Below are 121896 nucleotides of genomic sequence, written 5' to 3'. Positions count from 1 at the left end.
AAAACATAAAGTCACTGTGTTTTTGGGAAAGAGGGTGTATAACTTTCCCAAGATCAAGGACCTTTGTCCTGCACTTTGTGCAGATGTCGATTCACAGGTGAGTCACAGGCTAGAATGGGGGGATTGATGACAGCACCTCACTGGTCTGTGCTCCAGTGCCAGCTGGGGATACTGGGAAGCACAGACTATAACCTGTGCTGGTCGTGTTTCCACAAAGGTCTAGCGAATTTTCCTCTAGGCTGTGGGTGTTCCACCTCCTGTTCCCCTCGCACTCATACACTCCCAGGAGGATGGAGGCTGAAACGAGTCAGTTCTGGATAAAGAAGGGGCCAGGTGGGTCACCAGGGGAGATCAGAAAGGCCCTGTCTGTGCACGAGTCCCAGACAGGCAGGGAGGGCAGGGAGGTGGAGAAGCCCCCGACCACCTGCAGCTCTCCCAGGCGAAGCTGGCAAGGACATCCATCCCTCCTCCTCTTAACCCCTGGTGATTCTCCCTGCACAGTGCAGCCTCCTTCCCTCCCTCTTCAGACGGGTCCACAGAGCGCGGTGCGGGGAGCCCGTGCCCGCCGGCTGTGGCGGCGAGTTGGCCACGACGGCGCAGGGCTGCCGGCACTGCCGGCTGGCTGAGCGCGGGCGGTGGGCAGCGGCTGAGGGCACGGAGACAGGCAGCGCCCGGAGCCGGCACCTGGCTGGCAGCGCCCGGCCGAGGCTGCTGTGGCCGCAGCCGCTGCTCTGGGCAGGGTTTGCTCCAGTGAATGAATGAGGCAGCTGATGAATATTCAGAATTGGCAAAGCAGATCGCTTTCAGCTAAATTTGATCACAATACGGGATAAATTAAGCCACGGGATGAATGCATTTGAAATGAAGATTAAAAGAACGCGCTGTACAAAGTCAGGAAAGTAGGTTTAGCCAAAATCTGACAATCTGACAATGTACACAAACAGACAAAAATAAAGTTCCTTTCACTGAGCAAATAATGAGGTTGGGATCAGCTTCTCACCCAGTTCCTATGGAAACAACTCTTTTTCTTTTTAATTTAAAAATAAAAGGGTGTGTGTGTGTGTGTGTGCGCAGAGAATGCCTGGGAAATGAACGATGCTCAAAAGACCCATGAATAGAGGAAGGTGCTCAACAGGAGTAATATCTAGTGAGAAAAATCGCGGCAGGGGAGGCCCAGGGTCGACAGGGGAGGCTGCCGAGCCCTCAGCCCCAGGGGAATGCAGGGCTGGTGCAGCATCAGCCCCCAGAGCTGTGGGGTGCTGATGCCTGGTGTGTCTCCAGCTTGCTGTAGGTCCTGGGTCAGGGCACTGGGCTCTTTCGGCAGCTGGGAGAGGGGTGAGGAGCAGGAAGCATTTGGGTTTGCCACAGGAATACAGAACTGGAGAGCTTGCAGGAGGCTGAGGTAAGGCATGGCAGCTCATGCCACATCTGCTCCTGGTTTTGGAAAGATCCAGATTATTGTGGGCCCCTAACACAAAGCCAGGGACAGCACGACTGCCTTGACTTGGAGACAAGTGAAACAAAGGCACTGAGGCTGTGGCCCTGCCCTGGGGAAACTGAGGTAGGGAGCAGGCAGAGCAGCCTGCCCAAAGGCTGCCAGACAGCAGACCCAGCTGAGCCCCCCACCCCAGGCACAGGCAGGGCTCCCACCACCTCTCACTGGTGGCAAGTCAGGCACTGCTGGCACCTCCGAGGGTCCCTGTGGCATCCCTGTCCTGAGGGACCTATTCCCTCTGTCCTCACACCTTGCCGTGTGTGTGCTGGGCAAGCTGGACAGTCGGGCAGCTCTCCGCTCCTGGGAGAGCAGCATCGCTCTGCCGATGGGTTCAGCCCCTCTGCCACGCTGGCAACAGGAGGGGAAAAGGTCTTGCAGGGAGCAGCGTGCCGGGGAGGTGAAGGAACCTGCCCAGCTGCGGTGCGTACCTGGCCTTCCCGGCCACTGGCTGACACAGCCCCAGTTGCTCACTGGGGCTGGACTGGGCACAGCAATGCAGGGCAGAGCCGCTTGTCCCAAACTGCCCAGAGCCCAAATCCAGACACCCTGCAGGGACCACAGCGGTTTGGAAACCTGCCGGACCACCATGCCCTGGCAGGTGGTCTCCTCCTGCAGCCACACACTTTGCAGGAGCAGAAAATTAAAGTGCTATCAGGCTGACACGAACAAGTCTATTAGCAGCCCCTGGCAGGTGAGAGGAAAGCATTAGCATATGGAAAACGGGGGAGGAAAGGCAGTGTGTCTGGGACTGTTATGACTGAGCAGACAGGTGAAACCAGGAAGGTTATAAATAAATCCTCTGCACACACCCCCAGCTGTATTTCTGTAATGTCTCTAACAGCCTCAGACACCCAGTGCTGGTCCCTGGGGCTGGGGAGTGCGGTGGGCTCCCGCATGGGATGGGGTGGGCAGGGAGTGGAGCTCGCCCAGAAGGAGCACTTTCCCAGCGTTCACTGTGCATCAGAGCTGGCATTAGGCTTTTTGGATCCCCTGCGTGAGCTAAAGCAAAAAGCCTTCCCCTTTTCTGTCCAACTCTACTGTGACTTGCAGAACTACAAAACGATCTCAGGGATCCCCACTAGGCTCTGTTATCTCAAGCAATTGCCCTGATTGCTCATCGTGTCCATCACTGCAGCACCCGCAGCAGAGGAGAAAGTGATCTCGGCCACCGAGGGGAACAGGAGTCCCTCTGTCCTCCTCCTGCATCCACCTGAAAGAGTGCTTATGGCAACATCTCTGCCCTATGATACGAAAAAGCCACCAGTGCGTGAGCCACACCAGGAGTGGCCCCGGGGGAGCAGGAGAGGCAGCCAGTGTGGGGCAGACCTGTGCATTCAAGCCGGGATTCTGAGAAAGGGGCTTACAAAAGGGGATGGCCATTTGCATGCCAAGTGGAGTAAGGGCTGTGGGGTGCAAGCCCTCAGAAAGGCATGTGGACAGGCAGGTGCCACCCCAGCATGGGCAGGTAGGAATGCACGGCCTCTCCTGCCAACCTGACCCCCACAGCAAGGGGTCCTACTGCAGAGAGGTGGGGGATCGCAGCCCTCCTCGCCTTCTTGGGGGACCCCTGTTTTCTCTCTTACCCAATGAACCAAATTGCCAGCCTGTGACTCAGTCAGAGCTGCCATGCCCAACACCAGGCTACCCCAGGGGACCTCCACTAGCCTTCCTGAGACAACGCTGCCCATCGCATCAGTGCCAGTGGGAGAGGACCGGGTTTGCTGAAGGGTAGCTGCAGGACGGGCCACACAATGCAGAACCAGGTCTTGGTTGAGCAAACAACAGTTTACAGCAATATCCAGTTTTAGCCCTAGAAGAAACAGAGGTTAGAACTCCCAGGACTGCAGCCAGCTCAGGCCAGCAAGCCTGCCTTGCTCTGCTGCAGGAGCCTGGGTTCAGTCCCTGAGAGAAAGAGACAGCAGCAGGGGCTGCTAGGAGTGCGGAGCTGTATCACGCTCTTTGCACTAGCATCCCATCCAAGCCCATGAGCCTCAACAAATGTCTGTCAGTTTTACTCAAAGCAACAGTGAAAATCACCAACAAATACAAGACCCGTTCCCCTCCTCAGCAACAACAGAAGTGACCAGGTTTCCAGCCACACAGGGACCCACAGCTCTGGGCACACAAGGGGATGCCCTAAGCGCGCCTGGGTCTGTGTGCCCAGCTCAGGTGGCAAGGCTGGCAGCCTGGGCTGGTTAGATGTGAATCCTGCACACAAACACACTGGAAGGCTCCAAGGCGGCCTCTTGCCCTCTACACACCCCCATCCCACACCAAGGCAACACCTACAGAATCACGCTGCTGCCTTCACTGCAAACCACTGCTGCATCGGGAATATTTATTTAGCTGGTTTTTACTTAAAGCTCAGGTTGGGGGGTGGGGGGAAAGGTGCTTTTGCCTTTTGGGGAGCTTTCCATAGGCAAGGAGACAAAAGATCAGAGTGAAGGAAAGGAAGGACCAGCTGCAAGATACCCTCCTCCCCGCTTCCCAGGCGCTTCCCTGCTTCTCCAGGTTCAAGGCTCCTATCTCATCTCAGGCCTTGGCGATCACTCAGTGCTCAGCAGGTCTCACCCCTTGTTTCGTATGCCCCAAAGGAGAGTTTGTCTCTGCACTTGAAATGCCAAATCTCTCTCAGCCCCTGCCTCACAAGAGCGTTTGTTTCACAGTGCAGGATTTTGGCCCAGCCCCCCAAGCCAGGGAGCATCCCAGCGAGGTGGGAGACTTAAAATAGCGTCAGGGCCAGAGACTGGCTATGGGTAGGGGACAGTGCAAGTTCCTAGAGCCCTGAGCTCAGATGGGCTTGGACAGATTGCCACTGAGCTGCCTTGCACAAGTGCAACTGCCCTGCGATGTGGAACGACCTTCCTCTGGCATCCAAAGAGCTGGACTACAGAGAAGCCCAGCTGCCCCGCCACTGCAGAGGGAGTGCAGCCTGGAGGGGGATGCTTTGTATAACCCCTTGCTGTTACAGGGGAGCATGGCCCGGTGTCACCTTGGGAGCAGGAAAAAACAGGTGCACTGTTCCCCCTCCTCACCTGAAATGAGGAGTCATGGATCACCTGCAGTGTTGCAGTGACACACAGGTGCCGAGTTGCCTGCTTTTGCAATTAGTGGCAGTCATTAAAATAAGTGCTACATTAATTAGTGCTGGGTTGCAGCTCAACCTCCAGGTCTGTCACTTGGCAAAACTCACACTTGAGCTGGCTCCTACTTCTGGGAACTTCCCAAAGCCAGTTGGGAACACACAGGCTCGCTCGTCCTTGCTGGGGTCTGCGAGTGCAAAGCAGCCTCTGGAGGGGGACTAAGAGCAGAGCCCCTGCCTCGGGGTACCTGCCACATGGGCCACTTGCCACAGACCACTGGGGGCCAGTTCTCCAGATGCCTCTTTCCACTTCCCCACCCCCCACCCCCCCACCAAGTCCTGGGAGAGAGCCCAGCATGTCACAGCTCTGGCAGCAAACAGGGCAAAAAGCATGGTGCAACTGGTGTGGGGGAACTGACGCCACAGACTTGCCAGGGGGCTCAGGACCAGCACGACCATGGCAAATGTCAAACCAGCGTGCCCTCACACAATTAGGGAGGCCTTGGAGAGCTGGAAGTGGTATCGAGAGGGAGCAGCTGCAGAGCTGCCTTCCTCCAAGCTGTCAGGACCAGGGTGGTCCTGGATGCAGCCTGTGCCAGGTTTCCCTACCTGTGTCCGCCCCGTGCTGGTCTGCTCTCCTCCCAGGCTGTAGGTAAGCCCAGCCAGCTCGCCCATGGCTACACTGGGTTTAGTTCACCATGTCCTTGCTTGTACCGTGGTGGTCCTGTTGTCATACAGCATTGCATCACTTGACTGTCGGCCAGGCTTTCCGGATGTAAAGCCTTCCTACACAAGGAGTACTGAGAACATCCCTGTATTCAGGTATTTTGCACAAGGTTTTGAGGAACGGCAGCTTCTGGCTTTCTTCAAGAAAGAACGTAGGGCTGGCAGTGCCAGTGGAAGCTGTGAAACCAGAAGCAGAGTTTGGACAAATCCTTCACCCTCTCAGCTCTTGACCTCTTACAGGAGCAAGGCTTACAGACCATGGCTGGCCTGTGTGACAAGAACATTCTGCTGCAAGTTTTAGCCTTTCCAGTTTCACTGAACTGACAGTTACTGATGGACTGGTGCAGAGGGACCAGCTTCTCTGATGCTGCCCACAGCACCCAAGCTGCAGCAGGCAGCAGTGGGACCAGGACAGCCAGTCTCCTCTAAACTCTTGACATTCATTCCCTGCTCTCACAGGTACAGGAATAAAAGGGTCATTTTGGGTCAGAGTTTCTAAGATCTTCTGCAACAAGCAGCTACTTCCTATAATCTCTGCCTCAAAATCAAGAAGATGCTTAAAAAATAAGCGGGGTTTTGACAGAGCCGTCGGAGGCTCACTACAGGTCACCTCCCGTCCTGGTGTAGTTTCTGGAATACTTCTTCCCGATCGCCCATCTGACACTGATCTCTTTCTGCATCTTTCTCAAGACGTAGATGTTTAAAAAGCTCTGCCCAGCCTTACTAAAAGCCACATGAAATGTTCATGTTTCCAGTCTGCTGGGACAAGTTTAATGATGTTTAATAAAGGCTGGTGGTGCCTGATCTTCACAGTGGAGTCCTTTTGCAGATTCCCTGGTGAAGGGAGTGTGGAAGAGCTTGTCCCCACTATGTCTTCTTCACTTGACTTGTCAGCAAGAAGAACATGCTGTTGTGAGCCACGTGGCCTTTGTGCTTACACGGCAGCAGAGAAAACATCATGCACTTGTATTTTGTGTAAAGGAGTCAGCATGATCAAAATATACTTTCTAGGTATTAAAACTGAATACCATTTGCCTTCATTCTGAACCAAGGTAGTCTGGGTTCGACAGTTCAGCCAGAAAAATGCTCTTACTCAGAGAAAACATCCTGAGGTAGCTGGTCTGAGCAGATGTGGGTAAGGCCAACGTAACTGGCCAGGACATGACCCAGCACAATCTTGCAACAGCCTCTGTCAGTGCGTGCCTGAAAGACCAAACGATTGAACCGCTCCTACAGATTTGTTCAGCACCCTTGGGACTGCCTGGGTAGAGCTTCCAGCACAGCCATGGCAGGACCCCCGTCTGAGCCTTGCCTGCAGTTCTGTGCCCACCTAGCCCAGCCTGGAGCCAAACGCATCAACAAACCACCTAAGTCTTTAAGAGGGGCTTACACCATTAAGAGAGCCAGCTCACATCAACTCCGTGTCAAGTACTATCCATATGTAAATGCTCCATAAGGGCCCAAAGGTTGTTCCTAGCAGATCCATAGTGCTTCTGGAGACTACCCCAGAACATTAGTCTGAAGGGCTGGACTGCTTTTTTGACTAACGCATGGAAGACTCCCAGTTTGACAGGATCTAAGGAGACAAGCCTTTCTGGCACCACAAGTCTGAGATCTAAGAGCCAAATGGGATCTCAGACCTTGCATGCTCAGGAGACTGGAAGCCACTGGGATAACAAATCTCACCCAGGGCTCTCTTATGACACCAAGCTTGTTATTTTCGAATTCAGATGGATCAAGCCAGATAGCAGGATGTTGAGGAAGGGTCAAGGCAATAATTTCCCTTCCATGGCTGGAATCACAGCCCAAGCTGGGGGACAAACCCAGGACCACTGCATCACTTGTCAGTACCCACCAGGACACAAATGAACAGGAGTCAGCTTTGTGCACTGTCAAGGGAGCAAAGAGACCAGCAGTTAATCACGGGCACACATTCTAGTGGGCTTATCTCCTTAGAGGAAAGGTGGAAGGATGCCTGTCACTCCTCACTATAATATAGTAAGCGAATAAAAGAAATATCCTAATGGAGTTATAAATCCTGAATCCAGAGTTCTTGGCTTTGAAAAACATAAATAGTGAATGCCTCTGGGCCGCAGTACCAAAAGGCATCCTTGAGAAACACACAAGGCAATGAACCAGAGAGACACCTCTTTGTCAAGGGCAGTCATGCCGGGGACTTTTCCATTATCTCCCAGACAGACTCTTCTCAAAGGGCGTCTCTTCCAGTCTCAGCTAGAGACATGCATAGGAGGTCCCTGCTGAAGAATGATCAACCACTGCTTCACTTGGTACCACTCAGAGGCCCCGGCCCACGATGGGGACACACACACTGTGTGTGCAGAGCCGGTGCTTTTGTTACAGCAAACCCGACGTGCGTGTGCAGGAAGGTCGCTGCCCAGAGGTGCGCATTGCCGTCAGCGCATGCAGGCTGCTCCCCCAGCAGCCGCAGGGCTGGAGCGACTTCCCCACCTCCCTGAGCTCTAGGATGTGCAGGGCACCGCACAAGAGTCTGCTGCACTGGCAGGTCTGTCCCTCAGAAATCAGATGGGAAATAATCTCAGCCCAGACAGCAAAACCATTGTCTGCTGTGACACTGTGACACGAGTAGTTCCTGGAGTCCAGGGGGCCAAGCTCGCCCTGGCAGCAGCACCAGCACGCCTCCAGCACAGCACCCACAGGCAGGACTGTGGACCCACATGGCTCTTGTGGTCCTTTGCATCCTCTCCTGGGGCAGGAGCTGGCAGCATCAGTTCGAGCCTGGCACTTCTACTCCAGAGACCTGAAAGGAGCCTTCAGACACTAGTCAAGACCACTGGGAGCCACAGGTCCACCCTGTCCTACATTCAGAGGCCCAGCACCACCTGGTTATTTGGGGTTGACCACCTGCCTCTTCCCTTCGGTAAACTGCATCTTTGCCAAGAGATTGCAATGGAAGGGCTGCAGGTAGGAGGCACCCAGCCAGCACCTCAGCGGAGCAGTGTGCTCAGCGCCCAGGCCAGCGCTGCCCTTGGCCTCCTGTCCCTCCACCTCTGGCTCAGCCCCACCTGCACGCTGTGGCACCCCTGAGAGTAGGATGGTGCCCAGGCCTGGGGCAGCAGCTTGTCCTCTCCTGGGGACACCAGGAACTCCAGCCAGAGAGCTAGATCCTGGCAGCACACAGCAGCACAAAGAAACAGAACAGTCATCAGCAGCTTGGACAGCCCTGGGCACTGCACAGACACAGTGCTGGCTAGGACATCAGGATTATCTTTCTCCATTAACTAAAAGCACAATGGGAGTGCTGGCACCCACCTGGAAACTTCTCATCAAGGGCTGCTGCTGCTCAGCATTTGCTGCTGGGAGGCTCTGCCATAGACCCCTGTTTCCCCTTGAAGTAACAAACCTGTTTATATTCGGTACCTTTATGCCTGGAAGGAGGGCAGAGGACTTTCAGGCTTGGATTACTCCCAAGGAAGTTCATTTGTGCACTTTGCCTTGGCTCGGTCGGGCTGGAGTGGTGACGGTGCGGACCACGGAGGGCTTAGGCGCTCAGACGGCAGTGTCTAGCAGCAACAAAAGGAAGAGAAAGGTGCAATAAAATGGACTCGGGCATCCTGACACGGATGACCCCTTCCAGACAGCACCCTTGGATGCCACTCTAGCACCTTGCAAGAACACTTGAGCATGCCCATCGGATGCTGGCCTGCAAGGCATCAATTCTACAGACACTCGCTGGGCTGCTGGCATGTCAGTTCCCCCACCAGCTCACACCACAGAGGAATAAAGCTGTCAGTAGTGCTGGCAGTGCCAGGAGGAGCAAGCAAGCCCAGTGGTGAGCAAGAAGAATGTTTCCCGCTTCTGTGGGAACAAAATTCCACCTGCAGTGGCTCGTGCTGGGCCAGGAGTCACTGCAAATCCAACCACCCAAGTTCCACTGCTCTGGAGACACCCAGGCAGGACTGGGCATCCCTCCTGCAAGGTGAGCAGCATGACTTTGGCAGGGCATGAAGGGACAGCTGGCACTACAGCTGAAGGAGAGGGTGTAGGAGACGTGCAATGCGAAGCAGCCTGCTACAGAGCAGCAGTGGCACAGGTGGGTGCCAGCTCCAGCCCTTTGGCCACCAGCCCAGTGCTGCCCTGCCTGGGTGCCGAGGTGGCACTAGAGCCAGGACACCAACTGGCACCCTTGCTGCTGCCCAGCCCACCCAGGGGGCACACACGGCATTGCTGGTACTGCATCCCTGTGGGGCAGCTCTCAGCACCTGCAGGCAGTATGTCTGCAAGGCTGTCACCGAGCACCACGGCACAACCGCACGGGGCTGTGATTGCTGCGTGGGGAGGGAAGGGTGACCTTGGCCTATATTTTAAAGGCCGTTTTTCATCTACAAAAAGCAGCCAAATGAGGGCAGCAGCAGGGAGGAGGAGAGATGAGCAATGCAACACAGCCACGAGGCAAAGGCAATGCCTCTGCACTCAGCAGCGCTCTCTCCCCTCCTGGCACAGCAGGTGGCTACAAAGGGGGTGCCCTGCTGACCCCATCTCTGCTCCCCATCCTGTCCTTCCCTGCTCCATGGCAGTGAGGGACATGTGGGGAATGGGAGCTGTGGGGTGCAGGGAGAAGGGCAGCAGGGCTGTGCCCAAAGGGGCAGAGCAGAGGTGCTGGAGCGCAGACCCACGGCTCTGAGACAGGTTCCCTGAGTTGCTTCAGCCAGGGATCCGTGCAGCCCCCCTGGCACCCCAGCACACCCTGCCAGGCTGCCAGCAGCCACAGCCTCCCCAGGTCCTGGGCCAGCCTGTCAGACCTGCGCTGTGTCCCTGACATCTGAACAGTTTCAACCACCACCAGAAATGTGAACCAGGACCCATGCATCCCATAAGCATCCTGCATGTGGCAATCCTTATTTTCTCAACAAACAGTAAGAATTCTCTGCCAGATCACCAGGTTGGACCATCACAGTCCAAACGTGTCCCCCATCCTGCTTCAATACTTCACAAGACAAATGGAGAAACCCAAGTATGTGGTCAGCTTTGCCAGGGAAACACAAACCTGACTGCAACACAGAGACCTCCCCATGCGCTTCCCAAGGGTCCTGTGGGGACATGTCCTGCCCCTGTGAGCAGCAGAAGCCCTGGGGGGGCTGGACTTTGGCCGAGGCTGCCCGGGCCCCAGAGGGGAGGCATCCCGGCTGCGGGTGCAGAGCTGGGGAAGTTGGGCTCCTCTAAGCATCTGGTGGGGCTCAGCCTTGCACTGCAGCTGTGAGATTTCACTCCAGGCTCTGGAAAGCACTCTGAAGACATTCTTAAGCATTTTGCTGCTTCAGAGCTTTAATGATAGTTCATTACTTGGTTGGCAGGAGCTGAGAGCTTCTCTCCTCACCAGTGACGGAGCATTAGCAGAAGGAAGGAAGGCTGCATTATGGGTTGATGCTCTCCATTCAGTCTTCCATTTTCTGGGAGGAAAGATTGCTCGAGTGCAGCCATTAAAGAAGGCAGTTCCTGCACTCCAACCCCCAAACTGGAAGGCTTACTCAGGTTTAAACAAATCAAGAGTTTCTAGAAAAAAAGGTTAAGGTATCTGCAGAGAGGAAAGGACAGGGAAGGTCAGAGCAGTAGTGCCGAGGGGACACGACTGCTTCATGTTCAATCCCGCTGACAGAGGCAAAACACACCTCTGTGCACAAGGACCTGCTGACACCTAACCTCACACACTGTAGAGCCCAGTCCGTGCCTTCCTACCAGCTTACATGCAGGTACGTAAATACACTGGAAGAGGTATCTGAGCATTAGTCTTGGCTGGCCTCCTGCCTTCTTGGTGTGAGGGCAGGCTGGAAAGAAGCTGGTGCATTATCCCTCCCTCAATCCCTCTCTCCCATCCATCTCCATCCACACTGCCAACTGCTCCTAAACTTTGATGGTGCCACAACTTGAGACATTTTCACCCAGGCTGCCCAGGAGCCCGCTAGGAACAAGGGAGCCAGAAGTAGGGGAATGTTTCCAGAACATCGGGATGCTGCTCAACAGGCATAGGCAGGGAGGTCAGCCCACGAGGCTGTGACTATTCAGTGGACCTATCTCCCTGGAGATGCTCTTAGAGTAGTTCTCAGATGCTTTTGCTTCCAGGAGTAACCACAAGTGGAAGCAATTTCCAGAAGGGTATTGTCCCCTTGGCGGCACACGCACTGGCTCTGGGGTCAGACCTGGGCTCCGCTTTCTTGGAACCATTCCCTTTGGAATGGGCTTTCAGCAACCCATGAAAATCTGAATGGAGCTGAACACGGGAACGGAGGTTCATTACAGGAGACATCAACCTACTCTTAGTGCCACAGCACCGACTCAAACACCGTATCATGCCAGCTGAGACAATCTGAACGGTGACTCTAAAGTAACATACAACCGCTACACAGCAACAGGGTGGAAAAAGAGGCATCAGGGTAAGCTGGGCCCAAATTGAAGGGGAAAAAAACCCCAAACTTAAGTCACAGAGCCGCCACTTTGAAAATCTATCCTGTGTCTGGAAGGAAAGGTAGAGCAAGGAGTCCTGAGGCTGCCCTGAGCTCCATGGGTATAGGACAAGCTCCTGCATGGCCCTGGAGAGCACAAGGATCTGTTAAAAGCTGCCTTTTATCGCTTCACCCGGTGCTGAGGGGGGAGCTGGGAACCCAAGTGAGTGCAAGACAGAAGCAGGAAGAAAGCCCCGCTGCTGCCAGTGGAAAAATGAGACCTCTACACAGCTGCAGGAGCAGTTTTGATGCTGACTGTTTTACAAGGGGTTAGGCTAGGTTGATCATTAATATTAATGTCTTGGTGAATTATGCATATTTTGCATTTGCATAAAGATCCCCTAGTCATGCTTCCTGCTTTGTTAGCCAGCCTCCCCCAGAGCACCAGCAGCCTGCTCATAGAATCGGTGGCTGCATGTTGAAATGTTTTAAGTCTATTAAGAAAACAAAGCAAAAATGCAAACAGCCTGGCATGGGGAGCTGACCCCTTCCTGCCAACAGAGAGCAGACTTCAGTCAAGAGCGGCAAAACAACACCGTCACCCTCCTGCACCTGTGACAGCGCAGCCCAAGGGCCACCTTCTGGCCATCCATCCTCTTCCCAGGACGGATAGATCGGTAGCCCTAATCTAGAGGCAACAATCCTATTGCAGCCTAGATCTAGTCTTCCCTATCTCCTTCCCACATCTCCCTCTTCAGTTCTTTTCTCACAAGGTGCTTGGCTCCTTGAATTCTGCTCCTGTCTCTTGTTACTGCTTGTATGAGCCTAAATTGTATTATTATCAAGCCATGCACCTGATTTTCTGGTACGCTGTGTCCTCATCAGGAGGTAGCTCCTTGCAGCTCAGCGCTTCGCTCAGTACAAGCCAGACAAATCGCGTTGCAGTGAGCACGGCAGCACTAACGCTCATCTGTCATGTGCCACGTGCTTTCCAGTTCCCCGCACCGCACCACGCACACGTGCGGGTGGCTGTATGGGCTGGCCACTTCGAGCCTTCACTTTGAAGTCACGAACACAGATACTGCAGTTAGCAGCTCTGGGCAAGCTGCCGAGTGCTGCTCCTCTGCTGCGTCTCCCGCACACCACTGCAAAGCCTTGTCCAGAGCTACCAGGGCCATGCTGCTGAGCTTGCCCAGCACTGGGAGCAGCAAAGGGAACTCCACACCTTCCCCTTCCCACCACTGCTGTGACTGTGCCCCTGAGGGGCACCTGCAAGGGACCAGAACCAGGACAAGCCATACGAAGAACAAACCACTGCTGGGGCACCCCACTGGCCCCCTGACCACGTGGGGCCACCCTGCCTCACGCGGTCAGGATGCCACATGAGGGCCCTGGAGCTCCCTCCTTGCTTGACCTGCAGCAAGGATGGAGGCACAGACAGAAAGGACTTCACAGCTGAGGAGCAGCACAAGGACAAGCACCAGCCTCTCAGGGGCCGTGACAGTGCTGAGCAGGGAGGGACCATGCCAAGAGCCACAGCCTGTCCCCCACCACTCACCTGAATCTCCGAGTCAGCGCCAAACACCACACTTTGAGACAAGCCACAAGTCAGTCTCCAACCTCAGCACCATGTTTCCAGATGTTTCACGCAGGTGTCTGCAGCCAAGGATATCAAGACATGATTAAGAAGCGAAAAATGCAAAGAGGAAAGAGGAGATACTTGTGTGGGACTGAGGCATCTAAAAGAACCTACCTGCTTAGTCCATAGTGGACAAGCCGCCTTTCAGAAATGGCCCTCCTGTTCCACCAGCTCCATGAGTACATCCAGTAGGGAAGGAGAAGAACCCATCCCTGAGGGGTCTCACAGCTCTGTGGAGGCTGTCCTGGGTCCCACTTCTCCCCGTCCCCCTCTAGTTTCTCAGAGAGGGTGTTCAGCAGGGGCCGTTGTACCTGAGACACAGGCACACCCTCACCATCCCCAAACATCATCCCATCACCACCCACAGCTCTGTCACTGCAGAGCGGGTGCACGGACACTGACACCCATCAGGTCCCCTGGGATTACGAGGACGTGCTGGCTGAGGAGGCAGGAGGACTGACAGCACTGAGCAGGGGCAAACACCGGCAGGGCCACGTGGACTGCATCGCCATGTGCAGTCCGAGAGCTCCTGGAGGACCACAGTCACCCAGAGCTGAAATCCTCCAAGCACTGGGGTCCCTTGAAGGCCCCATGGAGGACAGCCATCCCAGCTGCCCAGCCCGCAGCCCAGCACAAGGGTAAGAGGGGAAGGGGGAAAGGCCAGGGGAGCACCCCCAGCAGCGGGCTCTGAGAGCCCTGCCCACCCTGCCTGGGGAGGAAGGGATGAGTCAGTGCATGAGGGCCACTCATGCATGGCGTGGGTGGAGCAGAGCAGCAATTTCTTCCCCAGGAGATTATATTCTTTGCAGAAGTCCTTTTTATTTATTTCTTCTTACAGAGCACAGCAATTAGCTGCTCCTCAACTCCTCCGCACCCGGGGCTGCTACTCGTGGGAAGGGGACGCTTGCCGCTCCTGCTGCCGTGCCAGGCAGGCACAAACACCATGCAGCCAGGGCTGGCAGCTCCTCCCGGCTCTGACGTGACACTGAGGGGTCAGGGCTTGACCACCCAGCCTCACCCCTTGGCCACGAGCTGCTCCCATCTGTGCCCCCAATGCCACCACAGTGCCGAGCACGCATGGGTGCTCTCGCCCTGCCTGTGCATTGTATCTCGGCGCTGTCACCCATCGTACTGGCTGTGGCAGACAGCCGGGCACCAGTGTTGCCCCAACAGCCAGACGAAGCCTTGGCTGGGCTGTACGGTGGCAGAGAAGCTGGAGGAGCCAAGAAGGATGTTTGAAGAAGCCTTGGGTCTCCTCCCAGCTCTGCCACACTCTCACTGGGCAAGCTGGGATCATGCCACCCAGCTTCCCCGGGTGAAACACCAGCACAACTCTGCCAGCTGCAGACAGACAGTACTTTTTAGTGCTTGGGCCACTTCAATGCCCCAGTGAGCATCTTCAGGCCCTGCCTCTGCTGCAAGCAAACAGAAAATCTGACAGACGTTGCCCAGGCAGGATCAGAAGGAAAGCAGAACCACTCCAGGAAAGGTGACCTTAAAGAAAAGCTCCTTCTGTTGTCCTCTACAGTAGGTTCCCTTGTTTGGAAGGACACAGAGAGAAGGATTATTTCCTGAAGCCTTCACAGCACATCAGCTGCATGGGTTACTGACAGGCAGAGCACTGCCTGGGGGGACTTTGCTACCCAGCAAAAGGGTGATTCAACTGAAAGAAGGGCATAGGGAAGCATCGATGCCCCCCCTGTGCTAACAGGAGGTGCTCACCCCATGGAAGACCGCAACCCTCGGATGGATCCAGCACAGCCGTTAGCCTGCAGGACTGATGCTTTTGCATCCATCTCCTCCACAGTATATAGCAGCATTCAGGTAACACCGAGGTGCCCGGTGCTAGCCTTGGGCAGGTCGCTCCTCACACACGTGTTGCTCCAGCCAGGCAGCTCAGGGGCGCACCAAGATGCAGGCACTGCCCGAGCAATCTCCCTGCAGCTCTGCCCCAGCTCTGGGCAGGGCTGCACATGCAGCAGCACAGCTTCCCAACCAGCCTGCACCCTGCTGTCCTTCGGAGGTGATCCTGCTATCCACTCATCTTCCCACTAGCACATTTCCAATGCATGTCAAGCAGGGACTGTCTCAGGCTGGCTGCGCCACTCGCTGTGGCACCTCCCATGGGCACCCATGCTCTTCATCCCTGCCATGATCTTCTCCTGGGCCTGACCCCGCTGAGGACCCCCAGGGAAGCCCCGCTGGTGGGGCCCTGCCAGAGACCTGCCTGCACGGCCATGCGGCCAGGGAGCACTCGCAGCCCTGGGGGCTGAGCTCCTCACCACCTGGGCCCCATTTCCCCAACCCTCCAGCTCTGTCAGATTTTGCTCTCCTTCCTCATCACACCAGACACAACCTGTCTCACTTCCCCCCCATCAGCTATCCATCTTACCTGCAGCACCCCTCACCTTATTCTATTGTCTCCCAAAACTGTGTTCCTAGCATTTTCCTGCCAAATCTAAGGAAGCATTCAAATTTCCACCTCCCAAAACCTGCTATTGACTCATGTCCCGGGGACACAGGTCACCATCCACAAAGGGGAAGGGCTGCAAAGCAAACCACTTCTCTCCTCTCTGTACCTGCAGGAGTTCAGCCAACACAGTGCTCTCATGCAGATCCCACTACATCTTTTCTCAGACCCAGCAAGGCTGCTGGTACCACACAGGGACTCCAAAGACGGGAGGGAGTGGGATACTTCCAGAACCTTCTCATCCCAGCCCGTGGTCCCTCCGGTCTTCAGCCCCACACGCCTCGCCTGACCAGCAGCCTGCTCAGCATCTCCACATCGTCACACCTCCAACGAGCCACGTCTCACCAGATTGCATTGATGCCCTCATCACCAGCAAAACAGCTCAGGCACATTCTCCATTCCTGCCTTTGATTCTGCTGGTTTTCCAGGGCAAAGAGCTCTTCCACTGCATGCTGTGTCACTGTAGGACCAGCCCCACCACCCCAGGCACTTCACTTACCCATCTGATGTCCAGTCAGTTGAGGGCAGGTGCCTCACTCAGCCACACTTCCTTCGGGAAGCAACCAGGTCAGGGAGGCAGGAAAGGCATGCCGAGCTCTACTCCACTGCATTTTCCCATCAATTCACAACAGAATCAGGAGAGACCAGGATAAACAGTAAAGAGGAAAATCAGTGGGGTGGAGAGGAGGAGAAACAGCTTTGAAACCCGGGGCACAGACACAGGACTACTGATGAACAGCAGTTGTCAGGCAGCAGCTGAGCAGGTTCCTGCTCCTGGGCTCTGCCCTCACCTCCACTGACTGCAGAACGAGCATAGATGCTGCTGGCTTAATTTCGCAGTAACAAGCCTCCGACACGGGCACCACAGCCAAGGCTGTGCAGGTCCTGCCCCAGCAGCAGGCTGGATGCCTCTGCTCACATGCCCAACAAACTGATTTCATTGCCTTGCAACAGTGCTTTGATTACCAAGACATCTTCAGGACATCCCAGGCCTCAGTCTTTGCTGACTTACTTGTTCCTTACTCCATGGAGCACTTTACACCTGATTTGCGCTGGCGCACACTCAGCACGTTCAGTGTGGGTTCAGGGGACTGAGGGTTGGCTGCAGACCCTGAGCCCTCTCCCAGGCATGCCTCTCTTCAGCATCTCCTGTCCTGCCCTGCAAGAGCAGAAAGAACACAGGCTTGAGTCCTCCCATCACCCACCAGGTGACAAGAGAGAGAGAGAGAAGGTTTTTAGAGGCACTGGCAGTAACCAGAGGAAGGAGCAGAGCTGTTACTCAAGTGCCCAAACCCACCCAAGTGCTCAGTGACTGGTACTGTGTGCATCCACACACCTATGGCTCTGTGTACACAGGCTGGTCCAGCAGCTCTGAGAGACCTGGCCTGGTGGCACTGGTAAAGCCAACCAGAAGATGCTTTTACTGAGTGGGGACGTGAGAAGAAAAGGGGTGGGGGCGGTAGACAAAACCTGCCATCTCCTTTCAGTACTGAAGCTTGAGAAGACTGGGGGAGTTAAGTCACATTGGAATTGGACGAAGACCCCTGACACAATAAGAGAAGTTGTGTGGTTTTTTGAAGTAGCAATAAATGTTTTGTCACGGAAGAAGCAAAGGGAGAGAGAGAAAAAATGCAAATCAAAGCTAACATTTTCTTTGGGAGCTTAAAAGAATCTTTGCAGGGAATGGTGGATAATAAGGAAGGTGGAACATCATCTTGCTGATGCAGGAGAGCTCTTGACCTGCCTGCTTCTGCTGAGGAATAAAGTGAATGAGAGCCCCAGAAGGCATGTTAGCTCACACTGGTTATTGGTCTAGTTAAGAAAATAAGTCCATTAAATGAACACGTTTGGGCAGTGTGAACTTCCAGCAACAACAAACATGCACAGCCCTCCCCAGTGAACTCCTGCTAATGAAGTAAACCCTGGGTGACCACACACCACAGCTGGGTGATGTGTTTAACAGGTTCCTGCTGGATTGCACATGGAAGGTCTCTCAGAAGTCTGTAAAGCTCACAGCAATGATCAGCAGACTCTCAAGTGATGCTTTTTAAATCCTGAAGTGGCTGTTTGAAAAACAAAACAAAAATACCACCAGACAAGAGGCTGTGCTTAGCACAAATGGAAGAATTGAGCCCAAGGGGCCACCCAGCACTTCTGCCTAAATCGCCTCCTCTCCCCAGTTGCTGCAAGGTCTGCCAGCTCATCCTTGCTCCATCATCTCCTGCCCAGATGCCAGGAATTCACTTCAGCAAGATTCTGAGTCTCGTGGATGCAGTCAGGTGTGCATGGTGCAAACAGGCAGTCCCACGGCAGGAGCTGGGCTGTACCCCACATCCCCACTCGGGACCCACTCACCATCAGTCTCCCTGGAGATAGCCATCCCCATTGGCAAAGCAGCTGACTGTGGCCTGGCACAGGGTCCCCTTGGTGCACACGTGGGTTTGGTCACCTGCCATTTAACCTGTTTGAGCAGCTCACAGCAGTCTGAAGGGCACAAGAACTTACACAGAGAAGGAATAGCAGCATTGCATGAACACTTACTGATGTAGTACATAAAATCCTCCAGCAAACCTTATTGGAACAACAGTTCACCTTCCTGTTACTGGAAACAGTCAACCTCTGCTTGGAGGGGACAACCATCCCTGAAATGCAGGTTATTGCAGAACTACATGGTGCAGACTGCCTTGTTGCTCCATGGAGTAGGCAATACTGGGTGCTGGAGCAGCCTGTCACTTTCCAGACCAATACATGACTGCAGGGTCTCAGCATGTGTGTGAAGCTCCCAGCTTCCCAGATGGGATGTCCAGCACAGACTCAGGATACATCACCAGTGCTCAGTGATGAGGCAGTGCTCCCAGGGATAACTGTCTGCTATAAACGGTCTCTTGGACTGACTGGAGTAAGACTGTCTCCAGCTAGCTGCATTCACCAGGCGTGAACATTCACTGCTGCTGAGTAGTTAAAACATAAGGATGGATCAGGAAAATAAAGTCGTTCACGTAGTACGCATGCAGAAATTACAATATCCGATGCCAAACCTGTGAAGATGGAGCCACCCAGAGGTCCTTCTCCTCCACTGAAAATCCCTTCTCTGCAAAGGAGCAGCTTTCTCAATCCAAACAAATTTTAATGGAGAAGTTTGTTTTAAAACACGTGATGAAGCCTGTGCTCCTGCCAGTAACGCTCTCCTCACGGAACCTTTGCAGAAAAGGTAGGGCAAGTGGCCCCTCCCTCCCAGGCCACAAGGTATTTTGGGGGGAAGCTGTAGAAACTCATCATTAACAGGACTGCACTTGTAACATAAACACACTTCTTACCAGTTCAGTAAAGAACTGTCACAGCAAGGGAAGAGTCCCACCGGTAACTTGCGCCACTGCTAACCTTCCAGCTACAGAATTACTTGGGGTACCCAACACAGGCTCCTGAAAAAGAATTCACAGGGACTTCCATTGTTTAAATAAAGATAGCTTCATTAAAAAGAACCAGGCCGCAGCTCCAACTAAGCATCCCATTTGATCCCAGGCAGGACGGGAGTTACCACCTGCCAGCCAGGCCACTGGCACAGCCCTCTCGATGGCTGCATGAGACGAGAACTTCACCCTCTTGTTTCCTTCTCCCTCTTGCTTCGTGCCTGCTCAAAGCCGAGTGCTGGCAAGGGCTGCTTGGCGCGCAGCCATGCCACCAGGAGCACGAGCACAGCCTTTTTGTTTCAAACCTGCGGAGCCCCTCAGGCTGAGGTGCCAAGTGCCACTGCAGCACGAGCCCCTGAGCAAGGGGCAGACCTGGCACCTCAGAGGTTGGGCTGCAGCTGTGCAACCCCCTTCTGCTGCTGCCCCTGACAGCGGCCCCTTCCTCGGGACAACACGAAGCCCTCTGAGCAAGCGAAGCCAGGCCCACCGAGGCAGGCAGGGCAGCAAGTTCGACCAACACACCCAAAGCAGCAGCTCTGACAGTCTGTGTATATGGATTTTTCCTCCTATTGATTAACCCATTTGGAGTTTATTTGTATTAAGGCTGCCTTGCAGCTCATTTACACTCTCTTAATGAGGCCCCTGCAGAATGGATGCCTCCTGTGCATTAATTACAGGCTCCAGCACAGCCCATGCTTTATAGAGCATCCTCCCACCCATGCTCCAGCTCTACTCTGCTGTTTGTACAGCACTTGCCTCCCGGGGAAGTGCTCCTGCACTGCCAGATCTCACACTGCTCTGCCCGGCAGCCCCAGCAGGACAGGAGGGGCACGTTCTCAGACGGGGAGCAGAAATAGCTCTGAAATATCTGCGCGCATTGGGAAGGAATGACCATTCTCCAGCACAGCCCTTTTATAGTAACAGGGCTGCAGAGTAAGCCACTGTCGTAGCTTCGTTCGACAATGAACAGCGCTACCAGGAGAAGATTATTTCCTTTTTCAGAGTAAGGAATCGAGATGTCCCTTTTCATCTTTTTTCATACCCCAGGAGCTCAGTGCCAGCCATTCCATCTGCAGCAGCTGGCATGGTCTATGTCCAGCTATCAAAGCAGGAGTAAACATTGCTCCAAACAAACGTGGTGTAAGTTTAAGAGACCCTGAAAAATCTCTTGCTCCTGTGAGTTGTTAGAGGCCCAAATGCCAAATGGATATCTATTGTTTGTTTTTTCTGGATTAGAAGAATAACAGTAGAATACTAACATTAGAAAAGCCTAATAAGAATTAAAAAAGACTTTAACTGAAACAAGATGAACACAGAATGACTAGGGTTACCGTAAGAAAACATTGAGCAAATAACCAAAAATTCAACTTATCCTTAAGCAGTAAAAGTGAAACCACCAAGGGAGCTGCTGGTTCACATAATAAACCCTGGGCTCACTTCAGATTTAAAACCACAGCACTAACAAGCTGCAGAGTCACTGACAGCTTTCTACAGCTTCCCTCACCTGCTTCCTTTCACCTTTAGTTTGCATTTAGAGTACCAGAGCTGCGGAACAGGACCACCACCTCTGCATGTCTGGGTAACATCCAACACTGTGTGAACTTGGTGATGTTCAAGGTCTGCAAGCCTTGCTGCCACAGGAGTTAAAGCATTGCTGAGACAGCTGCCACACAAAACCACAATCTGAACTGCAAAACTACACTGCGGATGTTCATCAGTGACATGTTGAAATCATCGGCAGCAATCCACCTGAAAAAAGACAGAAGTGGTCTGTCTGCTTTTTTGGCAGCTGGATGGTGGAAATTGCAAAGGAAGCTGCGTGACCTGACAGAGCAAGATGTGCCATTTCTCTTCCCAATAAAAAAAACCAGGTGTGCTACAATAGTGGGACAGGAAGGTGGCTTCCTACAGCCTCAGGCAACATATCCCACATCTTTGAATTTGCAAGGTCGATGAAACAAGAAGCAATGTGGTGCAGGACAACACAGAGGCCCCGCACAGAGCACGTATCACCCAATCTCAAAACTCTGGTTTGGCTAACCTTACTGAACCTATGGGGAAAGCGGGGGTGGGGGGATAAGAAAAAAAAAAAAAAAGAATAGCAGCTCTCAGGGTTGAATACACTCCCACTGGGCTTCACATTGCAAATGCCGTGTACAGTGCATCTTTGGGGGTATCCACTGGTGAGCTCATGCCACTGCTGATTCACAAGTGATTAGCCTCACCTAGGGCTAAGCAGGGCCCATGCTCCAGCAGAATTTGCAGTGAAAGCACATGTTACAGGAGAGGAATGATGCCAATTTGCCTCACTTGCACAATTCTGGCAGCTGGACAACTCTCCACATAAGCAGGAGGCCAATGTACCTCATGCTTCAGTGCCACTTCACAACGCACCAAAAGCCGCTTGTCCTGACCCTAATTCATTGCTGAATCAGTGTTGCAAACACATCACATATTACACTTCATTAGCTGGCAGTAATGCGTATTTACACACACACAATCTTGCTTTTGCTTTCAGATCATTATATTCATCTTAGCTGCAAGAAGGAGTAGTGTTATCATAGTGATAGCTGGCCTAAGGCTACGTAAGGGCAAGAAAATATTCCTTCTGTTACATGTTACCACTTTCCTTTTATAGCCTCCTTCCTGCTGACTTCAACAGGAACAGCAGCACTCTTTTCCCTCCCAAATTTGTAACTCCACCCTTGCAAGCATCCAACATACATTGATTCTTATGCACCAGCTTCCCTTTTCCCTCAAAGGGTGTAATTGAGTCCTATAATAGTTAAATTCTGAACACCTCACCTTGTATTTAGCTGAAAGTTTGCTGCTTCTGTTTCATACCTAACAAAGGGACTGCATCCCCTAAGGCCTGTTTCTTCCTCATCTATTTTGTGCGTCTAATAATAGATATTACCTCTCCCTATTACAACCTTGCAAAATGAAAAAAAGCACAATGGAAGTACAATTACATTCTTTTTTCTCAGTTGCTATAAATGTCAGTCATTATGGGAACCTGACTACTACATACTTTGGAACTGAATTTTCCATTATTGTTTTTGAGATTTAACAAAGACGCACTCAAATGAACCTACCCATCAAACAACTGGGAGCATTGCCAGGACAGCCTGGAAAGCACTGACACTGCCTGGCCAGCCTGGTCTGCAGCCTCTGCAGACCCAGAGCACTGTTCCTCTCCCTTCCAGACAGGCAGGTCCCCAGGCTCTCTGCTACCTTCGCTGCTTACATCAGTGATCAGTGTTCTGCTCCAAAACAACAAAACCTGTCATCAGGTTGGTGCAAAGAGCCAACAAACCAAAAAGGTATCTTTCATCAAAGTTGGGACCATTCATTACAAATGATTTGTCCAACAGGCAACTGGAAAGACAGCACTGCCTGTGAATACAAAGGGCAAGACAACAAGAGGAGAGCACAAACCACTGTACAAAAGACCTCTAGGGTCTTCAGGACAAGAAAGCATGGTAAGAAAGACTTAAGAACAAAACACTTGCCTAAGGGCCTGTGCTCAATACGGAGTCTGTTTAAACTGGACAAACCAAGCCACTGGAGTAATGGAGCGCAGAGCCCTTGAGGAAAGGGAGGAAACAGCACTGAGCAGCAGACAGGGCTTCTGACAGCCGATTCCCGTGGCAAGTTCCAGATTATCTGGAAACACCACATCACATACCTTCTTCCCAGAACACACTGAGCTTCCTGCCGTGCCATGTACCATTTCACTTGGATGTCACAGATACCACTGTGGTGTTACTTCTGAGGACACTGAACATTCCAATAAGAAAGAGAGGGCAGTGTCACTGTACTGTAAACTTTGGCTAAATAACTAAAAACCACATTCATACAAAAGTTTTCTGTAGACAAGGTTCTCGAGATTTATTTTGAACTATAAAAGACTAAAAACCAGCATTATCTTGTTAGACATGCATACAAATTCCTGAAGGACTCTAACAGCCAAGAAAGTAACAAGCAAGTGGTAGGACTAAGTCCCTGTGCAGCTCTGAACAAGCACTACAAGTTTTCTTAGAGCTTACTCATGGGAAATGGGGAGGAAGAAGAGACTGCCACCAGTGAAAATACTATTTCCAATTATAACAAAACAGAGGATCCAGTTCATGTGGAAGTCTGACCTTTAATCTTACGCTGGCTCTCTTCTTTAAGACCTGGGTGACTGCTGCCCAATAATTCTATTTCTTGTTAGCAAACGGTTAACTTTCTTTTACGTCAGGCTAAACAGAGTGTCAGCAGTAAATACAAAAGGCTTTAACAGAATGGGAGGAATAAGATACCTCAGGATTAGGGGCATGAAATGGGAGGAGTTTTGCTGTGGCTTTGAGTCCTCCTCCACAACAGATTATTGCAATAAATTACAGTGACCAGCAGAAGCATCCAACACAGTTTTGAAACAGCTGTGCTTACACCCCTGTAATGCAGGAGGTCACAGCCTGGGTTTGGGCTGTCAAAAGCTGCAGTGACCAGTCATGTGGGCTTACACTCCTCGCTCAGGAAGCATCAAATCAGAGCAGCAAAGGCTTCAAGTGTAAACCACAGATGCTCTCCAAACAGGGGTCACCTCCAGCCCAGGAGGACAGAAGGGACCAGGGATCTAGAGGTGAGCAGAGTACAGAACGAGGAGATGCTGCAGAAGAGCTAGGGGAAAAAAACCCAGGTGTCCAAAGCAGCCATATGACAAACTCCTCCAATAATTCTGGTCTTCTCACAAAGTTAGGAATCTTCCTGGGTTTTCCACATCTGCTTCTACAGCAGAAAGCAGAGACAACTTCAGAAACAGACTTTAGGAATCTGGCATGGTTGGAAAAGATATGGAGAAAGAGTGACTTTAAAAAGCTGTTTGTTTCCAAGCAAGCATTGTGCTTAGTCCACCTGCACACCCTCAGGAAGTTCTACCACTATGGGAGCACAATCATCAGGCTCGGCCTCAAAGTCCCATTTAAATTTCTTTGTTAGGTGAGCCTTGAATTTTTCAGCCTTCTTCCTTAGGGTCCCATCAACAGCAGCACTGCACGTGAAGGAAAAAAACACCTAAAAGAAAAGAGCAGAGGTCAGTAAAAACTCAGCCATGGCACAAGCTGTGCGTCTCTTTCCTACAGAGGTGTCATCAACCAGGAAACGTTTCAGGTTAGGCCGCTGGTAAGGGATCTACCACCCTGGAAACCCTCCAGCTTTGGGGCTATGTAAACAAAGCCTACACACTTCTCCTCTCACCCCACAGCCAAGACAGACATCCTGCCTTCACTCCACTGAGTCGGCGTTAGAAATATTTGCACTAAGGTAATAACTTTGTTAATATGTACTATGGAATTCCGAAATACGTGAAGTGTAAACAGAGAAAAATGTCTAAGCAGAAGGAAAAAAAAAAAACCCAACAAAAAAAGGACTGTCAGTTTTCATTTGCCACAAAGCCGATTTTACAGCATGTGTCCAAAAGGCCAACAGGTAATTATATCCATCTTTTTCATGGTTGCATGGACCAGGAGATCCCTCAAAGTATTTTGGTAATATGGTAACACCAACACCTTAGGATACAGAGGAAACTTACTAAAATGACCTTGAAGGTAAGAGACAAATGGGAGCTCTCTGGAAAAGATCCAGTTACCCCCAGCACAGCCATTCCCTTGAACACAGGGCACTGAAATCTGGACTAACCTTTAAGGGTGGCTCCCCTCCATCACCTAAACACACAGAGATCCATTAACTTTTCACAAAATGTACAGCTTCTGTTAGCACTTTGGAGTTAAAGCACCTGTATATCAACAAACAAGGCTCAGCCACAGAGTCCATCTCTCATCAGCCTGCTTCTGCTCCTCTTCAGAACTTGTGATCCAGAATTCATTTCCACAGGAAGAAACTTGTATTTCAAAGGCCAAAAAAAATGACTGCACAATGGAAGTGAAGGGAAAGCACTCCAGGGGAAAAAGCAGGCGCTAACTTGGGAGAGACTTACTGACAGCTGGATAAAACACTGACAATGAGAAGCAAAGTTCATTGCTTTATAATCATTTGCCTTTTCCTTGTTCATTCTACCATGAAACTGTCTCTTTATAACAGAATTCTAACACAGCAAGGCTGCTATTAAAAAAAAAGATTATACTTCCCACTTCTCCTCAATGAATTTCACATTAAATTAGTAATTTAATCAATTTTTTTTTCTTTAAGCATTGTTAGGGCTGCATATTCAATGGAGGTTATGCTGTACTCTTCGTGCCTTGGATCAAACTCCAAAAATAAAGTTGCTGCATTCAAAGCTGAGCAAAAGCTAACAGAGATAATACACTCCCCCCACACACACCGTTTTGTACCTGCCCACACCCAGTCAAGACAATGTTAAGTCTGATGGCTGTGTACCTAAACTGACTGGGTAAGGTAAGTCCCAGAGGTTCCCTGGCACTATTTCAGCACATCAGGGAAATCCCACAGGAACAGAGAAAAGAGCTTTTAGCAAGGAGAGGCTCAGTTCAACCGTAAGACAAATTTCTTCTTTGTTACTAGGAATGTGGTGACTCTTGCTAGGGCTTAACAGTTATCGCTGAAGACAGCACAGCCACCTAAAGGCATCGGCTTCTTAAGTCAAAAACACAGACTGATGAATTCCAAGGGCATACAAGACTCAGGTATCCAAAAAGGAAAGATAACCATCAAGGCGGGGTGCTCCCAAAATTCCCATCAGATGGAAAGAAGGGCCATTTGACACATTCATTGTACTGCTGTAAATTGGCACTTGCAAAGTGTTGCTCTGCAAGCGTGCTGCAAATAGAGGTAGGCTCTCCAGTCCTGTAATGACGAAAAAAACCCAGCAACTAAAATGAAGATTTAAAAAAATTGAGACTTTTATGAATCCAAATTCCAGAAAAAAGAAAGTGATTTTGTTAAAATTTGTTAAAAGCAATGCTTCCCATAAAATTTTACCCAGCAAACTAAAAACAAACACCTCCACCCTCCCCAAATCTACAGCAAGAACTTGGGAGTTACAAGCAGAGAAACGTAACCACTCCCTGAGAATGGAGAAGATACTACCAATTTGCATCAAGCACCTGCAACATAACTTAATACTGGTTTTGCTGGGATTAAGTTTCCACTGCTGAGCATCACCAGTGTATCTGGTTTGGGCCTTTTTTTTTTTTTTTTTTTAAACCAAGTTTTGCTTAGTCTGTTTGCTGAAATGTTAGCATGGTTACAATCAGTGGGAGTAACTGGTTTCACTAGTGCTGAACTACAGATTTGCCTATGCCTGTCTCAGTAGGAGCAGTGTTTTCTGCAGTATGGATTAACCATAAATTCCCTCTGCGTAACAACTTGATTATAGGAAGTCTTCAGCTTTGCTTAAGGCTAACAGGAATGGAAAAGCTTCTTAAATACTACCAATGCCCTAAGCTCAATAAGGTTTCGCTGCAACTTCCCTGCACACTAAGCGTACTATTCAAGCTGACCAAAAATCAGCATCATCAGTCTCTTATGCCAAAGTTTTGGGGTTTTTATTTACAGGATGAATGGTGATTGGGAGAAAATAAACAAATATTATCTTGCACTTTCTCAGCCTCTTTTACAGCTGTACAGCTTTATGTAGTCAAAGGCCTCAAAAAATTTTAGAAAAAGTATGCCAGTACAGTTCAGTCACATTAGATGTACTACTCCAGAACTCTAGGACTCATGCCAGTGTAGCAGGCTACTTTCAGCACTACTTGCAAGGAAAACATAACAAAAAAGACATAGTCCTCATTCTCTGTTGCAGCCATCTTCAATAGCCTTTCTTCTTGTTGCCTCACTTTTCTGGCCTCTTTGCATGCAGACTAACTCAATTTTATACTGCATTAGACTCTTCTAGGCATAGCTGGAACAGGTCACACTCTGAGATAACAAGCAAATGGCATTTCTTTGTAACTAACACAGGGAAAAAGTAAAAGAAAAAAACAAGCTTAGATACGTGCTTAGTCTCGCTATCTCCCATGCAGCTCAACAGTAACTTAATTCCTTTTGCAGCTTCTCCTAAAATATTGCTCAAATACGGCCTCTCCTCCCACTCCCATTTTTCAAGAGATAGTTGCAAACATACCTGTAAGGTGCTGGTTAAAAAGTTGTCCTGGGAGACAATATCCACAAAAAAGTCAGCTGGGATTTCATTGAGCTGGTGATACAGCACAGAAATTAGGTTGATGTAAAGGTCTTGATACTTCCCTATGGCATCTTCAGATCGGCACAGGATGTTTAACAGCCTTTTCCAGTGCTCAAATGCATCATATACATTCCCAATCAGGAAACAGATGAAAGCAAACTGCAACTCAGCTGTGCATATTCAGCAAAGGAAAACAAAACAAAACACACATAAGACTGAAAACATATCCAAGGTATGTGTCCTCTCAAAAATGCTGCAAATGACTGCATAGAATTCCAGGTTTGCCTTTTGCACACGCATTCTGCCCTTCCAGTGATTCTGCTAACAGCAAGCAATACTCCGAACACTATTTCCTAATGCTCTGCTCTCCAGCTGGATAAAATGCAAAGGATCATCAGGTAGGTCCACCTGTAACTGTAATTAGTCTGCCTGTAAAATCACTCCCCAAAGATGATAAACAGCCACCTGAGGCCTTCCACCGTCATCCATGTTCTCAAAATGATACCCAAATAAGAAATCAGACATTGCTGTTATTCTGCAAGCATTCAGTCCACCTGTGCCTGGATTTCCAGAGCCACACAGGAGTGCAAATGCTACCGCCCTTGAACGCAAGGGCTGTGGGAACACTGGGAGAGGTGAGCAGTACATTAATAGATGTTTTTATCTTGTTGAATTAAGAGCCAGGGTTCACCTCACTGGACGCTTAGCATCAGGTACTTTGCCAGAATGATGGCATCGTCATTTCCTATGATAATTCATTCCTTGTATATCCTAGAACTGTCTTTGTTAATTTCAATAAAGAATAAATTTTACAACATTAATGCAGGGAAAATGGAAGAAAGGAAAACCAAAGGCAATACAATTTCAAACCTCAGCAGCCTCAAGGCTCTAGCTCAGCTGGGTTCCCAAGTCCTCCCTCCAACCTGCCACAAACACAACCACACTCCAGGACCTCCATAGATTTCATATTTATCCATACCACAAGTTGTCAGAAAAGGCTAGTGGGTAACTCAGACCTGCGACTGGGAGCCACAGCCCTTGGGCTGGCAAAGCCCAAATTCTGCCACAGAGTCACCAGCAGCACATAGCTGAGCTCCAGCCAGGGAAAGGACCAGCTACTGCCGTGGGAGCTGCCTGCTGGGAGGCCCAATACCACCTCACTACCCGAAAGGGAACGAGAATCTGAAAATCGTGATGTTCAGCCCACTCAATGCTCCCAGGGCTTCATAAGTGAGAACTCTGGATGACAGAGCTTAACAGGCTGGTGCCAGATGACAGGCCCCCTCTACACAACCTGCGGCCACTTGTAATTGCTACTTTTGACTGAATTTGAGGCGACCTGGGCTGCAAGAGCAGCACCCTGGAGCGAGAGAGGCAGATGTGACAGGCTGGTGTTCGGTGTCCGGAGCCAAAGGGCCCTGCAGCTGCTAAAACCCCACAGACATCCGAGCGGCAGCCCAGAGAGCTGCCGAGGGCGCAGGGCACACGGAGCAGGGGCGGGTTTCGTCCCGGGGCTCTCCCTTCGCAGAGAAATGACTTCATTCTCCACGGGGGCGGTGCGGGGCGACGGCGGTACTCACCGAGCAGCTCCAGAGCCTGGCCGGCGTACCGCTGGCGGATCACCCTCTCTAGGGCGTAGCTGAGGTCCATGCTGTGCCTGGTTATCTCCTCCGGAGTAGCTCCGTCGGGGTACGTCTGCTTCGGCAGCTCCGTGAACCTGATCTCGGTGCCGGCCCTGGGCTCCATGCGGGGCAGCCGCGCCAGCCCCTCGGCGTAGCTGCGGCACTCGGCGTCAAAGCGGGGCCGGCGCTGCTCCGCCCGCTCGCTGGCGTGCCGCCCCGCCGCCACCGGCAGCACCTCCGAGAAGGCGCAGATCCGCCCGCTCTCCGGTTGCAGCCGCTCCACCGCCGCCTCGCTGATGTAGCTGGTGAGGGAGACCCACTTCCTCAGGGTCTCGTACGGGTAGGGCCCGAGGAACCGGTCCATCTCCTGCAGGTTCTCCGCCAAGGCCTCGGCCTCGCCCGCGGCCGGCGCCGCCAGCCCCACTGCCTCGCTGCAGGTGTCCCAGCGCAGCACCCGCCGCTCCCGCCGCTGCAGGCTGAGGAAGCAGCCGGTACGCGGGCCCGTCTCCCGGCTGCCGCCCGCCCGCCCCGCGCTGCAGTGCAGGAAGTGGATGCCCGGCGGGATCATCTTGACGCCGCGGAACCGGGGCCCCACGGTCCAGGCGCTGTAGTCGATGCCGAACTCGGCTCCCTCGGGCAAGCCCAACACCACGACCGCGGCGCCCTCGAAGAAGAGCTGCCGGGCCAGCTCGGGCTCCAGCCGCGGGCCCGCCATGGGCAGCGCAGGCCGCTCCCACCGGCCCGGAACCGCCGCGCCGCCGCCGCCGAGCCCGCACGGTCCGCTCTGGAAAGCGCCCGGGCGCACGGCCGCTCCGGGCACATTCGTTCCGGGGGCACAGCCCTTCCGGGCCGTTCCGAGCGGTGCCGGGCCCCGCACTGCAGGAGGTCCCGCCCGCGGCCCGCAGTTCCCGCTCAGCCCCGGATCCCGAGGCCCAGCCCCGGCTGTCCTTCCCCTGGGCCCCCCGCGGCCGGCGGCTGCTCCCCTTAGCCTCAGTGTCCCCCCGAGGCGGCCGCGCTGCCCCCGGCACCCCGCTGGCAGCCACTCCCCGAGGCCCTATCCTCCCAGCCGGGGATGAGAGCCCTGCCATGGGACAGGGGGACCAAAAGCCCTGCCATGGGACAAAGGGACCGAGAGCCCCGCAGCAGGACGGACGCATGGAGACCCTCTCAGCAGGAAAGACACAGCAGGCCCTGCAGCAGGACAGATGCTCTCACAGCACCGCGTCCTCCCTTCTGGAACAGCCAGGTTCAGGGACAGCTGCCACCTCCTCTGTGTTTTGAGCATCCTGACAACCACCTCCACTGCCACACACTTGCATATGAGGGTCGCAGCCACCACATGAAGCCACTGCCAGCTCCACCAGCTGCAATACTTAGCCTGGCAGCATCTTCACTTTAGGCAGAGCAGAGTCCAGTATATCCGTGTGCAGAGACCCTGGCTGCAAGATTCCCCCTTCACTTGTCTGTCCCCTTGGTAGGAAAGAGTCCACTGAAGCCCCAAGCTGATTTAGCATCAAACACATTTATTTCACTTTCATTGAATACAAGAACAGTGAGCACACACGCATACACCACCAAGCACTTAAAAGGAGTATGACTGAAGGGGGGAGAGGGAGAACAAAGGAAGAGAAAAGGAAAGTTAGTGAAGGAACAACAGAGGCATTGCAGTTGGTTGGTAAGGTGCTTCTCAAATAAAAATAAATATTATTGTTACTGTTATTATTACTCAGGCAATCGCAGGCCAGGTTTGGAATGAATTTGTGGGATCAGGTAAAAACAGGCACTCGGGTCTCCCACCCCTTTCAACAGAAAGGCCCCTGGAAGAAAACAAGCAGTGATCAGCTGTCTGAAACGGAGGCAAGGTGATGAGCAGGCTGGGGGAGCTGAGCCCACAGGGGCCTCAGTTGTTGCTGAGCAGCAGAAACCCACACCTCCCCAGGCAAACAAGCAGTGAGCTTTTTTCTTTCCTTTTTTTTCTTTTTTTTTTCTTTTTTTTTTCTTTTTTTTTTTTTTTAAGTTTTTTAAACACCACCACCCATCAAACACACTGCGGAAGCCAGGGACTGGATCTGCTCACTCCAAACGGAACTCATTTCAGTCCAAGCGCACATCAAGTCTAACTCTGTAAGGCCACTGATTTTAACAGTAACCATCAAATTTATAACTGTACACAATGTCAAAAGCAAGTATCTAGTTTCATAGTAGCTTCTGGTAGGTTGTAAAGGCATCAAAGCCAGGTGGGCTCCTCCAAGTATGAAACACACAGTGTGCTGATGAACACCAGCACCATGTGCAGACCACAACTCCTCCACCACCACCTCTCTCTGAAAGTGCCACTGCTGATTACAGCTGGTTTGGGTGAATTGAAAAAAGGAAAGAGAGAAAATCAGCCTCTTTGCAACTGCCTTAACTCTTTTTTGGTTGGGGGCCTAGTCTTTAAAAGTAGCTGAAGGCGCTTGGATGTAAGCTGGGGAGATGCTCACGACCTGGCAGCACTGGCGCCAGCCAGCAGCTCTGTCTGCTTCCCGAGCAGCCTGTGCTCATGCCTTTTATGCTTGCAGAAGAAACCTCTCTGCCAGAAGAACAGACTTTACGGAGCCGTACTAGCAAGCAACTGGTGCACCCTGGCTGCCAGGGAGCAGGCTTTCTCCTGGGACATCAAAGGCAGTGAGCGGGGTCTGCCCACAACATCCTCACGGTACAGGCTCTCCTGCTCGCTGTCATCCTCCGAGCCGTTGCAGGACCTGACAAAACACACCTATTTCTGGGCACAGTCTGTGTGAGGGGTGGGAGACTAAAGGCAAAATGGTGCAGAATTGTGGGCCCTTCTGTTTCCACAGGAGCTAGAGATGATTCCAAGAAGGAAACCCATTTATTTCCTTTCCTTTCTGATTTTGGTTCCAGGTCTACCCTAACTGCCTGGTTCACAGTGTACGAGGCCCTGGGCTTGGCCCAAGATCCCCTTCCAAAGGCAGCTGTAGAGGAAGCCTGTGGCTAAATGCTGAGCTGGGATGAGCCGGGGGAAAGCAGCTCCACTGACACCTCCTCAACATGCACCTTCTTATGCAGAGGGCCTGGGCTCTCTGGTCCAGCCTGGCATGCTGGGGATGCTCTGCAGTGATGGAGACAGCACAGTCTCTCCACTGCCCACCCCTAGGCAGGCTGGTGGAAGGACTGCCATCGCTGTCACCAGCCCACAGTGCCTCAGGCAGCCCTTACCATCACAACCCAGGCAGTGGGGCAGGCAGGGCTGAAACAACCCCTCTGCCTTCAACCCTGCTACAAAGCTCAAGTAACTTCATTACTGGGATCCAGAAACAAAGCAAACCCACTCCAACCACCAGCACAGTTCAGTGGGCTGGAAAGGAGCAATGGGTGCAACCTTGCAGCTGCCACCTTGCTCCCAGCTGACTCACATGGCTCTGGCTAGGGGCTGGGGAGATGATTCTGCCTGCAGCTGCCAGAGCTGCAGCCTCAACCTCCTTCCCTGCCCCTCCAAGTCCACCACTGACCCTCCAAATCCAACCACCATACACTGCAGATCAGCTGGTGGGACATCTCCCATCTCTTGCCCTCTCCCCTTTCCCTCGCAAACAGCAGTGGCTGAAACCTTCCCCATTCTCTTCTTGCGGGAGTGAGAGTCCCATGTGTGATCTAAGAGTCTCAAAATACACCAACCATAGTCAATCAAAGAGTTAATAATTTAAAAATGTTGTCAAATTTACCAGTACTGTTGAATTATTTCAGTATTGTTCCCTCCCTCCCCCCTTGTTATATATATATAATAATATACATAACTTAAATGCACATCCATATGAAACCCCTACAGGCTGCTTTTTTATAAATGAGAAACCATATACGTATCATTTGTTTTGTTTGAAATGAAATCCATTCTTAAATAACCTTCAGAGAACAAGAGGCTGGACAAGTGCACAGAGAAGAAGATAAGAAAGGGAAGGGAAGAGTTAACAGAACCCCAAAAGATGCAAAAGAACCAGCATGGAATGAGGAGAAGGGCAAAACGACACTTGTGAATCGGAAAATAACTCTAAGGTAATAAATCCAATGTTTTTCTCTCTTCTTTCAGAGTGGGGAATGGTTTTGCTTCTGCTTGTGGGTTTTTATTTCAGTTTGCTTATTTCTTGCTTTGTTGCAAAGCAGTTTTCCTTTCCATTCAGTGTGCAACAAATGATCTCATGATTGTGTATCCTTTAATATAACATGCAAGATGGTGGCTTATTGTATTATTAACAATATTACTGTTATTATTAGGATTTTTTAAATCTTATTTTATCACCAATCCAGTAAATTCTTCAATTTATCTGCAAAGGGTTGGCTTTGTTTGTTGGTGTTGTTGTTTGCTATTCATTTCCAGCATATAGCAGCAGTGCAAGGATGCATTTTGTTTCCTGTTTTTATATATATATATATATATGTATGTATGTATGTATATATATATATAATATATTTGCTATTCCTTTTTTAAAAATTTTTGTCTCTCGCCATGAACATTGCAGCCAGGATGTCTATGTCTTGCTGACAAATCCAGCATGAAGGCTCCTTCTCCGCTGTTCTACGGGTTTGAATACAGATGCCGACTTCTGTGAACTTGTTGGTCAGGATTCCTGTACAAGGCAGATGGAAATGACCAGTCACGGGGTGCTGATTTCTTTGGCTATAAAAGGGTTCCTCTTCATAGGAGGGCACCGGACAGTAAATCTGCAAACACTTGGGGCCACAGTTTGCACTTAATTATCAGTACCTCTGGTAATTAGCAGGCACTCTTAATTCACTGGGCTGGTGTTGGAGCGTGGGGGAGATAACAGCGAGTCACCACTCCCTTACTGTAAGCCATTCAGTTAAAACTGGGTGGCTCCCTAAGTGATGCAGAAGTGTCTGGGCTTGCTTGTTTGTACTGTTCGATAGGAGGTAAGATTAGGCAGATGCAAGAGCCTCTTCTGACCTTTCAAGGAGCTGGTCGCTTTTCCAGGCTTAAAAGCTGCCAGTCAAAATCTTCATATGATAAAGAAACATGAAATCCCATTTCCAAAGAGGCCTCTCGAAACACACCTGCAGCCTGGCTGGTGACAGAGCTCCTCAAACATTTTTCAGCAGTGAAGCTGCCTTTCAGAAGTTCCCCCTCTCCTTTCCACTATGCTCCTCTGTCCCTCAGCTGCTCTGACACAGAGGTCTGTCAGGCTGTGCCACCACCGAGGAGCTGCAGCAACGCAGCTGATGGGTGACCATCAGAGTCAGAGCAGGGGGCTAAAAGTGGAGTAGGACTCCTCAAGCCAGCTTTGCCTTTAGGAAAAATGTCTGGGGCTGGGACTGCTTTGGGGCATCTGCAGGGAGGTGCAAACCTTGTGTGCTGCTGCCTCCACCTGCATGTGTATAAAAAGACAGCCTGGGGACCTGAATGGGACTAAAGAACACCACCACCACTCTTTTTTTTTTTTTCCCCACAAACGCTTGTCTGATACTTTGGACCGGCTTTGCAGAACCTGTAGCCAAGTTTCTTGGCCCGTCCACAAAACTGGTATGATCTCTTTCCCTCCCCACCCCAGGGGAGCAAGCAGGTCCTTTCTTCTTTACATGCAAATGACTCTGACCCCTCTGCTGAGCAGGACAGCAAGGTGACATCTGCAGAACTGCTTCTGGTGGCATGGCACCGGCTTTCTAAGCACAACCAGGTAGCCATGCCAGGAGCCACCATAGCGCTGGAAGTGCTGGCGGGAGCTGCCACTCTTAGTGCTGAGGAGCAGCAACGCCAACCAGCATGTGCAGCTGGTGGGGGTCCAAGACACTTGCCCAGTTACATCCAGCCCTTACACAGCAGGTATAAATCACACCTGGTGACTTCTCCACCTACCTGAGGCTTCTTGTCCCTTTCCTCTGGAGAAGGTTCTGTTTCTCTGTATACCACAGCTTTGGTTACCAGCATGTCAGGATGCTGTAGTTTTGCCTCTTTGATTGCTAAAGCCAGTGCCTAGAAACCAGAAGGATGAAGGCATTTATCATCACTTCCCTGACATGTAGTGCATTGCTGTCAACCAGTGAGAACCTGCAGACAGAAAGCAGCTGGAGCCATGTGGGATTCCAGGAGGACACGGATGCAGAGGTTCAAAGCTGAACCTACAGTAGCCTGGCAGAAGAGGCTGGAGTCCACCGCTGATCAGGGATTTGTACACCACTGGGATGCCTCATGCACTGCCTTTCTTTTGCTGTTTTTTTTCTGAAGGGATGTGCTATGTCCCAGGTTCCCTACTGAAACCCAAGCAAAGTAACAGCAGCACTTTTCCTTGCAGCAAAACCCTAGAAGAATCTACAATAGTAATCTAATTAGATTTATTATTATGGTCTTAAAAGATCTAAATTTTTTTTGAGCCTTTTAAATATTTTAGCACTTTGACTTTTCTTCTTAAGCAACAAATCTCAAAGGGTTAGGCACAGGAAAATGACCCTATAGTCTTAGAGATTTGTGTCAGTCTGTTACTTCACCAAAAGAGTTTGTCATTTTTTGTTCCTCCATCATGGAGGCAGGTGCAAAACACCATCACTTGGAGTGAGTCAACCTGTAGTGAGACTGTGCTGGAAAGAGAGGAAGAACCTGGGTCACTTTGGAGTATTCCAACAGAGAAAGGGCAACTAGAAATGCGTTTTAAGGAAATAAAAAGCTGATCCCATCACTGGGCTCTGTGCTGAGATGTAACCTTCACCGCTGCTTCACTGCTGCAGTGGGCGCTGATGGGAGCTGGGCAGAGCTGATAGATTGGGGGCCTCAAGGGTCAGTTTTTGGAGAGAAGGAGTAAACAGGTAAAAGCCAGAACTAGAAGCATGCAGTGCTGCAGCCAAGGGCAGCCAGAGCTGGGCAAAGCCAGGGCATCCTGCTCCTACCTGGTCCTGGTCCACATCTTCATCTCCTGTGATAATGATGCGCTTCTCTATTCGGGTCTCGGAAAACCCTCCTTTCACAGTCTGCACAACAAGAAGGAAAAGCACTCACCCACAGCTGTCTGACAGGCCAGCTCCTGGGGAACGTAGCTCAGCCCACAGGAGGAGGGACAATGCCAGCATCACCTTAGGAACTCCCCCCATAATTTAGTGTATCTCCCAACACCCTTGACTTGGTGCACGGTTAGAACCGGCAAGGCACAGCTGCTCGCAGGTGGGGAGGAAAGGAAAAGGGCCAGGTGGCAAGTACTGAGCAGCCCTCCTTCCTGCTCAAGTCCCTCACTGAGCTTCTGCTTTCATTTATGTGCACTTAATTTGGGAATGAAACGGCCATGGGTAAGGTCCTCTGATGCAGTCTCATCTCCTTTGTTTTCTACCATCACTCCCCCTTGCCTGCACCACTCCGGCTCTAATGAACCCGATACAGCCCATGCTAACAAGGTTCCTGTAGGTGACACAAGGCAAGGTGCTCCAGCACCGGTGCTGTGGGTTCTTGGGCCAGGGGGACCTGTCATCTGGCTCTAGGTACATCTGGGAACACTCACCCAGTTGCACGGGCAGGGGCTTGCATGCATGCTGCTGGCAGCCCAAACTGGGGTCCCTTCCACCCCTGCAGTGGGCTTCAAGAGGTCAGCGACACTGCGTGCTGCTCTCCCCTCGCCCCAACGACTCCCTGCCCTCCTGCTCTACCAGTGAGCAGAGGTGGGCACAGTACGTATTCACTGTCCCCGTGGGTGGCACGCAGGTGACGAACAGCCGGTGCCTGGCTGTCCACGCCTGCAGCCCCTGCAGTCAGGCCTGGCTGGATGGGACAGGCAGCGCCGTGGGGCTGAATGGAGCATGGGGTGCTCAGAGCTGGCCATGGGGCGCTGCGCTGGCTTGCCGTCCCCCACAGGACAGCATGCACTTTTTCCATCTGTAAGGAGGAGAGGGGCATTTTCTGCTGTATGAAACACAATATAAATCCACCCATCCTCAAATGCCTTACATCAGGACCCCCCTGGCTGCCCTCTTTGGAGCTGCTCTTACCTTGGTAACGTGGGTAGTGGTAGAAGTGGAGAGGGTTTCCGCAGTGGCACTGAATATGCTGGTGAGCACCTCCTTCCCAGTGGAGCCACTGGTGATCTGCAGGACAGACAGCATCAGCATCAGCGGGGCAGCCACGGGGGAGCCCTCAGTGCCAGCTCCCAAAGAGCTGGGACCTTCCCACCGGGATGTACCCACTTAGCCAAGCACAGGAGGTCAGACAGCGGCAAAGGGGGAAAAAACCCAAAAAGATACTGCACTGTGCTTCCAACTGGATGTAGCTGGGGGGCGGGGGGGCAGAGAGAGGTTTCCACAGAGCTGCAAGAAAGGGCCTCTGCAGCAGGGAGATGATTTCATGGCTGCATTTTGCTCATCCCCATCCATCCTCAGGGCCACCCTAAGTGCAGAGCTCTCAGGCCGCCTCTAGCTCTGTCTGTCCTGCTCTGCGTGGCGAGGGCTGGGAAGGCTACGCTGGTGCCCCAGCCACGCAGCACCAGGTACGTTCTCCCTGCTGCACAAAGTGATGAGCCTGGGGCAGCGCATGGTGTTTGGCCAGGCTTGACTCCATCGAAATGAGGCAGCTGAGTAGGTAAACACTTTACACAGTAAGGCCTGCTGCTGGGCAGGGCTGCTGATCGCCATCACCTCCACTGGGAGTCAGAAGACTGTGTGGCCTTGGGTGTCCTGCCTGGCTAAAGATATCTCAGCCCACTGTGAGACTTCACCAGGGACTGGGCTATTTTTTAGGGATCATCCTCCTCCAGCAGCTGCTCAAGATGTGTATCTGGCACAGGAGAAAGGCCACGGGCAGGGCATCCCCTGCCATCTCACTCTCCAACCTTCTGAGCATCCTTCTGCTCTTCTTAGTACCAACACACCAGCTGAGGGTACCAGCACTGGGAACATGGGAGGGGGCCCTGTGGGACCAACCCCAGGCTGCCCCAGTCCCACAGGGATGCCTTCCTCCCTCCCCACCACTCTGCCTGGTTGGTGGTGCCACATCCCCCACTCACCGGTGAGAGGGAGCGAAGGTCTGTCGTGGGAACAGCCCCCTTCCCAGCCCTGGTGCTGTGATCCTGAAAGAAGAGCAGATGGGCATGTTGGCTCGGACGTAACGCGGGGGCAAACACGGCAGGTCACCCTCCGCAGACATCCACGGTGGGGCAGGGTCCCCCCCCAGCACAGCTGGCCCCAGTTGCCCTCACTGGAGCAGAGGGACTGCAAGGGACAGCGGCTCCCCCACCTCTTGTGGGGCCAGCCCCGCTTACTGAGGTCGCCAGTGCTGTCTCTGCCGTGCCAGTGTGAGCAGTGGCTGTGGTGTCCCTGTTGCCCGGGGTGCCTTCTTCCACCTGCCAGGGCAAAGGAAACCTGGTGAGCCAGGAGGTGCCAGGGAGGGGGTGACACTTGCAGGGATGGTGCGGCTGTTCTGGCTGCCAGAGGAAGCCAGTGAGGGCCACGACGCTGCATGTATGGTGGATGTCACCCTCTGCAGACATCTCCATGTGCCAGTGCTGCCCAGCGGCATGGTGGATGGGGCCAGGGACACACACAGAATCTCTCTGGGTGGCCTTTGGTTTGATGTTTTGGGGACTCCAGCGTGACAAGGGCGAGCAGAGACCCCCGTCTCCCCCACTCAGCCACCTGCCTTCCCAGTGCTACTGCCCAAGGACAGGTTTTGCTGGACTGAGGCATGGCAGAGCCATTGGGGAGCAGGGCCACAGGAGGACAGAGCCACCAGGTCACCTGGGCTGTGTCTGTGGTGCTGACCTGCTGGGGAGCAGAGTCATCTGCTTCGGGCTTCTTCATGCCCAGCCCCAGGCTGACGGTCACAGCATCTGTTTTCGGGGCTGATGACTGCAGAAGAAACACAGCAAGTCAGGCACTGGGGCACGATGCCAACAGCCTCGAGTGCTCCTTGTGCGCCGACCCCCACAAGCAGAGCATCCCTGCCCCACTCTGCAAGTGCCACACATGTATGATGTCATGTCAAGCCCTGCCTGGGCAAAGAGCAGAGGCCAGGCTGCTGCCCTGGGCAGACGGCCACCACGCAAAGTGCCCCGTGTGACTGACATGCCCCACATCAGACCTGATGCTCTGTCCCTGGGGTGAAAACCCAGGGAAATCCCAGGGATTTTTTGGATAGACTTCTTACAGACACCATGGGTTAGGTCAAATTGGTCTTCAAAAGGCAAGTGAGACGCACCAAATCCATTTCACTCATGCCCCACAGCAGGTTTGTGACCTGCACCAGCTGCCGGTGGCTGTGGTTACACCCAGGGCATCAGAACCTCAGGGGAATGGAGACAGGCTTCCAGCGCTCCCCCACTACAGGAAACCAGAGCTGCCGATGGCTCTGGCACAGGGACGTGGGATGTGGGATGCTTAGCCAGTGTTCAGCGCTCCCGAGCCAACGGCCTCCCCTGCCCAGCACAGCCACGGGGCACTGCAGAGCTGATCAACCCTGCCCATGGCCACACTGGGACCCAGGAGCCCACGGCATCAGATACTCCGCACAAGGGTTTCCAGGCTGGCTCAGAAAAAGCTCCCTCTCCTTCTGCAGCTTTTTCCTGGCTCCAGGTCTGGACTTACCCTGGCAGCTCCAGGCAGCACTGGGGACTTACCTGCCAGGGCTGGAGGGCTGCCCCGATGCTGAGTGGGCAGGAGATGGCCCTGGCCTGATGCAGAGGCAAGGCTACGTTTCGGCTGTGCTGGAGCTGGCTCTAGCCTCCTCTCCCTGTAGCGTTCACTCAACTTCCACGCATGCCGCATGCATTTTTCTTAGCCCCGTTATAAGCACTCCTGGCAGAGGAGTGACCCTCCACAAGCTTTGGAGCAGCTCCCAAAGCTACTCTGTAAATCCCTCCCAGCCCTGGCATGACTGGAGATGTTAGTTGGCAGCACATTTCACTACACAAACTGGTCACTGACTTCATGCAAAACACAAGGACAGAGCCGCTGGTTAGTGACATGTGCCCTGCTCAGCTGCTGACATGCTGGAGCCATATGAGGGACGGGGTAGGCAGCCAAACGCAAGGGCTTATGAGAAGACGAGGACTTCTCCTGGTTGGCAGATGCACAAAACACACAGCAGAGCCATGCGACACAGGCGACAGCGTGCATCAGGGGAAAATAGGTACACCAGACATGCTCTTCCAAACCAACATGGGAGTGCACACCAGTGAGGAAATACCAGGCAGCAGGACAAGGAACATGGATGCATGATGGCACTGAGACAGTCCTGGGAGGGATTGCATCCCTGTGTACCTCTAGCTGGGAGACATCTGGGCTGGGCTGGGAGACCTTCTCCCCGCCTTTGACATCCTCTTCCAGCCTGGGAACTACTTTGTCAGTGTGCTGGAAGGAAACCAGGCCTTCGTCTTCTGTTTCACTCTTGTCCTTGTCCAGCTCGGGCAGGCTGCGGGAGATGTCCTCAAAGGCTGTGCCGTGGAAGTCACCGATCACTGTGAAGTCCACCTCTGCTTCCAGGCTGGAGGTTGAACTGACCGTGATGCTGGAGCACTTGCGCTCGATGGCCAGGTGGTTGTCCTTCAGAAAGACCGAGTCCTTCTCCTGGTCCTGCTCCTCATCACCGGTGTCACTCTCGGGAGCCCGGTGCCGAGGTGGCTTAGCTTTCTCCTCGGCGCCCTCCCTCAAGCCCGCTCTCTGAATGAGACACAATGGCGGAGAGAGATGGAGACAGTGAGCACCACACGGCGCCGCAGTGCCGACAGGGGAGAAGGGAGGAGGAGGAGAAAGAAGGCTGCAGCAAACATCACAGAGTAGAATCAAACACAGCTCAAGCATGGAGACTGAAACCTTTCTGACAGCAGCAACTTTGTAGGGGTTGGGTGGGGGAGAAGGGTTATTCAATCTGATTTTGCCAAAAGCCTATTGGTAATTAATCATCTCAAAAAAGGATCAGTCACACAGAAAAGCTTGGCGAGCTTGGAGGCATGTCAGCACACCCGGTGGAAGCGGATGTACGCAAAACAACAGGTCTGTTAAGAGACATTCAGAAACAGCTCAGACACCAGTGGTATCTATGCCAGTAAGGTTGGGCACTCAAAAAAACAAACAAACAAAACAAACCACAAACAAAGGGAAAGAAAGAGCAAAGAGTTTGAAAGAAAAGGGCCCCATCAGCCACGCACGGTGAAGGAGAAGCGAAGGAGTGTGCCAATTCCACTGAGCAGCCATGTGGGCCCTGCAGAGCATCACCCCGGGGGAGGAGGACCATCCCCACGGGGCTGCCCCCAGCCCTGCACCAGGGGCTAAGCCTGCCCCATCAGCACAGCACTCCCCTCCCGCAGCCCCACACAGCCGGCGGTGAGCTAAGGAATGACCTGGTTGAGTGTGTGGTCAGTGTAATTGACAGCATGATCAGAGCCAAGGGGCGACCCCCCTCCATCAGCTCTTCTCCCGATATGGACATACCTCTCAACTCCGCCGTCAGAGGGTACACTTCCCCTCACCATGCTTTGCCATGAAGCCATGGGAAGTCTACACCCATGCTGGACTTTGGGACATCTAGACCCATTGCTGAACTTTGCACCTTGCTCTCAGCAGATCTCCCTTAGGAATGGTTCGAAGCCCAAGTGATGCCAGAGGAAACCCACCACCTGGACTCTGGTCCAAGCGTTCACAGCCAGAGCCATCCACCCCACCGGCCAGGCTGTGCCAGCACCACCCTCCCCTGGCGCTGCTGGGAGGTTGAGAGGTATGAGAAACAGAGTGTCAAACAAACTCCAGAGGAACACGCCTGCATACGTGTTCTCGTGTGTGTGTGTGTGTATGTATAAATACATACATAACAGCTCTGCAACGGGGAGAGGAGCTGGAAGCACACAGCCCTCAGCTGCTTAAGGTGAGCTTTCATACTACAGTAAGAAGCAGTTAGTAAAACAGCACTGAGACCTGGAAGACCACTGGAACAGCAGTCTTTAGATTCTCTTCTTTCAGGCTGGATATTACTGATGGGTCAGATAAATCCTTTTCTTCCCCGTTTGGTTCCTGAGATTTGCTCTGGATTAGAGAAAATGGTTAGTTGTAAGGAAACGAACTCTACAGGAGCTCATCTAGCACTTAGGAGAACGAAGAAAGCTATTTCATCACCAGCCACCAGCTTGCCGAAGACAGGGGAGGGTGGGTGAGGCTGGCGAGCTAAGCAAGAAGGGGTATCAACGTAAGAAATGCAAGGGTGAAGCTGGAAGCGTGGGCACACTGCTGCGAGGTGTGTGTGCGTGTCCGTGACAGAGTCACAGCTCCTTCAGCCACCCCCCATCTCCCTTTCTTGCTCCTGGACATGAAGCTTGGGTGCCCGCTCTTGGGTTCAGCGAGTGGCATTCTCCAGGGAGCCGAAATGTCGGAGGGGGTCACAAAACAAAAGCTGATGAACCAACTGGCCAGCGGGTCTGCATTCAGCAAATAAGCCCGACCACACACACATACAGAAAAGGACAGGGGATGCAAAGCCACTGCTGTCAGTCAATGGATGTGTGAGGAGCCACTGAACATGATAATAAAGAGCCACACAACATGCGCATGAACTTTCCATCCGGACAGTTCATTGGAAGAGTTACCACCGCTTCTGCCAGTGTGAGCTCGCAGCCAGAGTCAGGGGAGGCCAGGTCAGCACTGTCTTCTCCTTCATGCTCCAGGTCAACAGAAACATCTTCCTTCAGAGAGAGGGGCTGGGAGGTGTCTCCTGAACCAGCCCCTTGCTCAAGGGCCAAGGAGACCACACTGGACATGGATGCCGCTGAAGTAACTGGCACTGCCAGCGGGGAGGTGAGGCCCGTGTTCAAAAGCATCTCCTGTGCCAGACCTGTCTTTCCCTTTGCTTTTGCTGACGTCTCAGCTTCAGTCACACACTCTTGTCCCTCCTGGGCTGCCCTTCGCTCCGTTTCGCTTTGCTCAAACATCTTAATCTTAGAGGCCACCGAGGTTTTCCTGTAGGTCTCGCTGCCCTGCAAGCTACCTGTGGCCACAGTGACATCTCCATGCTCCTGGGACACAGCTCCTGTCCTCCCAGCCACACACATCGATGACCCAGACTGTGTTTGATGTGCCCCATTGTTTGCTTGCAGCTCTTCCTTGCCTTCATAGATCAAGTTAGAAAACCAGAATGGCTCGCTTCCTTGACACAATCCTGCTACAGGGGTGTGGGAGTGCGGGACATCAGCAGCTTCTCTGGGAGGAGACTTATCCTGTGGTGGCTGCCCTGGAGCAAGGTCCCTGTCCCTGGTGGTTTCTCTTGTGGTAGAACTCCTGCCCTGCAAATCTTGTCCCACATTAAACTCCAAGTCCCAGGGTGGCTCTTTTGCGTTGGGATCTGCACTGTGGGGCAGCCCTCCAGCCCTGGGACCCTCTTGGGGCAGGTCTCCTTTCATGGCCTCAGTCTGTTGTTCTGCTGGTTCTGCCTGGAGAGGCAGTTCTTCCATGCAAGGACTTTTGTCTTCAACTCTGGTCAGCTTCCCTGATGTGGGCCCCAAGTCCTGGGAGAGCTCTTCTGTCATGCGCTTCTCCTCCCTGAGCAGCTCTTCTGGGGCAGGAACTTTGCTTGGGGCTGCCCTCGCTGCAACAGGGTCCATCTCCCCTGTGGCTGGGTCTCTGACTGTAGCATCTGTGTTTTGGGGTGGTCCTCCTGCAACCTCCTGCAACCTCCTGCAACCTCCTGCAACAGGACTTGCACCTTGCTGTGGTTTCCATGTGGCAAAGCCCACATCTTGGGGTTGTTCTTCAGATTCAGGACCAGTGCCCCTAAGTACTGCCACCTCTGCTGCAGGGCTCATGTCCTTGGGTGCTCCTTTGCTCACTGCAGGGCTTGTCTCCTCGTGTGCCACCTCCGCTGAGGGGTTCACGTCCTTGGGTGTGCCCACAGCTCTTACAGGACCACTGCCCTGGGACAGGTTTCTGCCCTCAGGCTCAGTGCCTGGGGCTGGCTCTGCAGGGACAGGGCTGGATGGCTGGGGAAAGGGCGAAGGGGCAGGAGCGCTGGGCTTATCCCCCTCTGACCCCACGGTGGTGTGAGGGTGGCCCTGACAAGGCACAGCTGACAGAGATGACTTGGTCTCTATCTCTTCCATCTGAAGAACCACTCTGGCACTTTCCTCCTCATTGCTGTCTGCCCCAATCCTTCCTGAGAGCTCCCCCACTGCGGTGCAGATGTCCGGGCTCTGTACTGGGCTGCCTCTGTGCTCCTCAGCCCTGCGGCCATCCCCTGCCAGGTCACACAACTTCAAGCCTCCCACTGAGCTTTGCCGATGTGTCTCCTCTGGTCCCGCCCCTCGGGACCACAGTAGGGCTTCACCTCCCTCGGGTGCTTCGCAGCCTGCCAGCCCAGCAGATGCTTCCTCTCGCTGCAGGGGCAGCCCTTCCTCCTGCCTCATGGTGGGACGTCCCGCCAGGCTGGTCCCATCACAGCCTGTCCCAGGCATCTCCGGTGCTTCAGCAGGTTCTCCAAACACTGCCCTGTGTTGCTGACTGGCTGAGGAAGAGGGAGGGAACCCTTCTGCTTCAGGTGCTACGTGCTCGGATCCCTCCCCAGACATGTTCACAGTGGCTTCTGGTCTCTCCTCCAAGCCAAGCCGTCCACCAGCCCCTGTGAGCAGGTGTGCATTACTGTCCTCCTCTCCCTCTGGATCTCCTAAGTAGATGATCCTCTGGCTCGCAGAAGTCTCTGAGCTGTCGTCGCCAGCCTTCACTTTAATTTTAACAAGCTCTGTGGTTGTGGACGGCACTCTGGCCTCCTGCTTCCTGGAGGCTGCAGAAGCACGCTCCTTGGAGAACACCTCACTCTCTCCCTGAGGAGGCTCTGGCCCCAAAATCTTGGCCCTTTGCCTCTCTTCAGGCTGCTGACGTGACTTGGGCAGACCTGGCTCACTGGTGGTTGCTTCCTCGCCCTGCCCTTGGGGCTCCTCCTCTGCGCTTGCAGCTGGCAGGCACTCTGCCTCCTGGCTGGGCTCCCCCCTGCTTTCCTTCTCATAGATCTCATCCTCCCAGACGGACTCAAAATCCTCTGGACTAGCAATCATTTTTGCTCTTGTCTGGGTATCCAGGGCTGCATCTGCTGGCTCTTCCTGGCCTGCCAGTTCCTTGGCTTTGCCTCCTGCCATCTCCACTCTCAATATGCTCACACTCGTTTTCACCTTTGAGGTACCTGCATGTGCTTCTTCTTTCTTGACTCCCAGAGCTTTCTTTAGAGCTACCGCTTCCAGCCTAGGAGTTTCTCTCTCTATAAATACCCAATGCTCCGAGCCCTGCATTGCAATTGGAGCAAGAAGAGTTAGCATTCAAACATACTATACCTAACTGCTGATGATTGCTGTCATGAGTAACAGAAAGCTGATCTGCATCAGACAGGGCTGACTACATCATTTATTATTATTATTATTATTTTATTCATGCAACAGTTGAGGCAGAGTCTATACAAAGAGCCTGGCAACACGCTGATGGAGAGAAGGGACTGAAAATAAGGGGCTGATGCAGTGACGGAGCCCCTCTGTTCTCTGCAGGGACCATGTTCTGCTCAGGACAGTGGCTGACTCACACACCTGCAATAGCTGCAGCTTTGCTGGAAGTACAGAGGTGGGAGCAATGCTCCCAGCAGACACATTAACAGCCATTGGGGCATCTCTCATGAGGCAGGGGAATGCAGCTGGTTAAACCCACTGGGGCTCCCCATCTGACTCCTGTTTTCAGCTGGCTCTAGCAATCTCCGTGAACAAAGGGTGAGATTTCATCGTAGGCAACAGTCTGTGTTTTGAGTAGTTTCACTCTCAGCTTCATGAACGTGCCCTAAGACTACGTCAAGATTTCCAGGAGCATGAGCAAGTAAAGAAAACATCTTTAGGCATCAGATAGGCCCTTTCCCCTTCCTACCAGATGCTGCATCTCAGGGTCACTCCAAAGTCCATCCTTCCTTTTCAGATCTCCAGGGAAATTTCATCAGAAGCAATTACTTCAGAGAGGTTTCTAGATATGCTGAAACCAAGCGGTTCAGGAAATGCAACGCATGAAAGGTTAGCTGTGAAATGTAAAAGACCAGCACGGGCTTGGCAGCTGAGACAGCTACGGGTACTGCAGCAAGGACCAAGTAAAGGTTGCGGAGCATCCCACAGCAAGGACACGGTGGTATGTGATCCACCACCTGGTGAATCTTTGCTGCTGTGCAGGGGAGGATGCTAGATTCCTGTTACTACAGACACTTTGTACACTCACATATTTGTCCTTCAAGACAGCTAAAGACTTCACAAGTGCCAAGAACAAAGCACTGCTAAAATTTAACCACTTCTGGAACAGAAGGTAGAAAATAACCCACAAGAAGACAGCAGCAGGAAGACACTTGCACCGATGAGGAAGCCCAGCAGCCTCCATAGCCACCCCAGGCAATGCAGGCGTAAAGGGCAATGCTGCGGGCACAGTCCTGCGGAGCTCACCACGGGGCTGGCTGTGCCCGTGGCACGGGCTGCCCAACACCAGCCCGCAGGCAGAGCCAGCAGCACTCCTGCAGGCTGCGCAAGGCTGACCTGCGGCACCAGGATGTGCTCCACCCAAGTGCGGGGGCTGGCTGTCCGCTCCCCACAAACTATGAAAAACAATCCATGAAAACGTGAGCCATGCCCCACGCGGGGAGGTCGGGGTGAATGTTTGGAGCCCTTGCACCCGAAATGGAAACTTAATATTGGGTAAGGGGAAACAGGGGGGTAGAGGGAAGCAGAGCGAGAAGGAAGGGAAAAGAAGATGAGATTAGAGGAGAGAAAGAAGGAAGAATAATTACTAGCGGAAGGGCTTCCACAAGGAGGGGAATCAGAAACTGATGAATGTCCCTGGCAGAAAAATGCCGCTTCCTGCCTTCTTTGCCAGATGCCAAAGAAAGCGGAGCTCCCTGGGCACGCTGCCCCAGGCCCTGCCCTGGTAGCACCCGGGCAAGCGGCAGCCCTCACGCCTGCCCCCCCGCCACGGGCTCTGGCACAAGTGCAGCTGCCCCCCTGAGAATCCCACCTGAGTGCCAGCAGGGCTGTGCCTGGGCAGGCGGCACCGTGGAGGCTGCAGGCACAGCCCGCTGCCGGCCCCTGCCGCAACGCCGAGCCACCCGAGGCAGGGGCACCCGAGGCAGGGGTGCCCGGCACAGGCTCTTCGCACTGCCAGGGCAGCTGCTGGGGCGGCACACGCGCATCGCAAGCCGTACTGCACACAGGGTGGTAGGGGCACCCTCCGCTGATGGAAGACGGATCCTTGCCAGGGACTGTGCCATAGCACCTGCACCCTGCCACAGCCAGGCAGCCCTGTGCACTCGTGGTGGAGGAGCTAGGTCTTCAGCAGACCTGTGCCATGGCAGCTCCCTACAGCATTGCTCACACAAGCCTCTCCGACATCCTTTCACCCTGCGCTCCCATGCATCACCTGCTCTCGTCCACACCTGCCTCCAGTGCAGGTTCTACTTCTCAGACCATGGAAACAGCAACAGAGGCAGTCAGTGACTGCCGGGGGCACCAGGTTGCACCCAGATCTTTCAGAGTTGGGTTTGAACCATGAAAGCAACATTATCACTAATCGGCAGCTGTGCCGGGCCTGCTGGGAAGCCCAGGTTGGTCCCTGGCATTCCCTCAGCACCAGTCTTCCTGTTCAGTACTGATGCTCCGGTGCAATTCAACCAGAACGCTGCTTCCCTGAGGGTACAGAGCTTCTCTTCTGTTCCTGCACTGTGGTCTCATTGCTGAACCTTTTCTGCAGCCAAGGCAAGGATGGACAGGTTGCGAACACATGTACAAACCTCTTCAGTGAGGTCCTCTCAATTCCCTTCTCTGGCTGCAAACCAGAGTCCTTCAGAGACCTTCCCTGGACAAAGATGATGAGTTTCTTCAGGCTCCTTCTCTGAGTTAAGGCTTGAGATATATGTTGTAGATCAAAAAGCCTTGAGACAAGTCTTCTGAAGCCTGGAACAACGTGTTCATCCATGACAGCACCTCTTAACCAGTAAGGAAAATCCAAAAGCTCCAGATTTATTTCCAAGTTTTCTCAAATTTTGTTGGGATGAGCACAGCCCACTCCAAGGGAACAGCCAACTACTCTGTGGTGTGATCTGAGCTCTGCTCCAGAGTGCTCAGTGCCAGGTCCAGCCACAGCTCTGGTTCCACTGCTCACAGCAGCCCTTGTGTCTCCAGAGCCTGAGGACTCTCAGGGATGTTTGGAGCAAATATCTGGATACTTGGGTATGTCCTCCAGGAAAGATAAATTCTGGAGCTTTAGAGGTCAGTAGGCTGGCAGGACAGAGCATGTCCCAAGGCAGGAGCTGAGTCTAAGAAGTGATGATGCTGGGAAGGGTCTGTCCGTAGAGCAACCCTGATTTCCCAAGGGATAATTTACTTTCACACTTCCCCCCCTGACACGTACTGCATCTGCTCTAGGAACAGGAGCATTTGGGAAGTCCATTCTCACCGTGGCTTGCACATCACAAGAGACAGCAAGTTGGTAGAAACAAAGGAAATGACAGCATGGAGCAGACACCGCATTCTGCCCCTGCCAACAAGGTCCATGACCTCAGCAAAGCCCAGGACAGGCAGGAGGCTTCTCCCTTTGGCATCTCTCAGTGTCCCTGCCACCTTTCCTTTCTGCTCAGGCAGACCCAGCTCACCCAAGGGGAAAGCAGGAGCCTCACAACAAGCAGAGGAGAATGAGTGAGCCTGAGACACAGAGATGACACACTGGGTTGCTTTGTCACACAAAGCTGAAGAGACTGCTGGAACCTCCCAGCCCATTCCGGTCCTCCAGCAGAAGCAAGGACTGAGGGATGGATGGAGAGGAGGGTGGAGACGCGGGTAGCTGCGGGTAACAGACAACCCAGTCTCAGTGGATCTAGAGCCCACAGGCACCAAAAAACTTTCTAGCTGAGTATGATGAGAGCTCCAAGAGCTGCAGATGTGCCGTCCTCATGTCATCACCCTCTCGGGGTCACAGATTCCTCATGGTGACCACAGGCTGGTAGAGGACACGTTCTCACATATCAGTTCCTGAGTCTCAGCCACTAATGCCTGGAGAGAAATCATCAGTGAGCAACCTTGGCACCTGCACCCCCGCACAGCCCCAGCACCCCGAGGGTCTCTGGAAGGTGGAGGAGAAGACTCTTTGAATCAAAAGATGTGAGCACACCTCCCTTCTGCGGTTTCTGCCCACCGGCTCCTAAATACTGGCACCTAGAGGGTCCCAGCGTGGACCAGGGGGTGCTGCTGCAGAGCGCAAGCCTCACTGAAGGTGCCGGTGCCCATGCTCAAGCCTGAGGCTGTGCCCGGGCCCTCGCTCGCACCCACACCGCCTGCTCCAGCCAGCCCAGGCTCGGGCTCAGGCTCCAGCTCTGCTGCTGGGGCACAGCCTGCTGACACTGGCAACTCCTGCGCTACGGGAGATGCCAGGGAGCGAGAGTGGGACCAGCTCGCTCCTGCCCCACCTGCCCCCTGCCTGGTGCTGCTCCTGCTCTGCTGCCTTCCCCAGGGCCCTCGGCAGGATGTGCAGCCCAGCACTGCTGGCGGGACCCAACCACACCACAACCAAGTCTCAAAGACCAATTTTCTTCTGCTCAGTGGCATCTTCTCTTGGCTGTCCTGGGAAACAACCACCATCACGCGAGATAAATCCTGCAGGCAAGCAGTGCCAAGAGACCACAATCCTCACCCGTGGGCACTGTGCGAGGACATCAGTCATGCTGCCTAGCAGAGGCTTAAGTCTGACACTTCTGATGCCTCCAGAGATGCCCTGTTTCAGAGTGCCTGGGCCCCAGGAACTGTAACTAGCCAAAATGAAAGGAAAGCACAAGGGATTGCTAAAGACAGCTTGTAGCTGCCTGCCTGCTTGCACCTGGGGCAGGCCCCTGTGGAGTGCCTGTGCCATGGGGTCAGCACTGCCTTGGGACCCCCAGCACTGGCCTCCAGCATGGCCCCCTCACCCAGGGCGCAGCCAGACCCGGGGGTGCGCAGCAGGGCTCCACTGGAAGGTCTCTCCCAGGATCCTGTCTCACAGCCCAGAAGAAACAGTCAGGGGGGCAGATTTCACCGACAGCCCTGTCCTGGCAAGGGATCCTGCCCGTCACTGGAGGGGGGACCCACCCGGGGGGGGCAGCGAACAGCTCAAGCTCTGCTCAGAGGGCAGAAACCCCCTTGGCAGGCTGGAGGGCCCCACGGCGGGGGGTCACACTGTGAGAGCGAGGGGTGGGGAGAGAAGGAAGATGGTGACAACCTCAGGAGAGGAGACAAGGCTTTTCTGCGTGAAAGACTCCATGCTTAGGGAAGCTCCGTGCTCAGATGCAAAACCGTCTAGGGTGTCCTCTTCAATCGTCTGTGCCAGCACGGGAACCCCAGCACCCACGGGGAAAGAGAGAGAGACAGAGACAGAGAGAGAGAGGGAGAGGGAGAGGGGGAGAGAGAGAGAGAAAGCACATGAGAAGGAATGAAAGAAACAAATGGTGGGTAGGTGGGTGGATGGAAGGGTAGATGGATGGATGAGTGGATAGATAGAACAGAGGCCACAGCTATGCCAGCTCTAGATGCTCCATTTACATCTCTGCACTTTATGTATTTGCTTGTAAAAGAGATGTGGGCTGAAGTCCCTATTCCTCTTCCAAGCTTGGTGCTTTGATGAGGGGCTGTGACCTCACTCTGCCCGGGTTACCCTGCAGCCCCTACTCTCTGGTCAGCACTGGGGACTAGCAGGCATGCATGCACATCACGAATCCCCTGCAAAGAGCCCCTGGCCCAGCCGCCCCACAGCGTCCCGCATGCTCCGCACAGCCCAGCCCCACCTCACTTGCTCTGCACGACTGTCCTGGGAGGGAGCCGGGGCAAAGCAGGTCCCATGTGTGGCATCCACCCTGCCTGGAGCCACGGCCACTGGCACGGGCACAGCACTGGCTCCAGAGCCCCCACGGGGGACAGAACATGACAGAAGGGAGAGCAAGCAGGGAGGGTCCCTGACAGAGAGAGGGCATCCAGGCTGGCAGCGGGCCTGTCCTTGCCACGTATTGCCTGTACCGAGCCAACCAAGAGCCCAGCGCCACAGAGCACCCAGCCGCACCACATCTGCGCCCCTCACACAGCACTGGGGGTTCTGCACGTCCTAGCACCCCCAGTTCCAGTTCCCCAGGTGTTTTCCTTTCACACTCACAGGTCCCACCACAAAGCCAACAGGCAAAACACCCGGAGGGGAGGACATGCGTGCAGTCTGCATGAGAGCAGTGGCACCGTTCATGCCTGCACCTGCTCCCACCACCTGGGTCCCAGCTGGTGAGAGCATCGTGGGGCACCTCGCCGCCGGTGCCTGGTCCTGCTCTGCTGAGGACACCCCTCAGGCAAGAGCTGCACTGGGTGCTGCCACGCAGCAGCCCTGACAGTACGAGGGCTGAGGCCAGCCCCATCTTGTGGGCCAACAAAAGCCACAGCCCAACCCTCAGGCACCCCCAAAACACAGCCCTCCAGAGAAGGGTGCAAAGTTCAGCCCCACGCAGTGCCCAGGCACAAGGGCAGATCACCACCAGCAGTGTGATAACGGTTAGCTCATCCAAAACTTCAGAGCCAGCAGCCTGGCCAGAGGCCCCCTCCCTCCACCCTGTGTCCCCACAAGGTCATTTCCACCCTGTTCCCGCAGGGTAGCACTGGAGGCAGAGACTCAGAGCCCAACAGCTGAGGAACACCTCCCCGCAAACAGCGTGTTCCCCTCCATAAGAGAAGCAGCAGAACAAACCTCGCTGGCCTTTTCTGGGGTTCCCTTTGGTGTTTCATCCTCATGCTTGGGTGAGGAAGAGGCTGGTGAGGAAGGCAGCCTCCTGTCCCGGTCCCTGTGAACTAGCTTGCTGTTGGGCTCCTTCAGGGTCCGTTTCAGCTCATTGATGCTGGCCTGATGCTTCAGCAAAACATCTTCTGGCTTGTCTAAAAACTTGGGGAAGGAAAGAAGAAGATAACTGTGATAAAGCACCAGCCAAGGCAGAAGAGATAAGCAGGGGCACTGGGATGGTTTGCTTCACACCAGGCTTGAATTCAGGGTCTCGAGAGCCAAACGAGCAGCGTGGCAGAGCACCCTGGTCTGCAGCTCCCACTAAGACCGTTGCAAGGAGCAGCAAAAAGGCAGCACGAGGGCGAATACGTGTGGCCAGCTGCCCCCTGCGAAGGGCACAGCGCGCCCCTCGGCATCGCTGGCACGGCCTGCTGAGGACAAGCTGAGCCAGCTGGAAGAAGAGCGGGCTCTCCATTGGGACCAGCAAGGGATTGGGCCCCACTGGCAATACCAGTGGCCGCCTCTGCTGCTCTCTTGTGCCAGGCACGAAGGGAGCCCGTGCCTCTGCCCCAGCAAGGCAGGAAACCGGCATTCCCAATGGAGCTCCTTCAAAGTGGGCTTCTGCCAAAGGGCAGGAGGTCAAGGGCTGGTCAGAGATGTCCAGCACAGATCCAGGCCTGGATCACCATGGACCAGCCTGGGCCCAATGGCAGCCTGCGGTGGGCTGGGGTCTCACCTGATGCAGAGAGGACGGCTCAGTGCACTCAAGTGCAAGGTGGGGTTTAGGCATTAGAGCATCATTTTGCGACCGTACAGGCACCGGGTGGCTCCCCTCGTCCTGCCGCAGAGGTGGGCAAACTGGCTCAGAGCAAGAACCAGCAAGAGCAAGAACCCAGGCTTCTGCTTCAAACTCAAACCTCTTTTGAGGTTCAAAAGGCGTCACCTAAAATACCTCCCTGGTTTTCCTCCTCTGCAACAGCCCAGAGACCCAAGGAAGTCCCATGAAAAACTCTTAACAAATTTTCCAGATCCTGAAGGTTCAGCGCAACTCGTGAAAAAGCTGCCCCCAGGGACCCGCATGCCTGAGCTGTGAAGTGCTTTGTGTTTGCCCACCTCTGGGCTCGGGGTACACCGGGGGAGCAGCACATGCACATGCAGCGGGGTAAGCAATGAGGCGGGCAGGGGAGGGACCAGGACTGGTGCCCACCGCCCCAGCGGGGTCTGCCCTGCGGTGCCAAGCAGGATGGTGAGGGCTGTGTGGTACCAGCGTGGCAAACCCCACCGCTTCGCTGCGTTCGCCCCCCTCGACACTTCCAGCAAGGGTCTGCTTCCCACTGCCAGCTGAGGGAAAATCCCGGGGGAGCAGCTTTGGATTTTTGGCTGGGATGAACCGCTCCTGATGGGGACCACCACGCACACGGGAGTTTGTGCAGGGGAGGGCACAGCCTCCCTTTTCCCTGTGACAGCCCGCTTGCTGGCCGGGCAGAGGCAGGCAGCTGCCCTGGGCACAGGGGGTGGGTGCCAGTGCCTGCTGCGGCCGGCACCGAAGGCAGCTCAGAGACCCATTTGCCCCCGGCGCAGCGGGACAGCAGCTGCGGTGCTGCGGGGAGCTCCAGCCTGTCTCTCTGTGGGGGCACCGCGCTGCAGGAGTGGGGGCTGTGGGAGCAGGGCCACCAGGCAGGGCAGGGGATGAAGGCAGCTGAGGTCAGGCAAAAGCGGAGCGCAGGTCAGGGCGCCAGCGGGAGTGATGGGACTAGCCTCCATGGGAGAGCTGGGGCTGCGGGGCTGGACGGAGAAGAGACACGAGGCAAGGACATGGCGGAGTCAGTAACATGAGCAGAAGCCAGGTCTTCGCAACAGGCCAGGGACTCAGCACGGGGGCCTGGCCCTTGCGCCTTGGGAGGGCTCCTGCTCACACAGACAATTAGATGATTAGGACTACCTTACTTAGTGGGATAGAAGATGCCATGTGTGCGCTGGGGCAGGTCCCCAGCTATCTGCTCATCGGGCTTCTCTAGCATCCAACCCCCCGCCCCAGTGCATCTTGTATTCCAGTAAATAGGGTGACACAGAGTGTTGCTTTGGAAAGGATGGACAATATGATGCACCGATGAGGACTAAGATACTCCAGAGACAGAATACCTCCTGCTTGTGCCTGGGGGTTGTTTCGTGCTCCGGCTGGCAGCAAAGAGAGGGTTAAAAGTAACCAGCAGGGTCAGTCGAGGGAACTTGTCACAAATATCACAGTTAAGTTGATGGGCTTGTAGGGTGCAGAAGGACCAGACCCCCCCTCCCCTTGCATTGTGGGGCTGAAATGGGCTGGAGTGTCCCTGGGCCAGCCTGGGGGCCAGGACAGGGAGTGGGTGGGCTGTGCCCAGGCAGTGGTGGGTACTGGTGTGCCTGGTCTGTCCTCATCCCCATCCCTGTCCCAGAGCAGGGCTGCTCTTGGGTCCAGCCCTGTCTGGGGACAAGCTTTGAGACCACCTGGAGGGTGCTGGGGAATCAGAGTCAAGCCAAGCCCCTGCGACAGCCCCATTTCCACCGGTGAGGCCATGAGCTGTGTCCTAGGGGTCCCACCAGCCTGAGGCACTGTTGGCAGAGAAGGGGCTGCGGGGAACCATGCCCTGGGGCGATCCTACCTGCAGCCCAGCCCTGCTGCCTGTGCCAGGTCCCCTGTCTGCCCTCTCCAGATGTGATCCAGCCTACCCCTCCACGGCCACCCTCCTCTCTCCGCCTTGTCTGTACCTTCAGCTCCTTGATTTTCGTTGGGGTGGTCACCTCCTCGTCCTCCATCTCAGACCTTCTCCTGCTGCCAAACTCACCGTCCTCGTCCTGCTTCTCACCCTCCGCCCTGGCGTCGTGGTTCTCGCTGACAGAGGCTGGGCGCGAGAACTCTGCCCGTGGGGGAGAGCCTGGGTCACCACAGCCCTGCCACCCCCAACCTCCCCCATCCCCTGCCCCCCGCCCTGCCTGCTCAGACCCGGGGACCGAGGAGCCCTGCACGCCCTGCAGCAGGGATGGCTCATCCCAGGGGTCCCCAGGGATGGGGAGCCAGGCGCAGCCCCTTCCCCAAGCTGCCTGACCCCAGCCCTGCCACGGCCCCCGGCTCATGTGCAGCCTGAGCCATCACTTGGGGTGGGGACAGACCCTCTGCCACAGGGATGTGGTTGGGGACAGCCTCCAGAAGGAAGCCTGATGGTTGCTGTGACCCTGCCAAATGAGCCAAACAGCTCGCAGAGATGAGCTGAACAGCATCCCCCTCGCTCCCGCCAGCGGACCAATCTCCCTCCCCCTCCCCAATTTGGGGCATACCTCCGTCAAGGCTGCGAGACATGGTGTACCGTTTGCTGGAGGAGCGCTCGAAGAAGGGAGCCGGGCGGTCAATGAGGGCGCTGGCCTGCCGTGTCTGCGCCTGCGTCCGCCCGCTGTAGCGGAACTTGGAGCCCATCACCAGGAAGCCCTTGGGGGGTGGCTCCGGGGACACCAGCCTAGGGGTGAGAGAGGCGCAGTGCCGTCAGCGAGCCCCAGCCATGCCCCCCCAGAGCTGCCCCCAACATGTACCCACTGTGGCAGGGGCAGAGCCTGTCTGCCTCCAAGAAGGGAAGTCTGGCAAAGGTCTCCTCACCTGAAGAAGGTGTGATGCTCTATGCAGACCTTCCAGAGACGCTTGGCGGAGCGGTGGTTGGGCAGCTTGAAGCCAATGGTGCTCTCAAACTGTTCGTACTTGGGGAAGACAGAGGCACACCATTACAGGCAGATCCTGCTCTAGAGGACATGATGGGATGGGACCTTGCAGAGGCACTCAGGTTGCCTTGGCAGAAGCCATGACCATACAAAAAAACAGTTGTCTTCAAAGCAGTGCTGGAAAGGTCCATGCCCAGCCCCACTAGGTGGTGGGATCACGCCCCCACACTTTTGGCCTAAGCACTTTCCTCAACTGTAGATGGCTTTTCAGTGCAAGATAAATTCCCTCAAGAAACAAAAACCTTTTACAGCTCGGTTTGGTGAGAGGGCATCTCTGTTTCAGATTTACTGTCCTTTCCCTCCTGCCTGCTGGAAAATGTGGGTGGAAATGCATTCTCCTAACCGTGCACTTTGAGTGAAAATAAAATTGGAAAGCAAACGAAACAGCCTCCTGATGGTTTTCTGTGAAGCACGGAAGACACCAAAAATGGCCCTCAACCCCCCTTCCTGGGTGACTTCCCCATGCCAGCCGAATCATGGCATCTGGCTGGTGGGGAAAGGAGCCTAGGGTGCCCTCAGCCTGATGAAGTCACTTTGCCCATGAGAATGAACAGGAAAGCACCTTTGGAAAGCCTCCATATGCCACAGGAGATGTGCTCTCATGGTCAGCATGGTCATTAACTTGGGACCCCGGAGCAGAGGCTGGAGCCAGGCGAGGACCTCCCCACCAGGCAGCCCCAGTTCAGCAGAGCAGGCAGCCTGCCGTGCCCTGGGGCTGCACTGGTGCATGGCACCCACCTCACCCGGGCGGATCTTGATGTAGAAGTTGCTCCTCTTGTAGGAAATTTTGAGGATCTTGGGCCAGGCAAAGCGGTTGATCCTCAGCCGGTCCCTGTAGATGAGGAGGCCATTGGCGCAGACACCCAGCATGATGTCAATACCCTCTGAGTCCTGGAGGAGGCAAGAGGGACAGGAGGGGACTGCTCAGCTGCCCAGTAACAACCAGTCCAGCCAGCAGTGCCACGCTCCTTCCTGCTCTGTGCTCTGCCACAGGGGACCTGCTGACAGTGAGGTCACGGAATCACAGACTGGATGAGGTTGGATCTCTGGAGGTCCTCTGGTCCAGCGCAGGGCCACCCCGAGCCAGCTGCCCAGGACCATGTCCTTGTTGCACCTTCACTGTGGAAGGCAGGGGCTGGGTGGGGAGGGGTGTGCAGTCAGGGCTGGGTGGTGGCACTGGCCATTCTTCTGGCAGCCCCATGGCCCCGTACCTTGGCATGGTGCAGGTCCACCCCGTACATGGAGAGCTTCTTGGCATTCTCCAGAAAGTGGATCTCCGCTTCCCCGGGGGTCATTCCCCTGCAGGAAGACAGAGAGGGAGACACATGGCTGGGCGCCCCACCACGCATGGACCAGCTGTCTAGTGCCTTCCTCCTTCCTGGCCACCAGCCTGTCCTCTTCTGGGGCTCACCGGTAGGTCTTGTGCAACTCCATGATGCGCTCCTCCAGCTCCCGCGTCTGGTTGGGGGCAAAGCGCAGCTCGCTGACATAGTTACCCACATGCTCCTCAGCATCATAGTCACCCAGCTCAGCCTGCACAGCATAGGAGCCCAGCAGGGCATGTGTGACGAAGGAGCAGGGCAGGCGCCCTGTGATGATGTCCGCACGGAGCTGCAGGCACAGGTAGTATCTGCAGGAGGGGGCAAAGGGTGAGAGCAGGGCACAGGCACATGCCCTCCGGAGCAGGCTGGGGCTCCCTGGGAAGCGGCGATACACACCCCACCTTGTAATGCTCCCTGTGGGGACTGCCACCTCCCACAGCCACCTTCCCAGCCCGCTCTGCATGATTTCGGCAGGGCAGCAAGCTCCCAGACATCCCCCAGCCACCCACATCCTGCCTGAGCTCTGTCCCTCCACACGCTCCCAGATGGTCCCCTGGGAGCTGCCGCCAGCTGTGCCCATGCAGGGATGGTTCTCACCTTGTGATGTCCTCCGTGAGCTGGGCAGGGTCTGGAGGGTAAAACTTCACGGTGAAGGCGAAGTTCCAGGGCCCGCCTAGGGAGGGGAGAGAGCAGTAAGGGCAGCATCCATGCTGGCTGCACACAGGTGTGCAGGAGCATCCCGACATCCACTAAGGGTCCCAACTACTCCCCCCAGGCCTGGCACAGGGCAGGGACAAGGGGGCTCCAGAACAGCCCTCAAGACACCAGCACAACTTGGTTAATCCTCCCCAAACAGCTAGGGAGAGAAAAGCATCACAACTTCAGGAGCCATCAGCTCAGTGGGACTACCAGTGTCACAGCAAAAGCCTCATATGCCCCAGAAGGTGAGACCTTGGGCAACAGCCCTTCTGCCACCGCAGCAAGGCAACATCATGGGCAAAGGAACCCCAGGACCTGTCCCAGCAAGCCCCCCACTCTTCTCCCCCATTCCCATCCTCCCTGTGCAGGGCAGGTGGGGATGGCACCCAGAAAGAGACCAGGTCTCAGCCAGCTCTCCAGTGGCATAGACGGGGTCCTTTGCTCCCCAACACCTGTCACAGCTAAGAGAGGTGGGTAACAGGCAGCCAAACGAGCAACAGCATCTGGGTCCTCAGGGCAGCTGCCAAAGGTCCCCTCCAGGGCAGGTGGGGAGGGTCCTGCCAGAGGACAGTCACAACTGAGCCACCCAGGGGCCCCGGGACACCCCAGGGCTGGGGAGGATGGACCCTTCCCAGGCACTTACTGCGGATCTGCTTCTTGATCTCCTTGGAGGGGTCCAGCCAGTTCTGCAATGAGGGGACAGCAGGTCAGGGGGGCCCCCCCCACCATGGCGGCAGCAGCGGCCACAGAGGGACCCCCCATGCTCACCTTCTGGCTGTCTGAGTCACAGAAGGTGAGTCCAAAGTAGTCCTTCTCCAGGAGGTTGAGGTGCTCGCACACCATATCAAAGAGGACCTGCCCTCGGGCATGCTTCTGTTGGAGACACGGAGAGGCTGATGGTGAGCTGACTCCCTTGTGCTCCTGCAGACCCAGCAGGCACAGGCAGCACCCACTGGGTGCAGGCAGGCAGAACTGGGGAGGGTCAGGGCAGCTCTAGCTCTGCAGGTGACCACTGACACATGCTGGGCTGCCTTTAAAAGCAGCCCTCTCACCCGGCAGCACCATTCTGGGGACACCCAGGTGGTCCTGGGGCTGCGGGGATGGGACACGGTCAAGCTGAGCCAGTGCAGTGCAGACAGCAGGTCCCATGGACCAGGGAGACCCAGTGCCCACCCAGCACATCCCTCATCACACCAGGAGACAGTGATGCTGAACCAGCAAGGAGTCCAGCCAGCCCAGGTGCCTCTGCTTCAGAGCAGGAAGCTGGGACAAATATGCCCCAGAGTTTGTGGCAGCCGGTGCTGCCTGTGGGACAAGCTCCTTCCCAACACCCTCCTCGTGGTGGCAGCTGGGTCCCAAAGCATGGTGTGACAAAAAAGAGCCACGAAGAGCCCATGCCATGGGCAGGGATGGAGGGCACCCTGCCCATTATCTGGTCCTTTGAGTACCCTTGCATTTCCCTTCATTACTGGTGGCAGTGAGGCTCAGACTGGCTCATGCAGATGGAAGAACAACCCCTCCCACGTGTGTTTCTCCCCTGTTTACAGCCTCCCAGCCCAGCAGCTCCCATCTCCCCTCTCCAAGGCATCCATTTACCACAGCACCCTCATCATGCGCCCCAGGGACGGCAGCCCAGGGCACCAAGTGGCACAGCCCCCGCAGCTCACTGCCCCCAGCTGCAACCAGGGGCTCCTGCTGACAGGCTCTGACACACCTCGCCGTGCGGTCCCTGGCCTGCTGGCTTTATGGGGAAGGACAGCAAGGGTTGGGAATACGAACACAGAGAGGATGGACACAAACCTGCCTAGGACAGCCGTAAGGTTCCATGTGTGTCAGCCTCTTTCCGCCAACACATGCACACACATGTCTGTCCAGATTTTTTCCTTATTTTGCAATTTCAACTTAAACAGCTATTTATGTGGATCCTTTCCCCTAGGAGAGAGGTGCTACAAAGCTGTCCTTGGAAGAGCCCTGACATCGGGGACTCGCTGGGCTGGGCAGGGTCCCTGGGCTGAGACATGTCCCCCTCCTTGGTGCCCATGCAGCCCCCTGAAGCTGGGACTCACCTCCACCTCACATTCATACTCGGAGGCATCGAGCAGAGTCACTCTGCAGAGGGCACTCTTCACTTTCTTGGTGGTTTTCTGGGGTGACTTCTGGGTCTTGCTGGGGGTTGTTTTGTCAGAGAGCCCATCAGTCTCACTGTAGTCCTTCTCCTCCATCTCTGTTCCCTGGAGAAGGGAGACGCGCAGGGTTACTGGCACCACTGCCAGGATGGACAGGCAGACAGATAGGGAAAGCCCTCCAAGAGCAGGCAGAAGAGGGCAGCTGATGGGGGCTGACGACCCCCTGCCCTGGCCAGCAGCCGCAGCAGTGCCATTTCCAGCACAGTCAGTGCTTGAGGCTGCCATGCTGCTCCTTCTGCCCGTCCTGCCTGCAGGGACCTGTGCAGGAAGCTGGGAGGCAGCCGGCAGAGCCCACCCTCATCCCCTCCGGGATGTTCCCCCAGGGCTGACAGCACAGGGGAGGTGCCCACCTCACTGGGCTCCCTGCAGCCCCCACGCTGCAGCAAGGACATGGCGATGGGCAGTAGAGAGTGGTGGCACGTTCCCTTCCTCCGCTGCGCCCTCCTCTCTGCCACATTTCACAGCACCCAGCTGTCACCCACTCACCGGCTCCATGTTTCGGGCATCGGACTGTGCCCCGGGCTTCTCATTGCCCTCGGCGGGGCTGGCTGCGGCGGTGGGGCCCTGCGCGGCTGCCTCCAGCTGCTGCTGCGGAGCCTCCTCCTGCACGTTCTTCACCTCCAAACCGGGGCCCGTCTCCGTGGTCATGGCCGCTGGTCACCTTGCTCTGCCCCCGCCAACCACAAGGAGAGACAGGAGGTGTCACCCAGGCATGCAGGGATGGAGGATGCTGGCAAGGCAGCCCGGGATGCCCTGGCCACAGGGGCAGGGGACCTGCCCAGCCCTGCCCTGCTGCCAGGCGCCCGCTCCCCCTCCGTGCCCAGAGCTGGCTTTGCAAACGGCCGGTGGCAGCAGCACAGGACATCAGGATTTCGTACTTAGTTGAGCCAGAGAAGAAGAGCCAGTGGTGTGGGGAAGGACACCAGTGGCAGGGACCCCCCATCATCACGCCCCAACTCTGCACTCACAGCAGGGAGTGGGGCTGGCCATAACCCCCTGCTCCCCCCAGCCCTGGGGTCTTCGGTACCTTCACTAGTATTTTTCACGAATGGGAGGGCTGATCCTGGGAGGAAAAAACGGGCTGTGAGTCAAGGTAAAGGCTGCACTGAGACAGGAAATTGCAGACACGAACGACTCCACATATTGCATCCGGGATGGCTGGGGTTTTTTCCCCTCTGGACTTCCCAGCAGCAGCAGCACACTGGGTTCCCACGGCTGGCGTGGCCGGACCCTGTGTGGTGGTGGGACAAAACCTGCCTCTGGCTCCAGCTGCTTGTCCCATGCAAGATGCAAAAATAAACTTGGGGCCAGGCACAGGGGAGGTGAAGGCACTTTCCGTGCTGGGGTGCTCAGAAACATGTTTCCTGCAACCTTTAAGTTTTTGAAACTTTTATGCAAATACAGCGTGGGGCTGGTGACGGCTCCTGGGATGGTCCATGTGCATGCAGGTCATCAAGCGCCCTTTGTGACCATCACCCATCTGCCACTCGGGCTGCTCAGGCCCCACCAGCTCCCCAGACCATGTCCAGCTGTGCAGGACCAGCTGGGATCACCGCCATCAGCGTGCCTGAGGGCTGTGACTGGATGAGCTGGCTCAACCAGCAACATCTGTCCAAGGTCACATCACCCACCTTGCCCACACAGCAGCCACAGGAGCAGCCCTGAGTAGTGCCTGCAACACCAGAAAAACTGCACTTTTTTGGAGTGTGGAAGCCCATATGGGATATTTCTGGTCCCTGTTTCTGGAATGACAGCCCACATGGCACAGGCAGGGAGCCAGCTCCTCCCTGAGCTGCCAAACCCCAGGCTTTGCCCCAGGCCCAGCAGCATTAATACAGGGATGAGGTCTCAGAACAGCTCCAGGTCACAAACTCTGCCACCCTGGGGCTCGAGGAGTTACTTGGTGACATGACATCCCACCACCATCACCTCCTGTAAGTCCCAACTACCTAAATGCTGTTCTAGCAAGTATGGGAGAGCAAGACTCCAGCCAAGACCATGACCTAAGTCAGGCAGGGAAAGGCAACTTTTGCTGCCACCCACAAACTTACTGACTACAAAGAGAACATCTCACACTGTAGCTCTTGTCCCACTTCTGCCTTTCAGGTGCCCTCAGCCCAATGGGGAGATGTGAAACCTTACCCAGAATAACTGCTAAAACGGGCTCCCAGGGCGGAAAGGGACAGACAGGAGGCAAGGGGGTGGCACTGGTCAGCCTGCACTCCCACAGCCGGGCTCAGCCTGCCCCAGAGCTGCTGCGGCCGTGCTGGCTGTGCTGGCCATGCAGCCGCCGCGGAGGGACTTGGCTCACACGAGAAGAGCCAGGACTTCACCCCCTGCCCCAGGGCCGTGCTCTCCTGGCCAGAACAGGCAGGACAACCTGCCACCAGCCCCTGAGAAACATCAGCTCAGCTTCTCCTAACAGACACCAGTGCCTGGCCAAGAGCATGAGAAGATTTCAAAGGTCACCAGCAGTTTATTTTTTCGGCAGAGGAAACGGGGCTGCTGTTTTTCCACTGCAAATTCAAGCAGTTGCCAGCTCCCAGCTCCAGTCCCTGCGTGGATCATTCTCAACCGCTTCCATTTGGTTCTCAGCGTGTGAATTTTTTAATCGATGTGAAACCTCTGAAATGACAACCATCACTTTGGGCCAAAACTGCTGCATTTTTTACTTGAGGTTTCTAAGCATTCTTCCAAACTATTTTTTCCCTGCACCAGCAAACACTGATCCCTGAGGAAATTATGGGGGCTGTTTAAGGGTAGCAAGCTGGGAATTCATCCTGCCCTTCCCAGACAGCCCTAGTTTTGCATATTAAGCTCCAGCTCAAACCTTCTGACAGTGGGCAAGGAGTCCAATGCAGGGACCCTAAACATCCAGCTGAAGCTGATGGCAGCATGATGCAGAGGTGGCAGAGCCCTGGCAAAGGGGCCTGGCAAGCCCCCAGGGACCATCTCCCTGCTCCCATTGTGGCCTGGCTTCTCTGCCACCCTGCTTTGGGATCCTGGCCACTGCCCCTTTTCCCTGGACCCAGCACAACTTGGCCCCGCCGCACACCAGGGATTGACTTTCCTGTAGCACTCAAGAGCTTCAAAAGCAGAAGATGCTTATGTGGGAGCATCTCTGCCTTAAGCAGGAACCACCCCGATTTAAAGGCAGAAAGCACGCTTTCAGACAGCATGAAGCTGGTCACGCGGCACTTTCTGGATGCAAAATGCAGCTTCTGCTGCCCCACCTCACAGGACAGCCCCTACAGAGACCCCGAGGTGGGGGGCCATGGGTTGAAAAAGGACATGGGTGCCAGCATGCTGCCAAAGGGACAGTTTAACTGACATATTTCCCATCACAAATCTTTAGCAGAGGTTGAGACCACAGCTGCAGCAAACTTGACCAAGACCAGTGGAAATGCTGTCCCAAATAATCTGATTTGTTTCTGTTATTAACCACAGCAGGGGCAGGACTCAATCCTGCAGGGCAGGCAGCCTACCCGGGCCACCCCAGCCCTTCCCCAGCACCTGGCCTTGCTCACACACGTTCCCTGCGAGCTCCTGCGCCGAGGCCGGCAGCTGCCCGGGCAGTGGTGGCAGAGGTGCCCGAGGTGCCCGGAGCCTTCCCCAGCAGGGCGCTGGCCAGGGGGGCTCCTCTGCACCTGCAGCCCCTGGTGCCCAGAGCGAAGCACAAGCCTGGTTTATAGCAAGGGGTGGCTCGCTTCTGCTGCAGCCAGACCCAAACCGGGCTGGGGGCACCTCCTCAGGGCAAACACCAGGAGAAACGGCTGGAGCCAGCCGGAGCTCCGGGCTACCAAAACAGGCGCGTGGGAACGGTGACTGCAAAAAAAGCCTTAGCAGGATCACAAGTAGACCTGCTTGTCATGCCAACAATCTCCACCCATCATCTCCCTGCCTGCTCCTCCCTCCCTTGGTGTTTTCCTCTTCTCCCCTTTCAAGTTGGAGTGTGGATTCACGGCTTTCCCAGACGCTCTGCCCCCGCACTTCCCCAGCATATCCTGGCTCCAGCCTCCACAGCGCTCCCCCCAGAGCCTTTCCCTTCCCTGCCACCTGCAAACAGGGTTTCGCCCAAGCTTGCTTTCCCCTTCCCCCTGCCCATTCACTCCCTATTGCTGGGCTGTTTTCAAGGCTGAGCATCCCCCCTTCTCGCCTGGGCTCTGCTTTCCCCCGTTGCTCCCTGCGCTTCTGAAGCATCACGGACACGGGCAGGCACGTCTCTGTCCACAGCCCCATGCTGAGTGCCCAAACAGGTCTCCACAAGCTCCAGCGCAACTGGGGTGCACAGAGCTGGGTAGCAACGAAGCACCCTCCTCCCTTGCCACTGCGTTTGGCAGCTGCTGAGGGTCCGAGGGTGGCTGATCCTGGCAGCAAAGCCCACCACCACACTGCAGGACAGGCAGCTGCCGTGGAGAGAGCCAGAGATGGGGAGCAAGCGGGGCACAGGCAGGTGACAGTGGCTGCGTGACACTGGGCAGGGGGTCCAGGTACTTGCCAGCCCCCAAGAACAATGGAGGAGCTCACCAGGGCCGCAGCACCCAGCACCCCTGCCATGGAGCAGAGGCTGAGCTGGCAAGGGATGGGCAGGATGAGTGCACAGGCACCACAAGCAGTGCCTTCCAGCCATCCTTGAAACACAGAGGAGTCCCAGCAGGGAGTCCTGGGTATCCTCCAGGGACACATACAAAGTGAACAGGGAGAGCGGTCCCCAAAGCCCCAGCAACATGCGGCAACCCTAAGCCCCACTGCCACCCAGTCCTCACCCCCTGGCACTGGGGGACATGCAAATCCCCAAACCGCTCCGCAGTGCAGCAGGCAGCCCGGAGAGCAACCCTGCGCTGTTCTGCAGCAAGGCCAAAAAACCATATGAGCTGCCCTGTTTATGGTGAGGGGGGTGGGGGGAGGGAGGCATCAAAAACACAGGGTGTCCCCAGCTCCTGGAGACTGCACACTGCTCCTCACATTGCACTGGCAGGGGCAGAGATATGCACTGCCTCGAACCGTTCCCCAGCTGGAAAAGTGCCCTGTTCCCCTCACCCGAGCTCCAGAACCCACATCCCACCCAGGATGGTGCTCCCCATGCTGGGCACCCGCTGCTGGCTAAAGTCCAGAGCATTCCATGGGCAGTCAGCCGCACCGCAGAGCATCCCGCGTAACTGCCTTTCCTGTGGCGGTGCCAGCCCTACCTTGGTGCCAGCTTCCCATGCCTCCAGCGCAGCTCACTGCTGCCAGGCTGCTGCCGCGTCCGAGGCAGCGCTTTCTGCAGAGCTGTCTCTTCCCCAGCCCCAACACCCCCGCACAGTGATTGATGTGTACCGCAGCCGCAGCCGAGCTGGGAACTGGGCTGCCTTCCCATCCCACTGCTGGGCTCCCCCCTCGCCAGGAGCTCTGTGCCCGCACCGCAGCCCCTTGGCATGGTGGGAGGGTCCCACGTGGATGCTGGTGCCAGTCCCATCCGCCCCCCTGGCTTGCAAACACCTGACTCATCCCAGGCCAGGCACCAGAGAGCTGGCACAGGCTGTAGTCCTGCCAGGATCCTTCCCCATGCACACACCGGCAGGGAAGGAGAGCTTAGCTCCTGCACTGGCTGCTTGGCAGGGAGCTGGACCCGCTACATGTCTTCATCCCAAGTTAATCCGGCACTTCCCTGCATCACCCTCCCCCCCCCATCCCTTACATGGGTCCTGGGGCAGCAAACACTGCACTGCCTCCAAAACACGTACCCAAGCACCCCACTTGCACGAGTCAGCTTGGAGATGTACCAGCAGCGAGAGCTGAACAGAAGCTCTTTCATCCCGCCCGTACACACTGAAGTGCAGAGCGTGACACCCGGCACATCCCTGCCTGCAGGGCACGTGGCTCCTTGCCCCGCCCCCAGGAGGGACATCACCACAGAGCAAGCACTGGGGCCTGGAACCACTCCATAGAGGTGCCTCGCACCCCTGCAACGCAACAGCACGAAGCGCCGCCAAGTGCAGTGCTGACACCGCTGCAGCAGAGGCCGGATCCTGCCTTCAGTGGGCGAGGGAAGCCCCAGTGCACAGGCAGGGGGACAGGCAGAGCAGCCACCATGGCACATCCCCGAGCACCCACAACTGCAAAACCTCCATGTCCAGAGCCACTGCATGAACAAGGAGGAGGAGACAGAGCAGGGGGAAGAGCCAGCCCAGAGCCGAGAGAGGAGGCGAAAAACAGACAGGAAAAGGAGGGGGAAAGGGAGAGAGAGCGGCAGACAAAGACCAGAGACCCAAGCCATGCCTCAGGTTGGACCTGACACGTGATGGGAAAAAAACTCATTTATCATGTTGTGCACAGCCCCCAGCTCAGCCAGACCCCCCGGCCCTGGGGAGCGCTGCCCGGCAGGAGGGAGGCACAGCATGCCTGACAGCCTTTCCAACACTCCACTTGAACCACTCGTCCCTGCCACGTCTGCCCAGCTTGGTACTCACACAAGCAAAAAGGAGTTCAGCACCTACCTTGGAGGTTCACACAGGCCGAAGCAAGTGCTGGAGGGGCTGTTATTAGAGTATTTGTGGGTTTTAACCCAATCCTCTGCTTACAGGATGCCTGTTTCATGTCTTTTGAATGCCTAAAGGCACCTGTGTCTCTCCCCATCTGACCCTCTCCCAACCACGAGGAACTTATGTCCAGGAGAAGGGAACAACAGCATCCCTGTGGCTGTACAGCCACAAACCACATCCCCACCAGTGATGAGACTGAAGCAGGATCAGGGCCCTAAGAAACCCCAGAGCATCACCAAATAACACTGAATAACAAGAGCACGGGCAGCACGGCCCCCTGTCCATCTCTGGGATCAACATCCCACTAAGAAGCTGGGCTGGGGGCACTGACCCACTGGACGAGGCCAGCTCTGCTGGGCAGCGCCTGCAGCCAGGGCAGGAACAACCCTGGAGCAGCCCATCTGCTGGTGAAGACCTGCAGCTCCAACGAGGAGCAGGAGGGCAGAGGAGGAGGAACCCTCCCCTGTGCAGGGAGATATCCGCCCCCCCCGCTGCTGCCCAGAGGGATGTACACCTTCTGCGGGTGCCCAGGCACAGGAGAAAGAGCTTTTTAGCTTTTTCCAAGGCAAGGATAGTTCTGAGCCCTTGGAGATGTTCAAGCCTTGCAGGCAATTATCAAAGATAAGAGACAAACGTTTTAAAGGCCAGAAGGGACGGAAGAGGGATAACAGAGGGTGGGGAGAAGAAAAAGCAAGTCTGCTCAGAGGCGCGGCAGGGTGGGGAGCAGCACACAGGCTTCCTTCATCAGCTCTGACCTTCCACACAGAGGACACCATGGGACAGTGGGACACAGCAGGGACTCAGGTCACATGGGCAGATCTGGGGCTACTGCAGAGAAAAAAAAAATGGTGCCAAGGAGAAGGTACTTGGTCCTGCCCCAGGACTGCAACTGCACTGTGTGGTGCACCCCAACCCAAGCCAGACCCCCGCTAGTGCTGCCCACAGCGGGGTCCTGCCACCTCCCACCACCCCCGAGGGCAGGACACGCTGCACCATGCCCCTGGTCCTGCGGGGCTGTGCAGTGCCCTGCTTGCCAGGCAAGCCTCCAGGGGCTCGCTCCCGCCTGTCCTCACATTTTCCAGTTTACCTGGGAAAGTGCTCCAGCATCCAGGGTCCCCAGAGATGCCCCTAGGCACACCCGGACCTGATGCAAAGCTTGCCAGGAGATGTGCTGGCCGGATCTGGGGCTCTGGCAGGCAGACATTGGGGGGAGCACCCCACTTCACTGGACTGGGGCTTGGCTGCGCAGGGTAAGCCTCAAGGGCAAGGAGGAAAGAGGCCCCCAGCCCTCCCCACCTGCCACAGAGACGACAGGGAGGGGACAGGCCACGCCATGCCACCAAGCCTGGTGGAGCAGAAGCATAGCTGCCCCAGCCCCTGGCACTGCCCCACACCCACCTTCACAAGTCCCACATGCTCCCGGCCCCGCTCTCCTCTCCCATCGGCTCCCCCACCAGGTCACATCCTCCAGGCACTGGGATGCCACCTCCCCCCAGCACTGCTCTGGCTTCATGGCAGCATGACATGAGAAGTGCCTGCACACCAGCCAGCCAGTTCTTGGGAACAGATTCCCTCCTGCTTAATATCCTTTTTCCATCCCCTGTCTGTCTTTCAGCAGCAATTAGCTCTGCCCAGGCTGCTTTCCCTGCCTGTTTTATATTCAGAACATATACATAACATATATATAATATACATTAATGCAGTGTTATCACCACACAGTCAAATGCACCATGCACAATCACTTCAGAAGGTCTGAGTCCCAGAGCCACCATGACACTGGTTGCCAGCTGTGCCCACAGCGACCAGCACTGCAGTGTCCGCCCTACATCCGAGTCCTAAAATATATGTGCGGCATAGCTGGATTCCAGCTGCTGTGGGGAAAACGGTAACTTGGAAATTTCCATGCTCTGAAGCATTTCAGATACGTGAAAGGACCAACAAGGTGTCAAAGGAGCTTGAAGGAGTCACAGGGCTGAGCAGGAGCCAGAAATAGCAACCAGGAGCCTGGGTTCGGCTGCGCTGGGAAGGTCCATGGCGTGGGCAGCCAGACACGCCCCCCCCATCAGAAAACAACCTTCAAATAGGTGCCTCAGTGGAGATGGATGGCAAGAGGTTCACAGCCTTGCACAACCTTCCTTTCCCAGCTCTGACTCTGCTTTGCTAAGAAAATACTTCACTAGTCTCACTTCAATACATATTTGCAAGCAACAGCATTTGCGTCCCCGCAGAGCTGGGGAGAATCCGTCCTTTGGCATTGGAGCGCTCAGACACTACAGACACCCAAACCAGGGACAAATGGAAAAATCCTCAATGACTTGCAAAATACAACCAAAAAAACCACTGACATCAGGCTCCAGCTTGCTGCAGGGCACCTGGTCTGCAAAAATCCTTCAGAAGGAAATGAGAGGCTGGAAAGCACCGGCCTGGACACGTGCGCACTGAGGATGCAGTACTTCAGCCTCCAACCCAGCTGTGAGCTACAGCATCCAGGATGGGGCCGAGCCTCCTGCGAGGATTACACCCATGGGCAGTTCTGACAATTTACATCTCAGGCTGCGGGTATCCGAGCCCAGAAAGGACCTGGAAAGATACCCAAATATTTTTGAAGCATAACAACAGTACTTGTCCATTATCCTTGAGTTGGTTCAGAATAGCCCAACGGACTTAGAGTTATGCCAGATGTCCCTTTTCCTGGTGGGAGGCACGTGACCCCAACTTTTAACCTGAATTACAGAAACACCTGCTCAGCAAGGAGCCCCGCAGTGCGGTTTGCAGGGACCAGAGATGCATCCCCATGCAGGCACAGGGAGGAGAGAGGTCATCTCATCCTCCCCACTAGCTCGCAGGAGGGCAGGAGCTGCCTGTGACCAAAGCAGCACGCCAGGAGGTCCAGCCAACAGGGGACTGTGCTCTCAGGTTAGGACAATGATGGCTGGATGCAGCCACCAGCTTGCCAAGGTGCCAGGGCACCAATCTCTGTGCCCCAGCTGCTGCCAGGGAGGGGACTGAACGGTGGAGCTCCCTTTGCAGGCAGAGCACAATCTCTCTCCATCTCGGTGCTGGTGTACCTCGCAGCCAGGCTTGGGAAACGCTGATAAGATGAGAGAAAACATCTTCTCTCCCTACTCTTGCACTGCTCTCCTTCCAGACAATTAATTTTAGCCCTGCACCAGCCCGTGGCTGTCTTGCAGTGCTGCTGTGAATCATCGGCAGCGAAACGCTGACTCACAGAGGTGACGCTCTGGATGCAACTGACGTGGGAGCCCTGGTCCCCGCAGCCCCCCACGAGCCCGCTCCTGGCAGCCCTCTTCCAGGTCCCCACACCGCCTCCACAAGCCCCAGGGGGCCGCACCAGCCCTCCACCCCAGCAGGAGATGATGCTTCAAGAGGTCATTTAATCCCACCTGGCTCAAGGCAGGGAGCAGCTCTATCCACATCGGCCCCACAAGCCTTTCATAGTCTCCTGTGGTGGAAACTCCTGCACTACGGCCTGGGCCAGGGCTTTACCCTCATCACATCAGAAAGGTATTCTCCAGCATCTCATCAAACCTCCCTCCCTGTAGTTTTGGGCTGTGGTTGTCCTTGTCCCGAGGAGCCAGGGCAGAGCTCCTTCTGCCTTTCCACTACATCAAGCTCTGCAGCTCCCCACTGTCCCCAGGCTACAGCAACCCCTCCATGGGAGCAGCCCCACAGAGAGCCACTGGCAGCAGCTCAGCCCTGCATGGAGGAGAAGGCAACGCCGGTGGTAGCTCGCTCAGCCCAGGGACAGCAACAACCTGTAGCCACCATTCAACCAGCAGGACCTGCGTCCACCCCGTTCTCAGGTCCATCAGATTCCAGCCTTGGCCCTTCCCAGAGGCCATCTGGAGACCCTCAGAGAGCAACAGGTCTACAGTGCCACTGAGCCAAGGCAGAGATCGCTGCCCAGGGAGGTCCCTGCAGGACCAGCCCCAGGAGCTCCTCTCTGTTCAACCCCGGAAGAGCAGAAAACAGCTGGCAGAGGCACGGGCAGCTGGGCACCGAGTGCTGCTGGGTCCAAACCAAAAGGACTTGAGTCCTGCTGTTGCCACCAGGGTCTTGGATGTGCCACGAAGGTCTAGTCCACATGCAGCTGGATGGACTTGGGGTTCACTTCTCATCTCTGGCTGGCTCCTGCAGATCCTTGTTAGCTGGGAGAGCAAGGCTTTGTGATCACAGCACTGAGGCTTGCCGTCTGGTGCGTAACCACAGCTTTCTAACCCCCTCATGCCCGCACAGTTGTCTTAAGCCCTCCCTCTACATTCCCTCCTCATGTCCCAATATTTTCTCTCTGTTCAGATCAGTCACACAGATGGATGTTTTAGCATCCAAGTCTTTTTCCAGACAATCACAATCTTCTGATGTTTTCCATCAATAGTAAAGCAGTTCCCCCCTTGCCTCACACCAAAGGCATCCTCCAGTTCCCAATGACTTGGCTCCTCCACCCAGCAAGCACTTAGACGTGCACACAACAGGCAGGACTAAAGCACGAGAGCACAGGCACTGCTCCCCACAGGCACCCTGTGCAGCAGGGCTCTATTACTGCAGAAGCAGCTGGGCACTGGGGTGCTGGGAGACACTTCTACTGCTCACCCATCCACCTCAACCAGTTCTCCCTGCAACCATGAGGTGCTTGCAGACATCACCCCTCCATCCATCCATGAGCCTTGCATCACATGTGCAATCATGGCATTGCATACAGGCATGGTCTCACAGCCACGCTGCCCGTAACTCACCCCTTTGCCATCACACCCCCTCCAGGCCTGCTCCCTCCCACCCGCGTGCCAAGAGCATTTGGAAAGGAAACATCAGACCAACACAGCACGACGTTCTCCTGCCCAGCAGGATGGTGTGAGCTCAAGTAGGTCATTCTAGGAACACGAAGGATAGTGTGAGCATTCCCTCTTCGCCCCAGCCTGTGAGCAGACCTCACACTGGCCCAGCCGAGCTCTTCTGCACTGTCCTGCTCACTGGACCAAGGCTGGCCCACCACACAACCACACAGCACCAGGACCCAGCCCTGCCACAGCTCCTGCCTTCAGGCAGGGAAGACCAATGAGGTTTGAACCAGCTGGCTGCAGAGATCACCACCAACTGACCACAACAGACTGCTCCCAGCAGCTCCCGCCGCTCCAGCAGAGGTGACTGGTCCAGCCCAGAGCCTGCTCGGTGATGGAGGGCAGAAGATCTCACTGAGGCTGGCTGGACCTGTCCCTTCCTGAAGACAGGACCAAGCCTGTCTTCTCAGCAGGCTTTAAATCAATGCAGGGCTTTGATGGCTACTGCAGGCACCTTTGTCAGGAGAGGTGGTTGCCTTCCAGCCCCAGGCAAGCCTGGCAAGCTTGGGCTGTTGAGCTGGTGTGCCCTGCAACCACTGACCTGATCTGCAGTTCCAGAGGGATGCTGAGCTGGGGAAAAGGAGTCAAACCCAGGGCTGAAGCAGCTGCTGAGCACCATGATGAGACACGGATGGTGGCTCTTCATCGACAGGGTACACGACAGCCAGGCTGGAGCTGCCAAGCAATGAACTGGGTCAAGCATGGAAAAATATGAGAGTAAACAACACCTGTGGCAACACACTCATGTGAGGGCAGTGATGCTGTATAGCACCTCCACAGGCCTTGGGATCCACCAGGGGGGGAGGAGCTCATGGCATGGGGCTCTCACCTCTCCGAATGGGGCTGGCAAAGCTGCTCTCCTGCAGCAAGCTCAGACTTAATTGACACGTGTTGAATCTGTGTTTGAGCAATTATAGATTTATATTATGTCAGCAGTTGTCAAGGCCTGGACATCTGCTCACTCATCATGCAGGAGCCAGGCAGCGTGGTGACATCTGACCCCAGAGCAGGATGCTGGGCTTTTGCTAATACAGCTGACAGGCAGAAAAGTGCCTCCCCCACCACAAATCACACTGTCCTCCACTGGCATGGCCCCGGGGAGGTGGGCAGTAACCTGCTTTAGGGTTAAAGCAGGAGCCTGAGCTTACTTCACCAAACTACACGCTGGGGGCTGGGCTCAGCTCCCCTGCAGCTCCAAAGGCATTGTGCTATGGGTCAAAAATGAATCATGAGAAAGCTGGGGGGGGGGGGAGTTAAAAAGCCACCGAGTTCACAGGGAGAAGGCAGGGCTGTCCCCCAAGTCAGCCAAGTTAGGCACCGATGGCAACTCACTGCCTCCCCAGCTCCGCTGCCAGTGTCGAGAGCAGCCAGGGCAGAGTCCATTCCAAGAGACCAAACCTTCCCCCCAGCACGCTACCTCTGTGCTTTGGCCCCAACCATTTTGACACCAGGAAAAACCAGGGAAGAGGAGCATGACCTCTGCTGCATCCCTGGCAGGGGCACAGGACAGGCCTGAAGCACCACCTCCTCCAAGCCTGCCAGGATGCAAAGGCAGCATGTCCTCTCCCTGCTGCCCTGCTCCTGCCACACACGGCACCACGTGGTTGTTTTCCAAGACCTGGGCAATTTCAGGCCATTTTAAACAAGGTTTCACTCCTACCCTTTTGAGTGACACCTCCCAGCTGAATAAATAAGTTCAGGAATAAATTGCTGTGACCCCTTGCAGCAGACAGCTCAGCTCAGAAAGCCAAGAAACACCTTCCACACAACTTCATTAACACGCAAATGAAGCTTTCTCAACCGGTGGGTCAGGAGAGCAGTGATTCAGCCCTTGCAAAAATAACCCTGTACTTCTCCAGATGAAAGTGCAGCCCAGACACCACCCATCACCGAGATGAAAGAGCTGGCACAGACCACAACCCCCAGCCACCCCTAGTCCCCATCCCTGCTCCCAGAGTCCCCTGTGAGCACGTGGGATGGGACCAGCACCACCAGCCATGGCATGCCGTGTGCCATCGCTGAGCCCAGCTGGACACCACAGCATCATCTTCTTGGCAGACCACAACCCACCCACTTAGCAACACTGGGGACTTCTTTGCTTTCCGTGGCACCTAAGGGTCCCTCCGGTCTCACCTGTTTTCCCCTCCAAAAGCCAAGTCCAGTCGATGCCCTCAGCCACGCCAGGGCCCTGCCTGCCCCTGCCCAGTCCAGGGCAGCCCCTCAGCCTTCGGAGGTGCCAAAGGGCTGATGCTATTCCAGAGCCCTCCAATTTCAGCCTGACTCCCTCACACTTCAGCTCCCTCCCCCTGATGACAGCTACTCGGAGCACAAGCAGAAATGCCTGTGTGCCACCAACCAGCTGAAAACGAGCCCCTGCTCCCAGGCAGAGCCACTGCTGCTGCTCCCCAGGAGCCATCCCTGCCGGCCACCCACCCCAAGGCATCCGCGAAGCAGCTCAGCAGGCAGGTGCAGGCAGGCAGGCAGCACTGCCTCCTCAGGAAGGGAGCCTGGCAGCAAGGCTGCACCCTGCCAGCACCGCCGCTGGCTCTCAGGGACAGGAGCATGTCTCGGCAGGGAACAGCTTGCCAGTCCCCTCCCTGACCGCGACGGCCACATGGCCATGCAGCACCTTCATGCTGGTACAGCCACACCAGCCCACAGGCTTACAGGGACCCCAAAGCACAGGCTCCCAGCGGCAGGGTGGCAGCTCAGCCACTCCGGAGCAAAGGGCGCATCGAGGACAGACCCTCACACCAGGATCCAGCAGCAAACCAGGCAGACCCTGTGCCAGAAACCACACAGCCACCAGAACCCTGCCCCGCACCACCCTCCACTGGCTGCCCGCACCCTGCCCGCTGCTCCAGGCAAAGCCAAAGGCTGCTCGGCTTGTCCCTCTCGCACTGCAGGCAGCTCTGTAAAGCCAGGAATGTGCCTCTTCCAGGCAAACACATACCTTTTAAAAGGCATGCTTGCACTGTCAGCAGAGCTCAGAGCACACTAGCAGTGGGGAGACAGATTTATGACATGATGGTGCACCCAGGGCATTCAGCTCTTCCGGCAAAGTTCCAGCAAGAAGCACTGGCTGCGGGCAGGAATATTACTGGAGAGGGCAGGGAGAAAGCAGGTGGGTTAACATGCAGCACACATCCTCCAATGCACACGGTGGACCAGCACTGTGGGTGCGCTGAAGGGTTTAAGCCACCACCCAAAGCAACCTCCCCATCCTCCAGCCCCTGAGCAGTCATTGGCACAGCTCCATCCCACGCTGCAGGATGTCATTTGACCCAAAGACTTTCCAACACCAGGCTTCAGGAAGGTCATAAAGAAAAGGGACCCAGGCAGAGTTACAGTCGCCTCAAGGAACACCCCTGAGTAGGGACACCTGAACAGTACAGCCACCGACATGTCCCCTAAGCCTTTCTGTACCACCCAGCCTTGCCGTACCGCCCTGACTGCCCCTGTCTCCCTGCAGCCACCACCTAAGGAGGACCGAAGGCACCCAGGCTCCACTGGGACAACTGTCTCAGAGGCAAAACATACTCCCCCAGCATTTCGCAGCCAGCCCACCCTGCATCCACAGTCCCCAGCCCAGCCAAGGAGCTGCATGTGAGCCAGGGGGTGCAGGAGTCCTGGGCTCCCCACTTTTTGCCTTGCTTCAGTGCCAAATGGCAGAACCAGGCAGGGAAGCAGCACTGAGGTAGAAGCCCCAAACAAGAGGGTCAACAGAGTTTCAAGACAACCTCCTTCCCCAGGGTGCTGGTGTCAGTCATCTTGGGCAGAGGAACCCCAAACCAGGGTTCAGCAATTCCCAGAGACGCGCTGGGGTGCCCCAGGACAGGGTGGTGCAGGCAGGGCTGCGCTGCCTGGGGATGGAGGGGCAATGCCAGAGCAGACAGGCAGCAACACAGGCAGAGGTGCTGGGGATGGTACACAGAAAGCTCCACCTCTGCCAGTTGCTTAGCGACCAGCATCCCTCAGGAGCTACCTCACCTGCGTGTCCCTGGCAGCGCCAGCTCTGCTGGAATGGCTCTGGCAGCAGTGGTGAGACCAGAAACCTCCACCTGGTACCCACCAGCGTCCCCCCTTCCAGCTGAAGCACAAGGGTCTGGCCATGCCAGGCACATGCACTGCAGCAGTCTGTCTGTGCACCCCACCAGCCCCCCCATCTCAGCCCGAAGCCCTGCCTCAGAGCCACGGCCTACAGGAAAGGGAGCAGCACTTTTACATGAGACAGACCCACCTCAAGTCCAGCTGCTGCCTCTGGAAGCTGACAAATCCTAGATAGGGAAAGGAAAAGGATAAATGGAAACCATTTCGTGCCGTCTGAGGCCATCTCAAGCAGTTAGCCTGGCTGACCAGGAACGAGCATCTCCCACAGCACCACACAACCTGCCTTCCCAGGGACACCGGTGTGCCTGAGCCCACCCCGCCCCTGGCCCAGCATCAGCCCTCACAGCTTGGCTCTCCCCTAGCTAGTCCCCAAGCTGCAAAGGGTAAGTCACAAGCCTCAGCGTCACTGTTGCTTCCCAACCGATGAGGCAAATGTACTTGGGAAAAATCCCTCCAAACACCTCAAAACTCCTTTGCAGGGAAGAAAAAGCTTCAGGTTCACAGGAAGAAAAGCAGCAGATCAGTAAGTGAAACAGGCAGGAGCTGGAGCTCACAGAAGAAAATTGTTCTTGCAGCACCTTTTTGAACACTGCCTGCAGTTTATGCTGCTGTTCATCTCACTTCTGAGTGAAGACAGATTAGCTGGCTGGAAAGAGGAGGAAATTGCTATCCTAACCATGGAAAATCAAAACCGGAAAATAGACTTTCTGGGGCTTCCTTAAACTATCCCTGGCACTGGTGCTCTAGCAGAGGTCCAACCTCAAGAGCAAACCAAGCTTCTCCTTTGACTCGGCACCTGAAAAGCTGATTAATCATCAGCGCTGCAAGAAATTGACGTGACAACAAGCACACTGCCCCAAAGTCTCGTTAAAAAAGCTGGGGGGCTTCCACGAGCTTTCAACCCTGCAGTAACAGCCTCCTTGCAGCTGGGTAATGGTTGCCAGCCTGCAGCAGCCAAAGGCCTCGGGCATTAAAGTTGCCCAAAATACTGGCAGTTGGGTCTCCACAGGTTGCTCTCCCAAAGGCCCCCACCCTCCCTTGCACCCCCACCCAGGGCCATGCCAGGGGGCAGGGGAGATGCTACTGGCTGACGTGGCCCAGCATCCCATGCCCAGCTTGCTCACCAGCATCATCAAAACCAAAGGTGTTTCAGTGAACAGAGTAGCTTAGCTGGGTTGCTCTTTGGGGTTTTAAGATATGGCAAGGCGATGCAACAAAATGACTACTATAGGTTTTCTTGAAACAAATTAAAAAAAACATTCTTCTTCAAAGGAAGGTTTAATAAGGCACAGAGGACTGGTCAAAGGCATCAGCAAGGCCAGGGTAGCAACCAGGAGCCGCAGGAGGCTGGTCGGCTGAGCTCCACACCGTGTTCCCCCCATGCTCCCCCGTGCACGACGGCAGCTGGCTGCTACCGGAGACCCAGCCACTGACACCTCTCCAAGCGCTGCCTTGATCTGCTCCCCAGAATACAAACAACGCCACCACTTGGGATTTATTCCATTTGATTTGTATTATTTTCAAATACGAAGTTTAAAATTCCCTTCTCCCTCCCCCCCACTCAACTGTGAGTGGAAGCCTGCCTCAGCCCCCTCGGGTGCGGGCAGGTCTCTGCCAGCTGCAGGCAGCTGGGTGGGTGCAGGTCTGCTCCTGCTGCCTGGGCTCACTGCCCACGCTGCGCCTGCTGTGCCTGCAGACCCCGCAGGTATCCAGCCCAGGTATAACACCAAGTTTGCCACTTCGTTTTAACCCTTTTCATCCCTGGCACTGCTCCTCCACTTCCACGCAACCAGATGCCAACCCTGTCAGAGGGGTGGCAGGAACCAGAGTCATTTAGATGACGCACAGATATAACCCTGACAAACAGCTGTGCAAACCCATGTCAGGGTCAAAATTGAGAGAGATGCACAGAGACCCCCAGCTCCCACTGCGGAACTCCTCCAGCCTGGTGTTCCTCCATCCAGCATCCTCCAGACCTCACCCCAGGAGGGACCCACTACGCCAGCTGGCCTCCCAGGCAGGAGGCAGACATTTTCTGGTAAGCAAATAATGCCGGGTTTTGCTTTCTTTCCCCCAGTCCTTCCATTTTACCTCTTGGACAATCGTGAGCAGTTGTTTTTCTCGGCTGTTTAACCTCTCTCCAGCTCCCAGAGGATGTATGCTTAGCACCTGCAGAAGCTCATCTGGCTTTGATGTGTCTCAAATTCTACCCCCAGGCAGGTGATGGGTATTCAGGGAACTTGGACAATTAAGCAACAACAGAAGGAAAGGCTGGAGAGGAAGTTTAAAAATAAATAAATAAATAAATAAATAAATAAATAAATAAAGGGGGGTGGGGGTGGTAAGCAAACCTGAAGGAAACCTCTCTTCCCCACCACACCCAAGGCAGAGCCCCAAGGTGGGCAGAGCCCATAATAACCACCAATGCCTCCTGCTCTAGTGCTTGGAGAGGAAGGTCCCAATCCAGGCACCCTGGACACAAACTCTGCTCCTGGCACAGGAGGGTGCTGCAGCCAGCCTGAACACAGGGAGCAGGGATCCCATCTCCGCAGCCAAGCTGGCACCCCCCCAGCACAACCCAAGAGAGAAATTTGTCTCCAGGAGGTCCTGGACACAAGCGGCTGGCAGAGGCAGCAGCACTCCCCAGCATACGGGTTGTGCCAAGCAGTCCTGGGCACAGGCTGCCACGGCTCCTGCCCTCCCAGCTACACTGGGACAGCCTCAGCCCGGACCAGGGATGCAAAGCCAGTGGCAGCTCCCAGGCACCTCTAGCAGCCCAGTCCTTCCCAGCCTGACCCCTCTGTCCTGCAGAGCCCAGCCTGGTAGCAGGGTGGCCGGGCATGGAGCAGTGACACCACGACTGCCGCAAGCACGAGGCTCCAGTGCTCGCACTGCAGCATCAGGGGAACAAGACAGAGAGGCTTCTCATACCTGGCAGCCATCCCTGACGGGTTTGCTGCTTCCCAGCATGGCCTCTGGACAGTAGGCAGGACCTTCCTTCTGGAAGAGAAGTCTAGACTTTCCAAGAGAAGGGGCTGCCAGTCTCAGTCACCACACGGATGAGACAAGCAATAGCAAAGACACCTGCCACCCCAGCCAGCCTCGCACCCCACACCAGCATCACCCCACAGGGGCCAGCACAAGGGACCCACTTAGAGATGGCCCTGGCGCATGGGTCCCTGATCCGTATCGGGCACACTCACGTTTGGCCAGCCCTTCCCAGCCTGCCCCAACTTGGGGCATCCATCCAGGGCACTGGTACAGCCACAGCCACCAGTAGCCACTGGTGTGGGGGCTCCATCGCCAGTGCCTCCCGGAACAAGGCAGCACACACTGACCGCTCAGCACTGCATCCCCTGCAACAGCATCAGGGACAGCCACTGGGGCTGTCACTGGTGGCAGCGAAGGGGTGAGACGGCAATCCGCCTGGCACAGTCGCAGCATCTGCCACGTCTGAACATCTCCGTCTCCCCGGCAACCTGGGTACCAGTGCCTTCTTACTTGCAGCTTAGCAGTCTTGTACAGCAAAAGCCATGCTGAATCCGTAGCAGGATGACAGCAGCCCTCTCCTTTCCTTGCCCTCCTGCCTTTTCCATCCAAAATTTATCATTAAAACATAACCTTGTGGTGAGAACAAGCAGTAGCATGCCAGGGTCACAGGGAGTGCCAGCACTCCTGCTCATCCCACCAGCCACCACCACCATGGGGTTTACTGGGCACTGCTGGGCTTTTGGCTGGAGGGAAGTGGGACCTGTGCAGCAGCCACATGTGGAGTGACAGATGCGGTCTTAACGCTGGCTACCTTGAACGGCCTGGGCCATTACGTGCATGTGGGAGCAGGATGAGCATCCTCCAGGTGACACCAGTGGCAGGGAGACCCAGCCTCACCTTCCATCCAGCACATTTGGTGGCCTCAGAGGCTCCGAAAACTCCTCACCGCAGCACAAAGCTCCCACTGGTGCCCTGCCAGCTTCCCCATCACCAAGTGTTCTGCCTTCTTTTCAGGTGGGGAAGGACACAAGCCAAGATCTGAGTCGCAGGGCAGCACACAGCTCCATGAAGAACTGGCCCTTTCCCAGAGGTCCCTGAGCAATGTCACAGTAGAGGAAATATCAGCTGTGCTGAGGAGCCTATCAGCAGGCTGAGATGCCGTAAGCAGAGGCACGACAAGCCCCCAGTCCCCATGGAAGGGCCATTCCCTGAGGAGGCACCAAGAAGGCAGGCAAGCCCTGGCACCCCAGACCTGCACCCTGGATGGGGCTGAGCCTGGCAAGCTGCAACGAGGGGAGCAGACTGTGCCCCACAGAACCTGTTAGCCTCCCACTCAGCAGCTCTGAGCACCTGCTCTTGTAGCTGCTGAAGATGGGAAGTGGCCCAAACACTGTTTAACCCCTTCAGCAACAGGGAAGAAAGCCAAGAAAGGAAAATTGAAAGCTTCCATCCCAGACTAAAGGAGAGAGCACAAGGGCCGTGGGGGAGCCAGGCTGGAAGAAGCCCAAAGAGGTGCCACTACCTGCACCCATCTGTTGGAAGATGACGCCCTGGAACATACACATGCCAGGGTTGGGTGCTCTCCTGGACATGGTCCAACCTCTGCATTCACCCTTAGGAGCAAGTCCTGCAGATCCCTGCCCTGCGCCTGCTCAGGCGCTGCCTACAGCTTCCCATCCCTTGGTTCCTGCTGTGTCGACAAAGCTGCTGAAACACCAGTCCCAAGGGGCAAGTCCTCCTCCACAGGGATCTGAGAACAGACAGCTCTTCCTTTCCACCCAGGCCTGATGGTATCACCAGCTTAGAAAGGCAGGAGCCCATCCTAGCCTTTCACACCCTCATCCAGAATCAGTGGTGAGGGTAGTACATCGTGTGGGAACGGAGCGCGCTCTGCCACGCTGAGTCCTGCTGAGGACTTGGGCGAGCACACGGCCATCGGAGCAGCAAAGCTGCATCTTCCAAGGAAAGCCCCATCTCCTCTGCCCGAGCAGACAGTGCCACATGTCAAAGGTGGGGCAAGACCACAGCCCCAGCACAGCTTTCGGGCAGAGGGCTTGGAGATGGGTGGGTGTCCCAGCCCACCCCAGCTGTAACACAACACGGGGGAAGCCCAGCTCTTAACTGATATGATGCAGAAGAGGTTAAAAGCATCAGCCACAGTGAGCAGGGTGTCTGGCCAGAAGCCAGCCTTTCCCAAGCTGAGTTTAAGGGAACTGGCAACACTCACCAGCCTTCAGGGTGCGCGTTGCCACATACCACAAACCTGTTTGCACAGCCCAGGCCAAAGCAGCTGGGATGGCACAGCACGGAGTAAGCTTCATTGACCAAGGCATGTCTTGCAGTGAGGATGGGCCCCAAATCAAGAGGAAAGTGCACCAGCAGCCCTAAGCCAGGGCGGGGGGAGCAGGCACAGCACTGCCACTGAGCCAGCACCTGCCCTGCAGCAGCGCTGTGCCAGGGGCTGGCAGCGCTGCCTGCCCAGCCAGAGTCCCACTGCTGAGCAGGGTGAAGGGCAGGGGGGAAAGAACAGCTTCACCTTCCTAACTACTCCATAAAACTGTCAGCGTTTCTCAGGCAGAAGGTGATCTGTGCAGCATCCTGGACCAATTCTTATAATGAGCTAATCCTGCCCAGGGGTGCTGGGGAGGCACCTCAGCAGCTGCTCTGTGCTCATCTGTGCCTTGCAGCCATTGGAAACCACCTGCAAGCAGAGTTATGGGGCTAAACCATCTCAGTGCTGCATCCAGACAGTGCAGAGGGCTCTACCTGGGGGACGGGGCTGCCCTGCTGCAAAGCTGGCTGTGCCCTGCTGGCCCCTGCACATGTTTTTGGATGGGAAAGAGCTGCCCAGGAGGTGCTGTGGCCAAACAGAGCAGTCTGTCTGGTAGGGACCAGGCTCTCCAGGGAGACACCGGCACCACCAGCACTGCAGCCATCTCTCCCCTCCTACGCCAAGCTTCAAGCAGCCATGGCACCAGAGTGGAGCCTGGGGCTGGGCTGGTGGAGCAGATGGAGGGAGACTGAACCAAAGGCTGTTATGGCAACAGCCATAACTTTTGAACCCTCTTTGAACCCAGCTCAGGTAGCTGCAGATATGCCCTGTGGCTGACCACTGCAGAGCACCAGCAAGGCACCTCAGACACACACCAGAAGCAGGCAGGGGTGTTGCAAACCATGTGGACCACCCATCACCAAGGAACGCTCTTCCTCCACCAGTGACAATGAAGAGCAGCTCCTGTCCCTACTCCAGGTCACCCGCTGTCTCTGCAACAATCTCTGCTTGCAGACAAGAAGGTAGAGACCATGGGTTCAGCCGTCTTGCACTGGGATGTAGCAGCCAGGGGGGATCAGTTACCTTACATGCAAGAAGAACACAGGACCAAATGCCGTGGTAACCACAAGGCCAGGCTGTAAGCAGCGTGTTGGAAGAGGAGAGGAGCTTGAGTAGGTGAAGAGCACCTAGAGTAAGAGCAGCCACTGCTAGCAGCCCAGCACAGGCACCTCCCATCTTCTCCTTCCAAAGGAAGGCCCAGGCTGTCTGCCTACAGTCATCATCCTCTGGATCCACAGCCCCAGAGCCCTGTTTGGGGTGTAAAGCAGTGGCTACGACATGCCATTTTCCCCAAGGTAATGGTCACATCTGGTGCGCCACTAACAAGGAAGATGGAGTAGTTCAGTTGGAAGGGACCTACAACCACAATTTAACTGATGACCGTCTCTTTCGAGCAAGCTCCCAAGGAGACAGTCCTTCCCCTTCACCCCTGCCTACCAAACCCAGCAGCAAGCCCGTCATGGCATCCAGGAGGTAGGGTATTATACCAGCTGTGAGGGAGCTGTAGAAATACAAAGAAATTAAAAACTCAGCACCAGCACAACCACTGTACCATGACCGGAATGTCAACAACCCTTCCAGAAGCCAGGGGACACCTCCCTCGGCACAAAGCAGCAGCTGGCCCAGCTCTGCTGGCAAGGCTTTGCTTGCCGGGACTTGCCAGGGAGCTGGGACCCACGGGAGACTGGCACACTGCTGGGAGAGTCTGCCCCGCATGCACAGCCACGGAGCAGTTCTGCTGTGCAAGTGCTTCCCCAAGTCCCCAGCACTGGCTCACAAGACACAACTGAAAGAGGGAAACATGAAACCAAAGACCCCCAGACCTGGACCACCGTCCCCCAGCAGAAGTGAAGGGTTGGCTGGGTACCAGGAGTGGTGGAGGTGGTGTTGTGTGTTGCATTCCCCATGTCACCCCAGCACGGGGAACCCCGACAGGGACTTATACCCCCATGCAGGGGCTGAGCTTCCTGCCCAGGAGCCAAACGCTCCCACGCTGGCGGTGGCTGGTGCCCACTCTCCCAAGCAGCCCCCCTCGCACGGAGCCCCACTGCAGAAGCCCACAGGCAACCCGCCCCATGCTGGAGGCAAACTGAGGCGTGTGGCGGTGCAGGATCACATGCACTCCACCACTGAAGCTGAGCCTGCACCTCTGCCTCCACCAGTTCCAAAACTGGCCTTCACCACCCAAACTCTTCAGCATACAGAGGTGGGACAAGAAGCCCTGACATCCTCCTTGCTTTCCCTACAGGCACACCCCCCCCAAACACAGGCAGAGCTGGAATCGTGCCAGACCCACAAAGAGCTTTCCTGGAGGGATGGTCTTGTAGCACTGCTGGTGAGAAAGCACTCATAAAAAGCAACAAGCTGCCCCATTCAGGGCCAGAGACACCTCTAGCCCTGAGGAGCACATCACGGCAGCCCATCGCAGCCCTCGGCAAGGACACGGATCCCCTGCCCGCACCCAGGGTGCTGCCTGCCTCTGCACCCTTTGCCTCGCGTGCGCAGGAGCCAAGCCCCAGCAGGCAGCGGGGTTCCATGGATGCAGCGAGCCTTGCCGTGCATGAGCCGCATGTTCCTGTCACCCAGGCAAGAGCCAGGACAGCAGCCATGAAGCTCCTTGTCCCCAGTTTTCAGATGACAACACCTTCCTCCCACCTTGGGGCCAGAGCGAGGGTAGAGCCCCTGCGCGGCTCCCCGCCCAGGCTCACCTTGCAGGTCAGGGAGCAAAAGCAGAAGTGAGACCTTGTCCTCCCATCTATCCCCAGCCCCACACTGTCCGCAGGATGCATGGAAGCAGCTCACATCTGGTTTCACATGGATGACACTGTGCAAACGTACCATGCACTGGGGTCCTGGGGTGAAGCAGCCCACCCAGATGGAGGGGCCCCAGGGGTCTCCAAGAAAGTCTGGACCACATGCTCTTTCAGGCATCCCAGCAATTTAATTCTGCAGTTCGGACCTATCGCTCTCCTCTCCCACCCCTCGCCCCCAGCTGCCCGGCGGTGGCAGCCTCCCCAGGATGCACCTCAGGCCAGCCGTGCCCAGCCCCCGTGAGCTGGGGACCTGCACCCGGCGGAACACAGCGGCTGGTCTGCAAACATGCCATCTGCCTCCGATGCTCCACACAAAAGAGAGCCTGGAAACTCAGCACTAGAGAGTGACATCCTAAAGTCGGTCTGTCAGCAGGCAAAGACCAGGAAAAAAATGCCAACATGTGAAGAAAGCCAGAACAAGCCCAAGCCCAGCAGTTTTGTGCTTTGGTGGTAGCAGGCCAGATTTTCAGTTCTGCCGGGGGTTTCTGGCAGACGAACCTCCCTGCAGCACTGGCTCCGTGCTGAGCCACCCCTTCTACGCTACAAAAGCCACTCAGCCTCATGTGGGATCTGGAAAGGAGAAAAAAAGCTTTCAGGATAAACTCACGCTGCTTCCGGGGTCTGCTCTCAGCGCTCTGCTCAGGCACGACTCAGAACCTGCAAAGGAGAAATCAGATTTGGTTAAAAAGAAAATAAACCCTTCCCAGAGATGATGGCAAGTGCATGGAAGGATGTTAGCCAGACACTTCATCACAAGATGGTGCCTGCGCGGCTCGAGCGCTGCGTTTAGACTCCGTACAAATCTGCTTGCTGGAGAATGTAAGCTCCAGCTTACGTTAGATGCCACTTTACTCTCAAAAAGACTGATGTGAAAACAGCACCTTCTCATGCAGTCAGTCTACCCGCTGTGTGCGTTGTGAGCCAGCTCTGCTCATTTGAGTGATAAAAGCAAATATTTACTAGAGGCAGTGCCGCAGAACCAACACACCTCCGAGAAGTGAAATAGAGATACCCTCCTGGCACTGCCCAAGTTCTCCTTTCAGGGCCATCTGTGCCACCCCATTGTCACCTGTCCTTCTGGCTCACCGGCACGGCCCCTGCGGTAACACCAAGGGCGGCATCTGGTCAGCAGGGCTTTTACCCCAGGTAACGATGCAGATCAGTGATGCAGGACCCACGGGAGCCAGCCCCACTCCCTCATCCATGGAGCTGCCAGCAGCTCTGCCACACCAGCAGTAAAATCAGCACTTTTAACAGGAGCAGCCTCAATCCTGCCACAGCATTTTCAGAGACACTTTTTAGATTACGAAAATCTAATGGAGGGGGGAAACTGCCCGGCAGACACTACTACAGTTACATGAAGGAGCCAGCACAACCTCACAGCACAGCAAGGCTACCTTCTGCTTGTCCAAGGGTCAGTTTTCAGACATACCTTCAACAGGCAAGGGCCATCCTCCCATAAGCACAGCAGCAGAGCAGGTGGGATGACCCACCTATGCAAAGCACCCACCCCTCCCATGGATTCAGCAAAAAACCTTTCACTCTGCAGGCAAACATCAGCTGTGTGCAGCCCGACACAGCTTACCCTGAGTGACACTGACCCACAGCACTCTCCCAAGAGCTCACCCAGGACACAAAAGCTGCTCCACTTTCCGTTTGGACAGAGTCCCCAAGCAGCACAGCAACACGCAGCAATGGACCCGTGGCTGGGCAGCTACCATGTGGGGCTCCAGCCATTCCCTCCTGGACAAGGACAGGACCCACTGCCGCCCCCCTGGCAGAAAACCTGATGCAATAAGGCCGGGAACGTCACCTCCAAGGAAACAAAATCACCTTTGAGCAGGGAGAAACTGCACCCCAAACGATTTGCATGAGAGGTATGGGAAAGAGGAGGGAATTACAGCCACCACCTGTGCAGGGTCCTGTCCTCGCTCTCTGCTGCTGTCACACAAGGAGAAGCACAAGCAGGGTGTCACCAAAGGCTGCTTCTGGGCACGCTCTCATACACCCCTGCCCATCAGGGACAGGTTTCTTTGCAGCGACCATGTACGCTGGTTTTACTCACTCAGCTGTCTGTCTCATGGTGTGGGGAGCAGGGCCGTGATGCAACACGGGGCACCCCTGTACCTGGCCAGCCAGCACCAGCACTGGCTGCACCCACAGCCCCATGTCCCCCCACCCACACACACCACGGGGCCACTGTCACGGGGCCTGAACACCCCACACCAGTGCCCAGCACAGGAGCCGAACATGCGCCCTGGTGCACAGCTCACTGCTCTCCCAGACCTGGAAATGGCATTTCCCCAACCTGCTTGCAATTACGCAAAAGCCTGCACTGCCCACGGACCAAGGGATGCCGCTGGCATGTGGAAGCTACTGTCCCATGCCACTATCTACGTGCCCACACCCACAAGAGACCTCTGTCCTTCACTTGCCTCCTCTCCTCATGCAGATGCCACTGCCCAGAGGCTAATGAGCCAAAGGAGAGAAAAGCCCACCAGGAGAACTCTGCCCTCTCCCAGTGGCAGAACATGCGGGTGCCCCAACAGGCCAAGCTGATCTGGGGAACAGACACCAGTATCAGCAGCCCCTGCTCCCACCTGCAGACCATCACACAAAGCTGTGGGGATCTGTGGGGCACTCTCCCCTCTTTGGCATAGCCTCTGTGGCCTTGCTCCTATTCTACCAAGCCCAGCGATTTCTGCCTTGTGCTGTTCCTGGGTTCATACGCTCTGCTTTCTCCCATCCCAGCTCAAGGATGCGTCAAGAGATGCTCAGCAGAGATGGTCAGGCAGACACACAACCAGGGACAAGAGCAACCGGCTTTCAACAGACCCAGAAGAAGGGGTGCTGTGGCCACACTGTGTTCCTCCTGCAAGGGAGGACGGAGGATGCAGTCACCAAAGGCAGGGCAACAGAGCGCTCCCCGACCTGCCTGTGTTAACACTGCCAAACAAAGCCCCTGTGCTCTCCATCAGACACCAGCTCTGCCTCCTTCCCATCTTCTGCTGCAGGAAGCAGCATTCGCTGGGGCTGGCTGCATCACAGCAGGCTCTGAGCTATAGACATTTTGAGATCTGAGCTACTGCATCAATTATTTTCATATTAATGAAGTGTTCTGAGAATACAGGCAGAGGGAGCAAGACCCTCCCCCAACCCTGCTCACTTCTGCCTACAAACAAGCAGCTCCCCGTAACACTCCTGCAAACAAAAATCCATGCTAGATTGCATCGTGATCACCTGCTGTGCAGCTCTCCCCGGCACCAGGCCAGTGTATCTCAGCCACAGACACTGCCCCAGGCTTGAAAGCATCCCCCAGTGACCCACATTGTCACAACGTCATCATCACAGCCATCCAGCCTGACCCTGATGGGGTGAGTGCAAATGCTGGCTGTGGAAGCAGGCGCTGGGACACCAACAGCATCCAGATGAAGACTGTGGTCCGTGCAAGGGGCAAATCCTGCTCAGCACCACTGGCAGGCTCAACCGCTGGCTGGGGTTAGGAGGGAGGCCAAATCTGAGCCAGCACGTTGCAAAAATGCTCATGGGTACACCAAAGGGCAAGGAAGGGGACAAGGATTCATGCTGCCCTCTTCACACATCTGCCGGGAGCAGGCACGTAAGCAGGGCAGGGCAGCACGGCAGCCCCAGGGCAGCTCTGCCAAGCACGACTGGAGTGAGGTCCCGCTGTGCTGGGATCACATCAGCGTTGGAGAGCTGGGAAGGCTGGGCCCAGCCAGGCTCTGCAGGAGGTGACCATGGACCACAACCTGCGGGCCTTTGGGCTGCCCTGCCCACCCACGCCGGGCTGCCGCTGCGCCAGGGTGGGGCTGGGCTCCAAGGCTCTTGCAGCAGCACAGAGGCAGCCAGGTGGGCTCACAGCAACGGCGGAAGTTGCATGGACAGCTGCGTTTCCTCTACGTCTTGCAGTAGTTCCAACGGTCACCCTAAAGCCAGCTGCATTTCTTAGAGATGTACCTACCACACATGAGGCCAAGGTGACAACATGGATTTACTCATGCCATACTACCAGAAAGCATTTTTTGGTTCCCTGAAGAAGAGCCTCAGTGAATTTGCAGAAGTAATGGCCCCTGCCTCACGTAGGCATGCACACACCCAGAGCGAGATCAGAGCTCAGAGGAGGTTTCTGTTGCTCTCGCCAGGTCACTCTGCAGGACCTTCACCTGTCAGGACTTGCAGTACATCTCCTAAAAGGCAACACTGCTGAAAATTCAGGCTGGAAGCTTTCCACCCCAACATCCACCATCAACGTCGGGTTTATACTCTTGCAACAAATTGCACCTTCCCACCGAGAGCAGCAGACCCAGCTGTACAACCACCCCTTAGCCCTCAGCTGCTCTCCCACTTGGAGACCTCTGCCACATCCCTCTCATCACCAGCAAAACAGAGACCCAAAGCTTTGTCAGGTGCCACACCATCCCATGCTCAACGGGAGCTCCTGCCAGCAGAAACACTGCCAGATCAATAGTGCACCTAATTAGGGCATGTAATTGCTTCTCTTATACACGGGGGTACTGCTTCCCCAATAGGATCATTAAGAAAAACCTGCAGGATCCCTCCCGGCACCGAAGCCCCTCACGCGTGGCCGGTCCCATGTGGATGGGCAGGTGGAGGATGCGAAGGGCTGGTCCGCACCCCCTCCCGCCCTGCAGCCCACCAGGGTCTGCACCTGCCTGCCTCTGGCCTGGCCAGTGTGGCTTTTGGCTGGCACTCACCCCAGCAAGTACAATTAGCTGATTACAAAGGGGAATGTGTCATTTAAAACACACAATCAAATTTCCGGGCCCTTCTGCCCATAGCAAAATGTCTCGTGAAATGGCTCATTCTGTTCTCCCATAGAAACACGTTTCCTTTCAAAAGCCTGATATGAAAAGAGAGGGGGGGGAAAGAAAAGGCAAAGCTAAAAATATCTTCTGAAAGATACCACGACAACAACAGATTTGCAGGAAAATGAGGTGGGAAGGGGGCTGTGAATGCGTTAAGATCCTGTTTAATTTCTCCCCAGCCACCTAAAAAATCCACCGAAGGCAGAAACGATACCTCAACATTTCCTTTGTGCAGGAGATGACTCCACCCTGTGTTTTCCTCTCCATCTGATACTGGGGGAAGGATACCAGCACACATCTCGGCTCCGCTGCGTGGCAGCGAGCAGGGCCGGCAGTGGGTTAGTAGAAGCAGAGGGAGGAAGGAGCCGGTGGGTGGAACCTGGCAGCAGGGCTGGGCTGTGAATCCTCATTCAGCATCACCTCAAACACAGGATGGTTTTACGTTCACGCAGCACCTAGCCCTGGTTTCCACCCCATCATCAGGACCTTGCAGAGGAGCGTCAGTCTTTGTGACTGAGAAGGGGTCAGGGACAGCAAAGCCCAGTGAGATGCCTGCAGGGTCCACTAATAGCTGGTGGGCAGCGGGCTGGTTTCTGAAAGGGGGGTGGCGCAGATACTGAACTGCCACAACGTTTCATCACCGCAAAGAGGCCAAGTGCCTGAGTAAAACTGCTGACGGGCTGGCAACTGCAGATCTGCAGCTTCAGCCTCATTTGCCTCGTGTTTTCAGCACAATAGGGTCAGCCCGGTCTCCCCTCTCTGGGCTGTGATCACACCGAACCCGCGATGCTGCTCACCCTGACCCGGCTGCTGCCCGACACACCGCTCCTGCGCCGGGCATCCCCGGCCTGGGCACCCTGGGCATTGCTAAGCCCCCGGGGAGCCCGTATTGCCCTCTGGAGGGCAAAAGACAGACCAGCAGGAGAAGATTGAAAGAAATTCCTCTTCCAGCACTACCATCCAGGTTTTAAGGCTCTGTCTGCTACTCCCATCCTCCCAGACAGCAAACCTGTGAGTGTGCGTGAGCATGCACGTGGGCATGCACACACTATAGGCAGGGCGCTGACTAATTCTCAGCATCAGTTCAGAGCACCCTCAGCTGTGTACTAAGACAAGCAGACATGAAGTATTTGTACCAAATCACCCATCTAGGGCTCTAGGATGACTGCACCTTTCCACACAGTCCCACAGCTCCCTGTCTGGCACAAGGAAAGCAAACCCTGGCTTCTGTCCCAGTTGTACAAAAGCTCAGCCCAGCAGCTCTTGGTACAGCTGCCTCCGCGCACCCCCAGACAGTTCACCCCCTTGGAGCAAGGCAGGGCGGAGGGAGCAACTATCATCCAAGACAACGGGGGGGGGGGGGGGGGGGGGACGACGACGACGACATCCGTGGGGCCTGGGCGCAACACCCCGCTCTGCACCAGGGTACGCTGTGCCAACGGGAGAGCTGCTGCAGAAAGCAGCCAGGGCTTCCATGGTGGAAGATGTGGTTCCCAGATCTCCTTCTCTCCCCTTTAAGGCACACTTAGGTCCTGGACAACATACAAGCTTCTGCCCCAGGACTGGGAGGAGAGGAAAGATGGAACTGCAACTACAAGGCAATACTGCAACATGTCCTCACCAAAGGCAGTCTCCTCCCACCATGCTTCCCATCTCCTGTAATCCAGACAAGGTGATGTGCATGAAAAAGACTGGTCCACTCAGCAAGCTACCTCGCTGGCAGTGGTGAGGCTCAACTTTATAGACCCAAATGGCACAGGGCAAGTGCCGGAAAGGAGCTGCCAAAGGAGACTGTCCTACAACTCCCACAAACACATACGAACCCTTCCAGGCTCAAGCCAACAATGAGCACGGGTCGAGGCTCAAACCCCAGCATCCCCATGCAGGAGGAGACAGCCAGGGCCAGCCCCTCCGCTCAGCACCACAGAACCGCACAGGTCTCCCCGTGCCATTGCCCCAGTGGTGACAAATCCAAACCTGCTGACTCAGAGCCACCCGACTGCTCAAATGAGAACAATAAGCCACGCAGTCATCACTGTCACAGCCTCAGTGCAAGCACATTTTTCGGTGCCATAGGAGTCCTGTATTTGTAGCTGTACAAGTCTTTCTGCACAGGAGCTTCCAGCAACCAGGGATTCAGGAACCTCTGCCGTTTTGTGTTTCTTCTTTTGTATCTATGCTTAAAACAGAGCTTCATACTCGGCTCAGACCTCCAAGTGACAGGCACCACATGAAAGTCTACTATATAGCTAAACACAGGCCTTACAGACGCCCACGCTGATCTGCTGCAAAGCTTAAGCCCATACTCAGCCCATCTCCTCGCACACACTTGCTTCCCCATCAGTATCCCAGCTGTCACTCAGGCACCATAGTGCTGTGCCCAAGGCAGCAGGGAAATATTCCCGATCCATGGCCAAATAAAATTAAGGCAAAGGACACTCAAGTGATGTCTGTGAGACCAGGCAGGAAACTCGGAGCAAGCCCAGGAACAGCCAAGCCCACCCCCTGCCCTTTAACCAACAAGCCATTCTCTGCAACTTCCTAATTTAGAAACATCATTAGCTATGGGCAAGATTTCTTTTTTCAGAGACAAAATTAATCAGGCTCCTGACCGGTCGGTCTGTCTGTCTCTGCAAACCCCCTCTAGTAATGCAGAAGTCATCAGCAGTGCTAAAGCAAGGAGGAACGCAGGCAACACAGAGTGACGCTGAAGTTATACATGGAACGAGGGCTTGGTGCTGCCAGCAGAAAGCGTGAAAGGCTGTTGTGTAAATCAGTGAGAGATCCAGCTCCTCACCAGGACCAAGGTCATCACCCAGAGTTTAACAGGGAGCTCAACTACCTGGGGGAAGAAAACTGATTTTTAATATTTTCCCCATTCTACACTGCAGTGACTTCTTCAGCTGACCCAGCCACTCCTCCTGGCCACCCATAAATGACATACCAGAAGACACTTACCCTGGAAGGTTGTTGTGGTGGTGGCAACCACGGCAGCAGCCCAGGCAAGGGGGCGCAGCAAGCTCTGAGCCTGCACTGGACAGGAAAAGTACCGAAACCTTCACCCCCCCATGCCAGGAACACAGGCTCTCTTCTGCCCTCATGCTTTTTGACCAGAAATACAACACTGGACTTCAAAACCCTTTTTTAGAAGCATCCTCCAAAACAAAACATGTCCTCTGAGGGTTTTGGAAAATGCTGATTTCTCAAAATATTGGTAAAAATAAAAATTCTGGACAACTACAACATCAACAAGCAACCAAAACAGCAAGGGAAGAACATATCACCTGCAGCCAAAGCCAGACCACTGTCAACACAAACGCCCAGGCTCTGCAGCTGACCCAGAGCTGCATCACACCCTCCAAGACAGCCCACACCCCTGTGACCCAGCCCAGGGCTCTGCTCCTTGCAGGGATGTCTGGTTTAATGACTGCATTGCCATCTGAAGTTGCGGCTAAAGCAATCAACATGGCACAAGGACGGTGCAGAGGAGGCACCTCACACCCTGTGAGGGACACGTACACCAAGGGTCTTTGACACCAATCGTGGAGGTTACCCCTGCACGAGGAGGGAACGCTCTGGGAGGAAGAGGGTGGTTGAGGACCTGCCACACACAACAACAGCCAGGGTCCACTACAGCTTCCAGAACATGCCCAGCATCTCTGCACCCAGCAGAAACCAGGGTCCTCATCAAGAGCACCCCAGGGAGACTCAGCTCCGAGCACCCTGGGGAGGCCTCCATGGGCAGGCTCCATGCCTACCAAACCAGATTCTTAAAATAATGTAATTAAAGAGTAATTCCCTTCTTGCCAGGATCATCACCCAAATCCAGCCTTCCCTCAGCTTAAAACTTGCTTGACAGCAACAAGGGCACGCAGTTGAAGACCACTAGAGCAGCTCTCCAGCCCGCAGCCACAGCCAGAGGGGTTGGACACATGCAGAGCCCTCCAGCAGGGTGCAAAGGACGCAGAGATCCACAAGGCAGCCCCAAGGAGCAGACCTTGGAAACAATGTGCTTCCCACATCTCCACTTGTTTGGAAGCAAAAATCACTTTGGACAAGTCTAGCATGAGAAAGCTGGAGGGAAAGTGACAGTCCAGTGCGGAAGGAGACTGATGCATGGGCTGGTCTCTCTAGGGATGCTGGAGAAGCCACACCTCATCCACAGCAGTGGAGAGGGGGCTGATCAGGAGTCACCTCACACCATCTACAGCTGAAGCAAATACAGCTTCTCCATCGTCTGCTCCTGCAACACATCGTGAATACTCGACCGCACATACCTCGACCATTGTTTGTCCACTGAAGGGTCCCCCACCATAAAGCGCTGAAGGCTGGGCATGCCGGAGGGAAACAATACCGCCGCGGGAACAGCAGGAGAAACCGTGTTTTATATGGAAACCACCGAGAGGGAAAAGGGCCGGGCAGGTCCTCTAGTACAATCTCCCGGGTAACCAGCCTATGGAGAAAATGCTGAGCTCAAGGATACCTCCGGAGCCCACCTCCTGCCATATGACGATACTCCAAAAATAATCACAGAAATATGCGCGGACCCATTCCAAGTTGCTCCTGGCTCTCCGCTCATTCCCCTCTAATGTAAACCGTCTCCCTGCAATCACAGCCCGGCAGCCAAATGCCATTACGGCAACCCGCAGCTCGGGGCTAGGGGTCCCCGCGGCCGGCTCGCCCCGCGGCAGGGACCCGGCTCGCGCTAACGCCCCCCCGCGCTCCGCGCTGCGGGTGGGAGGCGCCGTGCCCTGCCCCCCCGCGCCGGCCGGACCCCCGTGGGGAGCCGCGCCCCGAGCCAGCATCCCGCCCCCCCGGCGGGCAGGACGCGATGCGGCTGGCGCCCCCCCTCCTGCCAGCGGCCGAGGAGAGGAGGCCCGACCGGGAAAAAGCTTTCCCAGCGGCAGGGCTGCGCCTGCCTGGACCCCTGCCTGCGAGCCCTGCCTGCGAGCCCTGCCTGGCACCCTGCCCGCCTCCCCCCGCGGGCAGCGGCCACGGGGCTGCCGGCGCTGCCCACCCTCGCGCCCCCCATCCCCGGCCCGGCCCGCCCGGGCGCTCACCTTGGCTCAGCCCGCTCCGCCGCCGCGGCCGCCTCCCGGGCGCGGCCCCACGCCGCAGCAGCGGCCGCCGCCCGCCCTGCCGCCCCTGCCGCCTGCCCGCCGTGCGGCGGGAGCACAGCGCAGCGCGGGGCGGGGCGGAGCGGCCGCGGCTCTGCGGAGGGGGCGCCGCCCCCCCGGCTCCGCAGCGCCCCGCCCAGCTCCGCCCCGCCCCCCGGCCCGGCCCGCCCCGGCCCCGCCCCGCCCCGCCCCGCCCCGCCCCGTGGGAGCTGCCCCCGGCCGCGCGGTGGGGTGCGGGACCCCCGCGCCGTTGGGCGCTGCGGGGCTGGGGGCGGCGGGGCGGCTCTGGCGGCGGAGGAGTTGCTGCTGCTGCTTCCACGCGCGTCCGGGTGCCCCACCCCCCACCCCACGGGCAGTGTCCCGCGGGGGCACCCGTGATCCCCCTTTTACACTACCCGGCTCAGCTCGGACGGCTGCGCCAGCCGCTCCCCCCTCCTTCCGCAGGGAAGGAGCTTTGCCTCAGTGGGACTCACCAGCATCGTTTTGCAGCCCCCCAGGGGGTGGTCGCCCCTTTCCTGGAGCGTCCGGGGTGGGCTGCCCACCCAGTGCCTACCCAGTGTCCACGGCCACAGTGCTGTGTGCGGTGCTTGCATGGGGCACCCCCAAGCCAGTTCCCCAAGACCCCCACAGCACCAAGAGACCCCACTTGTGTATTGTGGGTGTCTCAAGGCAATCCACCCCTCCCAGGGGGTGCAGGTGAAAAGGGGGGCAGCTGGCATGCACCCACAGGGCGCATGGGTACTGGGTGCGCAGCACAGGTGCCCTGGGTGCGTGGATGCATAGGATGGATGCACTGGCCTCTACGGCCCTAGGTGAAACCTTCAGTGAAGTCAGATTGATGCTCATAAACGGGCAATGGGGCTGGAGGAGCGCTGCACACTCATCCCCCTTCGCCTCACGGATGCTGAGGGGCAAAGGACAGCGGGGATGGCACGCACGGGTTAGCGCTGGGGCTGGTTCCCTTGTTCCCACAGCCCCCCGGCTGGTACCGAAGCCCACTGGTACGTGCTGCACCATACGGAGGGCTCTGAGCAGAGCAGTGTGTCACGGCCCTGCACCTCCCCATAGGGCCCTGGCTTTGCTCCGTTCTCTCGTAGTGCATCTGCCCTCAGTTCCTGCGTTGGTCCTCTGAAGTTCGGAGGGTGCAGCCCTGCGCAGGACCCCAGGAAAGGAGGGTATCCAGCAGTGAAGGGCAGGCTTAGGGACTCTTCCCAGCAGGAAGGTCCTGGCTGCTTCTGCTTGTCCTCTGCAAGCCGGGGCTGGCCTGGGGAGGCTCATCATGGTGTGTCAGCACATGGTCGCCTGCCTGGCAGCAGTGGGTGCCAGGGCTCTGTGCTGGCTGCCTCTGGTTGCTGCCCCTTAGCTTCCTTCTCGCCAGCCTTTGGGAAACCTGTCCTTCCCGCTCACACAGGGAACCTGACCCCTATGCCACCACGACTGGGATGAAGCACTGGAATGAGGCAGGCTTTTTTTTTTTTTTTTTACTGCTTTATAAAGTGCCTGCTTTATTAGCCACACTGAGCCTTTTTTCCTGACAAACCACATACCAGCAGAGAGTACCAGGAACAAAATGAGGCTGCATGGTCCAGTGGTTCGAGCCAAGGCAGCGATGCCAGCAGGATTGTGGGCTCTAATCCCCTGCTGAGCTGTTGACTCACTGTACAAACTCAGGCAGGTCCTGCTGCTTTGTGCCTCGGAGAAGCCCAGCTGGAAAGTTGGGTAAATAGCAGGAACCTCTTGGAATAAAAACTCCACCCTTGAGGGAGGGCATTCATTTACAAATAAAAGACAGTTCATCTGGCTGCTCAGATTCCCCTTGCAGGCATGATTTTCACCTCCGGCCCTCCACCACTGCGCATCATTCAGGCACAACGCTGAATAGGTGCCTCACCTCGCTGTGGGGGTGGCTGTGCTTCGAGTGACATCATTCACGTGTCATGCTGGGCTGAATTTGTAGGGAACTGGTACAGGAGAAAAGTAGTACCGTATTGTTGCAAAAAATAATTGCAACTGTAGCTCTGCGCAGTGCCTTGAGGACTGTTACTGCCTGTTTTCATCTTTCAGGTCATTCAAAGGAAATATAGCAACTTCTACTCAATGGGTCAGGTTCTGACATACTCCAAAGGAAAATCCAGGAAATTTAAATGTGGAATTCACTTTTAAGTGAATTTGTGTCAAATAAGTCAGTGGGTGACCACGTTGGCAGAGTTATGAGCACAGACATCCTTGGTATAGTTCCCCAGTACCTAATGCAGGGAGCATTCCCCTCACAAAGCCAAGGAGCCAGAAGAACATGTAGAACAAATTCCTCCAGTGAATCCTTCACTCTCCTTCTCGCAAACAGCCCGGCAGGAACTGTCTCCAGTTCCCACCACGTTAAAACCTGAAACTCTTGAACAGTCCTGAAGACACAGAAAACAGGCTATGCATGTACCTGACCGTTTAGCCCTCTGCCTGCTGAAATGAGGAAAAGAGCCTGATCCGCAAAATAATCACCTGTGAGCTATAGGTCACCCCACCATGTGCTGGACCCTCCCCTGGCTATTCAATAACAGACAAATGAGCTTTCCTGCATCTCTGTCAGATTCCTGCTGCAGCGATGGGAGCGATGGAGATACTTGCTCCAGCCACACATTGCAGTTGGGGTGACAGGGATGGGACAGTAAGACTCCCCCCCCAAAAAATAATGTTGAGGAAGCATAAACTTTACAAGGTTTTGGGGAGCTTAACTGAAAACTTAAAGAATTAAAGAAGTCAAAGAATTTAAAGGACCTGACATTTGCTCAGTTATATTTTCAGATAAATCAAACAGATTTCCAGAAAAGTTAGTTGTTTTAAACACCAAAGGCAGCCACCACACAGCTGGTGGGACTGCTTCTGTCTGCCCGTTGGGCACTGGAGACCTTTGCTGCCCGGCAGTACACAAGGAAAACCTGTGAGCTTCCCGCAGTGGCGATGTGAACGGAGGAGCCTGCACGCCCTGCTCACCGCTGGCCAGCAGCTCCACGGGAAACCCTCCCAGGAGTCAGGTCATTTTTGCAACCCAAGTGAGGATCTCCTGGCCAGTTTCCCATTGTCTGGCAAAATCAACTTGAAACAACAGCATAAGAAAACACAAATGCCCATAGAAATAAACAAGGACTAGCATAAATCGCAAGGGCTTGCAGCTGTTTCATGGTTCAATGTTAGCATAGGTTTGGTCACCAAGCTCTTGCCATATCTCCTTGGGAGCCTCCAGGCTCTTTTATTCCAGCAAGTTTTCCCCTTACAATTTAAGTTTGCCATGACTCTGGCCTGGCTTTATGGGATAGAAAGCAAAGAGGATCAGAGCATCTTCCAGTAGTGACCCCTGAGTGTATTTCTATGTGGAAACCTGCTCTTCCTTGGAGAAGAAAAATGGGACGGGTGGAGCTAGGGGTCCAGCTTCAAAGGTGGAGCTATGAAAAGGAAACCTCCTCTGAGGAAGAGCACCTTGGAGTTCTTGGAGCTCCACCTTCCAGGCACAGAGCAAACTGCTAATGAGAACTTGCAATACAAGTGTCAGGGAAGCACACCGCCAGCTATTAATAACCACTGCAAAATACTCTTAATCAGATTTAGAAACACAAGGGATGCAGCAAAAGCTGAAGTCACTTCCAGCACAGGGTACACATGCCCACGTGTGCATACCCCCACCACACACGTACTGGTGCACCACTGGCTCTGCCTTCCCTGGCGGGAGGTGCTGGCCGCACAGGGGTCCAGCCCTGCCTGTGAGCCAGCACGCAGGCCACAGCGTTCAGCAGAACAGCTGGCTGCACCCAAACCCTTTATTCCATAAAGCCCAGCAGCACGGAAAAAGGGGTGTGCATGTCTGTGTGTTTTTTGGGAGTAGGTTATTTTGGGAATCCCCGCCTGAGCTGCTGCTAGTGCTGATGCTCTGCGATAACAACCTTTCATGCCTCTCGCTTGTTTATGCAGGGCATGAAAAGGCCCTTTGTGCAGCTCAGGGAGCTGGCTGCCAGCTGGGATTAGTGAGACGCTCCCTGTGTGCTCCTCAGCTCCATCTCCCTCAGCAAAGTCCCTCACAGGGAGGCATAGGGGTGCCCACGGGCTGAGGAGGGCTTGCAGTGATAGCCACCCTGCAGGAGAGTGACCTTGGCTCCTCGTGTTGAGGTCCTGGGCACTTTCTGCCCTTCACACATTGTGGATGATGGGAATACAGCGGTGAACTTGGGTTGCTTCACCTCCAGGAGCTCAAAGCAAATGTTGCCATCCAAAGAAAACATTTCCCGCTCTTGATGCCATCTTCCTCCAGGCTGTTTGAGCAGGATCCAAAACTCAAAGAAGTCCCTGGGGCTGAAGTGTCATCAGAGACATCAGATCAAGCCCTTACCCCTGCATGTCTGGAGCCCTGAAGTCTTGGGGACGAGCAGGCCTCCCACTGCCTTCACCCTCTGCTTCCTAAGGAATGGGACCCAGTACCCGAATGCTGTTGGTGCATGCTGACCTCAAGACAGCTGGGCATACTTCCCATCGTTGCGCCCATGGTGAAGAACTAGGAATGAAAGGGGTAGGAAACACATTTTTAAAATTTAACTCAAGGAGATTAATGACCCATGTAACAGTTATGACACATCCCACCTTGACGCCTTGCAGGGCTAAGAGGATTGCAGCAGAAAGAACAGCAGCGCTCGGGGAGTCAAGGAGGAAGGAACATTTGCCCGTGTTACAAGCAGGGAACCTGAGAGCCAGGGCAGGACATGGGTTGCCTGATGCCACCCAACGGAGCTGTAACGAGGTGCAAAAGTAACCCCAGAAAGCACTGGAGCTACAGCCATCTCCGCAGATCTGTGGGGCAGATGGAGTCAGCGATAGGGTTAGGAGCCACCAGCAAAGAGACTGATGATATTGGCAAGGGATTACTCCTGTCCCAGGAGCTGTGGGGGCAAGCAGGAAGGACCAGGCAGGTCCAGCTCCCAGCCCCAGCCCTCTGTGCTCGTCCTGCCCCACACAGGAGACAGCCCTGTGGGAGCCGCTCCATCCTCAGCTGGGCTTTCTGCATGGACCAGCTGGATGCAATCCTGGGCTGCAAGTCCCTGGAGAGCATCAGTCCCATCCTGTTTGGGAAGGTAGCAAGGCCGAGGCAATGCCCCAGACTGCGCGACAGGCAGAGCGATGGGATGTCCTGTGTCTTTCCACCCTGATGCTGCCAGGAAAGTACAGTTCTCCTGAGGGGAGCCCCTGGCACGGGTCTGACATGCTCTGATTAAAGGGAAGGCTCTGACAGCTTAATTAACTGCCAGCTTGAAGACGGCAGGGATTGAACGAAGATGAGTCTGATACCAGCCTGCCCCACGGAGAACAGCTGAGAGCCCCAGCAGAAACCCATGGCACCAAAGAGAGAGACCAGAGAAAGATGGAGAACAAGGTGCAAAGCAGGGAGTGGACATGGTCATGATTGCTACTTTAACCCATTCTAGTAACCACTCTGATAACATCACTCTGAGGGAGGAAAGATTAGGTTGATGTCACAGCCCCCGCAACAAAGCATCTCATCCTCTCCCATGGCTCCCGTATCCCTCAGCTGCCTTGGTTAGAAGGATGCTCCTTAACACTGACCATCCCAAACTGCTCTGCTTTGGGGAGCCACAGAGGAGAGTGCAGTATTTATTAGTGTTGCAGCAGGAGCGATGACCTGGGGGATTGCACCAGCAGAAAAGGGTATTTCTGCCCAAGAACGTGACTTTGTACCACATAATCTCTCATGCTGCCCAGGCTATTACCTCTCAGTGCAAATATTTTGAGACTATGGGTTTTTCTATTAAGAATCACAGGCATGGAGGGAACACCAAAAAAAAAAAAAAAAAAAAAGCCACCTGTTTGGATTTCAGATTACCAGTTTACAAGCCCCGGTGTCCCAGTTGTGGAGCTAGGTGACTGTGAAAATCCCAGCTTCTAACACTTCTGGGTACAGCAAGGACAGGAAAATGTGAAACCTAAAGACTGGAACGGCAGAAAACAAATCAAGAAAGGGTCAAGAATGATCTAAGGATCTGTTTAGGTGGAAAAGGCACCCAGCCATGGGGGATTACAACAGTCATCTGGCCTGGTGCCTTGCACAGCAAAGCCTGGAGAACTGGCCTCAGCCTCCCTCGAGGCCCAGGATGGTGGCTGAACAGGCGCCTGTCCATGGCAGGGACAACCTGCTGCTGAGTGATGGTGAGCTGACCACAGGCCTAAGGAAAATTAATGACCTCCGCTGTATGAGCAGTATCTCAGCCATAATTTAAGTATCTCCAGTTACCAGGCACCAGGTCTTGCTGTGCGTATCTGGTTACTGAGTGCTCTGTTATGCACCAGCCTCTCCCCGTGCTGGTGCCTACAGCTCCCACGTGCACCTCTGGGCATTCTCCTGGAGAAACCCGATGAGCTGAAGTTCTTTGGTCTGCTGCTGCCAAGCAGGTTCTTCTGACCCCGGCTGGGCTTGCAGCCTTCTGCTCTTGGCCTTTCTGTTTACTTGACCCCTACAGAGAAGTCCTGAGTCTCATCTTTTCCAGGAGAGGCACTAAACTGCTTACAGCTCCCATGCTGCAGGGGCTGGCATAGCATGGCAAGAGTCTGTAGGTGGCATTTGGGCAGCTAGACCCCAGGTTTCTTTTGGGAAGAAGGAGGGGATTTATTTCACATAGATCTACCCCTGCCCTGACTGCTCCAGCAGTATCTCACAATTCTTAATCCTGAACCTGGGGCACAGAGTGGGCAGGGTAGACTCTGCCAGCTCCTGGCCATGGCCAGTGGGAAGCTGGGCAGGAGCAGATGTGCTTGGGGAACAGGGAAGAACCAGCATCTCTGGACCTCGGTGAGGAGAGACCCTGTGTGACCCCCCCTGGGGACCACCGTCATGAGAGCAGGGTCACTGGTCCACAGCCTATCTTGCAGGCAGGGAGAGACTAGAATGGGCTCAGTTGCTCAGCCCTAGGCAGCATTGTTTGCAAAATGAGTGCTTGGGGCGGTTTCCATCAGGCAGGAGAGGTGGTCCCGATCAGCACCAGGGCCTGCTCTCCCATCTGCTTGTGACAACGAGATGGCTGCTGCAGCTGCAGCTCCTTCGCTTGTCATCTACCAGCCTGTGCTGCTTACTGGTCTGGCACGGGATCTGCTGAAGGCCAGAAAAGAGCTTAGTTTGCTCTGCAGGCAAGAGTTTGGCTTGAGACTGGCTTTGCCCAGTCTTGTGCATGGGACCTCTTGTCAGGGCAGGGGTTGGTGGCAGGCAGGCAGGCAGGCTGCCTCCTTCACAGGCACCTAAGCCACTTCCCACTGGATCCCAGGCAGTCTCCAAGATGCTGAGTTCCTACTGCTTTGTCCCAAGCCTCAGGACAAAAGGCTGATGCCTTTGGTCCATCTCTGACAGAAACTGGAGCTCTGCAGCTCCTGGGACAGGAGAGCTTCTCCCTGACAACTAACCAGCAGGAGAGAGAGTCAGGGACCTGCGAGCAGCCAGAGCCAAACCTGGCTGGATCCCAGGTTTTACTGGCACTGCCAGGTGGGAAACTGCTGGTGCTGGAAGCAGGAGCTGGGGCAGGCTGGTGGCTGGCTGCACCCACATGGGTGGCTGCACCGAAGGTGACAGGGGGCTCCTGCCCCACAGACCTGCCTGCCCTGGCAGCACTCCCCATGCCTGCTCTCCTGCCCGTTCTGGCTGCCAGCGGTGCCCACAGGCAGTGCCGCAGCCCTGGCCCGCTGCGGTGTCGGTGTCCTGCCCAGCTGCCAGGGTCCCCCACTAGATGGCAAATTTCCAGGGGGACCCAGGGCAAAAGCTGGGCCAGCGTTGCTGTTCTCGGCCCTCCCCAGCCTCCCAAGGCAGGGAAGTACCTGCCTCCTTGCCTCCCTCTCCAGGGGGCTCTGCCTCGCGCTCGTTTAGCCCTGGAGCACAGGGCTAAACCCCTGCTGAGGGGCTTCTATGAACTGAGCCCCAGCATCACCCAACTAGCCTGACACCTAATACAGCACCCAGAGTGCAGCACAGCTCACCCCACTTTCCCACTCCCAGTGCCTGGGGAGGGCAGTCCCTCCCCACTGGATATGCTGGCAGAAGCATCTGGCAGCCTGGGAGAAGTAAATAAGAAAAACCTGAGCCAATATTGCTAGATTACAGCTGGCTCTTCCAGAGGGGACTAGTGGCCAAATCCCCAGTGACAGGCTTGTGCTGTACCACCCAGTCTGGCTGTACCCATGGGTGGGAGGGCAGTGCAGGGGCCAGCCCAGAGCCCAGCCCCAGCTGGGCCAAAACTGCTGACAGAACATGGGGAGCAGCTCCCCTCCCCTCCTCTCCCCTCCTTCTCCTCTCCTCTCCTTCTCCTCTCCTCTCCATGGTGCCAGGGAGACTGTCTGCACCTCACTCCCTCCACACAGCCTCCATTCTCTAGCCCCCAGACAGGACACTGGATCTCCTGCCCATGTCCCAGGGTCAGGATGATGCAGGGAGCTCTGAGCCACAGCATCCCAGACATGTGGGGCTGGGACAGCGCTGTGCCATCACCTCCCCACTGTTGTACCCATCCCGGGCACCCCTGAGCCTGGCCTGGAGGTGGCCCCGCAGCAGTGCCAGCCGCAGAAGGGCACTGGCTCACCCTCTCCCTGCATCTGTCCATCTCAGCCCCTTGCAGGATGTGATGGGAGTGCTGGGGTCTTGCTGAGCTCTCCTCCTCTGCAGCCCTGGCCAGTGGTAGCTCTCCCCGTGGGGCCCACGCCCATAAGCTGCACAAGAAGGGGGTCATCACATCCTGATGGAGGCTCCAGTGAGGACACGGGACCTTTGGTCTCCACCCCACAAATGCCATGGGATGAGAAGAGCATCCTCCTGGGGGATGCCACCCCACTGAGACATGGGAACAGAACCCCGCAGCTGAGCTGATGACACAAGTCACGGCTGAGGAAACAAACCCTGTTTTGTCCCAGATTCCTGCGTCCCTGGACTCCAAGCAACCTCCACTGCAGCTTCTGGCACGAGCTGCCCCCGACCCCACAGCCAGGGGCACAGAGAGCAGCGAGCAGCCCCCCCGCTGTGGCTGTGGGGCTGCCAGGGCTGAGCCCCACACACACACTGTGAAAACACTTCAAACACCTCCACAGCCAATTTCCCTGGCTCAGGCACCCTGGCAGCAAGCAGCACTGTGAGATCCCAGCCTTGTTATTGCTCATCACATACAGAGTCACAAATAATATTTGGAAAATAAAGATATGTGCACAGCCAGACCCTGCCAGAGGTGTCCAGCACCTGGCCAAAGTCTACTCCAGCAGCACAGGATCAAGCTTGAACATGGGGTCCTGTTTTCCAGGTATTTATTGCATTTCTGAGATGTCCAGCCCTTAGCTTCAGCTGATGCTAGTTAATGGGACCAGAAGCAAGGAAGGAGGGAAGGGGACTGCAGGTGCAACTTGCCCTGCTGCCAGTTCTGCTCCCTGGCCAGGGCTCCCAGAGTTGCTGTGGTCTTGCTTGATTCCTTGCAGATGGTGCAGGTCTTGCCCGAGGCTCCCCCAACCCCAGCCCGATGGGATGGGAGCCGAGCACAGGCTCAGGGTGGAAAGCAGGGGGCTTTTGGGGACACATTCTTGTCTTTCACGATGAGAAGTGCTGGGTCCTAGCAGGGTCCTGGCTTAGGACTTTACCATCCTCAACACATGTGCTCTCCCTGTCCTGGAGACAGGGATGACAGACTGTCCTGGAGACACAGTGCGGATACCAGCTTCCTTTCAGCAGGACTGGGTAGGGGAAGGTGATGGCTAATGGCCTTTGTCAGTGAGCAGTGCTGGCAGGCTTTGCACTGAAGGTGTTCATGTGGAGCCAGTCAAAGAGTCAAATTTCCGAAAGTCCTGATGTGCTAAAATTAAGGATATTCTATATGAGACCTGGACCAGCCATAAGCACATAGGCACAGAAATGCCAGTGATTTCCTCTTTGCATAAACGACTTGGACTGACTTGTGGGAGCCCTGGGGAATTCATCCTGTGCCCTCAGCTTTGGTGCTTTGCACGTAAGACACATTTTCAGTCCCTGCCTTTCTGTCCACCTGCGTGGCAGAAGCACCAGTACCAGCCCTGTCCGTGCACCGGGGCTGGTGTCCGGGCTGCTCCGCAGGCAGCCACAGCAGCCTGGCAGCACGCTCTGATCCTTCTGGCTGACACATCACCCAGCAGCCAGATGAGACCCTGAAAAACCAGGCTGCCGCACTCCTCCGCAGCACCACCTGGCTCCTCACGCTCCCGGTCCACCAGCCAGCGCTGCCTGGCATCGCTCCCCTGCTCCAAGGGCCCTGCAGACACATTGATTTATTTGGGCAGAGGAGGAAGGTTAATGGCTGGTGCTATGGAAAGGAGGCAGTGAGCTGTGTTGAGTCAAGGACGATGCTTTGCAGTGCTGCAAGGGCTGCAGCAGGCTGGAAAACTCTTCTCACTGCTGCAAAACAGGAGAATATGCCCTGCAAAGGCCCTGCAGGTCTGCGCGTGCCCCTGAACCTCAAGCTCCCTGGCAGCAGTTCCAGCATCCCCACTGTGGAGCCATACGTGCTCTGCCTTGTGTCCTGCTGAGCTTTCAGGCCACACATGCTAAATGAGAAACGTGGGCTGCCAGTATCTGCAAGCAGTGTTCATCCCCTGGTACATGTATGGTGCCACCTCAGCAGGTCACACTGTACATAGCTGCGCTGCAGAAGGATTCAGGGAACAAGCGTAGGCTGGGATGCATGTGCCCACCAAGACCCGACACCCTGGAAGGGACATTTACTGGCAAAACCCCCTTGCAGGCATCCTCAAAATACCACTCGCAGTGTCAGACCTTGAGCACGAGCCCACACTGGGCACTGGAGCAGGGCCAGGTCCTGCTTCCCAGCTCCTGCAAGGACAAGAGCCAGATGCATCGAAGGGACTGGCAAGACACCCGTGCAACAGGCAGATGCCGGACAGCCTGTCCCATGGGAGAACAGGGCCTGATTTCTAGTAGCTAGGTGCTGATTCATCCTCCAAAGGGAGAATTTCCTTCAAAAGCCATGTTAGCATTAGTTCTCATGATCCATGTAAACCTCTCCCCTCTCTCTCAGCTGCAGAAGAAGAATATTCTTCAACTGCGTGAGCTCTTTGCAGCTGTAATTGCTGGGATAAATATGAGCTGATCATTTCTATTAAGGCAAGATTTGGGACCAAAATTAGCATTATCATCTCTTACCAAATACTGATAACAACATTTCCCAGCTCAGCTTTTTTCCATGACAAGACTCTGAGTGGCAAACGAGCAGCTCCCTGCTGTCACATTTGCAGCCCAGGCCCTGCAGCCCAGCAGCAGTGCAAAGGAACTGAAATTAGCTGGAAAATGACTCTCAACCAGCCCTGCTAAATTGCCATGAAAATTTAACAACCCGAGCGCAAAGCCTCTTTGCCTGTTTGCTTTTTCCATCGTGGCAGAGAGAATCAAAATCAAGCAATATTTTAACACACCAGCCAAAAGGAAGGGACGAGGCACTGTGCCATGCTGCTGCCCCCGCAGCACAGCTCCAGCCGCCCCGTGCCGGTGGTCCCAGGGTCACGGCCATTCATGCTTTGCTGATGGCCACCAGTGGAACGCAAAACAGACTGCAGAGCATTCCACCCCTTGGCACTGTTACTCGTAGAATCTGACCCTCTTTCAAATATGTGAATTTTGGGGCAACAGCTCTGCTTTTGGAGACAGTAAGTGAAAACCTGTGGACCCGTTTCCCTTCCATGATGAGGGAGCCGATGGCCGCAGCTGCCAGGGAGCTCCCAGCACCCGGTGCCTCAGCGCCAACTGCTGCATGCTGGGGGTGTCTTGTGCATTTACGGGTGAAGGGCTTGAGGCTCCCCTGAATATATCAGCATGCCAACCCCCTTCCCACCCACTCTGTCCCTGGAGAAGGAGATGGGTGGAATTTTGATTTACGGTCCGATGGGGACCATAACCCTTTCCCCTATGGCAAACAGCCACATCGTTGCAGTGCCCCCACATCCTTAGCTGCATCCGTAGCTCTCCATCAGACTGAGCTTCTACATCCTCTAAGGGAAACTGTCCCCCCAGCCCCCCTCCTGTAGCACCCCGCTGGTGGCTGTGGCTGGCTGCCCTGCCCTTCTGCCGCTGCGCCCACACGGAGCGACCTGCAAAGTGGGCACCGGTTCCACCTGGCATGGAGAGAAGTTCACCAGATACCAACCGGCTTTAGGTTTTTCTTTAACCAAGAGGTTAAAGAGAATGTTGAAGGGCTCCCTGTCTGCCAGGAGGAAAAGTCCTGAAAGTTAACCATTAACCGGCACCTGATAGAGGAGGAAAGAAATGCCCTGTGAGGCTGGAAGCTATTTGCCTGTGTGTCCACCTGCTGCTGGGGAGATAATAAATCTTATTTAGCCTGGGCAGACTGAAAGATTACAAGGGAGAGAGGTAGAGTTCTGCAAGATTGAGCACCTAAATTGACCCTCAAGTGAAGAGGAGGTGGGGAGGATGCACAGCCATGTCCCCCACCGCTTCCACCTCAGCCCTGCCCTCCAGACCGAGAGACCTCAGGGACATGCACCTGGGGACAGAACCATGTCCTGGTCTTGGGGACTTTCACAACAGGGCCTCTCACATCCATGGAGGGGTAGCCCACAGGATGGGACTTCCTCACTCTCCATCCTTCGGGTGCAGGAGCTGGGGACCCTCAGCCAGCAGCCCCAGGGGAGGCAGAGGGGCTGCCACAGTGGCTCCTGCACAAGGGGGTCTGGTCCCTGATGGATGTTCACATGCGCTGATGTGCAAGAAGTGAATTCACACGGGTGTGAGTGGGCATTTGGGGGTACATGGGCACAGACAGCTGAGAGCCAAGGGGACACCTCTCAGCCTGGGAGCCTGGCTCTGGGAAGGCTGAGGGAGGCAGAGGCAGGGCACAGTTTGCTTCTGCTTTGGCAGGGTCCTGGTGAGGCTGAGCACACAGCTGAGCAAAGTGGAGCAGCCCCAACACACGTGGCTGTCGTATCCTGTGTGTGCCATGGGGACAGTCGGGCAGGTGCTTTAGCAGGGGTGGCTCCACCAAAGCCCTGGGGCTGAACTGCTGCCTCTGGTAGAAAAACAGCCGCCCGTGATGGTGACAGGAGGGCCGAGGGTGGCTCTGGGAGCATGGAGCTCAGTGGCACGCTCCTCAGGGAACACGCACACACGGTCTGCCTCAGCCTGCACAAGGCAACGGCTGTTAAAAACAGCAGAAATTCAGGCACTTTGCACAGGTCGTAGCATGGAGCTTATAGAGCTCAAAACGTGGAAAAGAGGCAATTTGCCCCAAAACACTCCCTCAGCACCCAGATGAGCAGGAACGTGTGGAGATGGTCCTTGGGAAGGAACAGACTTTGCCAGACCCTAGTGGCTAATCCGAGGTTCTGCATAGAGCCGGGGGGGTCCTACACCGAGAGTGCCTCGGCAAGGCTGGGCTGAGCCCAGCACCCCCACCCCAGCAAACACCCAAGCTTGCACCATCCTGGTGGGGGAGACCTTCGCTCCGAGCAAACCTAGCAGCTGCTGGGGACTGTCCGATGGTTACCCCAGCCAGCAGATCTCGCAGACATCCACCCTCCAGCAGCTGGTCTTCCTCACCGCACACAGCTCTTGCCTTTGCCGAGTGGTGCCTGACCTGGCAGAGGGGCTCCCAGGTTTCCCACAAGGACTGGTGGGCAGAGGTGGCACAGGTGTGCGCGCCTTATACGCTTGGAAAAACAGACTGCACACCCAGCAGATCCGCTGGGAATGGGTGGCTGCAGAGCACCCTTTTACTCCCCTGGGGATGCCAATGGGGGGCACTCAGTGTGCCTCCAGGTGAGACTGACCACGGCTCCCTCTCTGCACCCGGACCGGAGCACCGAGCACCATGTACGGCAATCCTGGCTCAGCTCGAAGGACCTGCTGCCACGCATACAGAGTGGCTGGCTGGTGACAGCCAGCACCTCCACGTGACACTAATGAATGTGGGGCTAGGGCAGGATGCAGCACCCTGGCTCGGCTCCTGTCCTGGATGGAGTCAGAAGAGTGATTCAAATGGAAATATCATGCTGCTGAATTAAAAAGCTGCTGTGAGAAGGAATGAGAATAAAGAGGGAGAGACTAGAAAGGAGGAGGAGTGCAGCTGGAGGGATGGGGAAGGTGGAGAGCAGGAGGGGTACAGCAGAAGAAGGATGACAGATGAGATGCAAAACAGGCATGGAGGGGAGATGGGAGAGGAAGGGATGGTGTGGCAGAGGGACAGGTCAAAAGTGGAAGAACTGGAGATACTGTTTTTCCTATTCAGTGGCGCAGCTCACCAGAACAGTTTCCACCCTCTGCCACTGGCAAAGATCTCCCCCCACAGCAAGGAGGCAGGAAGCTTCTCGGGAGCAGGAGCAAGAGCCCCAGCTGCCTCCCCTCTCTCCTGCTGCCTCAGCCCCCAGGGCTGGGTGCCCAGAGGTGGTTCTGCCCCAGCCTTTCCCTGCCTGGCCCTGATTTACTCGGGAAGTGTCCCCTGCCTGGCACAGTGGGGTCCCTCCAGCCCCAGAGGGCAAGCAGGGCTGCAAGGAGCTGCTCCTCCGCATGCTGTTTTGGAGCAGCCAGGTCCCAGCCAGCCTGCGATACATCATGGTGTGGCCCAAGGGAAATATCCTTGCAATCCTAATACCTACCCTAAATCTCTCTAGATGCAAATTAAGCCAATTAGTGCACAAAATATCCTTGGTAGACCAAGAATAAATGATCACTAATCTCTTTCTAGTGATTTTTAGCATTTTAGAAGGCTGTTCTCATATCCCTCCTCAGGCTTCGCCCTGTCAGACCTAGACAGATTTGGTTTGCTTTTCCTCTTCCTGCAGCTCATGTTTTTCAGACTCTTAACCAATCTCATAAGCATCTTCTCTGGGCTTTCTCCTTTTCTCTATCTCTTCCTTACGATGAGCAGTCCAAATCTCTGGCTGAAGTTCCCCCAGGCCAAGCCGAGCAGCTTGGCTGCCCCGGCCTTCTGAGGGCCACCTTGCCAGCCATGCACAGCATGTGCTTGCCCTGCTCGCAGCAGCAGAAGGGTGCTGAACCTGCTGGGCACCCACCCACTGAGACTCCCCAGAAACAGCACTCCTCTCCAGACAGAAAGTTTCTGCATGGTGCTTGTGCATTGCAGGTTGCCTGCTCCGCATTTGTCTTTACTGAACTGCATTTTATCAATTTCAAGCAATTTCTGAGTGATTGAGTCTTATTTTAAATTCTGATCATGTCCTTCAAAACAGTTGCCGCCCTTTGCTCTCTTATTATTTCAGCATTTTATAAGCATAATCACTATGTCATCAATCTAGTGGCTAATGAAAATATCGACCAGGACCTGACTCAGGACAGACCTCACAGGACCTCACTTAAGACATCTTCCCAGTCTGATAGCACCTGAGCAGCCCCAGCTTTCAGTGTTTTTTGACGGTTGGACATCCACCTCAGCAATATTTGCATTGTGCTCCATCGCCTATGTTTCCTGAAGAGCATGTCCCGTGGGGCAGCACCAAAGCCCATGAAAGTCAAGACATACCATATCTACTGCTTCCTGTTATCAGCTGAGCTACTTCACCATCAGCAATCAGATTAGTTCAACATGTCGTATTATTGGCAAATCCTTGTTGGCTGTTCCTTATCACATATTAGCCTTGAGACACTTAACATGTCATTGTGTAATAATTTCATTCTGTATCTTTTCAGGCATCAAAGTTAGTCTGACAAGTGTATTCCCCTTTCTCCCTTTTTAATGCTACACGCTACGTTTTGTCCTGCTCCAGTCCACAAGGACCTTGCCCACACTCCATAGTTTTTTGAGATAATTGCTAATGGGGTCAGAGATTACTGTGGCTAGTTCTTTATGTAGTCCAAGGCAAATTTTATCAGATATTGACAATTTGAATAGCCCCATGCTATATTTTTCAACCTTGTTATTCTGTTCTTGTTCCTAGCCTCTTGCTGCCACAGTTAACCCTTCTGTAAATATTTAAAGCATAGAAGATATTGAACAATTCAGCCGTGTCACATATAATCTGGTATTTGCTTATCTGTCCCATTTAGTTAATCTAGACTTTCCTGGATATACAGGTTGTTTTCTTCCTAGGCTAATTTTCTTCTTTAGCCTGCTTGATTTTGTCTCTCCATATTTGTGCTTTCCTCTATATTCATCTTTATACATACATCCTTGATGTATAGCGATGCTGCACTACTCCCTTTTCCCAGGTTCTGCCTTCTGTACCAACGTACCCAGCCTGTGTTGTCCCACCAAGTCCCTGTGATGATCACCTCCCAGGGGATGTTCTCAGCTCTTCCGTTTTGTCCCGGTTGCTGCTGGTGTTTGTGTCTGCCCTGCTCACATCTCAGGAGCCTGCACCATGCTCCCTCCTTCAGCCTTGTTCAGGCTCCGCTGCACCTTCCCACTCTTCCTGGAGGCTTTTATCCAGCTTTCTTGTTTCTTCCCATTGGATTTTGTTGTTTGTCCTTTCAAACAGGAGATAAATCTCTCCTCACTGGCCAGGTACATTGGGGTCCTTGGATGGTCTTTCATTCTTCATCAAGCAGGGTCCACCCCTGGCCAGCCACGCTGTGAAGGGAGCCAAGCCCTCCGTTCCACACCGCTTGCACAAGCTGCTGCATTTACCCCTGCAGGGATGTGCCTTGAGCTCGGAGGATAGCCAGACACTGGTGCACAAAACCTTTCGGAGCACTGCACACACAGCATTGCATGGAGCAGGGGAGAGAGGGCAGCTGCAAGTGTCCAGAAGCTGGTAAAGGCTTGAGCTGAGCAGCAGTCACGTTATCCTTCCTGCACAAAACTTCTTATACTCAGATTATCCAGATTTCAAAAAGGGAAATCTCAGATTTTTTCATTAAGTGGAACACTGCAAGGAACAAAAAAAAAGTGTCACTTCTAGAAAAGGAAACCACGAGGGGGGGTTTTGATGTATAGTCAGCAAATATTGCCAAGGTGGAAAGAACCATTGTGGTTTAATGAGCTGACCCAAAACATTTAGCACGAGTCAGTTCAGTGGCACCCTTCTGTTTCCCTCTGGTGCTGTGTCACCTCACTGGTGCTGGGTCGCCTCACCGGTGCTGGGGTTCAGAAGCCTGGCACCCTCAGCTCACTCCTGCAGTCATCTTCTGGACTGCATCTCCTGGGTGCACTGGGGACATGCCAGGGATGCCAGGCAGAGAGCTTAGCGTGCGCATCAGGAGGGTGGCGAGCAGAGAGCTGTGCACACAGGTGCTGTAGGCAGCTCACCGGCCCTCTGTAGGTAACGCGGAGGTCAGGGATGCCAGAAAGTACCAGTAAAAACCCTCTCTGGGGAGATAAGCAATTTGGCAGGAATTACTCCTGCAGGCCATACCAGCTGTCATCAGGGGTTTGCTCATCCTTATGGATTGTTATCCCTTTGGATTTCTGCATGGAGCACATTTTGCTCCTGTTGCTGTCAGGCCAGGTTTGAAGCGATGCTGTGTGACTGCTTTGAAATCTAGCTGGCAGAGAGGAAGGTAGGCACCCCGCTGCACTCCCTGGGTGCCCCAGGACCCTCAGGCTGCTGGTGGTGTTGGGGCACCCACCGTGCTGAGGGCATGGGTGGCTGGGCAGTGACTCAGATTGGTAGGCGGTGTTTTGACAGCAGGATAAGGAAGGAGCACTGATTATTGCTCAAGGATCTGATCCTGGAGCCCCAATATGCCAACAGGCTGCCTGCAGCCTGCTTGGGTCACTGGACTGGGCTGGGGGAAAAGGCAGTGTCAGGGAGCAAGCCTGCCTTCCCCAAAACCATCCAGGGCTCAGGCAAGACCTTCCCTTGGCACGGGATGGGACTGCTCAGGATGGCCCTTCACTTCCCAAGGCACAGGCAGGAACTTGTCCGGATAGGCAGGGAGGGCAGAGAGCAGGCGGCATCGAGCAGCGATGTTCCTCAGATGCAGCTGGCACATCCAGAAATGCTGCCGCTGGGCTGCCGCGCTCTTCTCTGCCTGGTTTGAAGCTACAGTGAAGGACCTGAGCCTGAGTCAGTGCCTAGTGCCATTGTGGCTCAGCCGATGGAGCAGGAGGCACATCTTCTCCCTGGCGGTGTCCCTGGCAGTGCCGGGAGGGGATTCATGCTGAGGCCAGGGGGCTGACACCCCCAGGCTGCACTGGTGGCTCTGGGCTGCTGGGGTCCTGGGGAGCTGGTGCGGTGCTACAGGGGGGGTGAGCAGATGAGACCCCAAGCTGCTCTGTGTGCTGAGGGGGGGTCCAGCTGGCCCCAGGGCTTGAGACTGGGTCACGTGGAATGCAGGGAGCTGGGGAACAAGCTGTGCCCGTCTCTGGGAGGGCTGGCGATGTGGGCGGGCGCGCCAAGGCTGTCGGAGTTAGCGCCTGCTCTTTTGCAGGTGGCGATGCCGTTTTGTTTTTTTGACATGATTGCACCGGCATAACAACACTGAAGAGGCTTTTTTGACAGTGCTTCCTGCTTGAGCTTAAGGCTCTCCACCCCCTCATTGCAGATGGGTTTAGGCTGCACAGAGATGAGTGTAATGCTGGGGAGGAATCCCTGGAAGCGCTGCATTCTGTCTGCCAGCCCTAATCCCGCAGCGCCCCAACCCTGGGGTGACTGCCCTTGCTGGGCCATGTGGTCTCGCTGCTCCCAGCACAAGGGCACAGCAAAGGTTTCTACAGGTCCATTTGTCCTCAATGCCCAAAGGAGCAACTGTATTGTTACTCCAACTCTTTCAGCTCCTGGCACTTCTCTCTTCTTCTTGCTGCTCCCCAGCAGTGTTGCAGAGCCCAGGTCCTGGTGCTGGCACTGCCACATCTGCATGCTTCAGGTCCTAGTCCATGTGCCTGGCTGAGCTGGAATAGCCCAGCAGAGAGGAGCTTTCCCAGTGGTGCTAAACTTCTCGGGATACCCAGAGGCTGCCTGTTCCATCGAGGCACCCCGATGCACCACAGTGTACGTGAAGCCCAGCAGCTGGGGAAAAGGGGCTGCTAGACCCCAGGGCAGCATCACTGTTTGTCAGGAGGTGAGCAAAGGCTGCTCTGCTCATGGCACCAGCCCAGCAGCACAGCACTGAGGATGATCTCCCACGGCCAAACCTTCTGGCACCTGGGCACAGCCGGGGATGCTGCCCAAATGGAGTGGGACACATTTCCTGCTCCCCAGTGAACGAATGGGGGGGATATGGGGCAGTAGCAAACCCATTCCCATTGCATCACTCATCAGCTGGGCTCCTTCCCACTGCAAAATGTGGGTCACATCCCTTGCTGCTCTCTGGAGGGCTAAGCCTCACAACGTACCATGAATGGCCGATAGCTGTGGAGCCACTGACAGAGGGGGAGAGGGAAGGTCTCCCTGGGAAGTGGGGAAGGGCATTGACTCCATCAGGCCCTTGATAAGGCTGTGCCAGGCTATTGATGTCAGAAAGCTGCTCACTGGTCCAGCCTGGGCTATGCATCCTCAGGTCCTGGCTCTGGAGTTTTGGGGATGCTCAAGGCTGGGTGTGCACCTGAGCTGTGCAGCTCCAGCCTGCTTCCCGGCTGAGTGAGTCAGGAGGGGAAGCAATTAGCTCTGCGGTTGGATGTCTGATGAGTCATTCCTTCTGCAGGCTCCTCTCCAGATCCACCGCAGGCAGCTGTGACATGCAGGGCACAGGGAGCAGGGACAGGCATCTGGGCAGCTGAGACATCCGGAGGGAAGTGGCAATGCAGGTATGGCCAGAATGTCAGACATTAGGAGGCACATCAGACCTCCCCAGCTTGCCCCTTCATGTCATCTCTGACCCTTCACCTCCCCACTTTGCTGCTGGATCCTGGGATGCAGAGGCTGCGTCCCCACACTGACACTGCAGCCCCCTCCTAGCCCGGAGAGCCCCCATGGGTAGACGTGACTGCCTGGTCAGGCTGGTGATCCATCATCTGCTAGGCGTCACATCTGGCTCAGCGGGATCTGGAACAGGAGACGTGCCTCAGCAGAGCCTTACCAAGGAGCTGTGACAGCTACTGGGCTGAGAAGTGTTATGAAAATGGGTAAAGATGGCAGAATCTGGCCAAATGATTCTCTGCTGCAAAGTTCACATGCTCAAGTTGAGACATCTTGGGTCAAACTTTCTAAGACGTCATGGCCAAGGGCTCGGTGCCTGTAAGAGAGACCAGATTTTCCAGGAGACACCGCTCCCCCCAGGCTGAGATGACAAAGCCTAGGGCAGCTTACAGCCCCTGCAGAGCCCAGCCCAGTGCCTGCCAGACAGGTTTCCAGCCTTCAGGATGACGGTTGCCCAGATACCTTTCAAACAGCAATGTTCCCCCACTTGGCAAAACAAATCCATGGTACAAAACCAGATTTTGCATTTGTCTAAATGCGGTTCATGAGGAAATGCAGAGCTTGCAGTGGAGTAAAGCAGTAAAAACTGGGGGTTCCACTTAGCACACAACAAATGACAAAACAACACTGAACTTTTAAGGCTATAAAAAGCAGAAACCTATTCCTAGACTGAAATTAAATCTGTAAATGGGATGCAGAGACAGAATTCAGGTTATGTGCTGGCAAGTCCGCGTTTCTCTGGTGACGTAGGATTCTGCTTATAGGAACCTGAATCTGCTTCTCTCATGAATGCTGTACCCACGCGGTGCTCTCCTTCCTGGCTTCCTCCCAGGTTTACCGGGTTCTTCTTGAGTTCTGCTGGTTCCTCTCCCACTGCTACCTCCAATCATCACCGGAGCTCCCGGGGTTGATACAGAAATAACGAATGCCGCATTTGCTTGTGATTTCTGTGGGTTTAATGTTTAAGAATTTGTTCTTATGTAGCAGTCTTGGCGATAAGATAAAATTCTTTACGTGGGAATTTTCTAGGTTTAGAGAAACCCAAACACTACAACACATGAAAGACTGGGTGAGAGGAATGCGGGGTGGCTTGGCTGGAAGCTTCCATGCTCAGTTCCTATTCTGCTTTCCTTCCTTACCATCGTCCAGCATCTCTCACATCATTGCCTGTTCTCTTGTTCATGCCTCGGCCTCCTGCCCATCGCTTTCCTCCCTGGTTTTCTGGTTTTCCTGCCACCAGCTCTGACCTCAGTTGATAGCTGATAGCTGAGGTCAAACAAAATAGGGTAAATATCAGCGTGTTCTTGAATCAAAGCATGTTTTTCTAAAACTCTGAGAGCAAACAAAGGCAATTTCCTTAGAAATCTGGATCCTTCCTCCTCACTGCAATGCCCCCAGGAAATGCTGAGTCCTGGTGTCCTTCCAGAGCCACAGCCACCGAGGTCCCTGGCTCCTCCTCCCGTTGCTGCAATCAGAAACCCCCCAGGCCCTGGGAATCATGGCTGCAGGGGCTGAGTTCAGCACCCGTGGGCACTGCCAGACCGAGGACCCGCAGCCACAAGCCCTTTCTGGGCCACAGTGACTGGGACCTGCAGGTATCCAGAAGGGCTCCCTCCTTCTCATGCTGCTTGTCCTACCCCTCCCCAGACCCAGGTGCGGGAGCTTCTCTCCATGGTTCCTCCTGTGTAAGAAGGAACCTCCTCCTGCTTCTCACCGTCACCTTCTCTTCCCACCCTGGTCCCTGCAGCAGCACTAGTGGAGCCTGCTTTGGGGACGTTAAAGCTTTCCTGAGTCACACAGGTCACAGTGTGCAGGGGTACAAACATGCAGGAGCCTTTTGTGAAGTCCAGCAAAGGCTGGGCTACATACCTATGGCATCTGAGGAGTGAGGCAGGTTCTGCAAGGTGTTATTGCTCTGGCAATCTGTTTGAGATACCCTGACCAGCAAGAAAGGGCAAGAAAAGTATTGAGATGGTGACACAGGAGGAACACCCAAAACCATCTCATCTTGACATCCCCTGTCAGATTTCATGGGAAAAAACAGTTCTCTCTCCTTTTGGGTTGGACGTCATGCTGGTGTGCCTTGGATGGACCTTCCACCCTCAGCACCAGGCAGAGACAGGGGAAAGGCAGCAGCTAAGGCAGCGGGACATCTCCGTGGGCTAAGGAAAACCACATCTCATGTAGAAACCCCAGAGCTCTGCCACCATGATGCTCTATTACTCACTGGTGCTGGGGGCAGGGGTGGAAGGAGACTGGAGAGGGACCATCCGAAGCCCCAGGCAGTGTCCCATGGTCCCTCACCATGCTGTGGGAGCTGGAGGCTGTGGGCACCCCCAGTTTCAGCAGTGATTCAGTGGTGCCCAGTCTGGGTCACCAGCCCCACATGCAAAGCAGGTGCCACTCCAGCACTGCAAAGCACCTCGTTAGCACCCCTGGAGCAGCATCCATCTCCTGTGAGCTGGGGAGATGCTGCTGGCAGGCAGGGAGCAAGGCAAGGCTGCGCACAGTGAGGCAGGCAGCTCACAGGAGCCTGGGCTTGGGGGCTGCCCCATCTGCAGGGTTGATGGCACATAGCTGAAAGACTCTGATCTGTGGTCCCTAGTGTGCTGCAGCTGCACAGCACTGGTAGATGAATCATCTTGAAAACACCCTTGTCCTTGGAGGATGCTCATTAATAGGGACAAGGTTGCCACAGTCCCTCAGTTTACAGCTGGTGACCTTTGTTGGGAGGGATAGCCCCACGTGCAGCTCCCAGGAACCCAGGCTGGCCTCAGCATGGCTCACTCCCTCCCTGCCTTCAGCCTGGTTCCAGTTTTCTCCTTCACAGCCCACGGCAGAAGGAGGTTCTGCTTTCAGGGCTGAGTTTCTCACCATATGCTGTCAGCTCAATGCAAGAAACTTCCCATGGCCTGGAGTGCCCAGTGCCCCCGGCTAACGGCGAGGATGGAGAGGGGCCGCAGCCCCACCGACTGCCCTGCTCTCGCCATCTGCTCCTCACACTAGCAGCAGGATGACAACTTGTAACAACCTGCAGTAAACAGCAGCCTGTAATGGTTATTCCTCATAGGTAACCCAGCAGATCTTGCAAGTCTGAGCAGTGCATTGTCATGGCATCACAACTGGGATCTGACAGGGATCCCGAAGAGGAAGCCTGGGATCACCATACACAGCAGCACAGACAGGGATAGGTCCTGGCTACTGAGCTCTGGACCAAGCATCTAGACAGTGCCTCGTGTATTCCATATGCCTGCTGCTCTGCAGAGCATTTCAAAGGTGTGACTTAGTCTAGGACCTTTAAATAGCTCCTACATCACATTCATCATATTAGGAACATGGCTGCTACCTTCCAACCCTTCCCAAAGCCCAGGTGAGAAGCCCCAGCTCATACAGCCACTTGGAGCAACAGAGGTGGGCATCACTCCCTGCTTCACCATGGTTGGTAATTTTATAAATGCCCACAGGACTCAGAGCCCTTGGCAAGTAAAGATGTGTGCATTTCCCAGAACCCACGTTCTTACAGCACGCCGGCAAGATTGGGCAGCTCCTGTGTCCCAGATGCAGCAGGGACACCTGCCTGGGTGGCTTTCTAAACTCCACTGTGCAGCCCAAGGTACCTTGGCATGATTTCTTCTCACCTTCCTTTACTGTCAAGAGGTGTGCCACCCCTCTGGACCCATAGGGCTGCATTTCTGCCCTCACTGTAGGGAACTATGTGCAGGGTAGCCAGGGCCCCTGCGTACCTCCCTGTGCCTCCCTCCTTGTTTGAAAATCCAGGAGCCTGCCCTGCGCCTGCCCAGCCACCACTCATTCACCATGGGGTGTGCCACAATTAGAGCAAGGGAAGAGAGAGCAGCGCAGATGGCATGAGGAAAACAGCAAAACACACAATCTGGCTGTGGAAAGCTGATATGAAGCAGAATCCTTGGGAGAGCGGAGCGGAGCGGGAGGTGCAGGTCCCTGCGCCAGCTGTGGATGGGTGGGTGAGAGAGGAGCAGTCTCCAGTTGGAGCAGCTGTCCCCATACCACATGTCTTGTATTTGTTCTTAGATCCCCAGCCTCTCTGAAGAGCCTGGCAGAGTGAAGATCGTTGTATTACAGCCAAGAGCCTTAATGCTGTAGCATCTACGGATTGGGAACACGAGGCTGCGAGGGGTCTGCTCGGGGCTGGAAGGCACCGACACGGTGGGAGGCTTGGCCAAACCGCTTCCCCAGTCTGGCACTCCTCTCCCCACCAATAGAACAAAACAGGAGGCACAGCTCTGCCTTCCTTTTAAAATACCAATGGAAACCACCTTGCCTGAGCTGTGTAAGTGCTGTGCCTTCACTGAGGGGGAAAAACATGCACTGCCTTGCTGCCTGGGGCAGGTCCCCGGGGCAGGTGCTGTGTATGCAGGGGAAGGGCAGCCAGGGCATCCCCAGGCAGACACTGGCAGCCCCCCCCTCTGCTGTGCCACAGCATGGCACCCTGCGTAAGGCTGCACCCTGCTTTGAGAAGGCAAAATCTGGCAGGAAAAAACAGGCATTACACCAGCAGACATGACATTTGGAACATGGCCATATTGGAGCAGCTATCAAAGCTGTCAGAAAACAAGGGAAGAGTTAAATATAAGACATGAGCAAGAGTCCAGAGAAAGATAGAAAACAGAGGGAGATGTGAAAGAAACCAAGAGCCAGACATCAGCTGTCAGAGCTGATGCCTTTGTGGTGTGAAACGTGACCGCGTGCCCGACCAGGACGGCTGGTGAGGCAGCGAGTCCTGCGCTGGAGCCAGGCGGTGCCGGGCAGAGGTACCTGGGGCCGCCTGTTCCCTTGGCACTTTGCTACATTTCTTGTGATACTGGTGAATGTTTTTTCTGCACAAACCCCTGCCTAATTCCATGGTTGGGGAGGACTCCCCCAGCGTTTTCTCACCTAGAAGAAACCAGGGAAAGGGAGTTGCCCTTTGTGTGAGGGAGCAGCAGGAATGCGTGGAGCCCTGCCCTGGGGATAATGAGCCAGTCAGGAGTATCTGGGCTGGAAGACAAACTGGTGTGGGTGACGTAGTTGTGGTGTCTGCTATGGACTGCCTGATGTAGACCTTCTTCAGACAACGGGAAGAAGCATCATGTTTGCAAGCCATGGTCCTCACGGTAGACTTTAACCCCTGTGACATCTGCTGAGGGACAGCACAGCAGGTGCAAGCAATCCAGGAGGTTTCTGGAGTGCTTTGGCAACAGCTTCCTAACACAGGGAATGATGGAGCCAAGAAGGGAAGACACTCTGAAGGATCTGAGAGCTGCAAATGTGGAAGAACTGGTCAGGGATGTGAAGAATGAGAGGCAGCCAGGGCTGCAAAGGGCATGACACAGTGGAGTTCGGAGTCCTGAGAGAAGGGAACAGAGCAAAAAGCAAGATCACAAACCTGGACTCAGGAGAGCAGATGTTGGCTTCTTGGGGGATCTCATGGGATGCAGTCTTGGAGAGAAAAGGTGACCAGGAAACAGGATTCATTTTCAAGGATCAGCTCCCCCAGTCCACCCTGACAAGCAGGGAATCAAGCAAAGGCAACAGGGGGCTTGAACAAAGCACTCCCGACAAAACCCGGGCATAAAGAGCAAGAGGTGAAAGCAGGGAGGAAAATGCAGGGGAATGTAAAAATACCATCTGGGTGTGCTGGGATGGGAGCAGAAAAGCCAAATCCACCCAGGGTTGAGTCTGGCAAGGGACATGAAGGGCAGCAAGAAAGGCTGCTACAGGGATACCAGCAGCCACCAAGGTGATAAAGGGACTGGAGCATCTCTACTATGAGGAAAGGCTGAAAGAGCTGGGGCTGTTCAGCCTGGATAAAAGAAGGCTCCTGAGGGATCTTCTTAATGTATTTTAATAACTGAAGCTGGGTGCAAAGACCAGGCTCTTTCCAGTGGTGCCCAGTGCCAAGAGAAAAGACAAGAGACACAAACTGAAATACGTGACATTCTACTTAAACATAAGAAGAAGCTGTTGTACTGTGAGGGTGGCTGGACACCGGAGTAGGTTGCCCAGAGACGTTGTAGGATTTCCATCACCACAGCTACTCAAAGCCTATCTGGACATGGCTCCCTTTGACCGTGCTTTGAGCAGGGGGTTGAAAGAGGCACCTCCAGCACTGCCTTCCAACCTCAGCAGTTCTGTGGGTCTTTGTTAAGTAACTTGTTTAACATCACCAGAAACTTAAAGAAAGGGCTGTCAGGTCCTTGGCAACATGGGAAAGAACCGTACTCCTCTGGTGGTGTTTTCAGCTGCAGACTCCATTCCTTCAGCTCTGCTGATATGTGGCTGTGGTGTGCAGGACCCCAACTTCAGCCTGCCCTGGGAGGATGCACATGCGTGCGGCCAGCGCAGCCCACAGACCAGCCATGCTGTGAACACATGCAGAAGATCGTGTCTTTCCAGCCAGGCAACTCCTCCTGCTGCAGAGGAACCTCCCTGCCACACGCCTTTCTGACTGCCTCTCTGCAGCAGCACCATTTCCAAGGGCTCGCTGCAAGGCTTTGGGCTGCTGTCAGCTGAGCAGCTCTGGAGGTGTTTTCTTTTTCTCCTCCTGCTCCAGGGCCCATTTGTCTGGATTGACAATACCCACAGAACACCCCAGTAAGGTTTCAAGGGGTGTGGAGGGAACCCAGCTCAGAGATGTCATATAAACACTTGTGTAAATTAAAACAGCAGAAGTGTTGAACTGAATGACGAGGACAGCTGGGTGTGGGGAAGGGAGAGGGCGGTTTTCTCAGAAGGGCAGGTCAGCTGAGAAATTGGGGCAATTGCTAGCAAGGAGGGAAAGGGGCTCAGGTGCCCCCCTGTGCACTGAAGCCAGGGGCTGCCAGGCTGAAGCTGTCAGCCCCAGGAACTGCTCTGCACATCAGGGAAAGCCTCGGGGAGCAGCCCTGGCCCTGGGCACGGAGCTGGGCTGGCCAGTGCTCTGGCTGACACAGCAAAGACAAGGCAGATGGAAGCAAAGAAAAGCAACGGAGAGTCAAGCCTGCTCAGATGTGCCAGACCACCAGACTGGGAGAAGAGGAAATGTATAGGTAATTAAGGCCTATAAAAGAACATCCAAAAAGCCAGATCCATCTTAAGTGAGGGTAAAGGGGGTTAACTGCAGTCATTAACGGTAATACTGATGAGAAAACCAGGGAACTTTGGCCTGTTTTGATCTCACTTCTGCTAATACAGAAGTTTTAATCGCTATGTGTAAAAGATTGGTTCACCCATCATCTCTGAGCGCAATGGCAACGTACCCCAACAGGGCAGCGATACTGCAATCTGGTTTACATGCAGGGAAACTGAGGCACAGCAAGAGGATCACTTTGCAATAGCACTGGTATAGACCTGGCTTGTTCTCCATCCCCTGTGAGCAAGCCTGCCCATGAGGTCGTGGTGCTCAGGGGTTGGGTAGAAGCAGCTCCTTTACACTTGATTTCTTCCTCTCTCACTGAGGCCAGATAATAAAGAGGATGCCCCAGCTCCATCAAGGAAGAAGGGCAGGGGGTGCCTGTCTCCTCCCACCTCTTTGGGATGATTTCGAATGGTCCTTCTCTGCAGAGCCCTGCACCCTGCCAAGGTCCCTCCTGCGTGGACAAGGGCCATCATGCCATAGCTTCTCCCAGCTTAGGACTGAGGATATCCCACGCTCCTGTTGTCCTGGACACAACAATTTAGAGACACAAATAAGACCAGCATGCAGCTGTGACACCGGAGAGCATGGAAGTAGAACATGCATTCATGTTTTTAACATCCTTACAGAGTTTACCGGGCTTTGGCTCTTCCAGCAGCCTCTCTGGAGGCACGCTGCACGGCTTTGGGTTGCACAGCCCCAGGTACACACATGGCAGGGACCTTAGCCCCACTCTCATGCCAGGAGGCTCACACCCCTCTTCCACCCAGGTGCCCTCACTTGAGTTGGCTTTCAGGGCTGGGGAAATTTTCACAGCAGCACCCAGGTCCAGCAGCCTTCCCCGTGCCGTGCCATCCCATCCCAGTGACAGCCCAGCCAGCCCAGGCTGCTGCTGGAGCTTCCCCAGCACTGGGGAGCAGCACTCCACCCACAGCAGCCTGGGGGTTGGTGCTGTGACCCTGGGTGATGTTTCAGAAGTTATGGCATGTCCCAGTGCCACCCTGAGCAAAGCACCCCAGCAGCTGCCACCCAGCATGCCAAGAGGAGCATGTTCTTCTCACCTGAGCCCAGGCTGAGCCTTCGGTCAGTTCTGGCAAAACCGCCCACTTTTACAGCCAGCTGAGGCTGCTCGCAGTGTTTCCAGCTTGCAAGGGTTCCCACATCAGGGTCCAGGCCCTCAAAAACATGAGTTATTTTGAACTGAGCTTTGTTTGGGGACTTTTTAATTCCTCTCCTCATTTCTAAGCCTACAATTTTCTATCACCTTGAAAGTTCAAGACCGCAGACACTGGACTGGCTTTTTCTAAGGGAAAACCCTCAAGGTGAAGCTGTGTTCACTATTCCAGCAGCACAATCCTGGGGAAAAACAACAGGCATCATCAGCTGGAAACACCCTCTTGCTTCTCGCTTGCCTAGAGTTTCACCTGTGTTCACAACCAAGCCCACTTCGCCCAGCCCCGGTTTCGAGAGGCAGCGCGGTGATAAACCACCTCTCCTGCTCGAGGTCACCAGGAGCTGAGCTGATGCCACCAAGAGCCCTGTGCAGCTGCACCCCAGGAGAGGACAGCTGATTAAAGCAGCCAAACAGGTCAAGCTGGAAGACTAACTCCTTTTGACAGTATCCCATCAATCTAAATAACAGATCACAGTTTG

The 121896-nt window shown here is 55.2% G+C and overlaps 2 protein-coding genes and 1 long non-coding RNA gene across 12 annotated transcripts; all 3 read right to left on the bottom strand.

Moving 5' to 3' along the window:
- Nucleotides 1-8597: 8597 nt before the first annotated feature.
- LOC114011436 (uncharacterized) lies at nucleotides 8598-17119 on the bottom strand. Its single transcript, XR_008748893.1, has 3 exons — nucleotides 16844-17119; nucleotides 16331-16436; nucleotides 8598-8845 (listed from the first exon to the last, which is right to left on the bottom strand). It is a non-coding gene; the product is annotated as an uncharacterized LOC114011436 (long non-coding RNA).
- A 5987-nt stretch (nucleotides 17120-23106) lies between these two features.
- AAR2 (AAR2 splicing factor) lies at nucleotides 23107-29794 on the bottom strand. 2 transcript variants are annotated; one of them, XM_005229321.4, is made up of 3 exons: nucleotides 28968-29789; nucleotides 27328-27557; nucleotides 23107-24299 (listed from the first exon to the last, which is right to left on the bottom strand). In XM_005229321.4, the coding sequence occupies exons 1-3, from the start codon at nucleotides 29722-29724 to the stop codon at nucleotides 24132-24134; spliced, it is 1155 nt and encodes a 384-aa protein (XP_005229378.2). In that variant the 5' UTR covers nucleotides 29725-29789; the 3' UTR covers nucleotides 23107-24131. The 2 variants fall into 2 exon arrangements, with proteins under 2 accessions (XP_005229378.2, XP_055669955.1); XM_055813980.1 differs by lacking the exon at nucleotides 23107-24299 and adding an exon at nucleotides 25254-26048 and having other exon boundaries at nucleotides 28968-29794.
- A 717-nt stretch (nucleotides 29795-30511) lies between these two features.
- On the bottom strand, nucleotides 30512-93367 carry EPB41L1 (erythrocyte membrane protein band 4.1 like 1). 9 transcript variants are annotated; one of them, XM_055813971.1, is made up of 28 exons: nucleotides 93231-93357; nucleotides 92448-92623; nucleotides 83931-83980; nucleotides 60184-60364; nucleotides 59578-59742; nucleotides 58280-58384; nucleotides 58155-58197; nucleotides 57410-57485; nucleotides 56902-57120; nucleotides 56702-56789; nucleotides 56229-56381; nucleotides 55372-55469; nucleotides 55059-55234; nucleotides 54492-54640; nucleotides 53889-53924; nucleotides 51717-51908; nucleotides 50217-50315; nucleotides 43667-45244; nucleotides 42566-43636; nucleotides 41901-42008; nucleotides 40251-40649; nucleotides 38754-38840; nucleotides 38255-38335; nucleotides 38000-38062; nucleotides 36990-37085; nucleotides 35904-35984; nucleotides 34879-34995; nucleotides 30512-33634 (listed from the first exon to the last, which is right to left on the bottom strand). In XM_055813971.1, the coding sequence occupies exons 4-28, from the start codon at nucleotides 60343-60345 to the stop codon at nucleotides 33626-33628; spliced, it is 5451 nt and encodes a 1816-aa protein (XP_055669946.1). In that variant the 5' UTR covers nucleotides 60346-60364; nucleotides 83931-83980; nucleotides 92448-92623; nucleotides 93231-93357; the 3' UTR covers nucleotides 30512-33625. The 9 variants fall into 9 exon arrangements, with proteins under 9 accessions (XP_055669946.1, XP_055669945.1, XP_055669949.1 ...); XM_055813970.1 differs by lacking the exon at nucleotides 92448-92623 and having other exon boundaries at nucleotides 93231-93367; XM_055813974.1 differs by lacking the exons at nucleotides 38255-38335; nucleotides 92448-92623 and having other exon boundaries at nucleotides 93231-93367.
- Nucleotides 93368-121896: the final 28529 nt, after the last annotated feature.

The sequence above is a fragment of the Falco peregrinus genome, chromosome 9 (assembly GCF_023634155.1).
Source record: "Falco peregrinus isolate bFalPer1 chromosome 9, bFalPer1.pri, whole genome shotgun sequence".
In the NCBI taxonomy this organism is placed as follows: domain Eukaryota; kingdom Metazoa; phylum Chordata; class Aves; order Falconiformes; family Falconidae; genus Falco; species Falco peregrinus.
This window is presented reverse-complemented; position numbering and strand designations above follow the sequence as displayed.

Excerpts from the sequence above, each read along its gene's own strand:
- EPB41L1 (XM_055813970.1), bottom strand. The coding sequence starts at position 60,345 with ATGACCACGGAGACGGGCCCCGGTTTGGAGGTGAAGAACGTGCAGGAG. Across the intron at positions 38,063-38,254 it reads AGACAGCACTGGCGACCTCA|GATCACAGCACCAGGGCTGG; the intron begins GTAAGCGGGGCT and ends CTCTTCTTTCAG. Across the intron at positions 34,996-35,903 it reads AAGATGTGGACCAGGACCAG|GCACTGGCTTTAGCAATCAA; the intron begins GTAGGAGCAGGA and ends TCTGGTTTCTAG.
- AAR2 (XM_005229321.4), bottom strand. The coding sequence starts at position 29,724 with ATGGCGGGCCCGCGGCTGGAGCCCGAGCTGGCCCGGCAGCTCTTCTTC. Across the intron at positions 27,558-28,967 it reads CCAGGCTCTGGAGCTGCTCG|CTGAGTTGCAGTTTGCTTTC; the intron begins GTGAGTACCGCC and ends GAATATGCACAG. Across the intron at positions 24,300-27,327 it reads TTTTAACCAGCACCTTACAG|GTGTTTTTTTCCTTCACGTG; the intron begins GTATGTTTGCAA and ends CTTTTCTTTTAG.